The 142,435-nt window shown below is 46.5% G+C and overlaps 4 protein-coding genes across 7 annotated transcripts in view; all 4 read right to left on the minus strand.

Annotated features, from left to right (window-relative positions):
• Positions 1-25,349: 25,349 nt before the first annotated feature.
• Positions 25,350-64,195, minus strand: Rps6ka1 (ribosomal protein S6 kinase A1). Of its 3 annotated transcripts, XM_047553346.1 has the most exons (22): positions 64,037-64,195; positions 56,017-56,061; positions 48,396-48,512; positions 48,098-48,179; positions 46,170-46,250; positions 45,932-46,011; positions 44,575-44,681; positions 43,697-43,734; positions 43,236-43,378; positions 42,563-42,633; positions 42,162-42,250; positions 41,097-41,161; positions 40,781-40,883; positions 39,281-39,411; positions 37,985-38,110; positions 37,699-37,788; positions 37,194-37,352; positions 28,147-28,308; positions 27,888-27,964; positions 27,575-27,692; positions 26,641-26,778; positions 25,350-26,284 (listed from the first exon to the last, which is right to left on the minus strand). In XM_047553346.1, exons 1-22 carry the CDS (start codon positions 64,097-64,099, stop codon positions 26,162-26,164), a joined length of 2,208 nt encoding a protein of 735 aa, XP_047409302.1. In that variant the 5' UTR covers positions 64,100-64,195; the 3' UTR covers positions 25,350-26,161. The 3 variants fall into 3 exon arrangements, with proteins under 3 accessions (XP_047409302.1, XP_047409309.1, XP_047409293.1); XM_047553353.1 differs by lacking the exons at positions 56,017-56,061; positions 64,037-64,195 and adding an exon at positions 51,054-51,203; XM_047553337.1 differs by lacking the exons at positions 56,017-56,061; positions 64,037-64,195 and adding an exon at positions 49,276-50,243.
• A 30,410-nt stretch (positions 64,196-94,605) lies between these two features.
• On the minus strand, positions 94,606-98,290 carry Hmgn2 (high mobility group nucleosomal binding domain 2). Its single transcript, XM_047519729.1, has 6 exons — positions 98,079-98,290; positions 97,187-97,231; positions 96,971-97,000; positions 96,610-96,660; positions 95,915-96,010; positions 94,606-95,526 (listed from the first exon to the last, which is right to left on the minus strand). The coding sequence occupies exons 1-6, from the start codon at positions 98,091-98,093 to the stop codon at positions 95,491-95,493; spliced, it is 273 nt and encodes a 90-aa protein (XP_047375685.1). The 5' UTR covers positions 98,094-98,290; the 3' UTR covers positions 94,606-95,490.
• A 1,430-nt stretch (positions 98,291-99,720) lies between these two features.
• Positions 99,721-133,226, minus strand: Dhdds (dehydrodolichyl diphosphate synthase subunit). 2 transcript variants are annotated; one of them, XM_047523392.1, is made up of 9 exons: positions 133,113-133,226; positions 132,577-132,685; positions 130,542-130,658; positions 126,068-126,210; positions 123,137-123,253; positions 121,747-121,848; positions 112,270-112,384; positions 109,946-110,053; positions 99,721-101,712 (listed from the first exon to the last, which is right to left on the minus strand). In XM_047523392.1, exons 2-9 carry the CDS (start codon positions 132,637-132,639, stop codon positions 101,476-101,478), a joined length of 1,002 nt encoding a protein of 333 aa, XP_047379348.1. In that variant the 5' UTR covers positions 132,640-132,685; positions 133,113-133,226; the 3' UTR covers positions 99,721-101,475. The 2 variants fall into 2 exon arrangements, with proteins under 2 accessions (XP_047379348.1, XP_047379339.1); XM_047523383.1 differs by having other exon boundaries at positions 99,721-101,715.
• Positions 133,227-137,732: 4,506 nt separating this feature from the next.
• Lin28a (lin-28 homolog A) overlaps positions 137,733-142,435 on the minus strand; it is a 12,597-nt gene continuing 7,894 nt past the window's right edge. Inside the window, exons 3-4 of the mRNA XM_047529554.1 lie at positions 138,798-138,982; positions 137,733-137,949 (exon numbers count right to left, since the gene is read on the minus strand). Of these exons, the coding sequence (XP_047385510.1) occupies positions 137,733-137,949; positions 138,798-138,982 (402 nt within the window). The remainder of the gene's footprint in view (positions 137,950-138,797; positions 138,983-142,435) is intronic.

The following is a 142,435-nucleotide window of genomic DNA, read 5'->3' on the forward strand; positions in this document are numbered from 1 at the left end:
CATTTATGATAATTATTGAGTGCTTGTTAAAAAACAAAAACAACAACAACAACAACAACAACAACAACAAAACAGATTAGCAGGTTGTACCCTTCCTGAGATTCTATTCTTGTTAGTTTTTAAATGGGGCCCAGTGGGATATGGTGACATACTCCTATAATCCCAGTGACTAGGGAGGCTGAGGCAGGAGAATCACAGGTTAGAGGCCAGCCTCAGCAATTTAGGTCCCAAGCAATTTAGCAAGACCCTGTCTCAAAATTAAAAATAAAAAGGGTTAGGAATCTAGCTTAGTGGTAAAGCACTCCTAGGTTCAATCTCCAGCAGTAACACACACACAAAAAAAAAAAAAGAAAAAAAAAAGGAGGAGGAGGAGGAGGAAGAAGAGCCCAGGTATCTCCAAGAACAGCCAGCCCTCTGGGAACTGGGAAATCACTACTCATGGACATGGCAAAGGAGACACTCGATTTAAGTTTAAACATTTGATTTTAAACTATGTAAGCACACAAACTTGCTTATATCACAAGGGCTGGGTGTGTAGATCAGTGGTAGGACAGGTGCTTAGCATGCACAAGGCCCAGAATTCTCCCACCCCTCCCAGCAAAAGAAGCAGCAGCTTATTTATTTATATCAAGGATGGGCACTCCACAATCAAATCTATACCTCAGAGCCAAAATTGGAAGGTGGATAATCTTGTTTACCCTCTGTGGCACCAGTTTGGTATATTTGGAAACAGACTCTCCTCTCAACCTTATGATCTCTTGCAAATTACAATCGCAGAGATCAGGTTGATAGAATTGTAGCTGGTTAAAGCAGAATGGTTTCCCATTCTCCTCCATCAGCTGCAGTCTGTAGAATTTGTGGAGTGATATTTAGGGAGGGGACTTTGGCACATAAGAAAGCTGGTAAGGGCTGGGTGGGGTGGCGCATGCCCTTATCCCAGTGGCTCAGGAGGCTGAGGCAGGAGGATCGCAAGTTCAAAGCCAGCCTCAGCAAAAGCAAGGTGCTAAGCAACTCAGTGAGACCCTGTCTCTAAATAAAATACAAAATAGGGCTGGGGATGTGACTCAGGGGTTGAGTGCCCCTGAATTCAAACCCCAGTTTCCACCACGCCCCCCCACCAAAAAAAAAAAAAAAAAGAAGGAAAGAAAGAAAGAAAAGAAAAGCTGGTAAGATCCTGCCCCAGGTATAAAGTTAGTAAAGTGAGTTCTCCTGCCCACTTCTCACCCTATATCCTAAATCCAGCTCAAGTGTTAAATGATGAAGGATTAGGCTGTGATCCCTTCCTGGGGTACTTGTGTTTCAGAAGGAATCCTCTGGAAGTGAGAGGAGAGGATTACCTTAATGATCCCCACCTTACTTGATGGGCAGACTGCCCAGAACCCAAGATCTGGGACAGCATTTCTTAGATGACTCTCTGGACACTGCTCTTCATCTTTCTATAATCTTCAACCCCAATAAACAGTGACCAAAAAGCTATCTCTCTTTTCAGAGCTGAAAAAGTGCTACCCTTTCAGTTTAAATGAGATATGAGGGTCTGCTATGAGTGTTTGTTAGAAGCAGCACCGGGGTCAGAGTCCCATCGCTGTTTTGTTGAAATGCAATATTCTGGATTTTCAATATTCTTATACTATTAAAATCAAAGAGAAAATACATGGGTGTTATTTAATTCATTCAACAAATAGTAATTGAATGCCTACTATGTCTAAAGTACTGTCCTGTATGCTGGAGATATATAAATGAATATAGGAAATTAATGGAGGTTACAGGAAGATTAAAGGGGCAGTAAAGGGGCAAGATATATCTTGGTTTCAGTCCCCAGAACTGCAAAAAAAAAAAAAATAATTAAAATAAACAATACACACAAAACAATTCCATAATATGTTAAATGATAAGAGTGTGGAGGAAAAATAAGCAGAGGATAGAAAGGAAGAGTTTGAAGGGACAGTTTCAATTTTAAACTGAATGGACAGAAAAGACTTCTGGGAACATGATTCTGGAATAAGTTTCTCAAGGAGGTGAGGAAACAAGCATGCCATGCACATACCTGAGGAAAAGGAATTCCTGATTAACTCTCAGATTGTAAACTAAGGTCTAGTGTTTGTAAATTCGAACCTAATTCTAGAATTGTTGCAAAATGCACAATAATTTCCCTTTGACAGTTACTCAGTCCTCAAATTTATAAATCTTCTAAGCCTTAGTTGAAAATTTCAAATCAAAACTAAATCTTGGAGGGGTACTGGCACACGCCAGCCTCTGGGAGGCTCGTGAGTCCAAAGCCAGCCTCAGCAATGGCGGAGGTGCTAAGCAACTCAGTGAGACCCTGTCTCCAAATGAAATACAAAATACGGCTGGGGATGTGGCTCAGTGGTGGAGTGCCCCTGAGTTCAGTCCTGGGTACAGATAAATAAATAAATAAATAAGCCCTGGTAGGGCATGGCAGCACACAACTATAATCCCAGCTAAGGCAAGATGATCCCCAAAAACAGCTTAGGTAATTTAGAGAGACCCTGTCTCAAAATAAAAAATAAAAAGTACTGGGGATGTAGCTTGGTGATAGAGCACACCTCGGTTCAATCCCCAGTACCAAAATAAATAAATAAACCTTGGGCAGCAGGGTAGCACAGTGGTAAAGTGCATGTGTGAGACCCTGGATTCAACCCTAAGCACTGAAAAAAAAAAAAGTAAATTTTATTTATTTTTTTCTGAAATCTAAATAGTACTGCCATACTCACGTAGAGGTATGGAAGTCTACCCTAAAATAAACCATCAAAATTTACTGCAATTTTCAATGAAAGATTCTCATTTATGCTAATTAATTGCTTTAAAAACAATCACATAAATAATTAGACATTGGATTTTAAATGAGCTATTTATTTTTAAGAAATTAAAAAGTTTCTCTGATTTGGTTCTCAGTACAACATTGTGAAATGTGCAAGATTGCTATTTATGCTCAGTTTACACATGAGGATGCGAAATCTACCAGAGATTAAGTGTCTTGCCTTAGGTCACACAGCTAAAAAGTAGTTGAGCCAAATGTTAAAACTCAGGTCTTTTGATTCCAAATGCCCTGTTTCTTCTTTCTATCATAGTTGCCTTTTCAGTTCCCAAATTAGGAAAACAGCTACACCACAGTATTTACTTACCGAAAGCAACCTCTAGATGCCCTGTGAAACCACATCTACCATATGAAAAAGAGAAATATCAACAGTGTATTGGGAAGGCTGGTTGTGAAGTTCAACTTAAAACCTAAAGTACAGACAGCTGGCACCAGTTTCCAGGCATAGGTCTTAAAGGCTGGAAGTCTAAATCACAGCAGAAATATTATCCCTTTCTGCACTGGGCTCTGGTACAAGGAATGCTTTCCACCTTGGGCAGAGTAGATGCTGAGAAGCAGTACAATGTTCCATTAAGTGCTAAAATTTATCAATACCCTAATTCAGGCAAAAGGAGATATAAAGAAGTGGTTATGTTTCTTGAATTTGATTCTTTCTCCCCTATATTCCTCACATTTCTGCAAAAGTCTACAATCTGGATCTCCCACCTCTGTTTATCCCTTTTCCCTGACCTCTTTTCCAAACTTTTATTGTACATACTCCAGATTAACCTTTAATGGCTCCAAAGTATAGTTCATTTCAAGAAAATAAGATTCACTCCTGGGCAGAAGAATTAGTAGCTCCTCTGTCCGCAGGGAGGGGGAAATATTTCTCCCCAGCCCTAAGACCAAGCCTGTATAGAGTAAGTTTTCTTCCAGAGATGGAAAGGGGTAGGACGGGGGAGAAATTTCATAATGGAGAAAACTGAAACACAAACATCACTTGAGCTAAATGAGTAAGGTAAACATCAGCAGTCATCCATCATGATGATAGTGTACACTCTTGAAATGATGAGATAAAAATGTCACTTTGCCTCTGTGGTCTTCCTCCTGCTACCCATAACCCCAGTCTTATCAGGAGGAAAACATTAGTCAAATTCAAGTAGAAGAACATCCTACAAAACAAAACCAGTACTCCTCAGAAGTATCAAGGTCATCAAAACCAAGGAAAGTCTGAGAAAATGCCACAACCAGGAAGATCCTGAGAAGATATGATAACTAAATGTGTTGATAGTATTCTGGATGAGATCTGAAAAGAGATTCTCTGAAATAACTTTTGGGGTTTCTTTCAGTGTTTTTAGGGATACGGCCCAGAGCTGCCTCACTCAGGCTAAGCAAGCACTGCACTCAGAGCCAGTCCTGAGATCCTAAATCAGAAAAAAGGACATTGAGTAAATACTAAATAAGTCAAAGAAACAATGAATTTTAACTAATAACAATATATCAGCTGGGCGTGGCTACTCATGCCTGTAATTCAGTGACTGGAGAGGCTGAGGCAGGAGGATTGCACATTCCAGGTCAACCTCAGCAATTTAGCAATGCCCTAAGCAATTTAGCAAGATCCTGTCTCTCAAAACAAAAAATAAAAAGGGCCGGAACAGTGGCACATGCCTGTGATCCCATCGGTTCCGGAGGCTGAGAAAGGAGGATCACGAGTTCAAATCTAGCCTCATCTAAAGCGAGGCACTAAGCAACTCAGTGAGACCCCATCTCTAAATAAAATACAAAATAGGGCTGGGATTTGACTCAGTGGTTGAGTGCCCCTGAGTTCAATCCCTGGTACCAAAAAAAAAAAAAAAAAAAAAAGAAAGAAAGAAAGAAAAAAAAAAAAAAAAAAAAAAAGAAAATATGTAAAAAATAAAAAGGCTGTTGTGGCTCAGTGGTTAAGTCCCCTTGGGTTCAGTCCCTGGTACTAATAAATAGATAAATAAATAAATAAATAAATAAATACATAAGAAAAAGGGCTGAGCATGTAGCTTAGAGTACTGAGTTTGGTCCCTAGTATAAATAACAATAATAATATATCAATATATCAATATTGGTTCATTAATTGTGTCAATGTAAGATGCTAACAATAGGAACTGGGTGTGGGGTATATGGGAACTCTCTGTACTACTAGCCTAAAAAATAAAGTCTGTTTTTTTAAAAAAAGAAAGTTGGGCACAGTGGTGCATGCCTATAAATTCCAGCAACTTTTTTTTTGGTACTGGGGATTGAACCCAGGGGTGCATCACATCCCAGTCTTTTTTTATATTTTATTTTGAGACAGGGTCTCACTGGGTTCTTACAGCCTCACTAGATTGCTGAGGCTAGCTTTGAATCTGAGATCCTGCTGTTTTAGTGAGACACTGGGATTACAAGTGTGGGCCCCCATGCCACAGTTAATTCCAGCAATGTGGGAGGCTGAGGAAAGAAGATTGCAAGTCTGAGACCAGCCTCAGCAACCCATCAAAGCCCTCAGCAGCAACTCAGTGAGATGCTGTCTCAAAATGAAAAGTTGGGCTGGGGATGTAGCTCAGTGATAAAAATCCCGGGGTTCAATCCCCAGTACAAAAAAAAAGAAGAAGAAGAAAGAAAGGAAAAAAAGATTCAGTCTAACATTTAAGACATTCCTTATCTAATACAACTATTAAAACTGACATAAGAGGAAATAGAAAATCGGAATTGTCCTACATCTTATAAAAATTGAATTTGTTATTTAAAAACTCTTTCTAAAGAAAGCTCTAGGCCCATGTAGTTTTACTGGTAAATTCTTTTTTTAACTTTTTTAAAATTTTTAAAATATTTGTTAGTTGTCAATGGATCTTTTATTTATTTATTTATATACAGTGCTGAGGATTGAACCCAGGGCCTCACACATGCCAGGCAAGTGCTCTACCACTGAGCCACAACTCCAGCCCTCACTGGTAAATTCTATCAAACATTTAAGAAATCAATTAAAATCAATCTTATGCAAATCCTTTAAGAAAATATAGGAAGAGGGGACATTTCCAATTCATTAGACTTTATCTGGCCTGCCTGGTCTTTGCCACCCTTACTGCAACCACCAAAAACTATGTCTAAAAAATAATATTTACCAGCTATCTGGCCATCCCTTAGCTCAGTCAGGTTGACCATTCTACTGTGCATCTGTAAAGGCAGGAGATTTAAGCTCTTGGACTTTACTTTCCACATCTAGGACAGGGTTGTTGCTGGGAATAAATGAAATACATCTTGTTAAGTTATTAGAATGGTGGCTGGAAAAGACTTAATAATTTGACCAGTATCACACCCCAGCAGTTTCCCCCTCCCTCCCACCTCCCACCCTTTGGTCCCTTTCCTCTGCTGATCTCCCTTTGATTTCCAGGAGATCTGCCCCCACCTTTCTGTCCCTTTTTCCTGCCTAGCTTCCGCCTAAGAGAGAACACATACGACCTTGACCTTCTGAATTTGACTTATTTTGCTAAATATGAGGGTCTCTAGTTCCATCTATTTTCCTGCAAATGATATCAGTTCATTTTTTCTTTATGGCTGAGTAAGATTCCATTGTGTGTATAAACCACATTTCTTTATCTGTCCATCCATTGATGGACACCTAGGCTGGTTTCGTAGTATGGCTCTTGTGAATTTTGCTGCTCTAAACAATGGGTATGCATGCATCACTGTAGTATGATGACTTTAATTCTTTAGGATAAATACTGAGGAGTGGTATAACTAAGTCATATGTTGGTTCCCTGACTAGTTTTTTGGGAAAACTCCATACTGATTTCCATAGTGGTTGTACTAATTTACAGTCCCACCAACAGTGTAAAAGTGTTCCTTTTTCTCCACATCCTCTCTCCCCATTCCTTTTGCCTGTAGAGGTCCTTTGGATGGATAAGAATAGTGATTCTTTTTTTTTTTTTCTTTACTGGGAATTGAACCTAGGGCTTTGCACACACTAGGCAAAGTGCTCTACCTCTGAGCTACATCCCCAGCTCAAGGACCAGCTGAGGCTTGGGCTTTCACCGCCCATCTTCAAAGACAAGTGCAACCTTGAGAAGTAAGCACAAAAAAATAGAGCAAATCAATGTTAGTGCTATACACAGGCATTAAGCCCGGTATCGTGTACACAAAAGAGTCGAGGGCTTTTCAGATTCAACACAGATAAGTGTTTCCACTTGGCAATGAAATATAATACAGAACTGTACAAGGTACAGAAAAAGTGAAATTAGTACACACGTGTAATCCTAGCAATTGCTGGTCTTGAACTTGCAATCCTCCTGCCTCAACAACTTAAGTGAGACCCTGTCTCAAATTAAAAACTGAAAAGCTCCGGGAATGTGTCTCAGTGGTAGTGTCCCTGGGTTCAATCCCCAGTACTGAGAGAAAAGAAGAAGAATAAGAAGAAGAGAGAAGGGAGAAGGGAGAAGGGAGAAGGGAGAAAGAAGAAAGAAGAAGAGGAAGAAAGAAAGGCCACTCTGAGGAAGTAATATTTCTTGCAGGATTAAGACCCCAGCCTCTAGGGTGAGGACCATTCCAGGCAGAGAGGAGAGTTTGTGGTACCTCTGAAACTGGACCGTTATCAAGTTCTATTAACTGCCAGAGAGAAGGTCAATGTGGCTGGTAGGTTGGGGAGGTAGGTAAGGCCAACTTCAAACAGGGACTTCTTAGACTTTGAACAAGTTTGTACTTTATTCTAAGTACAGTGGGAAGCCATGATAGGATGATGAATTAAGGATGAGAAAATTGAGAAGACCCTAAAGCTATAATAGTTCAAAAGGCATTATTTACTCACAGCTTCAACCACATTTATTGAGTATCTCTATACTTATTCTCCTAAGCATTTTTACATCCCATTCAATTCTTTTTTGTTCCCCCCACAGTATTAGGGATTGAACCCAGGGTTTCACCCATGCTATGCAAGCATTCTACCATTGAGCTATATTCCCAGTCTTTTATATCTTCTTTTAGACAGGATCTGTCTGTGTTCCCTGTGCTGACCTCAAACTTGTGATCCTCCTGCCTCAGCCTGCCTAGTAGTTAGAATTATAGGCATATACACTGCACCCAGCTAGAATAATCATTTTAAAACGTAAGTCATAGTCTGAGGGTGTAACTCAGTAATAGTGCACTTGCCTAGCATACATGAGGCCCCTGGTTAATCCCCAGCACCACAAAGGTAGCTAGCTAGATAGATAGATAGATAGACAAATAAATTTAAACATCTCAGAATAAAAAACAACTACAAATCAAAGTTTGATGCAGAGTAATGAGTGAAGGAATAATGAAGAATAAAATCAGTATCAGAGACTCAAATTAGGGAAAAAAATGTTATACAATAAAAGAAGTCATATCATAAAATCCTCTAGTGGTCTCTCAGAGTAAACACCAAAGACCCTTTATGGTGATTTATAGGCCCTTACAGCCCACCCCTCGGCTTCCACGCCCACTCCCCTGACTGTCTTGCACATCTGGACTGTGGCTCATTCTGTGCGATTCCACTGGTCTTCCACAAGGAGACTCCTGCCTCAGAAGCGCTCCATTGGCTGTCCCCTCTCCTGGAACACTCCTCCCCATTCTGTTTGTATGACTAGCTCCTTCTCTTTAATGTCTCGGCTGAAAATCCCCTTACCAGCAAGTCCTTTCTGATTGCCTTTTATGAACTAAAAACTCTGCCCAAACCATAATCTTCATCTCCTTTAACACTGCTTCATGAGTCTCCATAATCCTTACTACCACTGAATACATCGTTTCCTTATTTGTTTATTTTTCTGCTTCCCATTAGACTGTAAGTCACATGAGAACAGGAACTTTCTTTTCTGTTCTTAAAGCACTGTTTTTCCTATACCACTGCCTGGCACTAGCAGTTGCTCAGTGAGTAGCCGGTGACTAAAGAAGGTACTTATTCAGTGACAATGAACAGAAAGAATGTCATTCTACTGAGGATGGAAAAATCACTTTGCAAACTAGGAAGTTGTGTGTAATAAGTAATACGTTTATTTCTTCCAGTAGGTTCTTTGGTTTCTAAACCTTAAGATCCACTTCTGAAAAGCCTTCACTAAATCAGGTGAACACAAATGATCTTGGTCTGTGCATTGCTGATTCTTGGGCCACCAGCTACATAACCTGGTACTGTCAGGAACTTAGTCTTGCTATCTTTTCCTTCTTAGGTTCACTGGCAAAGCCAGTGAGGATTCTATGCTCTTTTCAAAGTCACCCTTACATGCCTTTGGTTTTTTTGGAGTTTTTATTCTGGGAAATGGGAGTGATGGTTGATATCCTGTCTGTGACTGAGATTTTATACGGGGAAAATGATTCAACTCAAACAAGCAGGAGTAATTCTTATTAGACATGAATGAGTCAAACTGACAGACAGGAGAGAAGAAGGGAAGGACAGGGAGCAGGACACTGCATAGTAGAGAAAGAGAAGAGGTAAAATATAAATTCTGATGGTGGAGAAGCTCTCGAGTCTAGATTTGGTGCCACCAGCAAGGTAAACTTCGCCACAGCTGGGTTTACAAAGAGCAGAGAGAATCCTGTGGTTTCTTTCCAGGGATGAGGCAACAGGTTCCAAATGGATGGCCATTTTGGCTGTCCCTGATGGCCAAGTCCACCTCTTCAGGTACTGTTATTTTGAGACTCATTCTTGGTAAAGTCCTCATTCTAGATTTTTTTCTAGATAAACTTATGAGATAATATCTGACTAAAAGAAATCACTTTTTACACTCTATTTCTAAAAGGTATTCTTAACACCTGAGTCAGGAAGATGAAGGAAAGGATGTTTCCGGATCTTCGTATACCAGGTAGAGGGGGCATTCCTGCTGAGGAGGCAGGTCCCTTGACAACTCCAGAATTTCCTCCAAGAATGTCGGGGACATTTTTCCTCTCAGCCCCCTCTAGATCAGAGCTTTGTCTCCTCAGTTTAGACAATTGTTCTCTGTATCCATGGGAATTGCTCCCATAATTAGCAGTATCTCCTGCCTGGAACAGTGACAAGTGAATGTTCAAACCTGGCAACCAGTCCTGGGAAGGCAAGCTGATTAAATCTTTCCTGTTGAGAGGCACCTTGTTGGTTTGAACATGACACCTTCTTCCCCTACCTCAGGATTGACAGAGGCAAGCAGTTTCACCCAAGTCTCCATACCTAAAGATTCTAATGTTTTAAAGACACATTTAATGGCCCATACCTGCGTAACCTCAGCTCTCCCAGAGACTGAGAGAGGAGGATCACAAGTTCGAGGCCAGCCTGGGCAACTTAGTGAGACCACGTCTCAAAGTAAAAAATAAAACAGGGCTGGGTTTGTTGTTCAGGGGTAGAGCACGTGTCTAGCATGTGGAGGTCCTGGTTCAATCCTCAGCAAGACAAAAAAGAAAAAGACACACTTAATCTTTAAAGGAACTCACTGGTTTCTTAAGTCAAGTAATTTAGGAGAAAGCAAGGGCCCTTTTTCTCTTTCCTGGCCCCATCTCCACCGAGCACCGTATTGTATTTGGTGCAATGAAAGTTCCTGTTGCACAGGTGCCATCAGATTCCAGAGGCCTTGAAGAATAAAAGGGGTTCAGACACCACTGGGTCCACATAAACATCAACGACAGATGGAAGAGCCAAGTCAGGCGAACTGTTTCTTCGGAAGTTTTAGTAAGACAGGCTGGAACCGTGGAGCCCACAGCAAATACTCCTGGTGATATTCCGTTCCAGGAAAGCTTTCTGCAGGCGGGGGTGTATTCTTATCTGGATGTAGCTAGGATTATGTAGTACCATTCAAATATGTTCGGGGGAGACAATATCCATTTTCCTACTGACATCAAGGCAGCCTTTTAAGTTTATCCAGACTTATTTTGGTTTGTGCAATAAAAAAGAGAGGTTGGAGAACTATGTCTAACAAAAATAAAGTCATTGTGTGTTCCAAGTTTCCCACTGAAGCTGCTTTTAAAGCAGTTTGCTACGCCATAGCCCTGGTCACCTCAGCAATCCTTGCATCCAGGCAGGTTGGCTGCGGACAAAGCAAACTTTCTTCGTACACAACAGCCGTAAACCTGCACGCTCAGGACAAAAGTCTTCCTTAGCGATGTTTTCAAGCGATGGCTCTGGTTAAGGGCTGTTCACCTACCTCCAACCTCTTTCTCCTGGGAGACAAAGGAACCTTTGGGCCGCAGTGACACGGGAGAGTTAGAATCAGATTTGTTATCGACATTGCAGCCTTCAATTTCAGCAAGAGGCTCAATCTGTCTATTCGGACTACAGGAAGGCAGCCTTTATAACCCCTGGAGCACTTGGCCAATTATGCACCTGCAAATATACCATACAAGACATTTCAGGCTCCTAAGCACTTTGAAAACTGATACTTAAACCGTCTCAAGGGATCCTATCACCCACCTCAGATAATAGCTGCTTTGGAATCTGTTATTGGCACCAGAAAAAGAAAAGAGTCCTCTGAAGTCATTCTAAAGCCATTTTTATTGTGCATTTTCAAACAAAGAACCTCACCAAAAGAACTTCTGTTACAAAATCAGGGGAGAAAGTCAAACTCATCTCATTTAAGAGTCAATTACCCCTGCAATTTTGGGAGGGGATGGGAAAGGGCGTTGCGGGGTAAGGACTGTGGGAGGGGGTGGGACTGACTTTTAAAATCCCCTGGGTGAGAAGGGTGTTCCCACTGACTCTAAACGCTAACAATGACAAAGAAGGGCCTCTGTGACTTTCTGGCTATAAACTTTTTATGATTATTAACTGGAGAAATCCAGAATATGTGGAGCTTTAACAATTGGCTTTCAACCTCCATTTGCTTCCTGAGGAACTTGGATTGGCATAAGGTGCAGTAACCTGAGGCTCAGGACCTATGTTGGGCTACTCTGCTATCCCTTGCTAAAAAGCTACCTTCTTACATATCTTACTTGCAATAAAAAGGCAGAGGCCCTACGTGCTGTTTATCTTAGGGAAGAAATACATGTGGGAAAAGAAGCAATTTTCTTCTCATTGCAATTAAATTAAGTCATGACCACCTGTTGTGGGATTAGCCTGCCATCTGCCGTTCAAAAGGGAAACAGCAGAGAAAAGGGGCCAGAGGAGGCAGGCTGCTGGAGGGTCAACCTTCCCAGATGCCCATTAGTTGGAGGATTATTTTGGTATAGTTAAAATCTTTTTTTTTTCCCACTTTATTTTGTGGGCTGACGATTGAGTTCAGGGGCTCGAATATTCTAGGAAAGTGCTCTACCGCTGAGCTGTACCCCTAATTTAACATCTTCCCTTTTTTAAGGATCTTGCTTTCTATTTTTATTAAAGTGGAGTACAGCAAAGTATTAAGAGCCACAGTGCTAATTGAAGGGCCCAGCAAATGTGTGTATATTTTTTAAAAATTGGTAACATTGTCTCAAGAGCTCTAGAATTATTTTCCCCTTTGACCTACTTATTCTACTCCCAGAAATTAAGAAAAAGCCATGTGTGCAAACATGTTCATAACAATGTTTTTCATTCGTTTTTTGGAACCAGGGATAGAATCCAGGATGATTTACCACTGAGCTACATCTCCAGCCTGTTTCATTTTGAGACAGGGTCTTATTGAGTGGCTTAGGGCCTTACTCAGTTGCTGAGGCTGGCCTCAAACTTGCCATCCTTCTGCCTCAGTCTCCCAAATTACTGGGATTACAGGTGTGTACCACTATACCCAGCTACAATGATCATTTTATATTGAAAAAAATAACTAAAAAAGGAAGCAATCCAAATGTTCACTGATTTGCAAATGGTTCAAAGTATTCAGTTGGTGGAATGTTGTGAAACTATCAAAAATAATTTTATCGAAAATTTTGTGATTAATGATAAAGCATTTATAGTATAATGCAAAATGAAAAAGGAGTAAGACTATAAATGTTTTTTGGGGAAAAAAGTTACATTGAAATTTACCAGTAGTTCTTTGTAAAGCCACGAGAAACTAAACACTTTTTCCTATTTTTTTAATGTTTTCTGAAGTGTCTTTTTTTTTTCTTTTTTGGTGCTGAGGATCTTCTTTTTGATGCCCTGGGACTTGCACATGCTATGCACAAGATCCCTGACCCCTTCAAATTGTCTTTCATGAGCATAGATTAACCTGTATAGGGAGGATTTATTTTCCCTAAAAGGTGCCTCGGTCTCTTCAGCTCTCTGCAGCTCAGTACTTCCACCTGGCAGTAGTTTCTCTGATCTCTCAGTGGTTCCAAGATCAACTCAGTTAATCCATGTGAAAATACTTTGAAGAGTATGAAAACAAACAAACAAGCAAAGCACTCCCTGCACTCAATAATTCAAATCATAACGCATAATGGCTGCTTCCTTTACGATCATTTGTTTTTTCTTTCTTCAGTGCTAGGGATGGAACCCAGGGCCTCTACCTCTGAACTACATCCCCAGCCTTTTTTATATTCTATTTTGAGACAGGATTTCACTAAATTGCTGAGGCTGGCCTCCACCTTGTGATCCTCCTGCCTGAGCCTCCTAAATTGCTGAGATTACAGGTATGCTGCACTGTGTGTGGCTATGTTTCTCTCCCTCTCTCTCTTCCCCCACCCCTCTATTCTCCCAGTGTTGAGGCTTGAACAATGGCCTTTCCCATGTTCAGTGCACTCTACCACTGAGGTATACCCCCAGCCCTCCCTGGAACTCTTGATTATCTATCGCCCAAATTGTCTCTGATTTCATCTGTCTGTTCTTGCTTCCTCCAAGGCATTGCCAGTCAGAAATCATTCTCCAATGCAAGCTTGGCCAGAACTTCCCCAGCTCAGAATCCTTCAATGGCTCCACTGCCTTTTAAGATTAAGTTCAAGAGCCTACTCCTACCATCCAATGCTACTGTGCTGAGTTTTAATCCCTTGATGCATCAGACGATTTCAGACTCCTTTGTTTTGTGTTTTGTTTTGTTTGCTGTACTAGAGATTGAGCCCTGGGCTGCTCTACCACTGAGCAACACCCCCAGCCATTTTTATTTTTTATTTTGAGACAGGATCTCACTAAATTGCCCAGGCTGGCCTCCAACCTGCGCTTCTCCTGCCTCAGCCTCCTTGAGTAATTGGGATTACGGGTGTGCTTCACTGCGCGGCGTCTTTATTTCACACGCCCCCACCCCCTCTATTTCACTTGTGCTGTTCCCTCTGCCGGGAATGCCTTTCCTGGCAATGTCTGCCTGCCAAATCCCTGCCCATCTTTTGGGACTCAGCTTTGATGTCACCTCCTCTTGTCACTTTCCTTGACTCCTTGCCTCTTGGTAGAACTGGCCTCATCCTCCTTTGTGCCATTTTTCCTAGAGAAAAACTGCAACACTGTAGCAGATCTTCTCAGATCTCTTACCAGTCAGTCCCTCCTGCCTCCTCCTGGGCTGTGGCTTGCTTTTCTTCTGTCAGCCGGCTCCGGATCCTCTTCTGAGGCGGAGGGTCCTCGAGTTACTGGAATAGCTTTGATCCTTCCTTTTCCTAGTCTCTGTCAATTGACTGATTAGATGCAGGAGTTTGAAAGCTCAGCATATTTGCCTCTGGATAGAATTTACCTTCCTGAGTTCCCTTAGGGATTAAGTTCCTTTAGGGATTAAACTACCTTCTCTGGGTCTTTGCCTGAAATTGTATCTTCCCTTGTTTTTCCCCTTCCCAGTCCTGCTTGCCCCAGCTCTCTTACTGGCTTCTCTTCGGAGAATGTGCTTGCTAATAAATAAATCTCTTTCCTAGGAACCCTCGTCCCAGGTTTGCTTCAGAGATCCCGCAGGCAGCCAGCTAAGCCTGTCAACTTCTTATTGTATGCCAGAAGCGAGGTGCTTTTACAAAAGCTTGCTTTTTTACATCTCACAAACTCTATGAATAAAATGCATAATTTACCTTTTGTCTACCTGGGTATTTTAATTTATTTATTTATGGTATCAGAGATTGAACTTAAGAGTTGCTTAACTACTGACTGAGCCACATCCCCAGCCCCGTTGATTGATTGATTGAGACTGGGATTGAACTCAGGGGCACGACCACTGAGCCACATCCCCAGCCCTATTTTGTATTTTATTTAGAGACAGGGTCTCACTGCGTTGCTTAGCACCTCACTTTTGCTGAGGCTGGCTTTGAACTCGTAATCCTCCTGCCTCAGCCTCCCTAGCCCCTGGGATAACAGGCATGTGCCACCATGCCTGGCCCTTTTTATTTTTTATTTTGAAACAGGGTCTCACTAAATTACTTAGAGCCTTACTAAGTTGCAGAGGTTTTAAACTTGCAATTCTCCTGCCTCAGTCCCCCAAGAGCTGCTGGGATCACAGGCCTGTGCCATCATACTCAGCCACCTGAATGAATTTAGAGTCAGGAATCTGGGTGATTTCTCCTGGGTCATCAGGCATGGTGGCTTATGCCTGTCATCACAGTGACTGGGCAGACTGAGGCAGGAGGACCACAAGTTCAAAGCCAGTCTCAGCAAATTAATGAGACCTTGTCTCAAAAAAATAAAAGCATAAAAAGGACTGGGAATGTAGCTCAGTGAGAACACCCCTGGGTTCAGTCCCTGGTACCAAAAAAACAGCAACAAAAACACCCCAAAAACTAATCCCAGGTCACACAGCTATTGTAAGGGTTATCAGCTTAAACGTAGTCTTTTTAACTCTAAAATATATCTTTTTCACACATTCTCAATACCTCTTGAATGCCAAATTCAATGTCTTTCTCTTTGTGAACACTGCATGAGCAGCAGACCAAGGTAAAATCGTTTGGGGGAACTCTGATTTTTGGTGTTTATCTGCCTATCTGGTGATTCACTTACCAGTTTCTACAACTTTTAGACTGAGTGGTGAAAGCAGGTAAGAGATAAAATCTATATTCATTAACCCCTCTCTTTTTCTCCTACTAACAGATTCCCTTAGAGTAATCATAACTTACTCTAACAACTGTGTGATCTTTGGCAAGTTTCCTCACCTCTAGACCTCACTTTTCTTACCTTTAAAGTGGGGAAATAATAAATAAATAAAAATAATACAGTGGGGAAATGATACCTATCACATAGGCTAGATTAGTGAAAATCACTTAGAACTATGCCCAACTCAAACTGTGCACTAATACATGCTATAATTATTGTTGTTGTTATTTTTCGTTATTGCTACTTATAAACTGGTTATGCTCCAAAAGGCTAAGTCCTTTGTTCACATGTTCACCACAGTCTGCAACCACAGAGACTCAGAATAATCAGACACTGGCACCGAGCTGTGGGGTATAAGCCCTGGATGTGACATGCTGAGAAGGGGCTGGTTGCTTCCGTATCAATATTGTTATTAGATCAGAAGTGTTATCCAATCATCCTCACACGCCACAAGAGTCAATTCCCTTCTCTCTTGTAGAAATGCCACTACCATTTTTGCAAGGATACTGAGAAACCATACTTAGCCCACGGGCTCCCAAGCTGGAATCCCAAACCCCTACACATCAGAGAAGGTGCTAATAAATATTTTCAAAGTTTCAAAAAATATAACTATGTAATCCCAGTGACTTGGGGGGCTGAGGCAGGAGGATGGAGAGTTCAAAGCCAGTCTCAGCAACAGCAAGGCACAAAGCAACTCAGAGAGTCCCCATCTCTAAATAAAATAAAAAATAGGGCTGAGGATGTGGCTCAGTGGTTGAGTGTCCCTGAGTTCAATCCCCGGTACCCAAAAAGAAACACACACACACACACACACACACACACACACAGCTAACCCGGCCAGGCGAGGTGTGCTTCACACCTATAATCCCAGTTACTCAGGAGGCTGAGGCAGGAGGATGTGAAGATGTGTGTTCGAGGTCAGCATGAGCAAATTAACAAAACCCTTTTCAAAATAAAAAATAAAAAGGGCTGAACCCAGTAGCTCAGTGACTGCCTAGCATGTGTGAGGCCCTGGGTTCAATCCCCAGTACCACAAAAGAGGGAAAAGTATCTCTAAAATCATTCAGTAACCTATGAAAAGGGGAAAAAAAGAATCCCGCACATTAAAAAAAATTTTTTTTTTAGTTGTAGATAGACATAGACGTAATACCTTTATTTTATTTATTGATTTTTGTGTGGTGCTGAAGATTGAATCCAGGGCCTCACACGTGCCAGGCAAGCGCTCTACCACTGAGCCACAACCCAGCCCTCACACATTTTAACTTGTTTAATCCTCATAACAATCCTTTAGGCAGGGAGCACATTATCATTCCCATTTTGTAGATGGTCAAGTTGATTCACAGGGACATGAAATAATTTGCCAAGTAAGTGAATAGCAGAGAGAGGTTTGAATCCAGGTCGCCTGACTCCAGGGCCTGAAAACGTAACTATCCACCTGACATAACTAACTGTAAGTAACTACCCCAGGGGACTTCTATGTGTCAGACCCTGTGCTAAGCTCACACTGTTATCCTCACCACTGAGCTGCATTTTGCAGATGACAAAGTTTAAACTTCCAGGGGCCAGAGGAAGCTTTGGGTGGTGATAGATATTCATTATATTATTGTAAAGACGGTTTCACAGGCATATGCAAATGTGAGAGCTCATCAAATTGCACCTTGGGTTCCATCCTCAGCACTACAAAACAAAAACAAACAAACCAACCAAAAAAAACCCCACTTTTTTATACCAGAGGAGAATCACAAGTTTGAGACCAGCCTCGGCAACTTAGTGAGGTCCTAAAAACTTAGCAAGACCCAGTCTCAAAAATAAATAAATAAAGAGGAGCCAGGTGTGGTGGTGCATGCCTGTAAACCCAGCAACTTGGAAGACTAAGGAGGAGGATCCCAAGTTCAAAGTCAACCTCAACATTTAGTAAGGCTCTTAGCAACTTAGTGATACCCTGTCTCAAAATAAAAAGGGCTGGGGATGTTGCTTGGTGGTTAAGCCTTCTGGGTTCAATTCCTGGTACCAAAAATAATAAATAAATAAATAAATAGGGGCTGGGGATGTGGCTCAGAGGTTAAATATTCCTGGGTTCAATCCCCAGTTCCAAAAAAAATTTTTTAAAGAATCTAGGAATCTCATCATAATGAAATTACAAAAAAATCAAGGGAGAGAAAATCCAAAAGGATATAAGAGAAGAGGACTTAAGCTACTTAATTTCAAGATTTACTTATAAACACTATAAAGCCATGATAATCTAAAGTGTGGCCTTAGAAAGACATAGATCAATAAAATAGAATAGAGAATTCAGGAAAGATCTGTCCATATGTAGTGGATTGATTTTTCAACAAAGTTGCTACGAAACAATAGTCTTTTCAAAAAACAATGCAGGAGGTCTGGGGTTGTAGCTCAGTGGTAAAGCACTTGCTTTGCACACAGGAGTTACTGTGTTCCTCAGCAGCACATAAAAACAAATAAAGGTATTGTGTCCATCTACAGCTAAAAATATTAAAACAAACAAAAACAAAAATAAACAAAAACCATTGCAGACCTGGCATGATGATGCACACCTGTAATCCCAGCAACTCTGGAAACTGAGGCAGGAGAGTCACAAATTTGAGATTAGCTTCAGTAACTTAGTAAGACCCTCAGCAACTTAACAAGACCCCATCTCAAAATAAAAATATAAAAGGGACTAGGCATGTAGCTCAGTGGCAAAGTGTCCTTGGGTTTTGGTCTCCACTACCAAAAATAAGAAAGAATGAGCGGGTTGGGGATATAGCTCAGTTGGTAGAGTGCTTGCCTCGTAAGCACAAGGCCCCGAGTTCAAATCCCCAGCAACGCAAAAAAAAAAAAAAAAAAAAAAAAAAAAAAAAAAGAATGAATTCATCAACCCAGTAATTAGACAACCCAATTAAAAAAAAAATGGTAAAAGAATGAGGTACCATGGCAAAGGCCTGTACTCTCAGCGATGGGGGAGGCTGAGGCAGGAGGATAGCAAGTTTGAGGTCAGTCTGTCTCAGAGTAAAAATAATAAAAAGGGTTGGGGTTGTGTAGTTCAGTGGGTTCAATCCCTGATACCATCTGAAAAAGAAGAAAGTAATAGGCGAAAATTTGTAGACTCTTTTCCAAAGATCAATAAGCACATGAAAGGATGCTCAACATTATTCATCATTGGAAATGCAAATTAAAACCACAGTGAGATATCTGCACACTTCCACCAGGGTAGCTATGACTTATATAGGCCAATAACACCAAATGTTAGTGAGGATGTGCAGCAGCTGGCACTTTCGTATGTCTCTGATTGACAAGTGTCCTTTTTCTAAGTACTGATTCAACACCCAGACTCCTTCCTCTTTAAGGCTCTGCCTACACCTACATGACTTTTTTTTTTTTTTTTTTTTTTGGTACCAGAGACTGAACCCAGGGTGCTTAACCACTTAGCCACATCCCCAGCCCTTTTTATTTTTTGTTTTGAGTCAGAGTCTCACTAGGTTGCTTAGGTCCTTGCTAAATGGCTGAAACTGGCCTTGAACTTGCAATCCTTCTGCCTCAGCCTCCCAAGCCACTGGGATTACAGGCAAGTACCACTGTGCCCAGCCACTCACATGACTCTTAAAGGAACCAAATTTGTCAAAGGAGGAAGAAGAAAGCATTAGAAATTCTGCTTGGAAGGATTTTGTGGAAAAATTATATCTGCTCACACCCTATTGGCTAGACAACATGGCCACACAAAGGAACATGGAAGTCTAGGTGGGTGCCCAGGAAGAAGAGAAAACTGATTCAGAGGGTACACAGGAATAAGTGCTCACAGCACTTAATGAATGAAAGAATTACCATTGTCTGAACATCTTCTTTGTGCCCCAAATGGTGGTAGGTGCTTTACTTAATTAACTCAACCCTCTACACCACCCCTTCAAAGCAGGCGTGGTATGTTATATGGAACTGATACAGAAAAAAATTAAGGTTCAGAAAAGTTGGTTAGTCTGCTCAAAGTCACATAGCTAGAGGGTGAGAAAGCCAAGGTTTGCAATCTGGGTCTAAATAATTCTAGAGCCCCATCAAGTTATGAGGTTAGTATTCCTCTTTACCTGTGTTCCTTATTTATATTTATATTTAATCTTGCCTCTAAAACCACTTTAGAACAAAAAATTATTATTCTATGCATCCTCCTAGTACTTATTACTTTGCAAATAATTAATGATGAGTAATTTGTTTGATTAAATAATACAGGTGTGAAGTGCTTTAAAGGTAATCAGATTCCTTTCATGTGTGGTGGTACACACCTGTAATCCCAGGCTGAGGCAGGAGAATCACAAGTTCAAGGCCAGTTTCAGCAATTTAGTGAGGCCCTTAAGCAACTTAGCTAGACCCCGTCTCAAAATAAAAAAATAGAAAGGGCTGGGGATGTGGCTCTGTGGTTGAGCCTCCCTGGGTTCCAGCCCCAGCACCATGAAGCATACAGCATCACAGGCTGGGCCTGTGGGCATAACACCAGCGATTTGTGAGTTTGAGGCAGGAGAATGGCAAATTTGAGACCAGCCTGGATACCTCAGCAAGACCCTGTTGCAAAATTAGCAAAATTAATTATAAAAAAGGGATGTGGAGGGTTGGGCTCAGTGGTAGAGTGGTAGAGCACTTGCCTAGCACTATGTGAGGCCCTGGTTCGATCCTCAATGCCACGTGAAGAATAAATAAAATAAAGGTACTGTGTCCATCTACAACTAAAAACATTTTTTTAAAAAGGTGGGGGAATGTGGATGTAGCTCAGTGATAAAGCATGCTTGGATTCAATCCTCAGTGCCAAAAGAAGAAGAAAAAGTCACCTAAAAAGTCTTGTGAGATAATGTAATTATCCTCATTTTATTTGTTAAAAAACTTAAAGCTAAAAAACAAACAAAACTGAAGCTCAGAGCTTTTCAGTGCTTGCCTAAGATCACATTATAAAAATAAGATGTAAACACAGATTTTTGTCACGTCAGGTCCAGTGCTGGTACCAGCTCTGCCACGTTCTAACAGGGTGACTTTATGTAGATAATTTAACCTCTTAAGGAAAATGAGTATAATCAAAACCTTTATACCACTGATACTTGCAAAGCATTTATTCTGGAGATTGGCACCCGATAAACTGTTGATGTAAGGCTTTAAATTCTTTGACATTCATTTGATTTATATTGTCTGATATTCCATTTCCCATGTGAATGGACATAATCGTTTCTAGTTAGTCGGCTTGCTCTTTGGCACTACTGACTGAACGGGGGTGCTCTACCACTGTGCTCCATCCCTAGTCCTTTTTATTTTTTTAATTTGAGACGGGGGTCTTGCTAAGTTGCCTGGGCTGGCCTCGAACTTGTGATCCTCCTACCTCGGTCTCCCAAGTAACTGGGATAATAGGCATGCGCCACCACGTCTGGCTGGTTAATTCTGTTTGAACCCCTCCACGGCCTTCTAAAGATGGTTTGCAGATGAGGGATCATGAGGCTTCGAGAGGTCAGATGACTTGCTCAGAACTCAGGGCCAGTGATGGCTGGCATGGGCGTCTGACCTTGTTCATGCCTTCTCACCCTCCCCCTACTCTCTCCTGAGGTGAGACTCTCCCTGGAGCCCATGCCAGGGGCCTAGAACTGTGAAGCTCCATGGTGACCACAGGAGTGACTTGGCCCAAGTCCAGCCCTTGTGAGATTCTACAAACGGACAAGTGACTCAGTCACCCAGTTCCAGTCCTCAGGCCGAGGTCAGACATGTGTCATCCACCTCCATTTCTCAACTCAGCCCACAGCCCTGGAGGGAAGAGAAACAGAAGAAATTACTTATAAAAAGAAGTCTCAGACTGAATCACAAATATGAGTTATAACTCAGAGAGAGGCTCTGGAGCAGGAGGGGGAGAGAGAAGGTCGTTATGAGAAGCTACCTCTTCTCACTGGGTGCGGGTGCCCAGACAAGCCAACTCTCTCCAGGCTTTGGATGTGATTCCCTCTCCTTAAAGCAGGGGAGAAGACAGACCGTGCGAGCGAGGAGCTGGAGTCTGTGCTGAGGGAGGAGGGGTGAGCCAGGTGGGAAGCACCTACAGATCCCAAGCGCTGAGCTTCTCGGGCTCACATTGTTTTACCTGCACCAAAAAGTAGGCAATACTACTAAGACCCACTTTAAAGATGCAGAAATTGATGCAGAGGGGTCAAATGGCTTGCCCAGATCCACAGGCAAGTGCCCAAAGCTAGATTGTAGATCAGATGCTCAGATTTCAAGAAAAAAGGTAAACAACAGGGACAACCACCCCCAGATCTGCTCTTAGCCACGCCCTGGGGGCTTGTCACCCATGCTCTCCATCAATGCCTGCGGTAGCCCTGTTGGACAGTTCAGGAAATGTCAGAGCAGCGAGGGAATCACTGGTCCCGCTGACTCCAAGCCTACTGCCCCCGTGTCCACCTGCTGCCACCTTTGCAGACGAGCTGGGCAGGAGCAGAGGCAGGAGGAAACAGGTGGGGGCCTCTGCAGATGTCCCTGGGGGTGATGGGCCACAGGCCCTTCCACTCACCTCTTGGGGTTGCTCTCCTTGGCACAGCCTCGGTGCCACCCCTTTGCCTGCCACTTGCAGCTACCTTCTCTGGGGTGGGGTGCACACTGAGATTTCCCTCCTGCTAATGAGTCATATCTCCCTTGAGTGCCCAGGAGTTACTGGGAACCTCCTCCCACCAAGGAACGGAAGCTGCTCAGACCTCATTCTTAGTGAGGAACTTTCCAACCATGTGGGGGACTGCCTGGTGATGTGGTGGATTCTCTGTCGCTGGCAGGATTCAAACAGAAACTGGATAACCATTTATGGAGGGTTTCTGTAGTGGGTGGAGATTGGGTCTGGGCCTTTAAGGCCCTTCTGAATGTGAGATTTTATGAGTCACTGTGACATGAAATTTATCCTGTGCATCAGGGTTGAATAGTGGGAACTGTGAGTTTGGAGCCAGATAGACCTGGGCTCAGTCACTTCCTTGGGGACTGTGGCATGACTCCTCCCTCAGCTTCAGTTTCCTTGTAGTAAAATGGAAATTAAAATACCTACCTCATGAGATTGCTTTGAATATTTAGGGGTGACGTCTATACCTGCCCAGTGTAAACAGGAATTCAACGGATTGTGCCCATGGCAGCCATCAAACAAGAGGCCAAGTCATGGCTGGTAGGTTATTCGATGGCCTTAAATTACAGGTTGAACGAGAGAATTAAATCCATGTGTTAACCACACTGCTAAACGTTTGGTTACGTAACCTACGTAGGAAACCAGCCTTTTCTCTGAGGGTATCTGTCTCCAAAATCATCACAAAAAACATGATAAGTAAGAGAGTCAAATGCAAGCAATGCTCAGGGACACTGCTGTCTGTGCAGACAATTGAGAATCTGAGTTGCTGGCCCACAGGGAACGTGTCAGTCGCTCTAAACATTCCCTGGTGGGAAGAGGAATCCCCTCTAAGCCCTTGACATGTTGTCGTTAGTCCCCTGCGTGTGCAGCCCAATTGATGGGGAACTCTACCTTCTGAGACCGTAGGAAACTCCCCAAATCTCCCAGCTTGTTTTCCACTGTTTGCAAACCTCGGATTCTCCCAAGTAGCTGGGGTGACAGGTATGTGTCACTGTGCCTGGCTATCTCTCCCACTGAGCTACATCCCCAGCCTTTTAAAATATTTTAATTTTGCCAGGTGCGGTGGTGCACAGTGGCTCAGGGAGGCTGAGGTAGGAGGATGGTGAGTTCGAAGCCAGCCTCAGCAAAAGTAAGACACTAAGCAACTCAGTGAGACTCTGTCTGTAAATAAAATACAAAATAGAGCTGGGGATGTGGCTCAGTGGTTGAGTGCCCCCGAAGTTCAAGCCCCAGTACCTCCCCCTGCCAAAAAACTATATATAAGCATTTTTTTTTTTTTTAATTTTGAGGCAGTGTCTTCTTATGTTGCTCAGGTTGACCTCAAACCTGAGATCCTCTTGCCTCAGGCTCCACAGTCTCTAGGATTATAGGTGTGTGCCATTCCGCTCATCTGGAAAAGAACATTTTTTTGTACTGGGGAATGAACCCAGGGGGACTTAACCAGTGAGCCACATCCCAGCCCTTTTAATTTTTTATTTTGAGATAGGGTCTCACTAAGTTGCTTAGGGCCTTGCTAAGTTGCTGAGGCTGGCTTCAAACTTGAGATCCACCTGCCTCAGCCTCTGGAGCCACTGGGATTTACAGGCATGGTCTTTAATTGAGACCAGACTCCAACAGCGTTGGAACTTTATTACCAGGTTGAGGGGTAGGTTGGTAAACAGACAACTCTGTGGAACACCTAAGTAGGTCTTGGGCATTCTCACAAGCAGAGAGGTGAGGCTGCATGCCCTGGGCCGTGAGTTTTAGGGTGGGGTGTTGTGGGCAGGAGCTGGGGGGTTGTTATTTAGGCATTAAAGGAAACAGTGATTGTGGAATTTGGGCACATCTGGTGCTATGGTTTGAATGCCCCCCCCATTCATATATTAATGATATTTGAAGGTGGGAACTTTGGGAGGTAATTAAGATGAGATGAGGTCATGAGGGCAGGAAACCCATGATGGCATTAGTGGCTTTAAATGAAGAGGAAGAAAGGCCCAAGCTAATCGCTCGCTCAGTCTCGCCATGTGATGCCCTCTGCCATGTTGTGATACAGCAGGAAGTCCTCACCAGATGCTTGGGCCAGGCTCGTGAACGTTCCAAGTCTCTAGGACCATGAGCTAAATAAGTAATTCCTTTTTTTTTTTTTTTCAGTGCTAGGGTTGGAAGCCAGGGCCTCATGCATACTAAGCTACACTGAACTACACTCCCAGTCCCTAAACTCAGATCTAAGAGCTTGCATTTCTCACTTAAATCTAACACATCCAACGTGGCCTACAAAGCTAGCATAATGGGTCCCTGCTTCTGTCCCAACCTCATCTTGTGTAAACTCTTGGCTCTGAGGTCACAGCCTCCTCTTGAGACCCTGAACATACCCCGCCTGTTACCCCTTGGGACCTTTGTCCTAACTCTGCCTCCTGCTCTTCATTCAGATCTCAGCTTCTGAGTCACCTTGCCAGAGTGGCCTTCCCTGACTCAATGTCACCCAGTTTAACTCCTGCATGTCTTCTCAGCAGCTGACCTTGGTGTGTGAACTGCTCCTGTCCCCTACTTGGAGCTAAGACTTGTTCTCTAATAGTTCATCAGTGTCTGCAGCAGGGCCAGAACAGGTGCTCAGAAAATAATTACTGCATAATAAAATATCATTGCCCTCTCTGAGCCTGTTTCCCCATCTCTAAAATACAGACGATAGCATAATAGTATCTACTTCATGGGGTTGGGAAGATCAAATGGGATATGGGGGCTGGGGTTGTAGCTCAGTGGTAGAGCACTTGCCTGGCATGTGTGAGGCACTGGGTTCCATCCTCAGCACGACATAAAAATAAAATAAAATAAAGGTATTGAAAAAAAAGATTAAATGGAATATGCATGTAAGGCCCAAGCATGATACCTGACACCTGTCACTGGTGGTAAATATTGTTACACATAAGATCATCCAGCCTCAGCCTCCTGAGTTGCTGGGATTGTAGTTGCATACCACCATGCCAGGCCCTGGCCCATTTCTTGCCCCTGCCAAAGCCCTTGACACCCCCTAGCAGAGAGAGGGCAAATTTGGAGATGAAAAGTAGAGAAGAGTGTGCTTCGACTTGATTGTAAGTTTATTAGAAAGGCCATGGACAGATGAACCCTGAGTTACCAGCCGAGGAAGAAATGAAAAAGCCCCCGCGCCTTGTGGCCTGCAGCCCTGGCCTCCTGTGAACTCTGTCCGGTGGCAGACCCAATAGAAATCTGCCAAAAAGTGCTCTCCGCATCCCTTCCCTGGGGCTGCCCAACCTGACTGCAGGGGCCCACTGGTGGGCTTGTGCGGATGCTGGTGCTGGAGCCTGGAGCCAGCAGGGTGGGGGTCCTCCACTCTAGCAGAAAGTGGTTCTGTACCCCTGGCAGAACAGACTGGGAAAGGAGCTGGCTGGGGAGCGAGGGAGTCTGCTTGACAGCCAGTGGTTCTGGGAGGTGATGCTAGGCTGCCGTGGAGGACTTGCCAATGGCTCCAGATGGCCAATCGTGGGGGTCCCCAGGGTAGGACCCCAAAGCTGCTCCAAGAGTCTCAGCCACAGAGAGCCCCAGCATGACTCAGTGTCCCTTCTGGGGTTGTGCTGGCTATTTCTGCTCCCAGAAAGGCAAATGGATCTTGTAAAACTCCATGTGGTCGATGCCATTTTTTTTCCCTTAAAAAAGGTAAGAGTTTGTACAGTGAAGTGATTTCACCCAGCAGAGCCCATCCTGGGGAAGGAGAAGGCACTTCTCACACCCTCGCTGGGGGTGATCTGGGCTGGCTGCTTCCCGAACCCCTTGAGGCTCCAACTTGCTCTGGCCCTGTGACTCAGGCCTGCTCCCTCTGGGAAGGATGCTGCCTCCATCAAGCACCGCCCTGCGGCCTGGACACCCGGGATCCTCACAAAGTGGTGGATGGCAGCTTCCGCACCCGCCGCTGGGCCAAGATAGATGACTCGATCGGCTTTAGCTGGGGGGTGGGCTTGGAGCTGTTGAGCGCAGAGTATGTGGCGGCCATGGCACCCTGGGAGAGGAGGTAAGTCAGATCACCAGTGAGGAGGTGAGCGGGGGAGGGACATGAGCCAGATCAGGCAGCCAGTCCCTCCCAGAGTTCCACAGCCCACCCAGCCTGCTATTTCCAGCCCTGCTGGTCCTTCATGGTCAATGGTCCTGCCTCCTCCATCAGACTGGAAGCTTCAGAGATTGGAGGCTGTGTCACTCAGAAGACTACAGCCCCTGAAAGCAGGACTGTCTATGTCCTCTGTCCCACCTTCCCCCAGACGTGGGATGTCCTGGTTCCACTACCCCAAGTCCCTGACCATGACACCTTGGCCTGAGTACCCGCCACCCTGTGGTTGGCAGCAGCCCGGGCTGGCAAACCTTCACAAGCTGCAGGTCCTGGTGGGACAGCTGGCTCTGGGGAAGCTTGTCTTTCTGGGTGATCCATGGGTGCTGCAGGACCTGCTTGGCTGTGAGACGCTGGTGGGGGTCCACGTGTAGCATCTTGGACACCAGGTCCTAGTGGCATAGTGGCAAGGGGGAGGTGTGAGGGGCAGCATGGGAGATGACAGCTGTGTCTCGCGGATGGGGAACAGGAAGACCGCCACCACCCACCTCCCACCTGAACCCTCGCCTAGCCCTGTAGTCCGTTCTGCACACAGCCTAGGCTTCCCCAGGCGCAGCCAGGGCATTCCCTTCTGGGGGCCTCTGCCGCCCCAAGCACTTCCAGGAACACGCTCCCCTTCCAGGTGTGGGAAGCAGCAAGAGCCTAAGGGCTGAGGTCAGGCAGACTCGGGTTCAAACCTGACTCTTCCACTCATCCGCTGGGGGCCCTGGCAAGCTACAACTCCCTGAGCCTCGGTGTCCCCTCTGAGAAACAGGGCTAACAGCCGCTGCCACCCAGGCTGGTGGGAGCGGGGCTGTTTATGAAGGGCTCAACTCTGTGTTCGGCACAGAGGTTCCCAATGACTAGGAACTGTCACCAAAAAGCTCAAAGGCTACCTCTTTGGAAGGCCCTCTCTGTGGCAGGGGCGGTTGCTTTGCTCTGTGCCTCCGCTGCCTGCACCCTGCCTGGGGAGGCCCACAGGCCTGTCTCCTCGACACCAGGCTTCCAGAAGAGAGGCACTGGGGTGATGCAGTCCTGTCCCCACATGGGAAAGGCAATGAACGACCAATCACCAAGTCACCCAAGCAAAAGGGGTGGTCTGCCGAGGGGTCTTCCACTTGGGAGAAAGAGGCTACAGGACACCTGTTCGTGACCTGCTGAATAGCCCTGAGGTGGGACCCTGTCCCTCCTCTAAGAACTCACACTCACCTTGGCGGTCTCAGAAACGGTGTTCCAGTTTCCCCCACTGAGGGTGAACTTCCCACTGCCAATCCGGGTCAGGATCTCCTCTGGGGTGTCACTGGGTCCGTTGGCAAATGGAGTGTATCTGGAGAAAAGGCCACAGGGCTGGGTACAGCCTCTGCCCTAGAGAGGGGAGCTGCCCCTCCTGCTCAGACCGCGGCTCCAAGGTGGAGCCCCCGCAGGCAGGGCCTGTCCGAGGCAGAGCTGATCTCCCCATGAGACAAGCCCAGCCCAGCGTGGTCACTAGGACCGGAGTGGGAGGCCGGGCCGGGGCACTCACCCCGCCAGCATGGTGTACAACAGAATGCCCAGGCTCCAGACGTCACAGCCTTCATCGTAGCCCTGGCGCTTCAGCACCTGGCGGGAAGGCAGGGGAGGGGGTCAGTCTGAAGGGCAGGAGGAAGTGGCCACACACTCCCTGAAGGTAGGACAAGAGTCCCAGCCATGGGCTGGATCTGAGCCAAGGTCATAGACCCTGCAGGCCAGGACAGCACGGGGCCTCTAGGAGCGGCACAAAGCCTCCTGTTGTCCCCACTCACCTCGGGCGCCACGAAGTTGGCTGTGTAGCAAGGCGTCATGAGGAGCCCGTTCTCAGCCCGCAGCTGCTTGGCGAAGCCAAAGTCACAGATGCGCAGGCACTCGGGGTTCCCAGACTCGTCCACGTACAGGATGTTGCTGGGCTTGAGGTCCCTGTGCACAACCTAGGGGCAGAGGGCTGGGGTCAGCCTCAATACGGGGAGGCTGCTGGTGGAGCAGCCCAGGCTGCCAGGGAAAGACCTAGGGTCCAGGAAGAAGGAACAGGGTTACCACGCAGGGCCCTGTTGCTGGTGCAGCTGCCTCCAGAGTCTCTGCGCAGATGTCTATGGTGGCTGGAATTAGCCTACCTACCACCCAACTCCTATGTCTCCCCTCAAAGCTACTCATCGCAGAATCTCTCCTAGTCACAGCTTCGTCCTTCCCGTTAGGTGGGTCCTTTTTCCTTTTTCCCTCGTGTTCCTTAACCAACCCACAGGTAAACTCACCAACCCGGGTAAACTCTGCTGACTCCACCACTAGAACGCAGCCAGAGCCCCACCATTTCTCAGCTCCTCTACTGGCGGGGCTCTGAGCCCCACCTTTGTTCCTGCCCTTGGATTATAGCAGCCACCTCCTCACTGGTCTCCCTGCTTCGGCCTCTCCCTCCTACACCCTGTCTCACCACAGATGAGTGCCACAGTGATCCTGTGAAACATACGTCAGATCACATCATCCAGCTCGAGACCCTCCAAGCCCTCCCCTTTAAAGAGTAAAAGTCCTAGCTGGGCATGGTGGCATGCTATAGTCCCAGCTACTTGGGAGGCTGAGGCAGGAGGATCCCTTGAGCCCAGGAGTTCAAGGCCAGCCTGGACAACATAGACCTTGTGTTATTTATTTTTTTTTAATTTGATTTTTTTTAGTTGTCAATGGACCTTTATTTTATTATTTGCGATGCTGAGAATCAAACCCAATGCCTCGCACATGCCAGGCAAGCTCTCTACCACTGAGTCACAACCCCAACCCCTAGACCTTGTTTTGAAAGGAAAAAAAGTGGAGAGAACGAAAATTCAATAAGGGGCACCAAAACACAGTTAGGAGATGAACTCTGATTTATCTATAACAATCTATGATACATTTCAAAATAACTAGAAGAACATGAAATTCACAATACATGAAAATAATTAGCCAGGCACGGTGGTGCACACCTGTAATCCCAGAGACTTGGGAGGCTCAGGTAGGAGGATTACAAATTCAAGGTCAGCCTGGGCAACTTAATGAGACTCTATCTCATAAAATAAAAAAGACTAGGGGTGCAGCTCAGTGGTAGAGCACCCCTAGGGTCAACCCCCAATAACACACACACACACATACAAATATTACGTCTCAATTAAAAAAGCAAAAAACAAAAACAAAGGAAAACTCCCTACGATGGCCCACATAGCCCCACCTGATCTCTCCCCTGTCCCTTGCCCACATCTCTTTCACTCTCTGCACTCTGGTGTCCAGTGTTCTCCTCCTTGCTGAATCTACTTTGGTCATGTCGGTCTCTTTGCTCTTTTTCAACAGGCCAAGCACACATCTGCCTCAGGACCTTTGTACTTGCAGTTCCTTCTTTCTAGAAAACTCTTCCCTTATCCATCTGCCTGGCTGATTCTCTTTTTTCTTTCAGGTCTCAGTACAAATGTCACTTTATCAGTAAGGTCTCCCCTGACCATTCCCACAGAGAATAGCCCCCTGCCACCCTGTACTCCTGAGTCCTCCTACTCTGCTCTACTTTTGTCACATAGTAGCATTTACCACCAGGTGACATAACATTTCATTTGTTTTCTGAGTCTGTGCACTGGAATGTAAGCTTCATGAGCACTTAGCTCACCACCGATCCCAGCACTCAGACTAGTTCCTGGTACACGGAAGGAATTCAATGCATCTCTGTTGAATGAATGATTGAACAGCACTTACTGCTGAGGCCATAAGCAAATGACTTTCCCCTGGATCCCATTTGCTCATCTGTAACCAGAGGGGGCTGAACACCCCACTCTTATGCTTCTCTCCCTCTGCATGGTGCTATTCATAGCCAATCCTCTACCACCTAATTACAATTCTCAGCTCTCTAGCCCAGGCCCAGAACTTTCCTGAGTCCAGGCTCATATATCCAGTTTCCTCAGATGGCAACTGCTGGATGTTCCAGAGTCTCAAACTCGACATATTCCAAACTGAACACATCATTTTTTCTCTCCTTCCTACCCCGCCTCTCATGAGCTAATGGGACTCCCTGGGACTTGTCAAAAACCTTCGAAAAGTCAGGCATGGTGGCATACACCTGTAACCCCAGTGACTCAGGAGGCTGAGGCAGGAGGACTGCAAGTTCAAAGTCAGTCTCACAACTTAGTGAGGTCCCAAGCAAGTTAGCAAGACTGTCTCAAAATAAAAAATAAAACATGGGCTGGGGATGTTGCTCAGTGGTTAAGCACCCCTGGGTTCAATTCCTGGTACTAAAACCAAAATGAAACAGAACAAAAAAACAACCCTTCAATGGCTCCCAAGTAAAGCCCATGTCGCTAGCCTGCCCTGGGAGGCTCACCTGGCCTGGCCTGGTCCCCAGCAGCACCAGTGCAGGGCCTAGCAGAGAGCAAGTGCTGGTGAGCTCTGTGCAGTGAATGGAGGTGTCACCTCTGCAACATGCAGTCACCTTGCAGGTGACGTTAGTTGATTCTTGCAGACTGGTTGGCTTTATTGTTCTGATGGAATCCCAAGCCCTCCAGCAGGTGCTCATGGAAAGGGCAGACTGGAGAGCAGATGTGGCCTAGCATGGCCCACCTCTACAGGGAAGAGTGCCAGCAGAGGAAAAGGGCCACACAGACAGGCTGGCCCCGGTGACACCCTGTGAATTACATCCAAGCACTGGAGAAGTCCCTTGGACTCTCTCCTTCCAACAGTCATGTGACTCCAGCGCACAAGTTCCGAGCCCCAGAAAATGTAGACTGTCTTCCCCACAGTACCCAGCCATGCTTCTGAGAGGCCAGGGATGCTGGGGACACCTGTACAGGTGATATTCCTGGCTTAAGAGTGCTCCCCCACTACAGTCTCATTGGGGTTACCCGCCACACCTTGGTAAGTGGGCAGACAAGCATGATTGGCCCATTTTACAGAGGAGGAAACTGAGGCTCTGAGGAGAATGGCCTTGCTTGTGTAAATAAGAGGCAGAGGCAGACTTGAACCCAGTTCTGACTATAATCCCCCAGTTTTATTCAGTGCAGCACAAATAACACTTTTGGAAACAGGAATATGGACATTTGTGATCTTATCCTGCCCTGACAACACAGGGAAACGACAAACTCCATCAGGTCTCATCTTGGCCAGTAAGAGAAGAACTGGGAGGCAGGGTGCAGACTGGAAAAGCCCCACAGGTGTTTCTGCGACCTGACCTCAGGTGTGGAGTGGGGAGATGACACAGTCTCACATCTCACGCACAGGAAGCCACAACAGGCTGGGCGCGTGTGAGGCAGGCCAGGCTGAGTGGGAACCGCGCCGACCAGTGTAAAGGGCCACTGCTCCTTGGTGCCAGTAGACCGTCCCAGCGGAGCAACTCAGGCCCAGTTTTTCAAAAGCAGTCAAATCACCACACCTTACCAAACCAACCCAAAACAAAAATCAGCCCATATTTTGCACGCCAAATAAAATATATGCATAGGTCACAAGCAGCTGTAGGTCAACAGGCTGTGACCTCTGGCAGTCACAGGAGAGAGTCGGGCAGGCCAGAGTGCGAATCTTGGATTTGCCCATGGCTATGTGGTCCTCCTCTCTAGCCCTCACTTTTCTCATCTGTAAAATGGGAATGATAACAGTAATCAAATCCCGGGTTGGGGCTGGAGATGTGGCTCAGTAGTAGAGCAGCTGCCTAGCATGCATGAGGCCCTGGGTTTGATCCTTAGTATGGAAAACAAAATGAAACAGAATTAGAAGACAGATGCCATCCAGAGCATCCCATCTGATCACATTCATGAATTAAGAGCATAGACTCCAGGGCAGGATTAGCCGGACAGCTTCAGGCAAGTTCCTTAAACTCCAGTCCTCTCACTTGTAAAGTGGAGATGGTGATGACACATTCTTTGCTGTTTTTTTTTTTTTTTTTTTTTTTTGTAACACTGAAGTGAGTTAATATGCAAAGTGCTCAGAACCTTGTCTGGCCTTCAGACAGTGGTGAGTGGGGTGAGCTGCCAGGAGCCGCAGCCACAGCACTGTTTTGTTTTTTTGTGGTCCTGGAAATTGAGCCAGGGGCATTCCACCTCTGAGCTACTCCCCAGTCCTCTCAGTAAGGTGCCAAGGCTGGCCTCAAACTTGCAATCCTCCTGCCTCAGCCTCCTGAGTCACAAAGATTACAGGTGTGTGCTGCTGTGCCCGGCAGCTACGGCGTCTATAGCACCTTCGGCATCCTCAGCAGATGTGCACTTGGGCACCTAGGGCAAGTTGTTGTGTGAATCATCTGGTTAAAGACGGAGCCAAAGCCTAGTGTTGTCTCTCTTGAATCCACATCTCAAAGGCTGTTCCTAGCAAGATGGGGACCTTATAGAAACAGACAAGATGGAGTCTGGGGACTTTCCCCCAACTCTCTTTCTTTCTCTCTCCCTCTCCTTTTCTCTCTTTCCCTCTCCCTCATCCCTTACCCTCTCCCTCTCCCTCTCCCTCTCCCTCTCCCTCTCTCACACTGGGGACTGAACTCCAGAGTGCTTAATTACTAAGCCACATCCCCAGCAATTTTTTTTTTTTTTTTTTTTTTGAGACAGGGTCTCACTAAGTTGCTTTAGAGCCTCACTAAATTGCTGAGGCTGGCTTTGAACTTGCCATCCTCCTGCCTCAGCCTCATGAGCCTCTAGGATTACAGGCATGTGCCACCATGCCCAGCAGTCTGGAATTTAAGAGGCTTTACATATTAAATAAAGAATGGCTACAAAATAACATGAAAGGGGCAGACAACCCAATTTAAAAGCATGGGCAAAGGTTGGAACAGCCATTTCAGAAAAGAGGGCATTCAAATGGCAATACGCATGTGAAGAAGTGTCAACTTCACAAGTCATCATGAGATACCACCCACACCTACCAGAATGGCTGACTTAAAACATGAATAGCACTGCCGGGTGCAGTAACATGCCTGCAATCCCAGCTGCTCAGGAGGCTGAGGCAGGAGGGTTGCAAGTTCAAGTTAGCCTGGGCAACTTAGCAAGACCCTGTTTCAAAAACAAAAAAAGGACTGGGGATGTAGCTCAGTGGTAGGGCAGCCCTGAGTTCACTTTCCAGTATGCCTCGCCACACACACAGAGGGATCCCAGGGGATCTGGCGCCCAGTCACATTTTCCCATCCTTCGGTTTCTGTTAGATTCCCATATCATAGTCCACAGCTCCCCCAGATGCCAAATCAACCCAGAGAATGCCCATCTAAATACCTCAATAAGAACAGCTTCCCATTTCCTCATCAGTTGTTCCTGGTATTTGGAAAGGGCCAGAAACTCTGGAGATTTGTAAACTCCTGGCTTTGGGGAAGAGACAATTTCCTTCAAGTGGTTGCTCATATTTGGAACCTGCCTTGTGGGAGGGACTCGCTTTGGCTTAGAAAGCTTTTCCTTGCTCTGAGCTTTAGATGACCCACTGGTAACTTGCTGGCTTGGCTTTGTCTTCTAAACCCCCTTGGAGGTAACCCTAACTAGTACTCACTTGAGAACAAAACAGGAGAAGGAAACACATTTACTCTTTGATCTCACATTTGATTATTAGTCTGAATTGGCTGTTTCAAAAGCCAAAGTCACTTCAAACATGGGCATTAAAAGCACATGCGGTAACCAAACTGAAGCTTGGATTATGAGGTAAAGTTCCTTTTTATTAAAGAGTTCCCGCTAATAAATTAGACGTAATCAGCGCCATTTTTGTACACCCTAGTGAAATAAGTGATTCAAAGACCCTGAGAGGATGAAACCATGAGGTGAGGCTCTCTACGAGGAGATGGGAGCGTTGCCACCTGGCATGAATAACGGGGCAACACGAGATCATGTGCTCACAGATGTGATGCAGGGCAGGCACCTGCACCTCTCATGGAGTGGCCGGAGGACCAGGGTCTCCTGTCGATTTCTTGTTTTATTTTTGGCCCCGTCCTGTTTTACTGTTTTGCAGCAGGAGGCAACTGCAGGTCTGTGGTCGTGCGAAAGAAGCTGGTGCACAAGTGCAAACGGGACCCATGATTCTTTTGTTCTGAACAAACACTTGACCACGATGCAGGGCCTGCAGCATCTGGGCTCCAGGCCTGAATGGAGGGACTGCCTGTCTCCCCTGTGCAATGACGCCCCAATCCCCCCAGTCACCACTGCAGGGAGACAGGTGCTACTGGTCGAACGTGGTCACACTAAGTCCCTTTTCTAGACACTTGCCCGTCCTCTACAGACGTGAGGATAAGACAACTGGAGATCCTTGAAGGTCAGTGATCCACAATAGCTAAGCATTCTACGTGATTCTCTTGGATCCCAGATGCTGGCTTTCTGAACCTTTTCCCATCCCACCAAAATTTGAAGCTACATCTAAATTAGACTTCAGAGCAAGATGGGTGTCGTGGTGAATGACTGAAATTTCAGCTACTCAGGAGACTGAGGCACGAGTTCAAGGCCAATCCGGGGAACTTAGCAAGACTCTGTTTCAAAATAAAATTTAAAAGATAGGCTGGGGTTGTGACTCAGGGGTAGAGCACTTGACCAGCATGTGTGATGCAGTCCTGGGTTCAATCCCCAGCAATGAAGAAAAGAAGATGATTCTAGAGCAACCTGCAGTTTACAGGAAATATGAGCAATAGAGAAATAATATAAATGATGCCACCAGGAAGCAAGCAGACAAATTCAGAACGTGGGACAATCTCTTCAAAGTAAGTGGCTTACAAAAGGGAGCTCTTACTACTCAGCTGACGTGGGTGTACACATATAACAAAACTCATCACCTATCGCATGCAGATTTTACTTCAGTTTAAAAAACGATTTGGATATAACAACTAAATGAAATAAATGTGTGGACCACAAAAAAATAAATAAATAAAATAAAGGTATAAAAAAATGACAGATATAAGACTTTCGTTCTGGGGGCTGGAGGTGTAGTGCCCGTGGGCTCAATCTTCAGTATCGAGCAAAAACAAAACTTTGTCAAAATGTCTGTAACTTCCTTTCAAATGCCTTCTCAGAAATACATTTATTTAGGAAGGCTGAGGCAGGGGGATTGCTGGTTCAAAGTCAGCCTCAGCAACTTGGTGAGGCCCTAAGCAACTCAGTGAGACCCTGTCTCTAAATAAAATATAAAAAGGGCTGGGGATGTGGCTCAGTGGTAGAAATTTGTCTAGTGGTTAAGCACCGCTGGGTTCAATCCCCAGTACCAGAAAAACAAACAAACAAAAAACAAGAAATACATATTTATATCCGAAAGAGACAGGCAGAAAAAGAGGAAACAAATGCAACAGACTGTTACTGTTCGGATATACTGAATTAGAGGAAAATGAATTTCACTGTATCGTTCTTTTAACTTTTCTATACATTTTGATCTTTCTCCTTATAAAAAGTTGAGAAAAATATTTCAGCAGAAAAAAGAAATGAAGGAGGGCGGGGCCGGGGAGGTGGCTCAGTGGTAGAAATTTGTCTAGAACGTACAAGGCCCTGCACTGAAAAGAGAAAGGGAGGGAGGGAGAGAAGGAAAGAAAAAGAAAGGAGGGAGAGAGGAAATGTAGCGGAGGGAGCAGAAAATGTAAATATCTTGACCATGTTTTCTTTTTCTTTTTCTTTTTTCTTTTTTTTTTTTTTTTTTTGAGATGGGGTCTTGCTATGTGGACCCAGCAGGCCTTGAACCTCCTGTGCTGGTTTTGACAGTTCCTGAGTTTGGGAGTTGAGCTTTGGGGCTGCTAAATTATTCTTCACAGTTCCGCATGCGTGTTGGGGTCCTGCCTCCCTGCTTACACGCTGTGTTTACCACCAGCCTGACTTGAAGACTACTTTGCTTCATCCCACAACCACCCCACAATGAGGCAGCTACCACAAGTCTGTAGAAGATGGAAGGTTTAGAGAGGCCAGATGGCTTTCCCAGCTATATGCACAGGTAAGATGAGAAGCCACGACCCCAACAGTCAATTGGATAAGAGGCTACATTCTTTTTATTTCCCCCTTGGTGCTGGGGATTAAACCCAGGGGCACTTTACCTCTGGGCTACATCCCTAGCACTTTATATTTTTTATTTTGAGACAGGGTCTCACTAAGTTGCTGAGGCTGGCCTCTAACTTGCAATCCTCCTGTCTCAGCCTCCTGAGTCACTTGGATTCCAGGTATGCAACACCTCCCCCGCTCAGAGCCTACATTCCTAATCCTCATAGACTGATTAGAAGCACCCCCCAAACATCACCTTATCCAAAGAGTAACTGGGTTAACTCACAGTCATACGGAACTTCTCCACCTTCTGCTCTGTACACCTTGGTCTGGAGACGTCTAGTGTTTACTTGTTTTGTGCAGCAATAAAGGCCATGTTCTGCTCTGTGGCCCTACACCCCTTCCGCAGCGACTGCTGTTTCCAGCAGCATTTCCTCCTGCATCCATTTCCTCTGGCTTAACAACTGGTCCACAGCCAAATTCACCCCTCTGAAGGCTTGCAGCTACAGGGACTGCACAGCCTCCCAACTCAAACCAACTCTTCCAATTTCTCAGTCTGACAATCCGGCTCCATTCTTCCCTGGCTGTGGGGTCTTGGGCAAATGACCTCACAGCTCTCTTCCTGCCTAGAAAGTCGGGCCAATAACCGCACCTAACTCAGGGTTGTGAATTGAGATAATACAAACCTTAGCATGGCGCCTGGCACAAAATAGGTACCAAGCAAACTGTTCCTTTCCACAGGTTGGCTTCTTTCTCTCTCCCTTCTTAACATTCATCCACTCGCCTCCACACCTGTCCCTAGCATCACCTCCGTCTGGCTGGGTGGAGACTGCCACGCCTGGGCCAGACCATGGCTCTTCCACTCTGCTGATGGCATGACCTCTGGCACTCCCCGCCCCCCCATCCAGACTCACCCCCTGCGAGTGCAGATACTCCACAGTCTTGCTGATGGTGTGCAGGACGAAGCTGGCCTCCCGCTCGGAGAAGAACTTCTGCCTCAGGATCTTGTCCAGCAGCTCCCCGCCCCGCATCAGTTCCGTCACCAGGTACACATGCTTGCCATCATCGTACACCTGCCCAAGACCGTGCCACCAGGCCTGGGCGCTCAGTCACCAGCTCCCAGCAGGAAGCATGACAAGCCCCAGGCATGTGTTCTGCCCTGGCTGGACCCCCACCCATCTGGACGCATGTCCTCCTGGTCAAGGTGGTGCTGGCACTTGTCCCTGATGAGCAGGGACGCTCTCGAGAGAATGCCCGAGTCAAGCAGCAGACCCTTGGGGTGTGGCTAGACCAGAGGGACTCAGGGTGCCTCTGCCCCTCCACGTGCCCTGGGAGGAGGGTCGAAACCAAGGCGTGACCTCCCCAAGACAAACCCCAGCCTGGAACACGCCAGCGCCACCCGTCGAGGATCCTACTCACATCTTTCAGGGTGATGATGTTGGGGTGCTGCCCATACCGCAGAAGAATCTCAATCTCTTCTGAGGGGTCCCGCTTGCTCTTGTCAATGACCTGAAGAAAGTGGGAGCAAATGTCATCATCAGGGGGACAGACTCCAGGGTATCTCCCTGCCACGGAGCCCTGGGGGTCTCAGCCACCACCTTTCAACCATCCGGAGCTCCAGGCTCCAACCTTCCCCACTGAAGTACCCACATTGGCCTCACCCCCAGCCCAGCAGCCTCGGCCAGGATGTGGTCAGGAGGCCCACCTTGACAGCGTACTCCATGTTGGTGGCCTTGTGGACACAGCGCTTACACACAGAGTAGGAGCCCACACCAATCGTCTCCTTCACCACGTAGCCATCGTTAAAAACCAGGTTCTTCCCATGGAGTTGCTGCAAGACCAAAAGATGGGGCTAAACCCTGGTTCCAGAGTGCCTGCCAGGGTCACCCCAGCACCAGGGCCTTCACTCAGGGGAGATGGTGTAGGGGAAAAGCCAGAAGGCCTGGGATGGTGTGGCTGTGTGACCTCAGAAGGACCTGCTCCCCCGGCCTCAGTTTCCTGCTCTGTACAATGGGCACACTCACTGGCTCCTTGCTGGTCTGTGGTACAGTCTACAGAGCGTGGTGGAAGGGGTGGGCAAGAGAGTCAGAACACACACTGAGAGGTATGCGGTACTGAGAAGCCTGGGAAAGCCCAAAGGGACTCAGAAGACCTGGGCTGGGCTCCGGCTCTGCCACTTTCTGCGGTTTTGGGTGAGTAGCCTCCTGTTCCTGGTGTCGGGGCCCACAGCGTGGCGTCTCTCAGGTTCTGAGACATTAACAACAGCAAAAGCTTGCACAGTGTTTGGCGTGTGCTGTCTGCCAGGCACTATTCCAAGCGCTACCATCAGGTAGCCATGTGTCACCTGTGGCTCTCATGGCCAGTCTGGTTTAACATTTGTCTTGGACAACAATGTCCCAATTTGGATAATAAATTACAATCACCTTGACTTTACACGTATTAGCTCAGGTAATCCTCACACGAGTCTATCATCACCTCCATTCACAGATGAGGAAACTGAAGTACTGGGAAGACAAATGTCTCATCCAAAGTCCCTTTACCTTGTAACTCTGAACCCAGGCAATGAGCTCTGGAGTTGGCATTTCCTTTTTTTCAGTACTGGGGACTGGACTGGGCACTCTACCCCTGAGCTACGTCCCCTGTCCTTTCCATTTTGAGAGGGTCTTGCTAAATTGTCCATGTTGACCTCAAACTTGTGATCCTCCTGCCTCTGCCTCCCCAGTAGCTGGAATTACAGGTGTGTGCCACTGCGCCCGACCCAGAGTCTACATTCTTGCCTCTCAACTCTAAACTGCCCATGAAGCAGCATAGTGTACAAATAAGGGATAAGTGTGAGGACATGCAAGTCCCCTGCCACCCAATCTATTAAGGCCTCAACAACCACTCCCCCACTCCGCCCCGGGCATCCCTTGGCATCTGACGAGACCCTGGTTCTGCTGTTCTGCCCCGTGTGTTCTGGGTGGAAAAGGACAACTGAGCAGCAGTCCCCAGCCTTCCTCACCTGTACCACCGAGTGCAGGGGGGCCTGTGTGGCCCGAGGTTTGCTGTCGTCCTCCATGAGGCCAGTGGCCACGAAGCTGAAGCCACGGAACAGCTGATGGGCACCAGCACTTGGGGGGATGCCTGGGGAATCTGTAGGGGTGGAAGGAGGAGACGAGCCTAAGGGGGTACCCCTGACCCCAAGGCAGCCCAGCAAAGGGGGACCATGGAGTTCCTGGCCCATCTCGTAGCTGGCCACGGTAGGAGCTGCACAGGGCCCATCTGTTCACACGTGCTTAGAGCGGCCAGTCCTGCAGCATGTGGAACGGAAGACTCCATGATCCAGCCTCAGCCCACGCCAAGCCCAGGCCAAGGATCCTGAGTGCCCCTCCCCGGCCGCCCCACCTCCAGTCTCCACTTCAGGTCCATCTTCTGGAGGGCTCCAAACACAAGCCTGCCTGCACCCTTCATCTGTCCCTGTGGCCCCCAACTCCTTGGTGCGGTCTTCGCCTCCTCTCTCTCCACTCCACAGCACTGTCATGCTGGCTTTCCCAGATCCCCAAAAGGGTCTCTGGGCCACTGCACATGCTAGTCCCTCTGACCAGAGAATCTACTCCTGGTCCGTCCTCCAAGGCTCAGCTCCCTCTAAGAAGCCCGGCTGACGCTGCTCCTGCGGCCCCTTGCCCTGTGAACCTCTCTTCTAAAAATGGCCTGAGCTCCGTGAAGGCAGGGCCGGGTTAGTCTCATTCGCTGTCATTCCCCCATGGCTGGCACACGTAGGGACCTGGTATGATTTATCAGCTAAGTGAATAAAGAGGAGGTTGATTACCCAGAGAAGTGATGAGCTCCCTGTCACCAGCAGTGTGCAAGCTACAGCAGGAAAGCACCCCCCAGCTAGAACGTGCCCCTCCAGGAGGCATCTTGGAACTCACATCCTCCCCTCTGCCAGTGCTGATATCTGGCCAAGAATTCACTGAACTCCCTCCCAAAGTCTTCTCACTGGCTTCTTGCAGCAACTCTTGGGATTGAGTAGGCCCGGGGCTGTGCCCATGTTCCAGATGAGTACCCTGAGGTCCGGCAGTCAGAGCAGCCGAAGCTGGTTCCCAGGCTTGCCCCTGGCCTGTGGGCGCCATCACCTCTGCTCTGCCAGACTGTCTCCACCACGGTTTGGCTGGGTCAGATTCCTCATCCCCACGTTGAGTGCAGGACCCATGCGTTCAGTCCTCCCAGTGGGCTGGAGGTGCCTGGGGCAGGGTCCTGCCTTTTCTGTTGTGACCTGAGCCACCCACATACCTCACTCTCTCACCCAAACACAAAGAGGCCCACAGAGCCCCAGAGTGGGAGGGACAGGCAGCGTGAGACAGGGACAGAGTCAGAGTCCCACAGAGGCAGCCACTCATTGCCAGTCTGCCCCCACACGCAGGCCTCCCAGAGTCCGTGACCATCCTGTGCCCCGGGGGCCCCCATCCCCTGCTTCCCTCCTACACCAGCCCCTGGCAGACAAACCAGACAAGGGACGCACCTTTGGGTGTGCGGGATGTGAACTCAGTGTCAAAGTAGAAGGTGTCGTCAGGTTGAGCCACGGCTGGCTTGAAGGGTGGCTTGATCTCCCGACGGTATAGCTTCTGCAAGGTGGGTGGGGGCTCTGGTCACCACGGTGCCCCACACGGCCCGGCAGACAGCGGCATAACTGCTTGCCCTCAGAGGCCAGCCCTCGCCCCAGGGCACGCCTTTGCCCTTTCCTCCTTACCCGAGGCCCTGGGCATCGTTCACAGCGCCCACCACCCCACTTCCTGTGGCCAGCACAGTGGAGCCCTGGCCCGGACGGACACACTCACATTCCAGTCGATGGTGGAGTAGAAGACATGCCGCTTGATTTCCTCTGCCCCGTCCGGGCCGGAGCCTGAAAAAGCCCACGCGAAGGTTGGCCTGGATGGTGCAGTCCCCAGACACCCGCTGCCTGCCAAGCAGCTGCACAGTGCTCTGGGACCAGCTGCTGCAGGAGAGGAGGGGAGCTCCTGCCAGAGCCACCCAGCCACCACCCTAAGGCCTGCGGCCCATTCGGCCTCTCCCACTTTCTGGAGCCTCCGATGATCAAGCTCCAGGGTACACGCTGAAGAGGAAGGTCCAGAGAGATCAGGCAACTTTTCCAAGACCACAGTCAGGACAGAAGCCGGACTATGCTGAGACCTGCTGAGGGCCCCCGACCCCTCCTGATGCAGGCTTCTCTCTGCTCTTCTTAACCTCTTGCCATTTTCAACCATGAGACAGGCTATCATTTCATTCAACCCCAGGGACCTGGACTGGACCTCACAAAGCTGGTCATGGTCCAGGTGATCCCAAGAACGAGGAAACCTACACACATGAAACACTCCACACAGCAGGCACACTTCCGGAACCTCGTTTCGTACATAGGGCCCTTGCAAGCTGGCCTCGGATCACCATCTCCACTGAGACAAGGGATCAGGGGTTCAGAGAGGTGAAGTCACCTGTCCAGGTCACATAACTCATAAATGGCACTCATTCACTCAACAAATATTTATGGAGGTGCCGCTGGGTGCCAGCAGTGGGGGCTGACACAGCTGGGACTGGGACCGAGCGTCTCACCCCTGAACTCACGTGCCTTCTCTCGGGCCAGCAGCACTGGCAGAGAATCTGTATAGGGGCCTCTGTCCTTGTCCTCAGAGGGAGTGGGGATGACTCAGTTCCTGCCTCTCCCTGCACACAGGTCACCCCCCACCAACACCACACATGGAGCCAGAAGGCAGGGTGGCCAGGGGCATTGTCTGCCCACACAAAGGACAACGGCCCCTTTCAGCCCCAGATGTGTCCCTGTGGCCTAGGCTGCAGCTGTACCCTGCTCCCCACCACCACGTCCCCTCCCCTGAGCTGGGGTTGCTTACCGAGCCGGTTGGCAGGATTCCGCTTGAAAAGGGCCCGCAGGAGGCTCTGGGCTTCTGCGCTCAGAAACTGGGGCATGCCCAGCTTCGCCCTGAAACAGCCCCAGGTCTCATCAGGGCTCAGCCTCGCCCCAGAAGCCCCAGTCCCCTCCCCCTCTCTGTCCAGGCCTCATTCCCAGCTTCGTCTAGACAAGCCAGCCACTAACTCACCTTCCAAAGACTTCAAGGATCCCTCCCACAGGCCCTGGTGCATGAAAAGGGGGCTGTGGAAAGCGCAACGTTTCACCCAGAGGAGTGTCCTCTTAACGAGGACATCAGAGGCAGGGGCAGGGTAGTCCTCTGGCCCCCCAAATGGGGTGGATCTTGGGGAGCCCTTGCAGGACCAGGGCAGGGCTGGTGCTTACTTCAAAATCAGGGTCATGGTTTCCTTCCGGTCCTTTCCCTGGAAGGGCAGGGAGCCCGTCAGCATCTCGAACTGCAGAAGACAAGGGTCCATTGAGGCTCCATCCCTGTCTCCTACCAGGCCATCCTACTCCAGGACCAGGATGCTCTTTTTGCTGCACTGGGGACCAAACCCAGGGCTTTGCACATGCTAGATGAGCACTCTACCACCGAGCTACATCTCCACCCCTTTTTATTTATTAATTTAAAATTTTGAGCCAGGGTCTCACTCAGCTTCTCAAGCTGGCCTTTAACTTGCAAGTCCTGCCTGAGCCTCAGGAGCAGCCGTGATGACAGGTGTGTGCCACCACACCTGGCTCAGTCCCAGGATTCTTGCTGGTTGGTCCGACCTATGAGCCCAGCTGGAGCAAAGACTGCCTCTTCCCTTACCCTCCACCGACCCAGACCATGGGAACCACAATGCTAGGGGCCTGAGGCCGAGAGCCCAGAGCCAGGTTAGGGGTGCCTCACATGGGGTCCAGCCTGGCCTCCATCCAAGAAAGGAAGCATGTAGGATGAGTCCAGCTCGGCTGTGAGAGGACACGGGGAGAAGCTTGGAGGGGACCACCCCGTCGCTGCACAGGCGGGGAAACAACCCACCTGGGCTGGAGCTTTCACCCCTGCCCAGGCACTCACCATCAGCACTCCGTAAGACCACCAATCTGCACTGTGGGTGTGGCCCTGGCGGTTGACGACCTCAGGGGCCATGTACTCCACCGTCCCGCAGAAGGAGTAGGCCTTCTTCTCGTGGTCAATGGCCTCCTTGCTCAAGCCGAAGTCTGCAGCAAGGAGGGCGTGGACACATCTTTAGGACTTCTGCCTTCCTCCTGCCACTGCACACTCACTCCCCTGCCAGAAGCACGAGGGCATCGCCCGTGACACTCAGGAGGAAGCGGAGGCCCGGGAGCTTAGGGGGCCTCTTTAATCCCAGTGAGGAGCCGGGATTTCATCTTGAGGTGCTCCAAGTTTGGGTCTGGGGTTCGGCCCCTTCCTTCCCCCCTCTCAGGAAGAACGAGCACCTAGTCCTCAGCTGGGACCTATCAGGAATTCTTCCTACCCACCTCCAAAGGCCTGAGAGGGCAAGTGCTGCCACTCACCAGTGAGTTTGATGTGGCCCTCCTCATCCAGAAGAATGCTGAAACAGAGACGAGGGAGTCAGGGTCTACCAGAGGCTAGCACTGTGTGGGTCTCTGGCTTGCCCAGAGGAGGTGCCTCGCCCAGATCTGTCTGATGAATGGGTGTTGGATCAGGGCTGTGGCAGTGCCAGGCAGGTGTGCTGCTGGCGTCTTCTGTCAATCCCTGCAAGAACTGTGTGTGGCAGGTTCTATAGGGTCCCATTTTAATGGAGAAACTAAGGCTCCGGAAAGTCAAGTGACTCCCCATGGTCACAGAGCTGGCAGGGGATGGCGACAGGATTTGAATTTAGGTGAGCCTAACTCTTTTTGAGATGGACGCACTATGTTACCCAGGCTGGCCTCAAACTCCTGGGCTCCAGTGACCGTCATGCTGCTTGAGTGGGTGGGACTGTAGTTGTGTGCCACCATGCCCAGCTGAGGTGTGCCTAACGCTAATGCCAGATCCCATTCTACCTCATCACTTGTCCCTGGATCCCAAGCTATTGTTGGAAGGTACTGTATTTAGGTATCAAGGAAAATTCTAGAAATGGCCAAAATAAGGAATGTTCTTTAATGGTGGCAGCTCAGATTATATTGGATTAACGAAAGAGTGGGGGGTTGGAGGGGTACACCTGCCTGGAGGTGCCACGGTCCTTGGTCACAGCAGCACTGGTGATTAGGCAGCCCCCTAAAGTGAGCCTGCTGCTGTCCCCACCCCACTCTTCGGAGAGTCCCAGAGAGGGGGAAGTTCCTGGGGAGAACCGTACCCACGCCCGTCAGCGTGACCCTGTTCTAGAAGAGGCCCAGGGACTGTTTCTGCAATCCCTAGGGAGGTCAGGAAGGGTGGGGATGTCACTCACTTCTCAGGCTTCAGGTCTCTGTAAATGATGCCCAGGCTGTGCAGGTGGTCCAGGCCCAGAGCCAGCTCGGCCAGGTAAAACTTCACGTCCTCCTCTGTGAACATAACCTGCAACGGGCAGGCAGGGGCTGCAGCTGGGACCGCCTCTTCCTCAGGAGCTGGCACGCTGAGTGGTCAGCAGCTTCCTGGTCCCAAGGGTCCACCCTGGGGACATACCCCAGTGCCACAAAACTTTCTCTCTCTAAAGGGGTTTGAAGTATAAAATGACTAATATAAAGTCACTCATGGTGGCATTGTTTGGAATCAGCAAAAGGTTGGAAATAGTCCTGGGTCCAGGAGACTGGAATAAATTGCCTGTCCCCTGCATAATGAAGCTTGTGCAGCCAACACCAGGAGCAGGAGTTTCTCCATGACCCGATAGAGAATAACTGCCAAGTAGACTGCCTTCAAAAAGGAGAGGTACAGAACAGTGTACGCAGAATGGTGCTTTGTATGTAAGAAGGTAGGAGGTGAGGGTTCAGAATGTCTACTTGGTTTGTTTGTAAAAGGAACATGGGAAGGTTAAACAAGAAACCAATAAAAATGTTCATCCATGGAAGGGTGGAAGGGACTGGGTTAGGAGGAGGACTTCTCAGTGAATATTTTTCTTTTGAATCATGTATTACCTACTCAAATATTAAAATGATATTTTAAAAATTAAAAGTTTCACTAGTCATGGTGGCACACACCTGTAATCCCAGCCTCTTGGGAGGTTAAAGCAGGAGGATCACAAGTTGGAGGCCAGCCTTAGCAACTTAGAGAGACCCTATCTCAAAAAGGTAAAGCACCCCTGGGTTCAATCTCCAGTACAAAAAAAATAAATAAATGAAATTTTAAAAATAAATAAAATAATTAAAAATTTGGTTCTCTTTAAAGTCTGCATTGTACTAATGGTCCCATTTTTTTATTTGACTCAGATTCTTTCATATCGGTTCCAAATCCCTTTGGATAACATATGGAACAAGAATGCTGAAGTCTCCAGCCTTCTGGGTGGATCTGAGCTTCCCATGCTAGTGGCCTTGGCCAGCGCGGCCCTGAAAGAATGGAACTAGAGAGGTGTCTTTACTCCCCCAAAACAGGGTGGCGTCAGGTCCAGGGCCTATTCATCCTCAGCCCATCTTGGGAGAAACTCTCAGTGGCTTTGCCAGGTACAACCTCTGTCCCAGGACGGGTGACATCGCCTGCCAGGGGCTGCTGGGTAGGCCTATGCAGTTCCAGGCCCAGGGCCGTGTTGGATGTGTTTCTCACGCGCCCCGAGGTGAGAGGCCTGGTCAAGCCCTCGGACCTATCCTGGGGCTGTCAGTGGGACATCAGCTCACCTCTTTTGAGAGTCGTGTGAAGAGGTCCCCACCACGCAGGAAGTCCAGAATGAGATAGAGCTTGCCCTCGGTCTGGAAGGCTGGAAGAGGGGAAAGTCCACGGTGATCAGCTGGGCCTTGGGACCTGTCCCTTGGGCCCTGGCTCTCTTGGTTTACCAGGTGGGAGGTGGGACATGCAGCAGACCACAGGCAAGGGCCAATGCTGGGGTGGGAGATCAGGTATGGTCTGCGGTCTCACCATAGTGCAGTTTCACCACAAATGGGTGGTTTACATCAGCCAGGATGTCTCTCTCCATCTTGGTCCGAACACGGTCACGCACTGGCCAGAGGAGAAAGGAGTCACCGAGATACCTAGTCACTCTCTCAGTCCCAACCAAGGGCTGTTTTCCACTTGTTCCTCCAGGGCTGAGCTCCCAAAGTTCTCAGCGAGGGCTCTGGAGACACTCGATCTTGATTTCCTTCTTCCTTCCCAGGCTGCTGGGCTCCTCGGCTGGCTTTCTGCCCACACTCCTCATGGCAATGCCCAGGGCTAGGTCTCGGCACACCACCAGTTCTCTGGGCCCATCTCCCACCATGCCCCAATGAGGGCCACTGAACAACTTGTGGCCCTGGGGGTTCTATTTTCTGAGGTCTCCAGACTTTGTACCTCCCCCAACACACCTTTACCTGTTCATCTGCTATAAAAATTTCCAAATCCTAGTCCAGGGTGTTGAGAATGGTAACCCAGGGTGCTAGCTAGAGAGGCAGATTTTCTGGATCTAAAGTTCTGATTCCGATCTTGAGCAGGCGTTCTCCACATACTTTTCTTTTTCTTTCTGTTTTTGATACTAGAATTGAACCCAGGAGTGTTCTACCACTGAGTCACACCCCCAGTCCTTTTAATTTATTTTTTACATTTTGAGATAGGGTCTCCCTAAGTTGCTGAGTGTATTGCTAAATTGCTGAGGCTGGCCTTGAACCTGAAATCCTCCAGCCTCAGCCTCCTGAGTCGCTGGGATTAAGACATGGGCCACTGTACCCAGCCACAAGCTTGTCTTTTCCTTTTCTTTCAGTACCAGAGATTGAACCAACACTGAGTCATATCCCCAGCCCTTATAAAAATATTTTATTTAGCAACAGGGCCTTGCTAAGTTGCTGAGGCTGACTTTGAACTTGTGATCCTCCTGCCTCAGCCTCCCAGGCTTTTGGGATTACAGGCATGAGCCACCGCACCAGCCTCTATTCTGCTTTAATTCTTGTACTTCCCTCACTTTGACACAGCAGGGACCATACCTCTGAGGTGAACTATTATAGCCATTGTTTCCCAAACACACCTCATACTTCCAAACCACCTCAGGTAAATGGTTCCTCCTTCCCGGAGTGCCCATCCTACTACCATGGTCTGGAAGATTCCTAAGTCATCCCTCAGGCCTTTCTCACATGGCTACTCCTTAGGTGCCCCCAACCCTCAGCCTGCTCCCCCTGAGGCCACGCCCCACCCTTTCAGGCTCCAGCCTGGACCACCCCCCACACAGGTCACAGTGCCGCACTGCCAGGTGTGAGGAGCCTCCGCCAGAGCTGCCATCGCCCATGGGCAGCCCTTCCTGAGTCACATGGCCAACAACAACCTTACGCTGACACTCCTCTCCTCCCGCCTCACCCCAGCCAGGGCTTGGCTTGGATTCCACCTGGCAGTTGCCATACTGGCTGCCACGCCAGTCAGTCAACGTCTCCCCCTCGTGACCTTCCAGCCATCCTCATACCCTCTGAAATCCCGGAATTCTAGACTTTGGCTTTCCCTTCTATACCTTTCTGCCATCTACCTTCATGGCTTCCTTGATTCGCCCTGGCTTACGGGCCCAGCTGCCCCGCTGGGCTCCCCACCTCTTCTCTCAGGTCCTTTTCCACCCTGAGTTGGGAGCCAGAGGTCTCCCTTGGACTCTTCCAGCATCATGAAGCACCTCTGCTGACCAAGCACCTCTGGCTGAGCAACTTGATATTTGAGGGTCCCCCATCCTGCCACGAGCACCCTGCACTCACCCAAATAATCAGCCACTTTCACTCGGTGTGGGAGGAGGGTCTGGGGGTGGGGTGCCTGCGAGTCACCCTGTCTCCACCTTCGTGCTAGGAGCTCCTGCAGATGGAGCTGCCTCCCTCATCCCACCCAGGCCCATGAGACCCGCTCACCTTTCAATGTTGCCTTCTTTAGGACCTTCATGGCGTACAGGTGCCCGCTGTCAGGCCGGGTGACCTTGCGCACTAGGAAGACCTAAGAAGGCAGAGGAGGAAAAGCCAGGGAGAAGCTGCCATGGGGCTGAAGCCACCAGCTCTAATGTCCCTGGGACCCAAGCTGACCTTTTGTTCTTCCTGGGTACCCAGGTGACTTCTCGCCCTTGCCCTCGGAGCCTCTGGACCCCAAGTGACCCCTGACCCCCACTTCTGATATGACCAAAGCTGCCCTCCCAGACATGAGCTCATGACTCACTTTGCCAAAAGATCCCTGGCCCAGAACCTTCAGGAGCTCAAAATGGGATGGGTCGGCCTTCTCGGAGCCTGCCTTAACATGGTGCGTGATGGAGATCTCCTTGAGGATGCCCTCATCCTGATGGAGGGAGAGAGTGGGTAGATAGCAGGAGCACAGGTACATTCCCAGTCAAGTCATTTCCACCAGAATTCATCATATCCAACAGACCACCCGGTCAGAGAGCCTCCAAGATCATCAATACAAACAGGGATCAAAGGTTGGGCAGCTCAAACCACCAGGATGCTAGCTCTGGCCTGGCTAGGCCCCAAAAGATGCCTAGGCCCACTCAGGCTGGCTAGGCCAGGCCAAGTCAACCCCTGGCTCTGGCTGAGGCACAGGGACCTGCCCCAGGTCCGCCCTGTGGGGCTCCCCTCCCCCCTGCTGTTTTGGTTTTGCCACAGTAGGAAGTGGGGTTTGTTCTCATAATGGGGAGGCAGAGCTGCGCCTTTGTTCCGGAGATGAGGGGATTCCTCTGGTTGAATGGACAGGACTAAGACACACAGAGACCCCAGAGTCACCCGGATATCCTCTTCCACCCAGTAGATGCCAGTGTGGGGCAGGTGGGAGTTAGAGTCAGAGAATTCATGCCTCGCTTGCCCGAACATCCCCAAATTCTAGGGATCCCTCATCAGGTCCTAGCCGTTTTATATGCTGGTCTTGCCCGGAAGCTCCAAAATGCTTCAATACTCCCCCAGGAAGCAAGTTGAGGCAGGGGCTAGTCACCCAGCAGGGACAGGCCTGGGCCAGAGGAGCCCAAAGCCCACTTAGGCCAAACCAGCTGCCCTGGCACCTGTTCCAAGGGCCACAACCAGGCCAGGACTAGATATCCGGACACACTTACCGAGTCCTGCTGGGGGCCAGAGCCAGGGCCATGGGCAGGCAGAGTGGTCTGGCTGATCCTGGGCCGCTGCTTCCTGGGCAGCCAGGGGAGCAGGGCCCAGAGCCGCAAACGGGGCGGCTTGGGATCCTGCTCCATCCGCCCAGCAGGGCCACAGCACCATGGCAGGGGCAAGCAGCCTCCGGGGCTGCTGCAGAGGTGGTCGGCCCCAAGGCGGATGTGCAGGATGGGGGTGCAGGGGCTGGGCCTGGCCCAGGGCAGCCAATCAGTCAGGGCCTGTGGTTTCCCAGCCCTGGGCCTCCACCCTCACCATGTTCCCTCTCTTCCCCTCTCCCCAGTGCCTGAGGGCTGCCCTCTGGCCCTCCCCAATATTCCCTGAGAGCCCACAAAGGGAAAGCCCCATGCCAACCCAGCTGCTGAAGCAAAAGGTACCCAACAGTCACAGTCAGACATCTAACATGTACAGGCAGATAAAGAGGCACCCAACAGGTGGAGACAGATAAAGACGGGCATCCAACAAGCAGGGGCAGGAAGGCACACAGGCTCGGCAGGCAGGGATGTGTGAGGACACACACCCAACAGGCAGAGACAGCAGGGAACACACATCCAACACGCAGAGATGGATGGAGGCATGTACCTATCAGGCAGAGGCAAGAGGAACTCATATCTAACCGACAGAGGTGGAGAGACTTGTATACAACATTCAGAGGCAGTTGGGGACAGAGACCCAATAGACAGACAGAAGGGAACACAAACCCAACAGGCATCCAACATGTGGCATGTGCCCAACTGGTGAAGAGGCACTGATCACATGGAGGACAGAGACAGAAACCCAACGCCACAGACGGCGGGCAGCAGAGAAGCATCCTCACGAGGCCCATGCAGACTGACAGATACCCAGGGCAAACGCAGGCAGGCAGCGAGGCGGGACCCCCAAAGGATTAAGGGCAGAGCTGTGGGTTCCTGCTGGTGTGCCTGGGGGTGGGAGAGGGAGGAGGGACACAGCCTGCAGGGCCCAGCACTCAGCAGAGCAGCCCGGCTTCAGACCATCTCTGAGGTCTTCCACTTCCCGAGGTGTGTTTCCCTCCCAGGGACTGAGAGGGACCCAGGACTAAGGCCAGTAGCTGAGAAGGCCGTCTCCTGAGTGGACTCTGATCGCTTTGACGGATCCAAAGATCCCAAATACCCCTTTTCAGGAACAGGAAACTGAGGCCCAGAGGAGAGTAACACCCAGGCTCAAAGCAAAGCAGTGGCAGAGCCAGCAGGAACTAAAATCCCCCCTCTGGCTCCTGCCTGGCCTGGAGTCAGCAGCCTCAAGTGCCAGGAACAGGTGGGCAGTAAGTCAGCCAGAGCCTGCCCACTCTCACCTTCAGACCTAGGGCTAGTGTGGGACTCCCCACTCCAGGTCTTGACCCTCAGAGACTCAAGCCTATCCTCAGGGAGCTGTATCTGATGGACAAAGCAGTTGGTGTAACAACCCCCCCCCCCCAAAAAAAAAAAAAAAGAATCTGCACACTAATCAGGCTCCTGAACATAACCTTCTGACGGGATAGGTGGAAAGCCCAGCTCAGAGAGGGGCTGGGGTGGGCCAAGGCCACACAGCAATCCCTGCCCACCCACCCTGAGATCTGCACCTCCACCTTGCCAGCCTGTCTCTGACAGAGAACACTCCCTGGGGACGGAAAACCCGGAAACCCCAAGGGACAGAGCCACCCCAAACTTATTCCTTGCTAAAAGACATGGTGACAGATACTACTGGAGGAAGGCCACCCTCTGCTCACCTTCCTGGGACAGGAGGCCGAGTCCCTCTCAACCCTGGGGAAATCTGCTGGGGTCTGCATGGTGGGGCTCAAGCAGTGGCCAGAGGGCCCCGTTAGTCCTCTTACTTCTGCTTTTTTAGTCTTCTTGGCCCAGAAGGCAGGGTCGCTGGCCCCCCTCCTTCTCACTTCCCCCTTGGTAAGGAGGAAGGACAGCAGATGGGTCAGGATCCTCTACTGAGGGGATACTGCAGACCCCAAGCCTATAACCCAGGGACAGCCCAAGGGTATGTCCCTCCCTTTTGCCTGTGACAGGGTCACAGGCAAAAGTCACGAGGCAACGAGGTAGGGACACACAGTGGGCTCCCACTACCCGCAAATGTCCACCTGGAGAACCCCAGGAGCTTGTGGGACAGCAGACAGCAGGGCTGGAGCCCAGCTGCCCGACTCACAGTGAAGGCACACTTGCCCCAGCTGTGGCCACCCAGAGTGGCAGCCCACAGAACAGAGACCACCATGCCTGGCCCTGCCCCAGCTCATGCCCTGAAGAAGCCTGCCGGTCCCAGGTCCCGGGATGGGCAAGAAGGCAGAAGGCTCTAGCCAGGACCTCACAGAGGGCTACGAGGAGGAGTGGGCCGCCGCGGGCAGAGGTGGAGCAGGCCCAGCCCCTTTCCGCATGACTTCACCTCATCCTCACACCAGTACACCCACAGGAACCGACAGACACACTCGGGTCGATGATCGGAAACCCCTTCCACAGCCACCCCCTGTGCAGAACACCCCCCCCCCCCCCCCCCCCCCGCGCGCTCGGACTTCCCCTCCCGAGGGCCCTGGGCCTCTGGTAACAGTGTGCGGTGATGGCCTACAGGGGTTGTGAAAGACCTTCCTTAGACAGAGGCCACGTTGCTCCCTCAGGCAGGAAACCCCAAGTCCCCTGGCCCAGTGCCAGTGCCAATTCATGGCCCCCAACTCTCTAGTCCCTCAGAAGCGGGGAAAGAACTTCTGTGGCTATGGAGTGCCAGAAGGGGCAAGAGGAAGGAAACAGTCTCAGAACTGTCGCTGCTGAAGGGTGTGTGGGGCCTGAGCCTCTGGCGGGGAGAGGGGACAGCCACCAGCCCACATCCCTGGGTCTCTGCCTTGTCCTCACCATACACACTTCCTCTTTATTTACTTCCTCCCACAGGGCAGCTGGGAGAGAAGCCCAGCACTACAGCCTGATCCCCAGTCCACAGGGTCCTCATCCTGGACCGCCCTGACCAGCTAACAGCCAAGCCCACCTGGTAATCCCTGACCCTAACAGACACCAACAGTTCTTCCCCAGCTGGCTACAATCTGCAGGGCTCCCAGGTGCTCCCCTCTGTAGCAGGACAGATGTCTCCAGATCTCTCACAGCATGTCTCTGGGCAGGTGAGGTATCCAACTTGGGGCCAGTGATAATGAGCACTGAACCTCCTATCGCTGAGCGTTCGGCTACCCTGGTCATTCTTTCTTTCAGTTTTTGCTGATGTGGATTCCACGAGGCCTGTGCTTGGCACTGGAGCAAGGAGCCCACGTCTCAGTTCCAAGGGAGAGATGAGAAAACGAAGGGAGAGAAAGTGACTTGCCTGAGGTCACATGGCTAGCAAGGGGGAGAAGGAAGAGTGAAGCCAAAGGCTGATTGCGTCCCAAGTCTGCACTCTCAACCCTTCACCACAGCCCTCTGCCAGGCCAGTCAGCCTGCCCCTCTGTGGAGGTCCCCATAGCTCCTGGCATAGCCTGCTCCGCTCAGGCAGGAACCAGACACTAGGAGGCGCAGGTGTTAAGGCAGACCCAGGCCTTGAGTGCTGGCACCTCTGAAGAGAAATAGAGGATAACACAACACAACTGTCCTGCTGCAGAGCAGCAGTCAAGGTGCTGTGGATGCCCAGAGGCGGGGACTATGGCCAAGGGAGGGTACGGGTAGGTCTTCTAGAGACGGACAGTCCAGTGAGGTACAGAGAAGGACCAGGTGTTGGCCAGGCAGAAGGCGGGGTGTGTTGGGGGGTGGGAGACAGTCCTGGTAGAGAAAACTGGCTCCTCACTAGCTGGGTGCTCCTGGGCAAATCTTTCTTTCCCTGTGGGAACTTCGGTTTCCTCCTCTGTAAAATGAAGGTTCATATTACACATTCCATGCTCAGAAGGTTATTTCTAGAAGGTTGTTTGTAGAAGCAAAATAGGCCATGGAGACAAAGGGACATTTTAAACAGAAGTTCTCCCTGGTTTAGTTAGTCTGACTGCCACAGGATCTCTGCTGGGCAAGCTGAGGGGACAGAATCCAGGCAGGGCCCCAGGTGATGGGCAGGGGGGCTGGCCTGCTATGGATGGTCCAAGGGAAGTTACTCCCAACACCTGAGGCTGCCCAAGGCTCCCCAAAGTCCACAGTCACATCCTGCCTAAGCTCCGGCCAGGAGAGCATGAGGGATCCGGAGGGATCAGGGTTTCATAAACAGGAAGAGAGGAGGGGAGGGGGGAGACACTCGGTTCTCAAAATAGCCATGCAGACACTTCAAAGGGGTCCAGCTCCGGAGATGGCCAGAGGAGGGGGCCCGAGGTGCCCAGTTCATTCCCAGGAATGGAGGTGGGGAGAAACCCCGTGTGCCTGAAGATACTAGGTGTACCCAGGTGCTGAAGAGATCCAGGGAGCACACATCCTGCACCCTCTCACACTCTCACTGCTAAAAACCAAATTCTCCTTTCTTCCTGAAATAAATAAAATAAGCAAGTCTTAGACACCAATATTGTACTATGAACCTTGCCTGATACCTTCATTCATACACCTCACATTTCCTCTTCTAGGTGGCCCTGAGAGGTGAGCACTACACTGCTTTTACTGGAAAAGAATCTGAGCCTTGCAGGAGCAAGTTCTTGTCCCAAGTTACAAGGCAAACGAGACACAGGGGCAGGAACTTGAACTCAGACCTCTGACTCCCAAGGACCCTCCCCTCCTTCTTCTCCATTTGGAAGGTCCACTAGTTTCTCCTGCTGCTCAAAGCCCGGCCAAATGCTAGCTCTGCAGGGAGTGGCCAGGTGCCCAAGTGTCCACCTAATTCTTCTTCCTGTGCCACACACAGCAGTGACCATCTGTCGATCCATTCTCAGCCCTAAGTTCAGAGGCCTCCAACCGGGGCTGTGATATGCTCATCACATCTTGCCACCAAGAGAGAAGGGAGCACCTGGAAGGTGGTATGTCTCTGCCGGGCATGGAATGGAGCTTCTGAGTGTCCACAGGCGTGTTCCTGCCGCATCCTAGCACCCACCACACTCCCCCCAAGCCTGGTTGCTCCCTGGGGGATGTTGCCTTCACTTTGGGGTCTCCCAGTGTCACAACAAGGTGCACTAAATTTCTAATGAAGGATAAGTTGGCGCACTGTCAGTTCCTTCCACTGCAGTGATGAGGGTGTGATCACAGGTGGAGCGCCCCCTGGTGTACGAAGCCTAGAAGTGGGTAGTGGGGATACTGGTGGCCAGGAGAGATGGCAGGCGCCCAGCGCTCCTCCTCTTTAGCAGAAGTCCTGCCTGGGCAAGCTCCTCCCCCCTCCCAGTCAGCCCCTCTGACCTTTTTTTGGTACAGGGATTTAACCCAGGGTGCTCTACCACTGAGCTACATCCCCAACCATTTTCACTTTGAGTCAGGGTCTCACTCAGTTGCCCAGGTTGGCCTTGAACTTGTGATCTTCCTGCCTCAGCCTCCTAGCCCCTCACCACCACACCTTGGTCCTCCGATTCTCAGGGTAAGAAGCTGCACTCACCACCAGCTCTCCAAAGGCTGCAAACCGCTCTGCAGCCCCAAGGTCTGAACATCTGGTTCTCCACCAGGACCTACAGTCCCTTCATTTTATGACTAGGTAATCAGGGGCACCTTCTGTGTGGGAGGGGCATCTCCAGACACAGGTTAGGATAAACCAAGGGGTCCAGACCACACTGCTCACGGGCCTCTGATGGCTGTTGTCACAGTCACCAACGGTGGAGGGGGTGGGAACCTACTTCTCTCATCCTGCCCTACCCCACCAGCTCAAACACCTTATCTTAGGAAGCTGAGTCAAGGTAAACACCAGGGCCAACCCCAACTCCATCTCAAAGGTCAAGCAGACCCAGGCCTGGAAGGTGGGGCCGGTGGCAGGAAGTGGAGCTGAGCCACGCACAAAGGCCTTCACACCGCCAGGGCTGGTATCACCACCCCATTTGCCCTTCGCATCACTCCTGTGAGAAAGGCATTATTTTCCCCAACTTACAGACTCCCACACTTCGACTCTGAAGAAGAGTTTTTGGGCAAATGGGTGGGGATTGACTGAGACTAGAACCCAGGTTTGCCCCTACTCTGCCCCCACCCGGGGGCTTCCAAAATCACTTCACAGCCATTTCCCTAACCTTAGAACCTGTGAGTTGCGTCTGGTCCTTCCCACTAAGGAGATGAAATAGCTAAGGCCCAGAGGGGACAAGGGACCTAGCCAAGGTCACACAACTATAACCAGCCTCTGGCAGAACTAGGAACAGGTCTAAGAAGCTGCAGGAAGAAGCCCAGAGGAAGCAGAGCAGGGGTGAGGAAACACCTCAGCCTGGGAGGTGGGAGCCAGAGAAGCCACTCCCTCGGGCTTCCAGGGCTTCCAGGCCCAATCCCGCCAAGGAGGTCAGCATGGTGCCTGGGCCTCCCATCACTGCGTAGGATCTCTCCACAGAAGGCCCAACGCCACGAGTAAATAAACCCAGAAGGGTCCTGGCCCGGGTGACAGGTAGCCAGAGTCCCAGCCAGGATCCTGCTCCTAACCCTTTCTGGGCTGCAGCCCCCTCACCTATGACACAGGAAGGTTGGAACAAGTGAGTTCTATGCCCAGGGCTGCCATAAGGATTAGGAGGCATCAAAGAAGGAAAGCTGACCTCCAGGTGGGGCAAGGGCGGGCCTCTCTCCCCCAAGGCCCTACAAACAGAACTCCCACAGTCCCGAGCCCAGACCACCCGCCCTGCTTCTCACCTTGGACAGCTGAAGTCCAGCTTCTTCCCCTGAGGCCTGTCCATTCTGGAAAAAAAAGGGGGGGCGGGTAGATGGGGAGGCATTGTCAGAACTCACCTGAGTGGAGAAAGACACTCCAGTACCTCATCCTTGAGGCTCCCAACAGTCAGGAGGCCATGGAGAGGAGTCAGGAGTTCTGGGAGGGTCCCCTCCCCTCTACCTGCTTTTGCAGTGAGGGCACAGGAACCAAGCCCTCTGGCAACAGTCCCACACAACCCTGGCAGAACATTCCCAGGGCCAGCACGCCCTCCCCTACTGGCTGCCTAACAAACACCTCATCTTCCAAGACTCAGTTCCCGGGGAGAAGGAAGAGGCCTGTGTGCCACTGGCTCTGCCAAAACAGACTGCAACCAACGGTGAGAGGTCTCAGTTTCTCGATCTGTAGCATGGGGTTGGTTATCCTGATCTCCTAGTTGCCGCCAGGGTGGAAGGAGACAGTCTGGGCAAGTGTCCAGCCCAGAGGTGGCACCTGGGACCCCTCCTTCCCACTCTGGCAAAGCGATGGCTGCCTCCCCCACACCCCTGCATTCCTTCCCTGAACTGCTTGTCACACTGAAGGGGCTATTTACATGCGGGCCTGCCCTTCCTAATAGACAGGGAGTCCTGAGAGGGCAGAGACGAGGGCTTGGTGCTAACAGCTGCTCTTCTGAGCTCCTGCCGCATGCCGGGCTGGCTCAGCGCCTCACACCTGTGGCACCATTTAATACTCATGGCAGCCCCGGGAGGTAGGCCCTGGCCCCACTAGCAGAAGAGGAAATCGAGGCTCAAGGGGGTTAATGATGGCACCTAAGGTCACACAACTGAAAAGCAGGGATTCAAAACCTCATCCAAAATCCAGGAGGTGCTCAAACACGTCTGCTGCAGAGGACCCTCACCCTGCCGGGGTGACTGTGGGTGGGAAAGGCAGGCCCTGGAGTCCACGCGGGGCAGTCTTGGCTTTTCTAGACTTCACCTCGCACGGGACTGACTGGTGTGATGAGAGCTGGGTAACCTACCTACCTGAGCCGGAAGAAACTGTCCTTGCGCCTCTTGGCACGAAGAGTGCTGTGAGGCAACAGAAGGATCCCAGTGGCTAGGAAGACCCTGGCCTAGGGCAGGCCAGGACTTTGGAGCTAAGAGCTGGGTCCACAGGGCAGCCATGGCCTTGCTTGGCAGTCACAGTCACAGCTGTGCCTTGCCCATTACATAACCTCCCTGTCCTGGAGCAGCGCCCCTTGCTGCTCCCAGGACATCCTTCCTGCCCCTGAGCCCCTTTAATGCCCCTAAATCCTTCCCAGGGGCCAAGTGTTCTGCAGGTGGCTGCACACTGTCACCTCTCAGCAGCCTGCGGAGAAGGGACAGGTTGGTCAGAACCCAGGGGGTGGAGCGGGGCAGGTTTGCATCTGTGGACGGGGCTCTAATTCACCAGCTTCTAGGTTGCTTTTTGTTTTCCCCTCGCCTTCCCTCTATGAGCCACCCTGCTCCTCCCCAGGTCTGCCTTTCTAGACTCCACATCGGGATCATCCCACACAGGACCGCTAGGGCCTACCCACCAGCCCCCAGCCTGGCCTGCTCCACCCTGAACATCCATCATCCCCCAAATCAAGTGTGACCTTTACACTTAACACAGTCACCCAATATTTATTGAGAATCTTCCATGGCCCAGGCTGTGAATATTTCTGTGACTGAGAATAAAGTCTTTGTTGTCTGTAGAATAAAAATTCATGCTCCTTGGCATGAAATGCCATCATCTCCAACTGTCCAACACAATGACTAAGAATGTGGGTTCTGGGGCTGGGGCTGTCTCAGTGGCAGAGCGCTCTGCCTACCATGCAAGGCATTGGGTTCAATCCTTAGCTCCACATAAAAATAAATAAATAAAATAAAGGTATTGTGTCCATTATATATATATGCATGTATTTTTTTTTAAAGAATGTGGGTTCTGCCACATATACCTGTAATCCCAGGGGCTTGAGAGGCTGAGGCAGGAGGATCGTGAGATCAAAGCCAGCCTCAGCAACTTAGTGAGGCCCTAAGCAACTCAGTGAGACCCTGTCTCTAAATAAAATATAAAAAAGGGCTGGGGATGTGACTCAGTGGTTAAGTGCCCCTGAGTTCAATCCCTGGTACAAAAAAAAAAAAAGAATGTGGGGTTTATCCACAGAATGGGAGAAAATCTTTGCTAGGTATTCTTCTAACAGAAGAGTAATATCTAGAATATGCAAAGAACTCAAAAAAAGAACACCAAAAAATCAAATAAACCAATTAATAAATGGGCAAATGAATTAAACAGACACATCTCAAAAGAAATACAAATGGTCAACAAATATATAAAAAAATGTTCAACATCATTAGCAATTAAGGAAATGCAAATCAAAACCAAAATGAAGGACTGAGGTTGTGGCTCAGTGGTAGAGAACTGGCATGTGTGAGGCACTGGGTTCGATTCTCAGCACCACATAAAAATAAATAAATAAAGATCCATCCACAACTTAAAAAAAAACTAAAATAAAATTTCAACTCATACCAGTCAGAATGGCGATCATCAAGAATACAAATAATAAGGCTGGGGTTGTGGCTCAGTGGTAGAGGGTTTGCCTAGCACATGTGAGGCACTAGGTTCAAAACTCAGCACTGCATAAAAAAGTAAATAAATAAAATAAAGGTATTGTGTCCATCTACAGGTAAAAATATTTTTTTAAAAAAAGAATACAAATAATAAATGCTGGAGAGGATGTGGAGAAAAAGGAACACTTTTACACTGTTGGTGGGCTTGTAAATTAGTGCAACCACTCTGGAAATCAATATGGAGGTTCCTCAAAAGACTAGGTATGGAACCACCATAGGACCCAGCTATATCACTCCTCTTATTTATCCTAAGGAATTAAGATCAGGGCTGGGGTTGTGGCTCAGTGGTAGAGTGCTTGCCTAGCATGTGTGAGGCACTGGGTTCAATTCTCAGTACCACATACAAATAAATAAATAAAGGTTCATCAACAACTAATAAAAAATTTTAAAAAAGAATTAAAGTCATCACACTACAGTAATACATGCATACCCATATTTATAGCAGCACAATTCACAATAGCCAAACTATGGAACCAGCCTAGGTGTCCATCAATGGATGAATAGATAAAGAAAATGTGGTATATATACACATTGGAGTTTTGTTCAGTCATAAAGAAAAGTAAAATCATGTCATTTGCAGGAAAGTGGATGGAACTAGAGACCAGCAAGTTTAGGAAAATTAAGTCAAACTCAGAAAGTCAAGGATCTTATGTTTTCTCTCATGCGGAAGTTGGAGAGAAAAAAGGAAAAGACGGGTGGGGGCAGATCCCATGGAAATCAAAGGGAGATCAGTAGGGGAAAGGGACCAAGGGGTGAGCGGTGGGGAGGGAGGGAGAAAGTGCTGGGGAGTGATATTGGTCAAATTATGTTGTTATATTGTGTGCATCATTGTGTACAACCATAATGCACCAATAAAAATGTGGAAAAATTAAAATTTCCATACATACAAAAAAACCAATGTGGGTTCTAGCTGGGCATGGTGGTGCACACCTGTAATCCCAGGCACTTGAAAAGCTGAGGCAGAAGTATTAAAAATTTGAGGCCAACATGAGCAATTTAGAGAGCCCTGTCTCAAAATAAAAAATGAAAAGAGCTGGGGATAGCTCAGTGGCAAAGCATCCATGGGTTCAATTTGCAGTAACAATAACAAAAAAAGGTGTGTTGGGGGAGGGGTTGTTTTAGAACCACCTTGACCTTGTGGATTCAAATTCTGGTTCTACCATCTGCATGACCCTGAGAAGGTCACTTCATTTCTCAGGGCTTGTTTCCTCATCTGTGAAATAGAGATAAAAGTAACATACTTCATCAGGTGATGCTAGACGTAAATGAAATAATACCTATAAATATGTATAACTAGCATGTAATTGGTCTACAAACAAAAGCTATTGTTATTATTGGGCCCTAATTTTTAGCAAAATTGTGTTTCACACCTCCAAGCATTTGTATAGTGGTTCACTCTACCAAGAAAACCCCTCCTGCCTTCCCACTTTGGCAAGCTCCTACCAGAACTGAATTTTTTTTTTGATGGTACAGGGAATTGAACCCAGGAGTGCTGTACCATTGAGCTACATCTCCAGCCCTTTTTATTTTTTATTTTGAGACAGGGTCTCAGTAAGATACTGAGGCTGGCCTCCAACTTATGATCCTCCTGCCTCAGCCTCCTGAGTCACTAGGAATACAGGTGTGTGCCACCACACCCAGGTTCAGGACTAAATTCTAGTGCTACCTCCTCCGACCACACAGCCTCAAGTTCTTCCCTCACTCCTCTATGCACTGAGCACACTGCAGGTTAACTCATGAGGTGGCTATGGTGTGTCTATCATCAGCTCCTTGGCACCTAGCCAGGCTACAGTATGAAAGGTCAACTCAGCAATGAGAGCAAGGAGGCCAGACCAGGTTCCTTTACTCCCATTTTTCAGCTTAGACTCTGAGTTATGGGACTTACCTGAGGTCCCCTAGCTACTAGGCCACAGCCATGGGACCATAATCCAAAGTCATGTGGCTGCAAGGCGAGATTCCTGACGAGGGAGGGAAAAAGACTGAAGGTATAACAGAGCATAGGGTTCTTCAGCAGTGGCCTGGATGATTCAGGGGACCTCCCTGTTTGGTTTGGTCTCTGGCCTGGGTGCCATTTTCATGGGACTCCATGCCGCTAAGAGCTGACACACAAGATCTCTAGAGGGGAGCGTCAGCCCTGGAGAAGGGACTGAGTGGTGCAGGGAGGACTGCAGGAGCCTGGTCCTGGGAAGGCAGGGGCCGCCCGTCCTCCTGGCCTGATCGCCACATGGGATGTGGGAAGAACACAGCTGTGCAGCCACCAGGGCATGGACACTCATTTGGAGTTGCCTGCCGCTTACTCTGACCTTGGGTCTGTTGCACCGCTTTTCAGATCCTCCGTTTCCTCCTCTGTACCACGAAGGCAGGTCTATCGTGCTAACGGCTGCATTCTGTTGTTTGCAATGGTGACAGTACTTGTCGTCTAAGTACTCTGAATGAATACGTGAGTGGGGACAATGACGCTGACCCGTAGGACGCTGAGTGAAGGATGCTGGGAAGCCTAGGGGGGAAGGCCCTTGGGTCTCTTAGAGGCTGGAGATCACTCTCCTCCCTTTTCCTCAGAGAGCACTGCTCATGAGGACGGCTGCCCAGGACGCAGAGACCCCTGCACCCGCTCCCCAGAGCTCAGAGATGGGTTCCAACAGACATTCCTCCTTCCCACCCAACAGCTCTGTCTAGGGAGGAGGGACCCAGGGCAGTGTGAAGAGAAGCTGGGCAGCGGATGGAGAAAGCAAGCCAGCAGCACGTGCGCCATGGTCAGGAGGCAGCCCAGGCGCTGGGTTCTGAGCCCGGCGCTGGCAGCCTACGAACGCCAGAGGCTGGGGGTCAGGTGCCAGGGCACTGCCAGCCCTCAGCAAAGGCTGGACGAGGGCCCTGCAGGAGAAGGCGAGCCTGCCAACACCCGGAGGCTCTCTTGGAATACCATCCACCTGGGCTAGTTTGAGCCCTGCCCATCCCCATCCTTGAGTCTCCCAACTTGGCGAAAGACAGCAGGAAATCTGGGTTCCAATTCTGGCTCTGACATTAATTCATATGCCAGTTCTGCTCTCCGAGTTCTGTTGTCCCATCTGAAAATGGGGGTAAATTCCCCAACTTAAGAAGTCATTGTGAGAATTAAAATAAGGTGACACAGATAAAAGAGAGTAGGTGGCAGATAGTAAAGCTCTGGAGGTGGCAGAACCAGGCCTGGGGACAAGGCTTCTGTTTTCAGAAGGGACAGGGAAGGCCCAGGCCGATGCCTCAACTATACTCACTGAGCGTTCTCCACCTGGGTCGCACCCTGGGCCAGGCCCTGCCTTCCAGCAGCCCGTTTTCAGCAGTACTACAGGAAAGGTGGGGCAGTCCAGGTCCCAGGCCTCTGCCAAATGCTCCCACCAGCCCCTCACCTGCCTTCTTCCTGGCCACAGCTGCCAGCAATGGCGCCCATACCCGCAGGTCAGGCCACTGTATCGTTTACATGTCACCTGGGCTAAGAGAACAGCGAGGCCCTGTTCTCCAGTGAGAACAGAGGAACCCGCACCCTGGCTGCCCCATGGCTCCTGTTACTCAAACAATAACACCCAGTCGCCTGGCACCCCCATGAACGGGGGGAGGGAGACAGGCAGCAGTATGCAGAGCTCTGTACCCTCTCAGGCCCCAAGAACAGAGCTAGAACCCCACTCTTGCCACTGGAGAAACAAAGGCCCAGACAGGCTGAAGACTGACTGAGGGTCACACAGCATTTCCAGGGTGAAGCTCCTGAAGAAAGCAACCCCCTCCATCCTTGGAAATTCACTAATCTTTTCTCAAAGAATTCAGGTGCAGTACTCAAAACTTAGATGAGTTTCTACTTTATACTTGGTCCCCTGGTGAAGCTGGTTCTTTCCTCAGGATTTTCCACAGGGAAGCAGGAAGTGATTTTCTGGACCAAGAATCCTGGGTTCTACCTTCCTTGCTAGTAGAACCCAAGGGAAGCTGCACGGTGAAGTTCCTCCCTAGCCCTTGCCAGCTCAGCTTTACCTTCTCTCAGGGCCTAGGTGGCAGGGGCGTGCCTGGGCAAAGGAACCTGCCTTTGAGCATCCCCCTAGGCCCTCATACCATGGTCCTACTGTGCGTGTGGTTGGAGGATGAGGGGCCACAGAGGGCAGTGTTCCTCACCTTGGAGGGTGAGTCAGCGAGAGAACCTCTGAGCAGCCTTGTAGGGCCTGTAAAAACCCCATGGCAGGGATCCCAGAGCAATTTACTCCAAATTGCGCCTTCAGGTTGGTTACCTAATCCTGCCGCGCCCACCCTCCAATAGCCAGTGTTGGCCATCCCTTTAAAGGGGCAGCACACTCTGGATGCTCGGGACCCTGGGCCCTCACCCTGATCTTCATCTGTGGTTCTGAGAGCCACACTGTGGCTGCCCTAGGTGGGAGGACAGAAGAGAGGACAGATGCAGGTGCCAGGGAATCAAACTGGGCTCCTAGGTCAGCTGAGGTCTCCAATCCTTTCTGCTTACTCCCAATGGCTCCCCTAAACCCAGAGTATCACCTGCCTCCTTCCTAGCATGGGGCTAAGGGAAAGTTTTCAACTTGCTGGTTCAAGGCTTGACCTTGACCCTGGGATCACACAGCACAGGAAAAACTGGCCTTCTGAATGCTTAGGACCTGGCCCCAAGCGCCCTTACCCCTCCCTCAGAGGACAGGAACTGCTTCTAGTAGAGACAGTGCCAGAAGCCTCACTCCCCAAGGGCCCAGTCCTTGCACAGGGAGGGAGGCAGACACAAGGTCTTACCGCTCCAGGGAGTAATCTTCACAAGGTCTAAGGGCCTTCCTCTCTCTTCTCCACATTCTGGGGCGGGGGACAGGTGTCCTCTGGCTGAGGCCTCAGGGCAAAAGGAAACAGGAATCCCAGCCCCAGAGGGTTACTGTCATCCCACATTCCACAACTACCAGCGCTCTGGAGGGACAACCCTCCTAGGATCCGCAGCTTGAGAAACAAGGGGAGCTCTTGGGAGAGGGCCCAGGGATAAGTGGGGGGTCCTATGATCCTTGTCTCTATTAGGATCAAAGCCATCTGACCCAAGCCCTGCCCATCTGTACTAAAGGAAGAGCGCTGACAGCTCCCAAAAGATGCCGGGTCCTACGGGTGTGGGATGAAGGGGGACAGATCTCAGCGCCCCAAGGGATCCTCTCCCCTGGCTATGGAAGGGAGCTACTCAGCGTTTGGCGGAACTGTCCTCTGCACGCACACCCGGGGCACACGGGGGTGGAGCCCGACAGTGGGCAAGAGATCGGAGGGCACTCGCGCCCTCGCGGGCGTCCGCCGGGCTGCAGCGACGCCGCGGGCCGCCCCGCCCCTGTGCGGATCCGGGCTCGCCGGCCGCCGGCGCCCGTCCCCCGCCCCGCTCACTCACCTCCGGGTCCAGCGGCACCAGCTCCATGAGCGGCCAGGGCTCCTTGAGCTGGGCGAGCGGCATCGCGCCGCCGCCGGGCCGCCCGCGCTCCTCCGGCGACCCCGGCTGCGCCTCCTCCGGGCCCCGGGGTTCCTGGCTCAGCGCCCCGACCCCCGCGTGCCCCCGAGCCCCTCGCTCCGGCTGGGCCGTCCGCCGCTGCCGCGGCACTCGCACTTCGGCTCCCTCCGTCACCCGGCGCCGCCGCGCCCATTGGCTACCTGCGTGGGGGCGGGGCTGCCGAAGCCCCGCCCCAGGCCCCGCGGCGCGGCATTCCCGGCCCGGACCCCCGCCCTCGCCCCTCCGGAGCCGGGCCCCGCCTCCACCTCGAGCCCCTGGCCCGCGCTCGGCCCCGCCCACAAGAGGCCCTGCTGGTTCTTCCCTCCCTTGCCGAGTCCCCTGCGCGGACCACTGCGGTGCCACCGCTCTCCTGCACTCGACTCGTTGGGAATCTCAACCCAGATGTTCCTTCTTCCAGCGGGGAGGAAGTCCCTGCCCCACCCACCTACATTCACTGGGTGTCCTGGGTCTGATCCAGGCGGAGACTTGAAAGGAGCCTTGGCCCTGCCCGCCTTATTCCCTCACCCCACCAAGCCCTAGGGATCCCCATCCCCTTTACAAGTTTCTGCCCAACACGGAAGCCCGCACTGGGATCTCCAGGTGAGCTTCGTGTGAGCTCCGTGCCTCAGTTCCAGGTAGGCTCTCCCTCTTGTGTCTCCAGGGTCAAGACTCAAAGTCCCCTGAGGGTGATTTCTTAATGTGCATTGTTTGCAAAGTATTGTGCCCTGTCACTTGAGGGCGCTCCTTTCGACCCAGGTCTGACATCTTCAGCTGCAGGCCTTGCTCAGGACTGGTCTGGGCCTCCTCCAGTGGAAGGAGAGTGGAGTCTAGGCTTCCAGGATCAGCGGGTGCTGCTGGGAGTTGGAGTAAATGACCAGGAATCCTCCTGGAGAGAGTCCACCTCCACCCAAAAAGGTCTGGGGTACAGGTGTGTTGGGACTTATTCACACGTGAGGGAGCAGAGGGATGGGTTTGCTGGCTTCACAGGCAGAAAACTGGTCAGTTCTCTGTTTGCAAAGCTGCTCTAAGGCAGGTGGATGAGGAGGAAATGTTGATCAAAAGCCTCCTGTGGGGCTGGGGAGATAGCTCAGTTAGTAGAGTGCCTGCCTAGCAGGTACAAGGCCCTGGGTTCAATCCCCAGCACCCCCCCCCAAAAAAAAAAAAAAAAAAAAAGCCTCCTGTGGGCCTGGGGTGTAGCTCAGTGGCAGAGAGCTTGCCTAGCATGCCCCAGGCTCTGGGTTCCATCTCCAGCACCAACAAAAACAAGAAGTCCAGGTACCACCAACAGGTGATGTCCTTTTGTTTGTTCTGGTTCTAGGCATGGGAAACCAGGGCTTTGGGCATGCTAAGAACTAGTTCTACCACTGAGCTGTACACTCCACATGTGGTTTCCTTGAATCCTTACCACCATCTAAATTTTTGGGTAGTTGTTGTTGTTTTGAACTCAGGGGCTCTTAATCCCTGAAGTATACACCCAACCCTTTAATTTTTATTTCAACGTACGGTCTCACCAAGTTGGGGAGGCTGGCCTCAAACTTAAACTTGCAGTCCTCCTGCTTCAGACTGAGTCACTAGAATTACAGGCATAGGCCACCTATCCTGGTCTATGGTTTATAAATCATGAAACTAAGTCAGAGGCTCAGAAGAATGAAGTGACTTACCCACGGTTACACAGCAGGTCAAGAGCACACTACATCTTAAAAAAATCAAAGTGGTGCTGGGCTGTAGCTCAGCGGTTGAGTGCTTGCCTAGCATGCATGAGGCCCTGGGTTCAATCGCCAGCACCACTAAAAATATAAATAAATGAAAATAAAAATAAATTTTAAAAAAAATCAAAGCAGGTGATGATTTTTCCCAAATCCATACACTCTTATTCCTTGTCCCCAGGGTAGGACCCCCACTGTTGAACTGACTTGATCTGAGTTTTGAGTGGAAAGGATGTTGGGACCCAGTAAATCTGGATTTGAACCCCAGCTCCATCCCCTCAAGATTGGGAAACTCATTTTGCATCTGCCAACTCAGTTTCCTCCTCTGTAAAATGGGAATTAATGATCTCAATCTCTCAGGTGTATAGCAAGAACTAAATTCCTTTTAATTCAATAAATTATTTACAGCTATAAATGACACACCAGGCTCTCTTCCTGAACGTATATTGTAAACCAGGCCTTCTTCTAGATACTGAGGATATGGCGAGGAAAAAACAAGGTCTTTTAGCCGGTTGCAATGTTGCGTGCCTATAATCCCAGCAAGTTGAGGGCCTAAGGCAGGGGAATCACAAGTTTGAGGCCAGCCTTGGTAATTTACCGAGACCCTTTCTCAAAATAACAAATAAAAAATGCTGGGGATGTGGCTCAGTGGTTAGGCACCCCTGGGTTCAGTCCCTGGTACCAAATAAATCAATACAAGGTCCTTGCCCACATGGAGTTTGCCTTCATTCTGGTGCGATTAAATGACTACAGCCAACACTAACAGCACTTCCTGTGTGCCAGGCACTGTTCTAAGCTCTTTTCCTGTATAATATAATCCTCGTAACGACATTGGAAGCCGGTATACAGATGAGGACACTGAGGACAGAGAGTGAGCCTTTAATTCTCGGGGTCCTGCCACCGTCACACAGCTAGAAAAGGGCAGAACTTAAAGACTACCAGAGTCTGGCTCCATCTGCCAATGAGGAAAAATGAGGTCTAAACTGAAGACAGCCTGGACCTGAGGTGACAGCTGTGGACACAGTTCAGTTGCCTGGCCACTCAGGCCTCAAGTTGTGATACTTGGACATACTCTGGCTACATAATTATCTGTGTTTTTGTTTTTTTTTTTTGGCTGGGGATTGAACCCAGGGCCTTGTGCTTGCAAGGCAAGCGCTCTACCAACTGAGCTGTCTCCCCAGCCCTCCGTTGGTTTTCTGAATGCCCAGATTTAACTGGCTCTGCTGGTTTGGGGGTTCCTTTGTTTTTCACATCACCAGGGATTGAACCCAGAGGCTTAACACGTGCTAGACAAGTGCTCTGCCACTGAGCTACCCCGCCAGCCCTTTTCATTTTGAGACAGAGTCTTGCTGAGTTGCTCAGGCTGGCTTCAAACTTGTGATCGTGCCTCAGCCTCCCAAGGAGCTGGGACACAGGCGTGCACCCTCACACCCAGCTGGTCCTGTATTTTGTTTACTCTAGTAATCCTACTCAGGGTTTCAAAGAGATTGGACATGCGTGCCAAATGTCCATCTTGCAGCCAGCCCTGTTTAAGTGATCCTTAGAGAGGAAGAGATACTGAGACCCAGAGAATGAGGGCAGCGGCTGAGCGAGGGAGGCGAGCTGATGGGCAGCAGTAGAGGAGGAGGGGAAAGCCTGAGTGGACCTGCCTACGCTCTAACCCCTTCCTGGGGCCCCGACCCTCTTCCTCCCCCTCTCACAAAAATCTCCCTGTCAAACACTTCATCTCACTTACGGACTAAGTAATTGGTTGTGCTTTCAACTTTATGAATACATTTCACCTCCTGTGTCCCCTCTCCCCGAGGGTGTGGGAGAGAAAGTGGGTCATTCTGGTACTAGAGGAACCCAGAGGATACCTGGGTTATACCCGAGGTACTTGGGCAGGTCAGCAGAAAGCTGCAGAGAGAAAGCAGTAGCCCTCAAAGCTGCCACTGCTGCAGCTCAGCTCAGCTCACGTGACCCAACTCTCTAGGCTTCAGCCACAGGTCCTTTGCACATGCTGCTGCCCCTCCAGTCTTTTCCTGTAGGATGTCTTCCCTCACCTCCCTGTTACACAGTCCCAAAGCAACAAACACTTCTCCACAATGCTTCTGGTAGTTGTAGTTTTACATGCTTTTAAGTGATTCTTTGATTCACATCTGGCTCTGACCCAGCTCTGAGAGGGCAGCAGTTCATGGCTCCTCATCCTCTCTCTAGCACATAGGTACTCAAAGAGAATAAGATAGGAATGGGGTGGGGGGGTGGGGCTCAGTGGACAAATGCATACTTAGCATGGACAAGGCCCTGGTTTCCAGCCCCAGCAACACACACACACACAGAGCTAAGTGCTATGTCCAACATCACCCAGCTGTGAAATGGTAAGGCTGCAGCTCAGACCAGGCACTCTAACCCCATGTTCTGGGGTGCTCCGCTCTGAGTGCTGGATATTAATGATAGTACTGGGGGTTAGAACAGGCTGTTCTGGGCGGTTACGTGAGTGTTTGTTAAATGAGTGACTCATGCTATGAAAGCCCTTGCTGGACAGTGAGTTTATTATCTGTACCTGTTGAAGAGGTGAGGAGCAGGAGCAGGGGCTGAGGGCCAAGTTCCCGTCCCTCTGCGGCAACCTGGGATGTGTGTGCAGCAGAGTTCAAGAGCACAGGGTCTGAATGGGCTCCGCCCAGGCATGTTATTCTTTCTTGGCCTCTCAGTAGAAGAGGGTCTTGGTTCACCATGCCTGCTAGCAGCAGGTGGGACAGGGTCAGGTGAGCAATCACAGGTAGTTAGCTTTAAAAAGTGATTACAATATGGCCAAGCACTGTAGCGCACACCTGTAATCCCAGCCACTCCAGAGGCTAAGGCAGGAGGCTCGTGAGTTCAAAGCCAGCCTCAGCAACTTAGCAAGGCTCTAAGCAACTTAGCAAGACCCTGTTTCAAAATAAAAAATAAAAGGACTGAGGGTGTGACTCAGTGGTTAAGCGCCCCTGGATCAATCCCTGGTGCAAAAAAAAAGATTACGACATGCCAAAACTGGGCTTAGTATTTAAATGACAATCACCGTGAGAGAACTGTGTGGCCTGCCTGAAGCTGAGTGGTCTCACAGGCAAGGGATCATCAAATCACCCCAACAAAGCCATGAGAGAGAAATCCTGCTACCATTTTTCAGATGAGAAAACTGAGGCTCAGAGAGGAAGGGATTGCCCATGGTCAGATCAGACAGCTGTAAGTATTGCAGCAAGAACCCCGTTCTCAGGTGCAAGTCAGTGTTCTACTGCTTTACTGCACTAACCCCAGAAGGGGGTCAGGGGCACTCAGTGTGCACAGTGGGGCACAGTGACCCAGTGGGGGCTGGGATCTCTTGACCCTTGCCTGGGTCTGAGGGATGGGGTGGTGTCCCTCCCCAATTTGAAACCCTCCTGCAGCTTCCCCATCACACCACTAACAAAACCCTAAGCCTTCGCCAAGCCTGCATAGCCCCCCAGGACTGGCCCCTGCCCCCTCCACATCTCCCCTCCCGGCCTCAACCTTGTTCCCTGCTCTCCTGCCACCAGGCCCCTTTGCTGCACGTGCGAGGTCAACTCCACCCCAGGCTTTGCTCCTGCTGTGTCCCCTACCTGGAACATTCTTTCTGCAGCTCTGAGTTCACCTCCTCACTTCTTTCATACCTCTGCTCCAATGTCACCTCTTCAGAAAGGACTATCTCTACAATAGCTCTCCACCAACAGCATCTCCCAGGTGGTTTTTCCCACCCAGGACATGCGTGTCATCCAGCAACCATCTCACGTATTCACCTGTTGGCTTCCCCCACTAGAACAAAGCTCCACAAAGCAGGACCTGTCTACCCTGTTTACTGCTGTCTGCCTAGAGACACCTGACACATGGTGGGAGGTCACAAGCTCCTTGTGAATGGAACTGCACAAATCCGAGCTCTGATCCCAGTTCTACCACCGCTTAGCTTTGCACCTTTTATTTCAGTAAATTTCTCTGAGTCTCAGTTTCTGCATCTGTTAACTAGGGGTGGTTGAGTATTACATGAGATCAGGCAATAAAACACCTGTGCTGTGCCTATCACACCATATATGCTCAATATGAATGGAAAGGTAGTAGACTTCCTTTCCTCTGCTGCAAAGGAGGGAGAGGCAGGAACCTGGGGTCGGGTTCACTGGGTGGACTCTCGGTGTGGGACGAAGAGAAGAGGCTATGGCTTGGAATGAGGCCAAAGGAAGGATGGGAGAGGAAGAGGAGGAACAGAAGCCTGCAGGCGGAATGTGCCGGAGCTGTGGTGGGTGGAGGAGAGTAAGGTGGTAGAATTGGCCAGTGGGCTTCTGCAGGGGGACGTGTCATCGACAATGACCTGGAGACAGGCGAGGCAGAATCTTGCTACTGCCGGTTAGAGAGGACAGGAGGTGACAGAGAGGTAACACAACAGCAGCAAGAGATGGAATTAGAATTGGAGTTGGAAGGGGCAGAAAATAGAGCAGGTGGTCATCAACAAGTACTGGGCACCAGCCACATGCCGAGCACAGTCCTAGGCGCCAAGGAGGTAGCCAGGGAGCAGACAGAGAGGGTCTCTGCTCTCCAGGGGCGTGGCGGGCAGAACACTGTCCGCAGGCCAGAGCTGGCCTACTGCTTTTGTATACCTGCAAACTAAGAATGCTTCTTCAATTTCCAAATAATTTCAAAAATCAAGAGAAGAATATTTCATGACATGTGAAAATTGTATGGAATTCAATTTCAGTATCCATAAATAAAGTTTTATTGGAACACAGCCACGCTCCGTTTACGTATCGTCTATGCTGCTTTCTCACTACAACAGCAGAGTTGAGTAGTTGCAACAGAGACCATATGGCCTGCAAAGCCTAAAATATTTACTAGTTGGCTCTGTAGAAAAGGAAGTTTGTCGGCCCCTGCTCTAGGAGCTTATGTTCTCAGTGGGGGAGATGACAGTCCAACAAGCAGGTAAACTCATTTCCGGTGCTCAGAGCCCACCGAGCTGGGCATTGCCTCACATCCTGCCCCTCCCCAACCTTCCCCTGGCATGGAACTGTTCCGTCCCTCCAGGCTTCCTTACAGCGGCAGAGCAGTCCAGGTTATTGTGATGAGCCCCTACCTTTGGGCTTTCTTTTTTTTCCTTTTTTTTTGCTTAACCACTGGGCCACATCCCCAGCCCTTTTGAGAGCGGGTCCCACTAAGTTGCTTAGGGCCTCACTAAGTTGCTCAGACTGGCTTTGAACTTGTAATCCTCCTGCCTCAGCCTCCTGAGCTGCTGGGATGACAGGTGTGTGATACCGTGTCCCCAGGATCTAGGCTTTTCTAAGGAGGAAAAATTTACACTCAGTGACTTGCAAAGTTCAGTTCCCACAAAATCTCCTTCCTTCCTCCAGATCCTGTGTCCACTTCTGCATGATTTGGGGTGACATCATCCCCTTTGTCATCAAGGCCTGCCAGGTGGAGGCACCTGGGCTGTGCTCCCTTACACAGGCTTCACAGGTCTGCCTCCGGGAGCCCCCATGGGGGTACAGCGTGGGGAGGGTTTTTGAGTCTCATATCCAGGTGAGGAAACAGACTTAGAGAATTGACCTGACTTACCCAGGTCCCACAGCTGAAATAGCTTATGCAGTCAGAAATGAAAAGTAGTAGAATGTTAGTTTTGGAAGGGGCCTTGGGATTGTCTTAGCCAGAGCTCAGAAACTGGTGGCCTGAGGCAGAGGTGAATCAGGTAAGGGTGGTGGCGGAGTCTGTCATGTGCAAGAAATAAGGTGTGCATTGTCTGTGGAGAATTTTAAAACGTCAATGAAACTGGGTAGGTCTGCTTTTTATTATCACCATGCCCCGGCCGTCCTAAACAATGTTGGTGATTTGGTGATAAAATTGTCTTTCCCAAAAGAGGGTTTTTTTTTGTTTTTTTGTACCAGGGATTGAATCCAGGGAGGGATATTTTAACCACTAAAACACATCCCCAGAACTTTTTATTTTTTATTTTGAGACAGGGTCTAACCAAGTTGCTTAGGGCCTTGCTAAGTTGCTCAGGCTGGCTTTGAACTTGAAATCCTCCTGTCTCAGCCTCCCCAGTTGCTGAGATTACAGGTGTGCACCCCCATGTCTGGCCAAACCCTTGTTTTGATAATCGTTAGTTGGTGGGGATCATTCCAGCTCAGTTCAGGAGCAGTTCATGTCCCTGTAGACCCGCTATTGAACAGAAGTTCTGAAATCAGCAGTAACACAGAGAAGCGGCCGGCCATCGTGGTGCCCACCAATAATCCTGTCAACTCAGGAGGCTGAGGCAGGGGGATTACAAATTCAAGGCCAGTCTCAGTAGCTTAGCAAAACCCTATCTCAAAATAAAAGAGGACTGGGGATATAGCTCAGTGGTAGAGTGTCCCTATTTTTATAGAGTTGGGGATCCAGCTCCGCAGTGGAGTGTATGTTTAATGTGTGGTCCGAGTTTGATCTCAGCCCCCTATATCACCCCCCAATTTTTTTTTTAACTATCTGTTTACTTGCTGTTATTATTATTTATTCATGATTATTAGTGAAGATGATTATCTAATGGGAGTTCAAATATGATCCACCTGTGTCACATATACTAGGTATGCAATTGGTCTGAAGACAAAATAGGACCCACGGACACCCACATCACCTTCTCCATGACAGTTATCATTACTGTTTTACTGAGTGTCCACTTGGTGCCAGGCACTGTTCTAAGGTTTGACATGTAGCATCATCTCATTTTAGACTTTACAGCGAGACAAGATTCAACGGCTGGGGTTAGGGTGAGGTGAGTGAGGCCAAGTTACACAAGTATCAGGTCAGATTCTGCCTTTATTTAAAATGCTGGCATCTTTGTTCAGGCATGGAGCACATACCTGTAATCCCAGTGACTTAGGAGGCTGAGGCCCAGGATCGAAAATTTGAGACCAGCCTCAGCAAATTAGCAAGGCCCTAAGTTAGAACTTGTCTCAAAATAAAAATATAAAAAGGGCTGGAGATGTGGCTCAGTGGTAAAGCACAGCTAGGTTTAATTCCTAATACCAATTTTTTTTTTAAAAGAAGGAAAAAAAATGTCGATATGTTCATCATACATTTTTGGTCATTACTTTTGGTTTTTCAAAAAATATTACTTTAGGGCCGAGGAGATAGCTCAGCTGGTAGAGTGCTTGCCTTGCAAGTATCAAGGCCCTGAGTTCGATCCCCAGTACCGCAAAAAAAAAAAAAAAAAAAAAAAAAAAAATTACTTTAATGAGCTGGGCTTGGTGGTGAATACCTGTAATCCCAGCAATTCTGGAGGTTGAAGCAGGAGGACTGCAAGTTTGAGACCAGCCTCAGTAATTTAGCAAGACCCTGTCTCAAAATTAAAGATAACTGGGGTTGTGGCTCAGTGGTAGATTGCTTGCCTAGCATGTGTGAGATACTGGGTTTGATTCTCAGCACCACATATAAATAAAATGAGGGTCCATCGACAATTAAGAAATATTTTTTAAAAATTTATTTTAAAAAATGGGGGGGTGCTGGGGAGATAACTCAGTTGGTCAAGTGCTTGCCTTGCAGGCACAGGGCCCTGGGTTTGATCCCCAGCACTGCAAAAAAAAAGAAAAAGAAAATTAAAAAAGGGCCATCTGGAGGCTGGGGTGTAGATAGAGTGCTTGCCTAGCATTCAGAAGGACCATGGTTTGATCTCCAGAACCCCCTAAAAAGAAAAAATACGGGCACCTGGGCCCCCATTTCTACTTGGGAGCAATCGTCAGGAGCAGAGCGGCGTCTCTCTTAGGTGGCCGCCCCAGTCCGCACCATATCCTACTGCGTTAACTCCTCACCCATTTCACCTACTCATTTGCCTGCTCCTGTGGACATCTGAATTTGGAGCTTTAATCTGTCCACTTCACAAATGGAGGAACCCAAGCCCCAGAGAGGAAGAGGCTTGACAAATCAGCAGCAGCTTTGTGACAAAGCTGGGCTCCAAGCCAGGGCTTGCACAGCCCCTCTGTGACAGGAGACAATTGAGTGACCTTGAATGTGATGGGAGCTCAGAAAGGGAGTTTCCCAGCCCAGATCTAAGCTAACTCCTATTTCCTGAGCACCTCCTGAAGGCTGGTGCTTGGTGGCATATCCATGCCCCCAACCGCCACGTGGGCCTGCCAACAATCCTGGCAAGTCAGCACTGACCACCTGTGCTACAGGGACTGTGGTGCAGGGAGGTTGTGTGACTTCCCCAGGATCTCGCAGCAGGTCTGTCTAACTTCAGTTCGCTAGCTCCTGACAGACCAGAGAAATCTACCTCCTCTTCCCTTCCCGGGGCAGCCCCTCTCACTCCTGCCAGGATTTTCTTGGGCTGAGGCTGGAGTCATCCCTGGCTAAATTTCCTCTTTTCCTCTGAGACAGGGCAACCTGAGAGCCAAGCAGAGATTGCAAAAAATAGCTACCATATGCCAGGCATGTACGAGATGCTTTTCACAACACGTCTATCCTCTTCTTTGTATTTATTTTAATTCTCTATAATTTCACAATTAATACATTTTTACTTCCTGTATAAGAAATTACTTGGGGGCTGGGGTTATGGCTCAGTGGTTGAGCGCTTGCCTATCTTGTGTGAGGCACTGGGTTTGATTCTCAGCACCACATATAAATAAATAAAATGAATAATCCCAGCAGCTCAGGTGGCTGAGGCAGGAGGATCTCGAGTTCGAAGCCAGTCTCAGCAAAAGTGAGGTGCTAAGCAACTCAGTGAGGCCCTGTCTCTAAATAAAGTACAAAATAGGGCTGGGGATGTGGCTCAGTGGTCGAGTGCCCCTGAGTTCAGTCCCTGGGACCAAAAACACAAACAAAAAAATAAAATAAAGGTCCATTGACAACTAAAAAAAATTAAAAAAAAAAGAAGAAGAAGAAAAGAAATTACTTGATGTAGGCCTGGATACAATTCTATAGGTCTAGAGAAATTGGGAATCAGTGATCCCATTTTGCAATTAAGGAAACAGGTTCAGAAGGATTGCCCAGGTCACACAGTAAAAAGTGAGAGGACAGTTTTCTTTAACTCCAAGGCCTGTGCTCCATCCCACTGCTCTGCCTTTTTATTTTTTATATACTTTTCTTTCCAGGAAGATATAAATTATAAGGTCCTCTCCCCCACACACTGAGGATTGAACCCAAGGTCTCAGACATGCTAGGCAAGCACTCTACCACTGAGCTACATCCCCAGCCCTCCACAAAGAAATAAATTACAGGGGCAAATTATAAAAACATATAGGAAGGGTTGGGGATTTGTGTCCATGACAGAGTGCTTCCCTAGCATGCATGAAGCCCTGTGATTGATCTCTAGCACTGCAAAGGAAACACACACACACACACACACACACACAAGGAATCAAGCATTTTATTCTGTCTTCCTTGTATAAACTGTATTTCAGGAGAAAAAAATAATGAGGAAAAGTTCTTTATGGAAGAATTCCAGTTAATGAATGCAAAGAGAATGATAAACTTAGACAAATCATCATTTCACAATATCTGATAAAATAATGGTTCATTATTGGATGCTAAAACCAGCAGGTAGAAGGGTAATGAGGAATATTATAATGAAGAGAGCATTAAGGCTGGGTGTGGAGGAGCGTGCCTGTAATCCCAGCTACTTGAGAGGGTGAGGCAGGATTCCAAGTTGGAGGGCAGCCTCAGCAACTTAGCGAGACCTTGTCTCACAAAGGACAGTGGGGCGCTGGGGTTGTAGCTCAGTGGCAGAGTGCTTTGCCTGGCACGTGTGAGGCACTGGGCTCAATCCTTAGCACCACATAAAAATAAACAAATAAAATGAAGTCATTCTGTCCATCTACAACTACAAAAGAATTAACAACAATAACAAAAAAAGGGCAGGGTCTGAGGGTTGTCTCAGTGGTAGAGCGCTTTGCCTGGCACATGTGAGGCGCTGGGTTCCATCCTCAGCACCACATACAGATAAACGAATAAAATAAATGTATTATGCCCATCTACAACTGAAAAAAAAGGGGGTGCTCGGGCTATAACTCAGTAGTAGAGGGCCTCTGGGTTTCATCCCCAGTAAAACAAAAATTTAAAAAAAAAAGGATTGGAGATTTTGGTCAGTGGTAAAGGGCCCCTGACTTCAATCCCCAGTACTGCCAAAAGAGAGAAAGCATTAAAGCATTAAACCCACTGATCAACCAGTAAAAGTGATTTAGCTAGACATTATGTGCCTGCAAATATTATGTAATAATAAGTACACACCACCAATAAGGTCTTCTTGCCAAAAATATTAAACCTGAATCTAATCAAGTCTCTAGATCTAACTTTCAGTTTACTGGAAACATAAAGGACAGAAGAACAAGTTCAACTATACCACCAGGAAGCAACCAGCCAAATCTTCTAGGTTGTGGAAACTTTAACAGAAAAAAATGATCTGGATAGGGCAGGGGATGTAGCTCAGTGGTAGAGTACGTGCCCATCACATACAAGGCACTGGGTTCAATTACCAGCTCTGGAAAAAAAATTAAAAAGATAAAAGCATGAAAAAAGACAAAGACATTAAAAGTTACTAGATACATTAACCAAATGGAATGTGTGGACCTTATTTGAATTCTAATGAAGGAACTAGCTATTAAAGATATTTGAATATGAACTAGGTTTTAAGCAATATTAGGAAATTTTTATTATTTTGTTAAGGTGTGAAAATAGCATTGGGGTTATGTTTGAAAAGCCCTGTTAGGATAAACACTAAAATGATTCAGGTGAAATGATGTCTGGGATTTGCTTTGTAATACCTTCAGAGAGGAAAAAGTAAGTAGATGAAACAAGATTGGCAAAACGTTGATGATTACTGAAGGTGTTAGGTAAACAACTGTTACATTCTACTTTATGTATGCTTGAAATTTTCTATAATAAAAAGATGTTTAAGGCTAAAAGTAAATAATTAAGAAAAATGGGAGAGAGAAAATACAGATCAAGAAACAGAAAAATTCTGAGCTTGTTAGCAGCCAAAGCAAAGAGGGAAATAGGAATCATCCCAGCAAAGAGATTATAAAACCAAGACAGAGGGATGCAGCTCAGTGGTAGGACACTTGACTACCACATATGAGGTCCTGGATTCAATCCCCAGTACTGCCAAAAAAAAAAAAAAAGATAAAAGAAAAGAAAGATTTATAAAACCAACAAACCAGCAGTTTCTTTTTTATTTATTATTTTTATAGACTGCATTTTGATTCATTGTACACAAATGGGGTACAACTTTTTATTTCTATGGTTGTATACAATGTAGATTTACACCATTCATGTAACCATACATATACATAGGGTAATACTGTCTGTCTCAGTCTACTATCTTTCTCCTTCCCCCACCCCTCTCCTGCCCCATTTTCCTTTACACCATCCAAAGTTCCTCCATTCTTCCCTTGCTCCCCCCCACCCCCTGCCACCCCTTCCATTATGTATCATCATCCACTTATCAGAGAAAACATTCAGCCTTCGGTTTTTTGGGCTTGGCTTATTTCACTTAGCATGATATTCTTCAACTCCATCCATTTACCAGCAAGTTCCATAATTTTATTCTTTATGGCTGAATAATATTCCATTGTGTATATATACCACAGTTTCTTTATCCATTCATCAATCAAAGGGCATCTAAGTTGGTTCCACAATCTAGCTATTGTGGATTGAGTAGCTATGAACATTGATGTGGCTGCATCACTGTAGTGTGCTGATTTTAAGTCCTTTAAGTATAAACCGAGGAGTGGGACAGCTGGGTCAAATGGTGGATCCATTCCAAGTTTTCTGAGGAATCTCCATACTGCTTTCCAGAGTGGCTGCACCAATTTGCAACTCCACCAGCAATGTAGGAGTGTGCCTTTTCCCTCACATCCACACCAACACTTATTATTCTAGCACAGTTTCTTATGATCAAAAACTCTCTACGCAAAAACTCTCACTTGGGCTGGGGACGTGGCTCAGTGATAGAGCACTTGCCTTGCATGTGTGGAGCACTGGGTTCGATCCTCAGCACCACATAAATAAAATAAAGACACTGTGTTGTCTATAACTAAAAAAACCCCTCTCACTTAACGTGGCTTACCATTGTTCCAGTAGGGAGGTTGGTCATCTCTTCTGATTTGACTATGAAGAGAGACTGGAAAAAACCCAGTATTTGGCGGGGAGATGGAGGAAGTAAGGAACAGCAGGGGAAAGCGGGTCGTTCTAAGAGGGGGGCGAGTACAGAATGACCAGGGGCCAAGAGACTGTTCTATTTTCATAAAAGGAAAAAAACATGCAAAATTTATACTAACCTTAATAAAACTCATCCTTTCCTCCCTCCTTGAAACCCATCTAACTCAGAAAAGCTCTGATAGGAGGCAAAACTCTGGCCTAAGGACCTACACTACCCAGGCACTGCTAAAGAATAAAGGGGAAAAATAAAGGCTTTATTAAAGGTTGCTGCAGGGGCTTACAAAGGGACACCTCACAGATGTCCTTTCAAAATCCTCGGGTCTCCCAAGCTTTCCGAGTGGCTCAGCCCCTTTGCTTTCTAGTCTCCAAATTCCTGCCCAGCCTGCCAGTTCACTTCTCAGAGCAGCTTCCCTGAGCGGGACCGCAGGCCGCTCCTCCAGCTGCTGTCAGGATTCCACTTGGGTCTGTCCCTTTCCCTCTGCCCTCCTAAGACTCCTTAGAACTAAATCTGGAGGAGAAAAAACCATGAATATTTATATGTAAATATTTTTGTCCTGTTGTATAGGAAAAAAGGTTGGAAGGAAACCTACTGGAATGTTAACAGTAAGAGGCCAGGAGAGCTTGGAACCAGATAAAGTTGGGCCCAGTTCCTGGCTGTGCCATTCTTTCTAGCTGTGTGACCTTGGGCAAGACTCATTGGAGAGCTGTTTCTTCAAACCTCAGACTTCCATTCCTTGAATTGCTTAGTGTGATATCTGGCTCACAGTAAGCACTTCATGGTGTGTAGCTGACAAGATAAAGGAGTTACCTCCCACTAGTAGGGATATGGTGAACTTTGACTTTATCAATTATCTTTTTAGTTCTCTCAATATTTAAGAAAAAAAATTTTTACAACGAACACATATTTGTAATTTAAAACAAAAGAGCATAAAGATTATTATACACATAGGTATAAATTAAATGTTTCTCAGTGGGGGATTAATATTCTGGAATATTAACTTTTTTTTGGTATGGGAATTGAACCCAGGGGCCCTTAACCACTGAACCACATCCCCAGACCATTTTCTTTTTTATTTTGAGACAGGATCTTACTAAATTGCTGAGGCTGGCTTTAAACATGTGATCTTCATGCCTCGGACTTCAAGTCACTGAGATTATAGGCTATTAACTCTTAAACTAAAGAGGTAGCGAGGCACACACCTGTAATCCCAGTCACTCACAAGGATCGTAAGTTCCAGGCTAGCCTCAGCAATTTAGTGAGTTCCTGTCTCAAACAAACAAACAAACAAACAAACAAAATACAAGTCTGGGGATACAGGTGTGTATACAAAAAATACAAGTTCAGTGGTTAAAAAAAAAAATACAAGTTCAGTGGTAAAGCTCCACTGGGTTCAAAAAAAGTAAGGTGTGTTTATTATAATGATTCTAATGACACAAATACAGTATGCACTAAATGAAAATAACAATTTGTAAAACAATACATGCATATCTAAATATATAAATAAAAACACACAGCTCAATATTGGCTGTGTCAGCCATGAAAATGAAGATGAGGGGGTTTTTGTTTTGTTTTGATTTGTTTATTGGTACTGTTACATCCCCTTTTTATTCTTACTTTGTGATAGGATCTCGCTAAATTGCTTAGGACCTCTCTAAATTGCTAAGGCTGGCCTGGAATTTGTAATCCTCCTGCTTCAGCCTTGTCCCTGGGATTATAGGTGTGTACCACCACACCCAGTTCATTTTTTAATCTATATTTTATGAGTCTAATTTTTAAAAATAAGAAAATAAGACACTTAAACTACCTTTGCATTAATTTTTTTTCTTTTTCTTTCTTTCTTTTTTTTGGGGGGGGGGGGAAAGCAGGTAGGAACAATTTCCTGCTGTATCCAAGCCTGAGGGCAGAACAGATCATGGCAGAAAGAACAGGATTCTAAGGCAAGGTGCAGCGGCACATGCCTATAATCCCAGCTACTTGAGAGGCTGAGGTAGAAGGATATCAAGTTGGAGTCCAGCTTGGGCAATTTAGGAAGAAACTGTATTAAAATATAAAGGGCTGGGATGTAGCTCTAGCTCAGTGGTACAGTTCCCTCTGGGTTCAATCCCAGTACAGCCAAAAAAGGGAGGGAGGCGGGGACTGTAGATCAGAGGTAGCATGTCCCTGGGTTGGATTCCCAATACTGCAAAAATCAAATAAAAAAAAAAAAAACGAAGTTTTAAGAAAAGGATTCCACCAAGGACCCTGCACCTCGGTAACATCTCCGCAGTTTGCAGTCTCCTGACTACTGGATTGGGAAGAAGGGGTTAAGAGCCGCACACCACCTTCAGCCCTAAAACTGCCTCCCATGCCCACCTGAGTCCTCTTTGCCAAAGACTACAAGAGGAGGGAGCCAGTTGAAGTTGTTCTTTAACCCTCCCGGTAGGAGATCACAAAGAGAACCAAGATGCTGGGGCCTGGAGATCTGTCTACATGCAGCCGCTGGCCTCAGGGCTGGTGGCCCCAGTGGTTTCCCTCGAGGCCCACATCTTGTTGAACTGAAGATGGAAGAGCCAAGGGACCTTTCTGCTCGGCCGGGTTCTCAGAGCGGGGCCCACTCGGCACGGTGTGGAGGGAGGGAGCCGCTAAACCCTCAAACACTTGGGGGACAAGCCTGGGCATCTCCTGGAATGCAGAGGAAACGAGTGCGATGACACACTGGGGGCCCCAACAGCCCGTCTCTGTAAAACCAAGGCCTCAGATCCAGCCCCCAGATTGAGACCCAGGATTTCCTGGCTGGTTCCGAGAACCCAGTCCGGAAAGCGGGCGGGGTTCCTACCTCCTCCTCCCCTTCCCACATGGGCGCGTCTCGCACTTGGGCCCCATATCCCGGCGCAACCCCGTGGCCGGGCCAACCCCGCGCCCCCTCACACCGCACACGGACGCCCGCCCCGCCCGCCACGTGCGGCGACTCCCGCGCCCCGCTTCCGCACGGCTCCAGCTCCCGTCACCCCGCGCGGCTCACCACCCTCCTGGCCAGCAGGAATCCCAGCCGCCGGCCCCGCCCACCGAGGCCCCGCCCCGCTTTGCCCCGCCCCGGCACGTGCGCGCGCGTGCTCCGTGCTGCCTTTGGGGTCGTCCAGGCAACCCCTGGGCCGCACATCCCTGGCTCCAAGGGGTGAGGTACGGTAGCTGAGTCTAGGGGAGCTCCGAGCCCAGGCGGGCCGAGGGAGCGGAAGCAGAGGCGTCTGTCCTCACCCGAGGTGGAGAGGACCCAAGGTCGGGAGAGCCAGGGCCGCAGAACGCGAGCCCACCCCACCTCCTTCCTCCCAGGCCGGCGGTGGTAGGAGCCAAACGCGATGCCGGCCTAAGCTCAGAAAGCTGCTGTTCTGGGTCGAAACCGAGTCCCAGCAGGCCCCACACGGGTTGGAAGGCTGGCCTGATGCCCGCAGGGTGCTCAGCGCAGGACGGGCGGGCGAGGTGGCCCCAGGAGAGGCCGTAGTGGGTGGAGGGCGAGTCAAGAGAGGAGAGAATAGTGCGACCTCAGGCCGACATCACAGGGCCCCGCGAGAGGTTCGAGGTGGGCCCTAGAGAACGTCCAGTATTGGGCCCTGCGGCTGCGGTGACCTGTCCTGGAAGGGGCGGGGAAACAGGACCCAGGAGGCCCAACCTGTGGGCGCTGCCTCCTCCGCACCTCCCAGGTAGGGCGCAGAACGTGGCTCTGCGCCGCCACCTGGTGGCCCGATGGCGCGGCGCATGCTTGACATCCGGAGACTTCTCCCGGTTGGACGTTACGGTTGCACGCGCCCGCTCTCGGGGATCCGCTTGGGGGACCCCGCCTTCCTCCGAAGGCGGTCCCAAGGATGGGTTTGAGGTTGCCATGGCGACGTCTGGGCAAGCAAGGTGCCTGCTTTTGGTCGCTGTGAATCCTGCTCAGAACCACGAGAGGACTGGGTTGTGGACACTCAGCATCCGTTTTCATCCTCCCTGAATAACCTTCGTGGATGGTGATGATCTGTCCCCAAAGCAGCAAGGCCTCCAATAACCAATGAGCTTTTCTAAACGCCTGCTGTGTCTAAGGCATCATTGTCGAAAGGAGACAAAAATGTAAAATAAAAAGCGCTATGATATGAAAATAATGGTAAAATTTATGACTAATAATGGGTTGATTGGTCTGGGCGCGGTTTGTCACACCTGTGATCCTAGCCACTTGGGAGGCTGACGCAGGAAGATCATAAATTCAAGACCAACCTGGGCAATTCAGCAAGATCCTGTCTCAAAAAGGGATAAGGACTCGATCCCCAGCACCAAAAAAAAAAAAAAAAGGATAAGGACTTAGCTCAGTGCTAAAGCCCTGGGTTCAATTTCTGGTACGGGGCAGGGGCAGGGAATTGTATGCTAGGCACAATGCATTTGTATACATGATGATATTGCAGTCTCATAAACCTTTTAAGAGTGGACACTGTTATTCCCATTTAACATAAGGAAATCGAATTTCAGAGGTTAAATAACTTGTCCAAAGCCACACATCAGCTAGCTCAGGGGTGAGTTTCTAAGCCTTTGCTTTTAGCTACTGTACCAATGTCCTGAGGAGATATTCAACTGGGACTCCCCACTCCACAGGTGCTGGGGATAAAACCCCATGGCCTTGCACATACTAAGCAAGCACTCTATTACTGAGCTACAACCCCAACTCAACTGGGACTTTATTCTAGCAGGGAAGTTTACACACACACACACACACACACACACACACACACAGGAAGATGTGAGGAGCTAGGGATGTAGGTCATTGGTAGAGCACTTGTCTGGCATGTGAGAAATCCTGAGTTATCCCCAGAACCAAAAAAAAAATTAGAAAATTTTAGGGTCCTTGGTGAATTTGGCTTGAACAGGAGGTTCCTGAATTTAAGTCAACCAAGTATTAACCTCATGAAGCAGTAATAGCCACAAAATCATGGGTTTAATATACTTCATCTTTTCAAATACCAACAAATAGGTATGTTACTATTAAAAACTCTCTGATCATATATCACTAAAATCATCCTAAGACTCCCAGGTTGTCATGCTCTGGTTTTGGAAAACACTACCATAAGGAGTTTCTGGAGGTCCCTAGAACAACAAAAGTGGCAAGTTGAGGTCACTGATTTTCTGTCCCAAGTGAGGGTGCTTACTGGTACAGCTGATCCTTGCCTACTTTAGTGGCTCCCCATTTTCTCCCAGATAAAGAGCAACTACCTTTACATGTCCCATAAGGCCCCTTGGGATCAGTCTACCATGGTCTCCTCAAGTTGGTGAACAGAGTGTGAAGGAGAATCAGGAAACTTCCTGGAGCAAGTGACATTTGATCTGAAATCTGGCTGATTTATGGGAGGCAACTAGTTCATGGCAGGGAAGAGCGTTCTAGGTGGAAGGAACAGCGTGAAGTTTCTGAGGCAGTAGGGAACTTTCTATTGTTCGCACCTGAAAGAAGCATGAGGAAGAGCCTGGGAAGAGGGGAGTTGGCTCAGGCTCAGGCCGGACCCCACGGCGCCCCAAGGCATCACAGGACCGTGATGCTAATGCTGTGCCATGTGGGGAGCTACCGAGGCTTGAGTAGGAGAGCTGTTACTCAGATACTTGAATGACATACTTCATGAGCTTTTGCTCCATGTAGAGTGGGGAATTTGAGAGTGACAAGTCTAAAAGACCCTGCCATTGGGAAGCTTGTGATGTTTTTAAGCAAAGTTGTGCAAGCACGTGCCTTAAAGAGACTATAAGTTGTTTCTGTTTTTGCTTTTTTGTACCAGGGATTGAACCCAGGAGCACTTAACCCCTGAACCACATCCCCAGCTCTTAATTTTGAGGTAGAGTCCTGCAGAGTTGCTTAGGACCTCACTTGTTGAGGCTGGCCTTGAACTTTTTTTGGGGGGGGGGTACTGGGGATCGAACTCAGGGCCTTGTGCTTTTGAGGCAAGCACGCTACCAGCTGAGCTACATCCCCAGCCCTGGTCTTGAACTTTCGATCCTCCTACCTCAGCTTCCCAAATTGCTGACTTTATAGGTGAGTGCCGGTGTGCCCGGCAAGACTACAGGTATCGTAGAGCTTCCTATGAAGGCAGAAGGCAGGTCCCCATTTCTGCTTCCTGGAGGCACTCACTGTCAGCTCTTTAAGCTGATGTATTTTGTATTTATCTCCATACCGCTAAACAACTGTGCTTGGTTTGCCACTTTTGGTGCTTCAGTTTTAGACAAAATCTGATTTTCTGCTACGAAGACAGCTTAACTCTTCCCCATCCCGCCCCACTCGCGTGATCCTCATCTCCGCGGACGGCCAGAATAATTTTGGTGAGATCGTTATTTGTTGTTTACATTGTTATAGGGAAGCTTTCCCTTTCCTGTAGAACTTTCGGTTTTCCCTAGAGTTCAGAAGTGTCCTTGTCACTTGCTTAATTTTCATGTATTCCACTCTCTGCCAGTTGTCTAAATTTCTCCTCAAGGTGTTCAGGCAAATCAGGTCCCTCAGGTGGGTCTGTCTGGAAGCGGAGATGTTTTTAAGAATCGACACCCGTGAAAGAAAGGGGGCGGAAGTGGAGCTGCGGTGCAGGTCTGGCCCCCAGAGTCCCTGCCACCGGCTTCCCACGCAAATCTGAAGTGGCCCCGCCTTTCCAACTTGCTGGCTCAGATGGGCTACCTTGTAGAAGGACGTGATCTCGGACGAGGTGGCTTTCGGTGTCTGAGGCCAACCCAAAGGCACTGACACCTGGAGGCTGGCTGCGGCCCAGCAAGCCCTTCCTTGCTGGGGGTCTGGGAGGCACATCTCCATGACTCCTGGGTCAGCGTCTATCAGGTCACCTGGGGCCCTTTTCTTGGCCCCCTGTGTTCTGCTGCAGTCTGGAGAACTCGCCCTTTACACCCAGTGAACAGCTGTCAAACTGGGCAAGGAAATATCTAGATTTTGTAGAGTCTAAAGTTTATACAATCTGGGAGGTCTTTAAAAAATACAAGATCCATGTTAAAGTAAACATAAACAGATGAATATTTTTGTGTTACTGAGGATTGAACCCAGAGGCATTCTACCATAGAGTTACCCCCCCCCGCCCTTTTTTTGAGGCAGTGTTGCTACATTGCCCACACTGACTTTGAATTTATGATCCTCCTGCCTTAGCCTCCCAATCAGTTGGGATTACAGGTGTGCACCACTGTGCTGGACTCCTCATAATTTTTGTTCTTTAGATTTGTGGAGCTGAAAAGCATCTGGAGTTCAGGATCAGATGTGCAACGTCTGACACACTCAATGTGAAGAGGTGCCCACCAGGCTGGGAGTGCCCATCAACCACCTACATAAACCAACCTCTCAGCAAGATGGACTTTGGACAAAAGTTGTCCATCTTTTTGACCAAACTTTCAAATAAAGTCTCCATCCTTGCCTCCACACCTTGTGTCTTCTGATTGTCCCGTTGAGGGGAGCAACTTGACTTGGGTCCTGTTACAATCTTTTGGGACTCAAATCTTGAGGGACTTTGATCTTCTTATAATTCGTGGAGATGGAGGTTTGTGCCAATCTCAGCTTCCGTTACATCTCAAGAAGCAAAGGGGCCACAAAGATGCCTCTGTGTTTGTGAATATACAGAAAAAAAGCCTGGGATGGGCTTCACCAAATTGGCAGTAGCCGCCTCTGGGAGGAGAGTGGGTTAGGAAAGAGGAAAGGGCTTTTCACTTTTGCTCTGGATGTCTGTGTCCCATAAATTGTTTCATTTTTTGTAATTGTAGATGGAAAGAATGCCTTTACTTTTTTATGTGGTGCTGAGGATCGAACCCAGTGCCTCACACATGCTAAGCAAGTGCTCTGCCACTGAGCCACAGCCCCAGCCCCCATAAATGGTTTTTAAAAAACATTTTATGGGCTGGGGTGTGACTTGGGGGTAGAGTATTTGCTGAACATGCTTGAGGTTCTGGGCTTGATCACCAGTACCAGAAACAAAATATTTTTACAGTGATCAGGTAGTACTTTCATGTTTAGAAGGAAAAGAAAATGTCCCACCCCCGGGCTGAGCTGTGGCTCAGTGGCAGAGCACTTGCCTAGCATGTGTGAGGCACCGGGTTAGATTCTCAGCACCACATATAAATAAATAACACAAAGGTCCATCCACAACTAAAATACATATACAAAGAAAATGCCCCACCCCAGTCCCACAAGGACTACAGGGCTATTGCTGCAAAATCAGACTGCAGGATAGGAAGTGGGAGCAAGTAACAAGTTGTCAACTCTCCGTCCAGCTCTTTGCTCTCCTCCGTCCACTGAGCTCTGGAGAAGTGCCCAGCCTCGGGCTGGCCCTCTGTAGAGTAAGTCTGACAGGACAGGGCCATTTCGTCCCAGCCCCAGAGTAGCCGACAAGGCTGCTTCAGGGTTTGGGGCTGAGAGGTCTTTGCCCCTGTGCCTGGAGTGTCCTGCGGAGGCACAGGACAGCTGAAGGCCGAGGGATGTCCGGGCTGTGCGGGGCTGTGCTGGGGCCGCTGGGGAAGCGCCAGGGCTGTGGGAGTCGTATGAAAGCCTGTGGCATTTAAGGCACTGCTTGTGGCACATGGTCGGGAGTTCAGTCAAACACCCGAGCACGTTGCTTCAGCTTTCTGGGTCTCAGCATTCTTCTCTTGTCAACGTGCGACGGTGAAATGAGATCGTGTATGTTGTCCATGAGAAGCATTTCTCACAAGAACAAGTATTCCAAGAAGTAGTCTGTGCTCGGGGAAATCCTCCAGCCTTAGAGGAGGAAGCAAGAGATGTTTCCCGGGGTCCCCTGGGCCAGTGTTCTGTCTGGTAGGATCAGAAGAGCCAGTCATTGGGACCCCTCTCCCAAGGTGGGGTCCCTCCCAAAAGTTCAGTGGTAGGAAATGGGACATGATGGGTGGTGGGATGGCAGCTGGCTCCTTAAATAGTTGGGGCACACAGAATACAGCCTGGAGGCCATGGATTAATGAGGAAGGCAAGTGTGGATTCTGGCCTCCACTCTTCCATGAGTGTAGCCAAAAATGTGTGCTGGGAACAAGAGTGGGGTAGTTTCTGTGCAGCTTCCAGCTCAGACTGCCCAAGTTCAAGACAGGCTGAGTCTATCTGAGACTTTGGGCATTACTTAACTCTCCTGGTGCCTCAACTGTCTCACCTGCAAAATGGTGAAATGATGGTACTAGATAATTGTTCGAAGTAAATGGGAGAAAACGTTTAGACAAGAACCAGATTTATAATGAGGGTTCAGGATGGATACATCATGAAAGAGTGGCAGAAAATCCTTGGGGTCTTTCTGGTTTTAAGTCATCAGGCTGGGGCAGGCACAGTGGCCCCCACCTGTAAAACACCAGCAACTCAGGAGGCTAAGGCAGGAGGACCTCAAGTTTGAGGCCAGCCTCAGCAACTTAGTGACACCGTCTCAAAAATAAAAAAAAGGCTGGGAGCTGGGCACAGTGGTGCATACCTGCAATTCCAGTGGCTCAGAAGGTTGAGGCAGGAGGACTGCAAGTTCAAAGCCAGTCTTAGTAGTTTAGTAAAACCCTGTCTCAAAATAAGCTGGTTAAGCATCCCTGGGTTCAATCCCAGGCAGGAGGATGGCAAATTCAAGGCCAGCCTCAGGAACTTAGCAAGACCTTTGCTTAGTATGTGAGATGCCCTCAGTTCTATCCAGTGCTGGGGTAGGAGTGGGGTGGTCACTATCTTTCAGGCATGTAGCTTAAGACCTCTTTAAGAGGAAGGTTAGCCTCTCAGTTCCATCCTACCTCCAGTATCTCACCCCTGAAGAACGACAAGGTTTTTGAATAACTCAGAAAAACATTTTCTAGCCTGCATTTTGGTGGGAGATAAAAGAAGTATTTTTCTTTCAGCCAGTAATGCTTCAATTTCCAGTCCAGGTTCAGAGTTTACATTGATTTGTACAAATGATATCTGCGTCCATCTGAAGAACAGGGTCACAGTTTATGGAGCGGGCTCTGGAGTTAGACGGGCCTGGACTTCTGGCTGGGCCATGACAACATGTGCGACCTCAGAAGGCCTCCCACCTCTCCAAGACCATATTCTTCACCTGTGAAGCCACTGGTTTAATTTCCACTTCCTCAGGTTGGTTTGAGGATTACTGAAAAAATCCAATGCTTTGGTTAAGACTACTTTCAGCTACAAGTAATAGAATATCTGATAAAAACAATAAATGTTAAGTATCTGGAGACTGAGCTGGGTAGCACGTGCCTGTAATCCTGCAATTTGGGAGGCTGAAGCAGGAGGATCACAAGTTTGAGGTCAGCTTGCATAACAAGCTTCCTTAACAAGACCCTGTCTCAAAAAACAAAAAGGGCTGGGAATGTAGCCCAGGCTAGAGCACCCCTAGGTTCAATCTCCAGTACTGTATTAAAACAAACAAAAATACTCCCCAAACTTAGAATACGTGTAAATTTAACATCACAATTTGATGGAATTGAGGCCTAACATGACCATCATTGTATGCTGTATAAAAAAGGGACTGCAGAGGGAAAGGACCTGAACCTGGTCATGTCTTGGTTTAGGAAAGTGTCAGAAGGTGGTTTTGCTCTTCCTGGACTTGGCATCATGGGTGCTTTTGCTAGGTTATCCCTGGAGTGGGCACTGTGTGCACCCAGAAGTTCACTAATGGGACAAGGGAAAAAGAGCTTCCCATTTACCCATCAGTGGAGTCTTACAGAAAGAGATCTCTCTGGAGTTAATCGTTATTATGTGTCAAAGGGTTGGAGAACATTAAGGAAGCATTTTCGATTGATGAAAAAAACAAGTTATGGTTCTCTACCCTGCTAGGAGGTGGTTATGTAGCATATTATGTAGCATGCAGTATTACCTAACACATAACACCACAAAAGACTGCAGAGTGAAGCAGTCGTACACCTGTAGCCTCAGCTACTCAGAAGGCTGAAGCAGGAGGATCATTTGAGACCAGCTGGGGCAATATATTGAGAAACCCAACCCCAACCCACCACCAAAAAAAAAAAAAAAAAAAAAAAAAAGCCAGACATGGTGGTACATGCCTGTAATCCCAGCAGCTCAGGAGGCTGAGGCAGGAGGATGACAAAAGCAAGGTGCTAAGCACCTCAGCGAGATGGTCTCTAAATAAAATACAAAATAGGCCTGGGGCTGTGACTCAATGGTTGAGTGCCCCTGAATTCAACTCCTGGTACCTCTCCAAAAAGAGACTGGGATCTGTTATGTCCAGAATTTTCACCCATTCATCTACCTACCAGTAGATGAGCTATACCCCCTTTTTTTTTTTTTTTAAAGTCAGGGCTTGAAAACACAACGTCTTTTTTTTTTTTTTTTTTTTTTTTTTTTTTTTTTTTAAACAAGGTCTTGCTAAGTTGCTGAGGCTAGCTTTGAACTTGCAGCCCTCCCGAGTTCTGGGATTATAGACCTGCCCCATGATGCCCAGCTACCCTACCCTTTTTATGCCTGTGGCTCAGGTTGGTCTCGAACTTGCAATTCCCCCTTAAGTCTTCCAAGTAGCTGGGGCTACAGGTTATGTGTCACAAATGGCTTTTCCAGAGTGTACTTTAAATGAATAAGGGGGAGAAATATTTAGTATACCATCTTTATGAGGGAATATAAAATACCTGCTTGCGTTTTTAAAAATGGAAGATTAGGTCTTAAGTAATTAAACACAAAGGGATGGAGGTGAAGAACACAGGACAGACATGACTTCTTTGAGTATCTTTTTTTTGGTGGCATGGGGGAGGATGGCTGGCAATGGAAGCCAGGGCACCAAAGCAGCCTATCAACAATGACCAACATGGAGCCAATGGGCATTCTAGGGCTTTTTGTTTTTGCAGCAGTGCTGGGGATTGATACCGGTGTGCTGTATCACACATTCCCAACCCTTTAATTCTGAGACAGGTCTAAGTTGCCCAGACTGGTCTCAAACTTTCAATCTTCCTGCCTTAGCCTTCAAGATGGCTAGGACTACAGGTGTGTGTGCCACCACATTCAGTTAGTTTTTGGTCTTGCAATGTCCTTCACCACCAAGAGGAAGCAAGGTTGTTAGTTTAATAATAGCAATGAATCACTGAAACACAAAATGTTTAATTTTCATTTTTTATTTTTACTTTTTGGCAGTGCTATCAAACCCAGGGCCCTGAACATGGTAGGCAAGTGTTCCACCTTGGGCCATGGAATATATAATAATCATGGCACTAAATATACTTAATGTCCACCTACTAAGTCACGTTTGGAGTGTGAATAAACCAACTCATTTTGAAAGTGAGCAAAACTGGCTGGCATAAGATTTGGGCATTTATCCTTTTTCCAGCACGACCTGTAATCATGACTGGGTAATCAATGAACAGAGAAGTGAAAAGTTTTTTTATAGAGTTATTCCAGAATTGAAATATCACCATTTTACAACCCTTAGTGACTAAATGGATTCAGGCATTGAGCTTCAATGCTGTAACACAGAGACCAGTTATGGATGAAAGCACAAACTATTAAGTTTGTTACAAAATCTGAATCCAACCATATCTGTAAATTCATTCCTAATGAAATGATATACAAAGAACACAGAAACCTGTTAAGAGATGACACCATGGGGACATAATCAGAAAAATTCACATTGTGGGAAACAGATGTAGAGGGAACCCATATGCCGAGATTGAAGAGATTTGCAAACTAATCACAATGTCTGGATACTAATTCAAAAAAACAATTAAATTTCAGAACTTAGGTATTTAATATTAAGGAATCAATGTTAATTATTTTTGGTATAATGGTATTGTGATATTAGAAGTCCACATCCTTCAGATATATACTGAAATATTTACAAATCTATGCTAGGTTATGCTAGCGGGGACAGTAGTAGTAGTATAAGTTAAACAAGACTGGCTCTAGTTGCTAACTGCTGGAGTCACATGATGCGTGCACAGGGGGTCATTACATTCTACTTTAGCAAATATTTCAAATTTCCCATGACAAGAATATCCCTAAATTTTTAGTCAAGTCACCATGACTTGTACACCCAGTAGAAATGTGCTATGATTGAAGTAGAACAATTTGGGGTCACTTTCAGATTTTCTCCCCCGTGGTACTGGGGACTGAACTTCGGGATGCTCTACCACTGTGCTACATCTACAGTCCTTTTTGGAGACAGAGTCTCAGCAAGTTGCTGAGGTCAGCCTTCAACTTGGGAGCTTCAGGCCTCAGCTTCACTGGGATTACATGCTTGCACAACCACGACTGGCTTTTTCCTACTTTCAAGAGTTCTTAAGCAATGGAATGGGAGGTGATTGGCTTTACGTCCCAGCCTTAGTGGTCACGCTTTTACCAGAACTAAGGAAAGCAGAGAGGTAATGTGAAGAGCAAAGTGAGTTGCATTTTGGTCATACTGAAGTTGGGGTGCCTGGGATTTGTCTGGGTGAGACTGCATAGGAAGTTGGTGAAATAAGAGAGATGGGGTAAAAGATGAAAATGTGCATCACTGAATGATCTCACAGGGAAAAACTCAAGAGGGGATTCCAAAGGGATTGAAGGAAGGATGTCTTGCAAGCTGGAAGGCCCAAAGCAGCCTATAAGTTTAAAATCAGAAGGTCCTACTTCACCCTGGGTTGCAGCTCAGAGGTAGAGCTCTTGCCTAGCATGCACATGGTCCTAGGTTTGATCCCTAGCAGTGGAAAAACAACCTCGAAAACCTCAAAATGCTGTTTAGTGACACGTGCCTGTAATCCCAGCTACTAGGAAGGATGAGGGAGGAGGATCAAAAGTTTGAGGCCAGCTTTGACAACTTAGTGAGACACTATCTCTTAAAAAGAAAAAAAAAAAAAAAAAAAAAGGAGGCTGGGAGTATAGCTCAGTGGCAGCACCCCTGGTTCAATCCCCAGTAGGGTCCCCCAATAAATACTTTTGTTCAAGTAAAATGAAAACAACCCACAGAATGGAGATATTTACAAACCATGTAAAGATCTAATTTCCAGAATATGTAAATTGTTACACTTCCACAATAAAAACACAAACCAATTTAAAGATGGGAAAAAGAGCTCAATACATTTTTTAGAAAGATACACAAATGGCCAACAAATATGAAACAATGCTCAACATCCTAGTCACTAGGGAAATGCAAATCACAATCACAAAAGAAATACCACTTCACACCCACTAGGATGCCTACCAGAAAAAAAAAGGGACAGTGGTGCAGAGGACGTGAAGAAACTGAAACCCTCAAAAACTGCTGGTGGAAATGTAAGTGGTGCAACTACTGACAATCTGGCAGTTTCTCAAAGCTGAATATCACATGAGCCAGCAATCTCATCCCTGGGTAGGTGCACAAAGGAACTGAAGACATTCACACAAAACTTGTACATGATATTCACAACAGTCAAAAGGTAAAACCCAAGGTCCATCAACTGACGAATAAACAAAATGTGGCTTATCCACCCAACAGACAACCAATGAATTTCATGCCACAAGGTGGACAGATGGACCTTGAAAACATTATACCAAGTGAAACTGTTTAAAAAAAAAAAGATGATTCCATTTAGAACAAATGTCCAGGATAGGCAAATCAACAGACAGAGAGATTAGTGACTGGCTAGGGTTGGGGAGGAGGGTATAGGGAATTAATTATAAGTCTTTTTCAGGGGATGGTGAAAATGTCCTACAGACAGCAGACTGTTGTCCAACATCGTGAATACACTAAAATCCACTGAATTGTACTTTAGAATGGTGAAGTTTATGGTATGTGTATTCTGTCAGAGGGAGGTTATGCACAATAGTGCTAAATGCTGCCACGAAGTCACATGAGGTCACACTTAAGACACAGAATTTGGGTAAGTTTGTCACCTCACAGTTCTTTCTTCCATGATCATCTACCTTGCCCCTATTTAATGCGTATGATCCTGATTGGTCTCAACAAACAGATTCTGTGATTCCTTTCCTTGTTAATACTAGTAGGCAGGCTGAATAACCGATGAAAACAGGCTGTGAAGTTTTCTGGCAAAGATCTTTTTTTTCCTTCCCAGTGCTGGGAACTGAACCCAGAGGCACTGTACCATTGAGCTACATCTCCAGTCCTATTTATCATCAGACAAGGTCTGGTGTTTCCCAGCTGGCCTTGAACTTTGAGATCCTCCTGCCTCAGTCTCCTGACTTGCCAAGATTATGGGTGTGTGCCAACATGGCCAGCTTTCATTATTCTCAAAATAAACCAACAGTGCTCCTCTTTGCTTCTGGACACTGGTATCTCATGCTATAAGCACTCAACTTGGGAAGCCAGGTAGCTAGACGACATGCCAAAGACAGCAGTGCAGAAGGCCACCCTACTTCAGAGCTTCTTGCTTTAGGAGATACATTCTCCTCCTCTTTAAGCACTTAGGGTCCTAATGCAGGTAACTGGTGAGTCTGAGACTTTTTACAGTCTGAAGTTGGTCAATCAGTGCATACTTTCCAGGAAGGAAAATGAACCATTCAAGCTCATCATATAAGTTTTTGGCAACACGAAAGAAGACCAATGAACAGAAGTAAAAACACCACTACCAAGAAATGTCCTTGGCCAGTTACTTTATAACTGAGCTACAAAATAGGTTTAATACCCACATCTCAGAGGACTGGCCACAGTCCACATGGTAGAACTTCTAGCACAGTCCACAGCTCAGCATTTCATTATTCTGAATGAATATTGATAAAGAATCCCAATAATGGCTTTTTAAAGTTCTGGAACTTTTGTTCTAAAATCAACCTGCTGTACTTAACTACTCTAAGACATCTGTGACTGTTTCCATTCTGGAAGATAACAACCTTTTGAGTAAGAATTAGGCATGTGCAGCCTAATATTTCAGCAACAGTAAAACTGAAAGCAGCCCAAGTGACAGGGTAAAATAGTAGTATTTTACCCAGTGCCCCCAAGCCTAAGTGTCAATGACTTTTGACAGGTAAAGATGGGTGTTTAAAACCCGACTCCACTGCTTATTAGATATACAAATAACCGTAAATTTTCTAGTCTTTTTCCTCATCCACAGAATAGATATTAACACACCACAGTTGTCTCAATTAAGACACAAACCTTCATCAAGAAGCTTAACTGGTAACTCTACCTTTCTGACCAGAGTCGGTTTTGTTCAGTCTCCAATTTTACTCTCCTGAGATATATAACCAGATGGTCTGAAAACAAACTCAAATCACAATCATTAATTTATTAAAAGTTCTATCCTCAAACAATTCTTGCCACTTCGCTAAAGGAAGTTCTCTGGGGATTCTCCAAAATCCCTTATTAACATCTTTCTTGCAGACCACCTTAGGAGCAAAGTGTCACCAGCCTTATACAACACGGATACATCTGACAAGCCTACAGCATTTTCCATTAATTTGAAAATTTTAGGTCATCACGTAGATGAAGTAGAGAATCCTGGCTATCGGCTACCAGGCCAAAACTTAAAACCACCAAAAGATCATGTAAAAACACTTCAGGGACTGCTTGTACATGATCTTGTGTCAGAAACCACTTCTCTACCTACAGCCTCTCAAATCTACTCCTGGGATCCTTCAACTCCACCTACACTGTGTTTTGGAGACAGAGCCATGAAAGATACAGGACAATAAATGGAACCTCTACAACTCACACCAGAATGCATCCAGTCTCAAAGAGACTTGGAGAAGCCAGGTTCCCCATGGTGGGAAAAGATCAGAGGCAGCATTCCAAGCCAAACTGTATCCAGCTTTATTAAAGATACTTTTCATAAACAATCATGGTATTTCAGGCAGGACATGGGCAGACAATCGTTAACAGTATACAACAACTTTCAAACTCCCTTCTTCGATGGACTACCAAAATCAGAAAGCCACTATAAAACCCAATGAAATCTTCATTTGATGCTCTGAATAGGGAAAGTTTAGAGTGAGGGTTGACATTTCACATTTAGCATGTTGTTTAACAACTTTTCACAAGCCGACCCTGACTTTCAGGAAATGAAATGAAAATGGCAAAAATTATTAATCTGAAGATCCACAATCTAGAAAAGGAACTGCTGCTCTTCTGAGGGACAATATCTCAATGATGTCACTGGGAAGTCCAGATTGCCGACACACTGGTAAAACCAATTGTTGGGAGACAGGTCCCAACAGGTCTGAGTGTAGGGGAGTTAAGTCTATGCCGATGGCAGAGAGGGAGAGGAGGACATAAGATGAATTTGAGTTTTTCCATACCACAAGGCGTTTGTGCCAAGGTGGCTATGTGTGCCAACATCAGGGAATCCCTCCTCTTGGGAGCCAAGAGGAAGTCTCTCAAAACTAGCAGGGGAAGGTGTTTTCCCCCACAGCAATCCAGCTTTGGAGACATTCTACTAGTGACGTATGCGCCTTCCCCTGAAAACAATAATGAAGTGTTCTGTGTGCTAACAACATAGCTTTAAAAAAAAAAAAAAGGAAAAAAAAAAGAAAAAAAGAAAAAAAAAAGGAAAAAAAAAAGGAAAAAAAGAAAAAAAGTAAAACAAAATTCTGCATTTTTATAAAACTTGATAAAAAATAGTATTTCAAACTGTACAGTCACCAGAAGTACACAGTTATCAAAAATGCACACACTTCACTTGGCATCTCCAGCACCTTCAGCTTTCTGTGCCTACAAGAAAAACAGACAGTTTTAAAATCCACGTGTTGCATTTATCTATGTTCCCATGCACCTACAGCATCACTCTGGACAAAGGTCAGGTCTTGGGTGCTTTGATACCGAGACTCAGCACTTCTTTAGACAGTGGCTTACTACATAACTTTGCTAAGTCACCTCCCCTTTGAACCTAATTGTACAATTGGGGAAGAAGACACAAGACTGCAACACAGTGCCCTTGAACTGATGTCAGAGATTTTTTTTAAGAACCCAGAATTTAATAGGAAGATCATGACATACTCGGATCGATATAAACATTTTTTTAAAAAGGGGCAACAAAAAGTTTTGGGATCAGTAACTGATTCAATGACAGACCTAATAAAAAGTGAAAAGACAAGTGTACCTGGTCTGTTTTGGCATCTCCATTTTCTGCAGGGTTATTCCCATCCTTGCCAGCGTCGGCTTTTCCCTTTTTCCCTTTGGGTACCTTCTCTCCCTTCTAAAAAGGGGGAAAAACAGAACTGTTTATCCCCATGAATACTTATCAAAGCATAGTCTGTGAAGTTCTGCACAAGGTAGGGCTGTTTATACATACCCAACCACCCATTATCAAAAATCACACTGAATTAGAGAACTCTTTGGAGGTACTATGGATTGAACACAAGCCAGGCAAATATCTACTAATACACTACATCTCCACAGTCCCCCACCTTTAAATTTCATTTTGAGATAGGGTCTAAGTTGCTGAGGCTAGTTTCAAACTTGTAATCCTCCTGCCTCATCCTCCCAAGTAGCTGGGATTATGAGTGTGTACCACCATGCTGTGCTGTGAAGTTCAGCATATAACAATTCATGTCCAAGTGTAAATATTAGAAAGAAACAGACCAAACACTTGGGTGTTAACGTTCAAGTGCGGAATTTTTTGTCAAACTGATGACAGAAACCAATTCCACAAATATCAGGGACAAGGCAAGCAAACAAAAGTTTATGACTTCCACTGACAGGGTAACCATTATGCTGAATTAGGTTAAGGTAGAGAAGTACAGTTCTCTTTCTGTGAAAATTATCAATTCCAGTGTTAGCATCATTACCACTTACCTTTGCAGGGGCCTTTTTAGGCTTGGGCTCTGGCTTTGGAGGAGCAGGTTTCTTATTTTGGCAAGCAAGGGGAAAGAAGAGAATATTAGTACAGCAAACCAAAGAAAACCCACAACCAAATCAGTACCAATCAGTTTCTCTTACTAGTTTTTGTGGCTGATTTCTTTCAGAATATCAAGACAAATACATCCCACTTTGGTCACCAGAACTTCACCACCAGTGAACTCCGCAGTCTAATAGTCCAAACTAGAGTAGAACACTCACTAGCCTCTAACCATAATTCACCAGATGCAAAAGGAAGTTTTTCAATGCCTTTTAGTCTCAGGAATAAATATGAAAAAATTGGAGCATATATACTTACAGCAGACAACCTTGCTGATCTTCTCTGTGGCTATGGAAATAAAAGTGAAGAAAGTTAGGAAAATGAGTAAAAGTTTTGTGCCAATCTGTTCTATCCTACACCAAGTGAAGACAAATTCAAGACAAGAATTGTAGTTGAATATCACCATAGGAGTCCTGTGGCCTTTTTTTGTCCAAGATTTCCTACCAATTCCCCAAGAGAATAAATAATACATACTTCATCCTTCACCTTGGCTTTATCTCCTTTAGCATCCCCTTCAGCCTATAAAACAAAGACAAAAGAACACGTTTCTGAGGTGTTTCTCGGAACTTAACAGAGTTCTGGGGGGAAAAAACAAAAATGAAAAGTCACAAACTTTCTGAGACACGTCTGCCTAGCTTCCATGCAAGAAGCCGAAGTACTGAGCAGGCTGTAAGCTTGCTCGCTCAAGCCCGAGGCGTGCTCGGAGCAACCGGCCCAAACCCCAGCGGGGCCGGCGCCACAGCTCCAGGCTGGAGCAACAGCTGCAGATGGTGCAAACAAACCCCTCCGGAGGCGGAGCCGAGCGCCGTTGCTATGGCAGCCGTCGAAGGCGGGAGAGAGGCGCGCGCAACCCGGGGAACTCGTGGGCGGCGGCGCGCCCGCGCGCGCGGAGCGCGTGGGCGGGAAGAGGCGGAGCCACACCGTCCCGGCCCCGCCCCCGGGAAAGTGGCCCCGCCCCCTCGCGGCGGCGGTTTTTTGGCGGCAGCGCGTTCCCCCGCCCGCCAACCCTGAACGCCGCCTTCCCGCCCTTTCGAGTTTGAATCGCCCGCCCGCTGGGAGAAGGGAGGGGGCCTGGCGGTGGGGGAAGGGGCGCCGGGCGGGCGCGACGCGCCCGAGGAGAGTGGGATAAACAGCCGCCAACATGGCTCCTCCCGCCGTGGACGCCGCTCCTCCAATATGGCCTCTGGCGCCTGCGGGCAGCGGCGCCGCGCAGGGTTAGCCCGAGGCCGCCCACCCTGCCTCGAGCTCCGCGTTGCCGGCTGCGCCCGCTCTGGCCTGAGCCAATTCCCGCGCCCCGAGGCGAGGCGGTGGCGGGCGGCAGCGGTGGCAGTGGCGGCTCGGCGCCTGCGGCCCTCGCGCCACGTACCTTTCTCTTGGGCATGGTGGCGACGGCGGTGGGACGCAGGCGCTGGACGCGGGGATGCAGCGGCGCGCGGCTTTGGTCGGTCCGGGGGTCGTTCTCGCCTCTTCTTCTTCACACTGCTCAGGCTCCGGGGGGTTTATAAAGTTTTTATAGCGCTGGGAGCCCCGGACCGGTTAGAACCGGATTTCACCTCCCGCCGCCGCTCATTGGCCCAGCTGGGGTCACGTGGGCGGGGTTTAAACTCACCTCCTCTGGAGGGAGTGAGGAGGGGGGTGTGGGGGGAGGGCGCGCGAGACGGCGGCGCGCCGAGGGGGTGGGGGCGCAGTGGGGGAGGCGCGCGTCTAAGGCAATAAATGAGGAGGGGCCCTCGAGTCGGCGGGCTATGCGTTCGCTCCCGCCAAGAGCTGGCTTTTGCAAACTACCAAGTTCCTTCCACCTTATGCAACCGAGCTACCCACTTCTCTAAGCCGTGCGACATTCAGGGCGCATCTCAGCCGCTTTCCTTCCTGCTCCCTCTGGGGGCCCCAGAAGAGGGGTTTGCGAGGCCTGGCCGCGCCGCCCTACTCCACTGGAGGCGGGAGGAGGCTCGCCGCTTGAGGCACAGGCTGCTGCTCCGGGGGCCAAGGCTGACGCTCAAGTGGGAAGAGAGAAGGCCAGCTTGGCGCAGCTGGACGAGCATCCTTCCGAGCTGCCACTTCGGGGAAGCCCTTCGAGCGCCTCACCTGAAAGGCGGTCCACTCGAGGTGGGGTGAGGGTTCGAGGGGGAGACTTCTCACGTAGAGATGCCTTTCGGGTGCTGCGGGGCAGGTAGGAGCTGTCCTTTCAGCACCCGTTGCTCAGCCGCCTCCCCAAATGCTAACGAAGCCCCCCCCCCCCGCCCCCAGCCTGTGGGTTGACTCCCGTAGGTCCCTGCATGAACAGACATCAGAACCCTGGCACTGAGTGACAGCGAATGGCCACCAAGAAGGCCTGAGAGCACTCCCCTCCCCCTAAGCACTGCCCGTCTTAGATACATCTAGCCCAGCTGCCCCCACCGGACGCGGCCACCAAGCCTGGGCGCTGCAGACACCGCAGCTGGCGAAATCCCTCCTTCCACACTGTCAAGCTGGTTTCCTTTCACTTGCGAGAGAGGAAGGGGGTGGCAGAAAGCGTCTGGGGATTAAGAAACAAGTAGAGGAACAGGTGCTGTGATGGCAAAAGGGTTCTTCCAGTGTCCCTCAGCTCAAAGCCAGGGGTCCTGGAGCTAGCCAAGCGCACCGGAGGGTGGGTAGGCAATTGCAGCAGCAAAACAAGGTTTTCTTCCGTTGCAGTTACACGTCTTAACATCTAAGAATTTTAAAAATTCTATTTGAGACCCAGGAGAACACAAGAACAGGATAAATATCCTCAAAAAAGGGATCTGGCTCACAGGTGGGAGGACACATAAATAGGACCCACCTGATTTCGTGAGGCAAGGGTTGGTTTGTACAAATACCAGGAGAAAGGAAACAACCAGGAGTTCAAGTCAAGTATTCTGCAGCCCTTGTTCCTGGGCAGTCGTGGGCCTTCTGCCTCTTTCCTTACCATCCCCACAGTGCCTCCTGGGGCAGCTCCTCCCTAACTCCACCCAGTGTACCTTTCCCAGAATACAGGACCTCAGGCCAAGGAGAGATACCAGTTTCATTAATCACCTCTACCCCAGTCTTGAAGGAGTCAGAGAAAGGAGACAGGACTCAACATTCACGCTCACAGGGCAGATTCCGTTTGCTGCCTCCAGCCCCTCATTCCCGCCTTAATTGTAGGGCTCCCCATTATGGCCGCATAATTCATGCCTCCCTAATTAAGGCTGTCAACAGCCCCATTGTAAAGCTGGAAAATGTACAGCACCTGCTCTCTGGGAACCCCGTGCCAGGGATTTGTAGTGGGGAGTGCCAGGTGTATAGGGGGCCTTGCCAAAGTGTGTTGATTGGCTTCTCAATGGCAGTGTCTGGCATTTATGCTCAATTCTGGGAGCAGGAATGGCCAAGGGGTCTCTACTGCCAGGTATCTAGGTGCAGAAAGGGAGGAGGGAACTAGAATATAGAAAATTTAGGGGTCTAAAGAGTACACTCCACACAGCTTGCAGGATCCCACCTCTCTCCTGGAAGGAAGTGCCGGGAAACAGCTTGCAGAGAGTAAAATGAGAAGACTAGAGTAGCATTCGGTTGGCATTACTGGTTGGTCCTTGCTGCTCTGGGGCCCCTAAAACACGGAGTTGCTCAGGCAGACAGCTCTTCAAAGGCACTAATCCGCTCCGCAGCTCTGCAGAGATGCCTGGCAGGGGGAGGTAAGGAAAAGGACATAGCCTTGACTCTGTGCTCTTCCTGCTGGGCAACCTTGGCCCTCTCTGCCTGTGAGGGCCTGGAACACGTTTTGCCATGCTGAGAATAAATCATCTTGGGGCCTACTTAGGGAGCCAGGTCAAAGAGCTGTGAGAAGCCTTAAAGAGTGGAAGTAGGAATCAAGAGTTTGAGATGGCGAGGTCTGGAGGCAGTCAGTTGGGAAGATATGTATATTCTGTATGTCCTGATGTGTCACAGGGAAGGAAGCTGGTGTGGGATTAGACTCACCAGGGCCTATAGGCCTGTTACCCTGTAGCCATGGAGGGGGCCAGTCTCACTGGGGAGTGGAACCTGGCCCCGTGCCCCGCAAGAGGAGGGGAAAAGCTTGTGTGGGCTGAGTCGACAATAGGTAATTGGATTGTAATCACCCGCCTGGCTTCCGAGCGCCATTGGGGGCGCTGAGCCTTTCAGTGAGCAATCAGTACTGCATGGTGGGAGGGGGTAGAGATTCAATAGCAAATCCCAGGTGGAGAGCCAAGGGGAGGAGCAGCAGATGGGCAAATTTCTCTGTCTCTCCCGCCCCTTTCTTCCATGCCCAAATAACACTGGCTGCCTATTAGCTGTTTACCAGCAGATACAAGGTAGAGCCAAATCTTTTGTGAAAGTCAGGTGGAGGGCTACGATGGATGGGTAAAGGGCCAGGACTTGGAGAGACCTCTTTGCTGCCATTCTGTGTGCTGAAGGATGTGCTGGTAGAAAAACAGCATCCAGAATACAAGTGGTGGTGGCAAAGGTGAATGGAGCAAGCAGTCAATGAACTGGGGTTCCCTGCTCTCCAAACCTACTGGTGTACTGGGTTTAGTGTTCTTGTGGGAGTCTCACCTTTAGTCCTCCCAAGTGGTCACTGTCCCAGGCAGTCCAAGGGTATCTATAGCCAGCAGAATTGGCCTTGGGGGCTCCCCTACCAATCAAGGGGAATGTAATTCATCACTTGGAGGGGGGTGCCTTTCACCCCTCAAAAAAAGGGTGAGGAGGAGAGAAAGGGGAGCGGGGCCCAGAAGGCTAGAGGGCAGGGCAAAGTGGCAGGCTGCCAGCCTCATTCAGGCTGATGCAGTGCCCAGACGTGCCAACCAGTTAGCCCGCTTGAGTTCCAAGGCCTGCAGGAAGCCTTGGACTCGCTCTTCTCGTCTGGCTGAGAGTTTGTGCAAGCGTGTCCGTCGGAGCTGGGCGTCCCCACTGGCCTGGAGCCCCTCTCGCAGCAGCTGCTCTGTCACTGCAGCCTGGTCCCTCTCCAGCTGGTGCCTCTTCAGTTCCTCTGCATACATGTCTCGGGCCTTCTGCTAGAGAAAAGTGGGGTTTGGGGTAAGGAGATCATGTTTAGGTGTGGGCAGAACTGGGATGGAGGAAGTAGGGTGGGGCACAGGGTAGGTCAAGTGGAGCAGCACTATTGAATCTGGACCAGCTTTGGAAAGTTTTGGGAATAGGTGTGCAGGAGGTGTTGCCCACATGGTACAGGTGGGGCAATGGCAGTTATGGGTCCATCTTGGTTTGTTTTGTGTGGCAGAATCTGTATTTCTCAATTCTTCTCAGGCTTGCACTTGAAAGGGAACCAGAAAAATGTGGATCTGACTTCTGATTTCCCCACCAACTAGCTTCGTGGCTTTGGGTAAATCCTTTCCTAACCTCATTTCTTCATCTGTAAAGTGGGGGTTGTGCCTACCTTGAAGAGTGGTTTTAAGGATTAGAGATAATATATGCAAAATCCTCTTTAGCATATTAGCAGACTCTCAGATAGAAACAGCAATTTTACATGTTGTCTATTGTTTGCTGCAAGGAAGGGTTCTATTCCTGTCTGGGGTACTATTCATTAGGTCACTTCCTGTGGTCTCCCAGATTACTCTTGGGGTGCCATCCATCCAATTCCCTGAGCAAGTTTTCAGCTCCATATTGACCTTCTGTGTGAAGACAGGCCTGCCTCTTCCAGCAAATGGCCTTTCTGTGAACATTGAGAAGCAGGTTCCATTCTCTTCGGTTACTTATTGCATCTTCCTAGAACAGGTGTTAGTGTCCAGAGTTCACATTTTCTGTTAGAAAAGAAGTCCTTGAAGACTCCAGAGTGGCCCCAGATCTCCTGGAGCCAGTTCTGACACCAGGTGCAATCATAGTCCCTGGCAGTACGTCTTAGACCTTGAGTGTATGTCTTTAGACAAATCACACACTCCTAGAGGGCAAAGACTGTACTTTTTCCTTTGGCACTTGGGGTACCTTCTATATGTAAAACAATCACCTGCCCACATGATCCTAGGAGGGAAGGGAGGATGCTCCTGGCACAGGAGGAGAAAATCCCTTTGGAGCAGAACCAGGGCCTGGCTGTGCCACACTGATGCTCTCTGTTGTTGCTGCCAGTATGGCTGGTCAATGGCGCCTTCGCACCAGAGCTCCTCCTACCAAGCCTTTTTCATGAGTGAGCAACTAGGTGTTCCTACAGGACACGTCTAGATATCTCAAACACCGATGACCCTTGCCATGTTCTACCCTGTATTTTGGTACCTTGTGTTCATGTCTTTGATCTAATCAAGGGCACTCTTTGAGCTCCTTCACTGTCCTTTTTTTCCAAATGGTACTGGGGATTGAACCCAGGAGTGCTTTACCACGGAGTTATATCCCCAGTCCTTTTTATTTTTTGAGACAGCGTCTTGCTAAGTTGCTAAGGCCAGCCTCAAACTTGTGATCCTCCTGCCTCAATCTGAGTAGCTGGGATTGCGGGTGTGAGCCACTGCATCAGGCTTTAAAGAATATCCAAGGGGCTGGGAATATAGCTTGGTTGGCAGAGTGCTTGCCGCATAAGCACAAGGCCCTGGGTTCAATCCCCAGCACCACAAAAAAAAAAAAAAAAAAAAAAAAAGAATATCCTACACATCACTTTTATCTGTTTTCTCACAATGGAGTTGTGAGGGAGGTTCAGAGTAGAGAAAAAGTTTGCTAAGATCTCTCAGCAATAAAGGTCTTCTGTATGAACAAAGATGACAAAGGAGGCAGAGCACAGTAGCCCATGCCTACAATCCCAGCAGTTTGGGAGGCAGAAGGATCACAAGTTCAAGGTCAACCTGGAAAAATTAGTGAGACCCTGTCTTAAAATAAGAAAAAGGACCAGGTATTGTTTTTTAAATATAATTTTATTTTGGGGTATTGGGGATTGAACCGAGGGGTGCTTAAAGCTTAGCCACACCTCCAACCCTTTTTGTTTTTTGAGAAACTTTGGGCCTCACTATGTTGCTAAGGCTGACCTTGAACTCTCAGTTCTCCTGCCTCAGCCTCCTATATGGCTGGGATTATAGGCATGTGCCACTACGACCAACCAGCAGGATTGGGGAATGTAGCTCCAAAAAAAAAAAAAAAAAAAAAAAGACAAAGGAGAATCCTCTAATCTCCTTCCTGTAGGCTTTTGAGTTGTCTCAGGGCATTGAAGGGTACTTCTCTTCTGCTGTTCTGATGAATCACATGAGGAGCTATAAAGACTACAGTTAAGATAAGTTCTCCATCTTGTCCAAGGGCTTTTTCCTGGTCTGGGGTCTACATACAAAACTTTGTTGTAGGTATGAGGATGCACAAGACAAAACCACGAATACAAATACCATAACACAAGGCAAAATGTGGAAGAGGTCATCAGGGAGGCATGAGGTGGGGTCAAGCAAGCTCAGAGAAAGCAATTAGGGTTCATGAAGGTCAAGGAGTAATGAAACATCATGGACAGGCAGAATTTTATTTTTTCTTTCCTAGTACTGGGGATTGAACCCAGGAGTGCCCTACCACTGAGCTACATCCCCAGCACTTCCTAATTTTTAATTTTGGTACTTCTTGCTGGCCTCACACTTGTGATCCTCCTGGCTCAGCAGGAGTTGAAGTCACAGGCATGTGCCACTGCACCCAGCAACAGGCAGAATCTGAGCTGGTCTTTAACCAGTGGGGAGGATTTGGACAGAAGTAGAGTGTATGGAGGGAGGAGAATATTCTGTTAGTGGGAATAACAGGCAAAGTGTCACGAAATGGAAAAGTTTGTTCAGGCCAGAGTGAATCAGCTTAGAGCAAAGATATTTGAGAAGTTCCTGTCCAAAGGATTCTTTCCTCTCTCTAAAGCTAGCTATCTGCAAAATGGGGTAACAGTACCCATCCTGCTGCATTGTTTGAGGAGCAATGAGATAATCCAGCCTAGTGCCTGGATTAACTACCAGCAATTTTATCATGACTGCTACTACATAAGCAAAGTTCTGGCAGGACAGAAAGGATGCGGGGTACCCAGCCCCAGAAGAAGGAAATGCAGAATTGGTTAAAGGCACTTAGTGAGGCTCAGAATTCCCCCAAATAGTGGCTTCTGATGGCATGCTGGCCATGGAGGCTGTAGCCAAGGTAGAGCCTGGCCCCTATTTGCCAGGAATCACATCCTCACTGTGAGGATCACAGAGCTGGGACCACTGCTAACACCATCTGTTACAGCTCATTTCACAGACAAGGACACTAAGGCGAGCTGGGAAGGGATCTGGCCTAGATCTCACAGTTAGTTCCTTTGGTTTCTCCAAGGTAGCATTTTGGGAGGATGATGGAAATGTATCCTGCCTCTATGGATAGGCTGTAATTTCTAGGGTCAAGTGGAGAAGTTCATAATCTGCTTCTAGATACCTGTCTATCCCCATGTGGTCTGGGTCTACTCTCCCAATCCTAGAGGTGCCTTAGAGATTCTTTTCAGGTACTCACCCTCAGAAAACCCAGGCTAACATGTCCTCAAGGTCAGTGTCTCTCTTCCTGACCATATATCTACTGTCTATATAATGATAAATCAAGGGAAGTAAGGGTGTTAGTTCTTTTTTGGGGGGGTGAGAACTAAGTGAACCCAGCAGCACTTGACCACTGAGCTATGTCCCCAGCTCTCTTTGTTTTTAATTTTGGGACAGGGTCTTGCTAAGTTGCTGAAGCTGACCTTGAACTTGCAATCCTACTGCCTCAGTTTCCTGAGTAGCTGGGATTATAGGTATGCACCCCACACCTGAGTGAGTATATTTAATTCCTTCAAAGACTTTTTGTATAGACCTTACACAATCTTGGCACAAGGCTCCAAGAAGCTCACTTTGAGAAATGTGGCCTAATCTATTAATCTAATTTCCTCGTGGACACCAGGCCTCTCTGCTCTGGTTTTCTTCTTGGAAAATCAAGGAACAAGATCCTTCACCACCTTGCTGGTGCCTGGAGAGAGGCTGTAGTTCCTGGGCTTCAAAACATTAGGGACTGTGGTGAGGGTGTAGCTCAGTGGCAAAGTGCTTGCCTGGCACATGCAAGGCCTAGGTTCAATCCCCAGCACTGCCAAAAAAGAAAAAAAGAAGTCAATGAAAAGCCCTCTTTAAAGATACAACCAGCATGCTCAGAGCAGCAGCCTGGGGGCCACACCTGTGATGACTACGTGTATATGGCTTTTCTGGAAACAGGAAAAGTCTGATTAGGGGCCCCAAAACACTTGAAGTTGATCATATTAGACACTACACTTAGCACTTTTCATTTATTAGTTTACTGAATCCTTATCACAAATCTGAGGTGCAGGTATCATAATTGTTATAATTCTCTCGTCTTACAGATGAGGAAAATGACACACTGAGTTGGGCAGATGGCTAAATAGGCAGTGCTGTGATTCAAAATGCCCATGACAACAGCTCAAGCTCTTAACTTCTCCTGAGAATACAGTGACTACATTAAGAGCACTGTGAGCACAATGGTTGATCAGCCTGAGGTAAACTGTGACCAGTGCACTGAAGGAAATTCTGGGGGAATACATATCTTCTATATCTACACTATCAGGCTTGGAGTGTAGGTGGACAAACACCTTTTGCTCATCTCTATTCACCCACCTTGAGCCCTCATGGAACCATCATTCATGCAAACTGAGGACCAGGTGCTCTGAACTAACAACAGACCTCTTAAACAATGCTTAAATCTGCTTTCCAGTCTATATAATCCAGAGTAGATTCCACTAAAGATGTATCATCAGAGAACTGTGTGCCAGGTACCTGAATTAATTTCTTTTTTTGGGGGGCAGGGGTAGTGTCACCTTGATATACTTAGTTTCATTTGTTTCTGCTCTTTTTTTCCCTCTTCTTTTTTTTTCTTTTGGCTAGGGGGCAGTAGTAGGAGTGAACTCAGGGGCATTCGGCCACTGAACTATATCCTCAGCCTTTAAAATTTTATTTGTTCTGATTAGTTATACATGATAGTAAAATGCATTTTGACACACCAAAAAATAAGTGGAGTATAACTTCTCATTCTTCTGGCTGTGTACGATGCGGAGTTACAGCAGTCGTGCAATCATATATGCACACGGGTAATAATATCCGGTTCATCCTACTGTCATTCCTACTCCCATACTCCCTCCCCTCCCTTCATGTTATGGTTTAGATGTGAGGTGTCCCCAAAAGCTCATGTGTGACACAATGCAAGAAGGTTCAGAGGAGAAATGATTGGGTTGTGCGAGTCTTAATCCAATCGGTGAATTAATCCCCTGATAGGGATTAACTGAGTGGTAACTGAAGTGGTAGAGTGTGGCTGGAGGAGGTGGGAATTGGGGTTGTGGCTTTGGGGTACATATTTGTATCTGGCAAATGGAGACCTCTCTTTCTCTTTCCAGATCACCATTTGAGCTGCATCCCTCTGCCACACTCTTCCACCATGATATTCTGCCTCACCTCAAGACCTGAGAAATGGACTCTGCTGTCTATAGACTGAGACCTCTGAAACTGTGAGCCCTTGAGTAAACTTTTCCTCCTCTACAACTGTTCTGGTCAGGTCTTTTAGTCACAGCAGCAAAAAAGCAGATTAAAACTTCCCTCTGTCTAATTCAAAGTACCTCTATTCTTCCCTAGCCTCCCATTCTTTTAAAATTTTGAAACAGGTCTGGCTAAGATGCTCAGACTGGCCTCAGAATTATACCAATTACCTCAGCCTCTCCTGAGATCAGGTATGTACAACCACACCCAGTGCTGGGTTTTTTTTTTTTTTTTTTTTTTTTTTTTTGTACCAGGGATTGAACTCAGGGACACTCAACTACTGAGCCACATTCCCAGCCCTATTTTGTATTTTATTTAGAGACAGGGTCTCACTGAGTTGCTTAGTGCCTCACTTTTGCTGAGGCTGGCTTTAAGTTAATGATCCTCCTGCCTCAGCCTCCTGAGCTGCTGGGATTACAGGCATGTGCTACCATGTCCAGCCCCATTGCTATTTTTGATTTAATTTCATTTTTATCCCCTGCCTTCAGTCCTCCCCTGCCCAACTGCCACTACCCTACCTAGATGCACATCTCTCTCACCTGACTGTGGCAGAAATTTTGTCTCTCACCTCTGAGTCCTGCGCCTGAAACTCCTAAGTGATTTTTACTAAATATCAATCAGATCCTGTCATTCCCATGATTAAGGCCTTCAGTGTTGTTTCCATGGCTTACCAAGCTCTGCATCATCAGAAGTCTGACCACCTCCAGTCACATGCCTCCCACTTAGGCACAGTGGCCTCTTAGATTGTTCTGCCAAGACTCCAACTTTACAACCTCAAGTACCCTGCATTCATTCCTCTATTACCTTAGCACATCACTCTGTGTATTCTTCATTGGCTTATTATAATCAGAAATTATCTATTTGTTTACTTGTTTATTGTCTGTCTCCAAAACTAGGAATATAAGCTCCATGAAGGCAGAGACCCTGTCTGGCCAGCTAACTGGTGACCCTTCTGTGACTATCTGTGTGCCTGACTTGTTCTAGGAACTCAATAAAGATTTAAAGAGTAGATGAAAACCTGAGGTAACTCCTCTGACAACCATGTGTAAAGTATCTGAGAAACCTGAAATTACTATAAAAGGCTCCTGGGCAGCCAAACTGGAGGTTCATCCACAAGAATATCCATAACAAAAGCTCACACACCAAGCTCCTCTGGGTTTCAGTCTGCTCCTACTTTATACACACAACTCTAACATGCTTGATGAAATGGTTTCTTTGCCTATAGCTGATTTAAAATGGTAAACAGGGTGGGAAGAGAAGAGGGATGCTATCAAAATTAGCCATTGATAGCAGTAGGAAATTAAGGAGGAGAATACAGAAAAATACACAAAAAATCCTGAAGCCAGGTATTTTGGGACCATCTAATTTAGAGAACACAGTCCCACTTTTCCAGAGTGTCACTGTGCCATGAAGTGTTTATGGATGGCGGTTACCATTATCATCAACATTAGCAAGTGCCGGTATCAAAGTTTTCCATCAAAAAGGTTAAAAGTTCTTTGAGGGAGCTTTGGTCATAGGGGAAAATCTGATATTCATTCCTCACTGACTGGATAATTGAGACTTCTGTTTTCCTTTTTACTTGTTCTAAACTACTTCTTTCCTCATATTTTGAGCTTCAATGATCAAACTCATGATCAAATTTTTGTGATTTATTGACTTATACCAGGAGTTCATGGACAAATTTTGGGGATTATGTAAATCCCTTGAAAATATTCTATGTATTTGAGTTATAAGTACAATTCTATGGAAAACTGATCTGAACTTTTTTTTAAGATGGATGATCTATAGCTTTCATTAGATTCCTCCAAAGGGCCCTAAGACTAAGGAGACTGAGAAGCCCTGACTTAACACTATTATTTTTTCCTGGGTCTTATCTCTAAAGACTTACGAAGCAGCAGCAGCAGCTCTGATTTTAAAGTTAAGGTTCCTAGTTTTGTGGCAGTTACTTAGTATGGGACAGTTATAGTCTCTCTACCCATCTGTTTTCACATTTGAAAAATGAAAAATGAGGTCACCAAACCTGTTGGGTTGTTGGACGGCTTAAATAAGAAATGTGTACATGAAATCACCACAGTAGATCCCCAATATGTGAGCCACCACCACCCACTGCCATTATTATTAAGTGTTAATCAGATGCAGGTGACTACCTCCTAATGAAAACCCTTTCAAGATTTCGTGATCAAAACTGAAAGTAGAACTACAAGTCTTGGCACAGAACAGTTCTACGCAATGGAAAGACAGTGCTATTTTATTCTTAACCCTTTCTGGAAAAGGTCTAGATTTTGTATACAAATGTTAAAATTTTTCTGTTTTTTTTTGTTTGGTATGTGTGTGTGTTTTGGCGGTGGTGGTTGTTAAGATAGGATCTTGCTGTGTTGTCCTAGCTGACCTCAAACTCGCACTCCTTCTGCCTCACCCTCTCAGGACTACAGGTATGTATCACTGCACCTAGCTACTATCTTTTTTAAGGCTAATTGTGGTCAATCTCTCTGAGAGACATTATCTTGAGTTTTTAAGAGGTTAGACTTGTACTTTGAACCCACTCTGATCTCTTATTGCATATATGCCTTTGACTAAACCATTTCTCTTCTATTTGCTCATTTGTATAAGGGAAGCTAATAAGACCTACCTCACTGGGTTCTTGGGAGCATTAAATGAGATATATCAACATGCTTATCTGGAGATGCTGGTATATAGCAAGGTGGTCTATCAGTGCTCACCTTTTTTTCAATCCCTTCCAGACAGGCCAGGCTCAAACTCTTACCTGAAGCATGCTATGATTCATCTGGAACTGCAGGATAGCCTCACAGAGATTCCAAAATGTGTATTCTGGCCAAAGAACAGGTTGGAACACTAGGCAGGAGTGGGAGGTCTGGGAAAGATAGGGAAAGGAGAGAATATGGTTCAGTAACATGCTGCTGGGTCAAAATGTTGGTGAGTCTCCCAATGGAGGAACAGGCTGAGCAGGAAGAAGTCCAGAAATGAGATAACACAGGCATCCTGAGCTGCAGCAACTTCCGTGATGGGCCCTGATTCCCTCGCGGACAGGGGGAGGGGTCATCTGAGGCAGTGAGATCACGGGCTTGTGGCAAGCAGAACTAAAACAAGTCTAGATCAACGTCTCTACCAGAATTTTTCTAAGAGCCAATTTTAGGACTATGAAATAGCATGTGGATTATGTTATTGGCTTTTGGCGCTTAGAGGTCATCTGAGAGACAGTGATAAAAGTCAGCAATGAGCAAATGGTAGCTGCCATTGTTTTTTTAAGTAGCAGCAGCATGGTACCATGTTTAATTGAAAGTATGGGTTCTGCAGTCAGATCTGAATTCTGGCTCTATCATTTACCATCTGTTTGAACTGGTGAGCTTTTTAATCTCTTGGGTCTCAGTTTCCTCAAGTATAAAGTTGGATAATAAGAGTATTTGTTAGGGTACTATATAAATTAAATGTACATAAAGTAGAACACAAAGCAAGACAAACTTTAATAATTACTGAACCTCTTTAGAAACTTTTTTCCTCAGAGTGCTGGGATGAAACTCAGGGCCTCACATATGCTAGGCAAACACTCTACCACTGAGCTACATCTCCAGATCTTTTTTTTTTTTTTTTTTTTTTTTTTTTTTTTTGCGGTGCTGGGGATTGAACCCAGGGCCTTGTGCTTGCAAGGCGAGCATTCTACCAACTGAGCTATCTCCCCAGCCCATCTCCAGATCTTTATGTTTTTGGGTTTTTTTTTTTTTTTTTTTTTTTTTGGTGAGTCAAGATTCCAGTAAGTTGCTGAGGCTGGATTTGAACTTGCTACCTCTTGCTTCAGCTCCCAAGTTGCTGGGATTATAGGCGTGAGCCACTGGAACTTTTCAGAGCCACTGCTTGCTACTTTTAGTGGTAAAGAATTCAGTGCCTCATGGCAGGTAACATTAGTTATTAGTTAGTTTGCTATACTAAACCAATGTATTGTTTTCCCCACAATTTATACCATGGTCCCAGGTATTTCTTTGGAATAAATTTGTTTCTTCAAAGTAATATTTTTCCAAATATTTGAAGGCTAGATTAGAGCTATTATTCCACAGGTTTTAATGACTTGTTCAGAGTTTGACCAGTTCTAAGTTTCAAGACAGCAGGGATCATTTCTGACTTGCTCACTGCCATCTATCCAGCACAAAGGAGGAACTCAACTTTTTTTAGGGAATAAACTGTCACCTCTTCCAGACACTATCCTCTTGTTTCTACTAAGACATGAGATTCCTTACTCTCTACATTGGCTTCTTCTGTTAAATCCTTTACTTTACCAATGTGGTTCAGTGCCCAAAGAAAACTCCAAGTGTGATCTTAACAGGAGAGTGGGCCACAGAACTATTAGGTGCACATGATAATTCCTTCAATGTAGCCAATATCTGAAAACATCTTCAGCAGTTCATTGTTAGTTCATAAAGACTGTGGTTCATTCAAATTTCTGGACTTTAACCTTTTGAACTGCTTCCAAGCTGAGTCTTCCTCCAACCTCTCCTTAAATGAAGATTTTCCCTAGACATGCTACCCAGAGATCAAGAAACAGCAAGAACAAACTTAACTGGATATGAGCTTTTTAGGGACCACTTCTGCTGAGATAACTGAGCTAAGAAGCAACAGAAATCCCCTCAGAATGTGGATGTAGTTTAAATCCCTCATGGGCCAAGCCTGCCTACATGTGGCCCTTTATTCTGAAAAGGAAAGGCTGGTAACTGCAAGATCTAGCCCAGAGGTTCTAGGATAGACAGCAGGTCACCAGCATTTCAAGGCCCCATTCCTTGAATAGGGACACAAGTGAGTATTCACTCAGGTTGGGTGGTCTTGAGTTTCCTCTAGGCTGAATGCCTTCTACTTTGGAAAGCAAGAAGCACACAGGTTTGCAAAGCCAGGGGCAGATGAGGAAGGGAAAATAAATGTTACCAGGCATTGCCTGTAGATATTTCTCCAGATTTTAGCCCGTCTCATGTTCCCTGGTCCCAGCATGGCTGAGAGTGGGTACAAACCACTCTCATTCAGTCTATAGGTACGGTGGTAATTCTTAGCCTGACACAAACATACTGGTGATTAGAAATCATATACCTGCCAGAGCAAGAAGTCGCTTAGCCGTACTTCTCCAGAAGTCCGTATCAAGATGTCCGGGTGAGGAGAATGGTTGGTATAGAGGCACTTATCGAGCAGAGACTCAGAGATATCACTAGGGTGAGCAGAAGACAGAAGTACACATTCTTTTTGTAGTACTATTCTGGTGAATTTTCATGCAGAAAAGTTCCAGTTTACAGACCACTATCATACACATGCCAGGGGCTGGGGTTGTGGCTCAGTAGTAGAGCACTTGTCTAGCATGTGTGGAGGCACTGGGTTCCATCCTCAGCACCACATAAAAATAAACAAATAAAATACAGGTATTGTGTCCATCTACAACTAAAAATATTAAAGAAAAAAATACACATGCCAGAGATAGGGATGTAGCTTGGTAGTAGAATTTGCCTATCAGGTGTGAGGCCCTGAGTTTGACACCCAGCACTACAAAAACAAACAACAACAACAACAAAAAACAAACCTTCACCAATATTTCCTGCTACAGAGAAGGCCTCAACAAATGTTTGCTAAATTCACAAATTATTTTATTGGTGCATGGGATCAAACCCAGGGCCTCACACGTGCTAGACAAGTGCTCTACCATTGAGGTACATCCCCAGCTCCATGAATAATTTTAAATCTTCACAATTACATAAGGTATTTATTTTATTGTTTTTGTGTACTAGGGGTTGAATCTAGGGGCACTTTTGTCATTAAGCTACATTCCTAGGCCCCTTTTGTGTTTTATTTTGTAACAGGGTCTAAGTTGCCTGAGCTGGCCTCAATTTGCAATCCTCCTGCTTCAGCTTCCCAAGTATCTGGGATTATAGGTGTGCACCACCATGCCTGGTATGTACAGTATTTCTATCCTCATTTTATAGATAAGGAAACAGTCTTAGAAAAGATGAATAATTTGCCCAAAGTCATTAGCTGCAGGACTAATGGATACACTCTCTACAATTTGTGTTGTCCCTCAAGTAAAATGTTTTTAATAAAAAGCATATACCCTATGATCCAGCAATTTGATGAAATACTACACATTTTTTTTTTTTTAATAAAAATCTAAATGCACCAATTTGGAAAGATGTCCTAGGTCTAAGGTTACCTGGAAAAAGTTTCAGAAGACATACACTGTGGAAAATAAACACATCTCTATACTCAAACACTCACAATACATGCATCAACGTGTGCATGAAGAAGAAAGTCTAAAAAGTCACATGTCATACTATTAACAGTGGGTTGTATAAGAAGTAAGGATGGGAAAACCATCTCTCTTTACTTTATGTACTTTTGTTATTTGAATTCAGTAAAAGGAACGTTTTCAGTTGGACGTATTGGCACATACCTGTAATTCCAGTGACTTGGAAGACAGAGACAGGAGGATCTGAAGTTTGAAACCAGCCTTGGCAATTTAGCAACACCCTATCTCAAAACTAAAAATTAAAGAGAGAGGGGCTGGGGTTGTGGCTCAGTGGTAGAGTGCTTGCCTAGCATGCGTGAGGCCCTGGGTTAGCTTCTCAGCACCACATAAAGATAAAATAAAGGTATTGTGCCCAAATAAATAAATTATATTAAATTAAATTAAATATGTGGGAGGATGTGCCTATGTTCGAGGTAAATGCTATGCCCTTTAAAAAAAATTAAAAAGGGGCTAGGGATGTAGTTCAATGGTAGGGCATCCCTGGGTTCAACCCTCAGTACCACATAAACGAAAGAAAAAGCATTTTTCAAACCTTATTTAAGTCATATGGGTTCTAAAACATTGCAAAAAAAATCCATATTATTCGGGATTTTGTGTGTATGTGTGCTAGGGCCTTGCATATGCTAAGCATACACTTTACCACTGTGCTACACCCCCAGCCCTGAGAATTTTTTTTTTGTACTCGAGATTGAACTAATATGTGCTTTTACCTCTGAGTACACCCCCAGTCCTTCCTTATTTTTTATTGAGACACATCTCACTCAGTTGCTGAGACTGGCCTCAAACTTGCAATCCTTCTGCATCAGCCTCCCAAATCTCTAGGATTGCCACCACACCTGGCATTAACCCTTAGGATTTTAAACAAACAGCAAAATGATCAGTTCTCTTGTTCTATCCCCAGTACCACATAAAAAAAACAAAAAGGGTATTTTTAGAAATTCAGGTAGTGGGCAGCATTCTCATGGAAAAGAAGGTAACACTATAGGAGGAAAACATAAAATGGACAAAATCAAAATGAAACATCTACAGACTTTAAGCAACAAAAATCTACCAATGAGGGGCTGGGGTTGTGGCTCAGTAGTGGGGGTGTGGCTTCCCCAACACATATAAATAAATGAATAAAATAAAGGTCTATCAACATCTAAAAAAAACAATAAATGGCACTTGCTGACAACATGAAAACTCAGAAATATAATATATTAAATAACAGTAAAATATCAGCTTTGAACAAATTAGACCAGTTGACATTTAAAAATCTCAGCAGCAGGTAGGCTGGTGTTATGTCTAATCCTAGCAACTTCAGAGGATGAGGCAGGAGGATCACGAGTTCAAGGTCAGTCTGGAAAATTTAGACACCCTGTCTCAAAATAAAATAAAAAAGGCTGGGGTATAGCTCAGTGGTAAGACATTCCTGAATTTAATCCCCAATACCAAAGTTACTTCCCCAACCAAAAAAATGTGGCAGTCTTGGCAAGAATGGAAAGAAATGGGGATCTCCAGACCCAGAACCTGAGGAAGTAATCCAAAATGCAGATAAGAGTGACACCCAAGGGGTTGGGGAGATAGCTCAGTCGGTAGAGTGCTTGCCTTGTAAGCACAAGGCCCTGGGTTCGATCCCCAGCACCCCAAAAAAAAAAAAAAGTGACACTCAAGAATTTCAGGTTGGGCAGAGCAACTCACAAAGCAAATCTAGAACCATGGTTTCCCATCTGAAGTAGAGGAGCAGGACCTTGCTCTCTACCTGTGTCTTGTGCTTGAGAAAGCAGAATGAAATGTCACTTGGCAGTATGTGATTCCACTAGTATCAAAATGTAGATACCATTCTTGTGGGTGTTCACTGCAAGTTTAGCTTGAATTAAGGGATTTAGGGGACCATTCAATTTAATCACTGCTAGTTTTGAAATGTCTTTGTAAGAATAGATGACACAGATGAAGCAATATGGAAGACTAGAAGATGGGATGACACTTATCTGTGTTCCTATGCACACTATATGAATATTGTTTTATATGGATTTTTATTCACTTTTTAAACAAACTACTTAAGAGTGCCCCTTCAGCTGTCCAGCAAGCATCTGTAGCTTGTACAATGGCAGAATTGGCCAAAGCTTAATGTTGTGACGTGTTTTGAAAATAAAGTATTTTGAAATAATAAAGAAGAATTTCAGGTTGGGGATGTAGCTCAGTGGTAGAGTGGAGTGCTTGCCAAGCATGTACGAGGCTATTGGTTGAATCTCCAACAGTGCACCCAAAAAAAAAAAAAAAAAAAAAAAAAAAAAAAAAAAAAAAATCATTGTGGCATTATTTCTAATAATGAGAAATTAGAACCAGCATACGTTCACAACAAATATAAGAAAGTTAAGATACACTTGGTAACTGGTAAAATAATGTTATTAAGAATTATTAAAAAATGGGACATGGGAAGGTATTATATTATAACATTAAGTGAAAAAAGAATTCAGGATATAAACAGTTTGCAGGGTGATTTCAACTGTTATAAATATTTATGTCATAACTGGATCTTATTTATTTATTTATTGTTACTGGGGACTGAACTAAGCGCCTAGTAGATGCTAGGCAAGCACTCTACTATTGAGCTACATACATAACTCTTTTTATTTTGAGACAAGTTCTCATCAATTTGCTCAAGCTAGCCTTGAACTTATGATTTCCTTGCCTTAGTCTCCCCAGAGGCTAAGCCTAGGGGTGTTTGCCACCTGGCCTGGCTTGCTTGCATTTTTATCTTAAAATAAGTATTTCTGTTTGGGGTAAACTAAAAATTCTGGAAATAGACAGTGGAAATGGTTAGGGATGGGATGTAGTTCAGTGGAAGAGTGTTTGCCTAGCCTGGTTTGATGACACATGCCTGTAATCCCAGTGACTTAGGAGGCTGAGGCAGGAGGATTGCAAATTTGAGACCAGCCTCAGCAACTAAGGAAGGCCTGAAGCAATTTAGTGAGACCCTGTCTCAAAATAAAATATAAAAAGGGCTGAGGTTAAGCACCCCTGGGTATAATCCCCAGTACCCCTTCACCCCACAAAAAGCGTTTGCCTTGCACGTGTGAGATCCCATGTTTGATCCCTGCACCGAGAAAACAAAAAGTAAACTTAATATTATTTAACCACTATTACAAAAACAAGAAGAAATAGAACATCTTCTAGAAAGTAATGGCCACATATATTCAACAAGATAATGGCTTCTCCCTAATAACTATGTGCTTCAGGAGATAACCAACTTCAAGACCTGGGTGGACCTACAATGGAGATAAGGCAACAGCCTCTGGAAGACAGATGTGGCAACAATGAGTACCTGCACGATAGCAAATCTCCTGGCATGAGGAAAAAGGAAGAGTTAAGAACATATCAATGTGTCCCTAGTACCTTCTAGAAGGTACAAAGATACAGAGAAATTTGTCACTTAAAAAAAACAAAAACAAAAACAAAAAAAAAAAACATGGTACTTTGTGTGTGTGATGCTGAGGATCCATCCTGGGCCTTACACATGTGAGGTAAGTACTCAACCACTAATCTACCTTCTCAGTTTTTTTTTTTTTTTTTTTTTTGGATACAGGGTCTCACTTAAGTTGCCGAGTCTGGCCTTGAACTTGTGATCCACCTGCCTAGTCTCCCAAGTAGCTGTGATTACAGGCGTGCACTACTATGCTTGGTAATATAGTACATTTCATAGCATTTAGCTTATAAAGAAAACAGGGGACCATTCTTATCAAGAACATGGGCTTTAAGGTAAGATGGACATCAGCTGGAGTCTAGGCTGTTTCACTTACTAACTTATGTGTCACCGGCTAGGTCAACTGATCTTTGAAAACCTCAGGTAAGGAATGGGGATGCAGCTCAGTGATGGAATGCTTGCTTTGCATGCATGAAGCCCTGGGTTCAATCTCTAGCACTGACAAAATAAAATACAAGTAAAAATATAAAGCCTCAGTTAATCTGTCTTATAAAATGGGGAAAAGAAGTCACTACTTTATATGAGAATTAAATGAGAATATTCATAATAAACTCTTAATCCAAAGCCTGTCTCATAATAAGATCCAGTAAATATAAGTTATTTTTATCACTATACTCTTTTTGTGCTCATTTCAACCTTCCCATGAGAAAGTCATCAATACATTACAGTGAATGAGAACATAGGATCTAGAGCCAGGTCTGCCAACTATGTGAATGAATATAAATTACTTTTCCTCTGTGTGTCTCAGTATTCTCATCTTTAAATTGAGGATAAAAATGCCAACCTTGGTGGCACACACCTGTAATCCCAACTACTCAGGAGCCTGATGCAGGAGAATTGCAAGTTTGAGGTCAGCAGGACTACTCAATGAGAAACTGTCTCAAAATAATAAAATGGCTGGGGATGTAGCTCAGTGGTAGAGTGTCCCTGAGTTCAATCCCCAGTTCCACTAAATAAATAAATAAATAGGGCCAGGCACAGTGGTGCATACCTATAATCTCAGCAACTTGGGAAGCAGAGGCAGGAGGATCACTAGTTCAAAGTTGGCCTAAGCAACTTAGCAAGACCCTGTCTTAAAATAAAAATAAAAAAATTAAAAAAAAAGGGCTGGGGATGTAGCTCAGTGATTAAATGTCCTGGGTTCAATCCCCAGGACCAAAAAAATGATAGATAAATAAATAGGGATAACAACAGAATCTATCTTATAGAACCTAAGGATTAAGTGTATGTAGAGCACTTATTAAATGCTTGGCATACAGTAAATGCTCCAGAAATGTTAGCAATTAATTATTGTTATTATTATTATCACATTATTATTTTATTATTATTTTTTAATTTTTGGTACCAGGGATTGAACCCAGGGGCGCTTAACCACTGAGCCATATCCCCAGTCTTTTTTTTTATATTTAGAGACAGGGTCTCGCTAAGTTGCTTGAGGTCCTCACTAAGTTGCTGAGGCTGGTTTTGAACCTGTGATCCTCCTGCCTCAGCCTCACAAGTTGCTAGGATTACAGGCATGTGCCACTGTGCCCGGCTTATTACTATTATTTTATAAGGAATACGGAGGACTATACAAAGTCAAGTGATCTGTTCAGAGTAACTCAGTGGAAGAAAAGTATCCTTCACTCTATCGAATTTCTATAATTCCAGAGTCACAAAACAACTATCTATTTGATTGCCAGAAAAAAAAAAAAAAATACACCTGGAAGAAAGGAAAAGAAAGAGCTGGATGGTAGTGATAAGAGAACAAGAAAATGCAACTATTAGGGATAGCCTAATTGTAATAAACTCATTGGTTTTCTGATAGAAACACAGGTTTGTCTAAATCTGAATAATGTAAATAGAACTGCCTCTTGCTCTGATTGAACTGCATGTTAAGGTGGTGGGTTGAGACATCAGCCTCCTGACCTTGGTGATACTGCCCAGTCCAGACACCCTGTCTGCATGAGAACCCCACAGAGGCAAGTTATAAATGAAGCAGGGCAGAGAAGTTGGATTGGGGAAAACTTGCTGGACAATAAACAGGTGGTAAGTTCAGAGGATGCTGCCGTATGAGTCAGGGTAAAGTATGCTGAATAGGAGTTCTAGTTCTGTGTATGAATGAATATTAAGTCCACTTGCTAAAAAGCTTACTATCTGTTGTTATTTTTAATATATTATTTCATACATACAAAAGATTTGAAACCCATTAATTATAAAACACAATATAATGACAAAGTATGAAATCACTCCCAAGCTAAGAAAATTACCAATGACTTACATTGACTCATATATCCCTCTTCTACCTAACCCTCCCAACTGTCCCTCTCATCCCCACTTATTTAGCCAGTATCTTAATTTTTTTCTCCATGCCTAATTTTCTTTTCTCTCTCTCTCTCTTTTTTATACTGGGGACTGAACCCAGGGGTGCTTTACCACCGAGGTGCATCTCCAGCTCTTATTTTTATTTTGAGACAGGGAATCAAATCACTAAGTTGTTTAAGGCCCAGTTAAATTGCTGAGGCTCGGTTGGCCTTGAACTTTTGATTCTCCTGCCTCAACCTCTTTTTTTTTTTTCTTTGGAATCAGGGATTGAACCCCAGGGGTGCTTAACTATGAAGCCACATCCCTAACCCTTTTTTTTTTAATTTTAATTTTTTAAATTATTTTTAGATATTGATAGGCCTTATTTTATTCATTTATTTATATGTGGTGCTAAAAATCGAACCCAGTGCCTCACACATGCTAAGCAAGTGCTCTACCCACTAAGCCACAACCCTAGCCCCCTTTTTATTTTTTAAGACAAGGTCTCACTGAGTTGCTTAGGGCCTCACTAAGTTGCTGAGGCTGGCCTCAAACTTGAAATCCTCCTGCCTCAGCCTCCTGAATCATTGGGATTACATGTTAAGTGTGTGCCACTGTGCCCAGCTCATAACGTAGTCTTAAAAACCATTTTCTCACTGAGTGTGGTGGTTCACACCTGTAATCCCAGCAACTTTAGAGGCTGAGGCAGAATTGCAACTTAGCAAGACCCTGTCTCAAAAATAAGTAGGTAGAATGCCCTTGGGTTCAAACCCCAGTACTGCAACTGTCTTCTCAAACAAAATAAAGCCAAAAGAAAACAAACAAACAAACGAACAACCCCCCCCCCCCCATCTTTGTAGGCTGAGGCTTTAGCTCTTGGTAGAACACTTGCTTAGCATGTGTGAAGTCCAGGGTTCCCTTCTCAGCACCACAAAAACAAACAAGAAAACTCCTTTATTCTATTTTTTTCCAAGCTTCTTTGGAGAAAAGATTAAGATCTTTCTTTCATTTTGCAGTGCTGGGATTGGAATGCAGGGCCTTGTGCATGCTAGCAAAATGCTCTACATTGAGTTCCATCCCAGGTGTAACTTCTTTTTTTCGTTTTTAGTTGTCAATGGACCTTTACTTTATTTGTTTATATGTGGTGCTGAGAATCAAACCCAGTGCCTCACACATGCCAGGCAAGTGCTCTACTTCTGAGCTACAACCCCAGCCCCCTTCCAGGTCTAACTTCTTGACTTTTAATCTAGTTTCCAGTCAATCAAATTATACTTCTAATTATACTTGAGAAGGGAATCAAAAAAATTCCAGGGTCCTAAGATTTCATATAATAGAGATAAAAGAGAAGCACTTTAGAATTAGACAGCTTTAGATATGGGTCCCAGTTCTGGCACTTACTAGCAGAATGACCATGGGTCAGTTACTTCAATGCTGTCAGTTTTCTCATCTAAAAAATGGACAAAAGGGGTTGGGTGTATAGCTCAGTGGTAGAGTGTTTGCCTAGCTGCACAAAGCCCTAGATTCAATTCCCAGTAATTAAAAAAATTAAAAAAGACAAAAAAAAGACTTGAATCTCTCACATATGAGTTTTTTTTTTTTTAATGTTATTGTATTTTTTATACCTTTATTTTATTTACTTACTTTTACATGGTGGTGAGGATCAAACCCAGTGCCTCATACATGCTAAGCAAATGCTCTACCACTGAGCTACAACCACAGCCCCACATATGAGGTTAATGACTAAATACATAACACATGGTCTGGGTTATTTTGCTACTATTATTTACTAATGCTGTTATTTGTTTACTAATTTATTACTTAAAGTTATTTAATACTAACATTAGAAGGACCACATAGACAGATGGCTTTGAAAGTCCCTCCCTGCTCCAATGATTAGAATTCCACTGTCACTAATGATTAAGATCTTTCTTTCTCTTTCCCTCTCCTCTCCCCAATTGTTTTTTTCAGTGGTGGGCACTGAACCCAGCCCCTAGTACATACTAGGCAAGTGTTCTACCACTTAACTATATCTCTAGCTCCCCCACTTTTTTTTGGAGACAGGATCTCACTTAATTGCTCAAGCTGGCTTTGACCCTCTTGTCTCAGACCCCCAAGTAGCTGGGATTATAGGCCTGCACCACAATGCCTGGCAACAATTTTCTAGTTTGGAAAAATACCTTAATCTTGTGTGAAACTGTAATATGAGAGAACCAAAAGAGTCTCCCCCAATGTAATACATTCCTGAAAAATCACTCTTGGAAAAATACTACCAAAGGGCCAGGAGGTGTCATTTTTCATTGAATGACATGGCCTTGTCACCTGTTTTGCTGTTTCTCTGGGGCTTCTTGGTGTGTGGTGAACTCAGACAAATTCTGAAGCAGGCCATAGTAATTCAATTCTAACCTCTATGTTTGGGAGATCTCCTTAAATATTTCCATGTGTACCCCTGATGTGACTTCTGGTCAAGTACATGGTGCAAGAGGGTCTGTCTTCCTTGTCAGTCACCAGGAGAAACAACCCAAGGTACCTGGGATCCAGGAGGCCTTGCTCTACTCCCCAGGCCATCTCTCTCACAGCATTGGTGATCTCATGGCGGGATGTGTATGCAAAGCAGACATTCAGGAAACACCTGAGGAGGGATGAACAGAACAATTTACCAGAGACAGATGACCTGAAGTCCCTGATTACGGTGTCCTATCTTGAAAGGACACACACACACACACAAAATGTTAACTGCATACTTCTGAAAGGTGGGATTGTGATTTCCAAGATTTCTTGGAATAAAATTGTTATTAGTTTTATAAGGTGAAAATTTTGAAGAGGCCTCTAGTGCCCTCTTAACCTCTCCTCTTCTATTGCCAAACAGATTGCAGAGGATGTGAACCACTGTTACATTTGCACAGTAAAGAAGATCTAAAGAAAAACAAATTCAGTGCCAAGCACCAATCATATTCCAAAATCACACATAATGACATTTGGATTATTACTCTATTCAGCTTCTAATTTGTATAACCTTCCAAGGTCATCCTTCTGCGGGTTAAAGGAGTGGGATGGAAAGATCATTTCTTAGGCTGGAGATGTAGCTTGTTGGCAGAACATTTACCTAGTGGGTGTAAAATCCTCAATTTAATCCTTAGTCAATAACCTTCTTTTTTGTTGGTACTTGGAATTGAATCCAGGGGCACTTAACCACTGATCCACATCCCCAGCCTTTGTTATTTGAGACAGGGTCTCTCTAAGTTGCTTAGACCCTCAATAAATTGCTGAGGCTGGCCTTCTTGAATTTGTGATCCTCTTCTTGCCTCAGTCTCCTGAGTTGCTGGGATTACAGGCATGTGCAACCATGCCTTGTAAAAAAAAAAAAAAAAAAACTTCTAAAAAATAATTTCTTTCCTTTTTTTTCTGGTACTGGGGATTTAACCCAGGGGCACTTTACCACTGAGCTACACACCCAGCCTTTTTTTGTTTTGAGACAGGGTCTTGCTAGGTTGCCAAGGCTGGCCATTTACTCGTGATCCTCCTGCTTCAATCTCCCAAACTGCTGGGATTACAGGCATGTGCCATTGTGCCAATTTTGAGAAATAATTTCTAAAGGATCTGTCTTCAGGGAGACAAGGATGAGGAATGCTGTATTTCCAGCCCAGTGTTTATCAGGATAAAAAAAATGTAGGTTTATTTGGGGATGAGGTGGGGAAATAATGAAAAAGTGTGTCTACGTGTAAATATACACACCAATAACATTATTGCAATAGGATCAATGGTCTGCTCTACAGATGGAAGAAGTCCTTAAGCATCCCAAATTATTCTCTCATTGTCCCTTATACCAAATGCAGACCAAGAAAGGTTCAGGATGTGTCCCTAAAAGCCATAGGAAGTCAGAGGAATATAGGTTTCTGAGGGGATATCTGAGCACTTACTTGTTGTAGTTCTTAGTGGCCTGTACGGCTTGTGCGATCAATTCCTGGAGGTCCAAGGGCAACAAATGCAGATCACCCAGGACCCGGATACATACCCCATGCTTCTGCAGCTTCTCCCTGATTGGGAAGGAGGAGGCAATGTTGAGACAAAGCACCTATTGAGCTCGAGAGAACAGGGAGCTTAGATAAGAACCAACTACCAGTTTCTAAGCTCTCCTGCATCAGGCACTGTTTTATGTGTATTATTTCAGTGTTCTCTTCAACAGCTTTGAAAGGAGTTTACTACAATCCTTGAGGATCAAAAAGAATATGGACTGTCCAAGGTCACACAGTCATCAAGTATTGAATCTGCATTGAACCCCAGCTTTATCTGCCGTTGAGAACCCAAACTTTTTTTTCACCCCAGGATTGAATCCAGGGACAGTCTACTACTAAGTTACATCCCCAGTTCTTTTTATTTTTTATTTTAAGACAGGGTCTTGCTAAGTTGCTGAGGGTGGCCTCAAACTTGTGAACCTCCTGCCTCAACCTCCAGAGTCACTGGGATTATAAGAGTACACTACCATGCCCAGCTAAAGAACTCAAAACTCTGATCACACATTACATCAACTTAAGTGTCCTTGTTGGAAGTTGCATTTTGTGTATTCTATGATGTGTCTGTCCCATTTTGACAAGTAAGCAAACTGCTCAAGGGCTAGAGCTGTATTATTGGTTTTGTTATGTTCTGGTGAAACATGTGAAAGTGACAGCTAACATTAATTATGTTTCTTAGGTATCAGACAGTAGTCTAAATGCTTTACATACACCAACACATTCTATTCTTAAACCAACTTTGAGGTAATACCACCATAATTTCTCAGTGAGGAAACTGAGGCGCAGGGAGATTAGATAATTTGTTCAGACAACAGATGAATGGACAGGCAGGATTTGAATCTGGGGAGTCTAGCTATAGAGTCTATCCTCTTAATCATATTATAGCACTTCCACACTGTAACTTCTAGACTCCACACACGTGAGAACGAATTCATTGTTATTCACCTAGCTTTTCTCACCTGGGAATGCTATGGAGAAACTGAATGCTTCCAATTTCAGAAGTGAGAGCTTAATACTATAGGATGAGTATATCTGGCAGTTGTTAAAGATTCTTGATCCAGAGCTGAAGGTCACATCCATAGCCCACCATATACAACCTTCAATCACATTTCTTCAAGGTTTGTGAAGCAAGATCTTACCATCTATTTTTGAGAATCTAGAGCTATAGCTGATATACAGTAAAACCAAAGCAAAATCTGAATTAAGCACTCCTAGATTCAAGTCCTAGTACCCTCACATCTTAGCTGACCTTACATAAACACTTTCTCTGAGCTCCTTCTCAGTCGCACTTCCACTGTCAAGTGTGTCATATGTCATGTTGATCTTACACAAATTGTAAGATTGTTTCCTATCTCTTAGCACACAGTAGACAACAGCTTATCTCTGGATCCAGAAAGACTCAGAGACACACCTTGGCTCTGCCTGTTTCTGACAGCTGTGTGATTCAGAATACATGCCTTAACTTCTCTGGGTTTTTATGTTCTTCCTCTCTAAAACTGGGCTAACAATATCTTCCTTATGAGGTAATGTGACCATTAAATGAGAAGACATCTGAGGTTAAGGGCCTGGCACATAATAAGCCCTTACAAAAAAAAGTAAGATTAGTATACAGTACTAAAGAATTTGAACACTTGGAATGTTTCTCCCCAAACCTCAATCTTCAGACCCCTGGGCATGAGCTCTGAGCAGAATGGATTCTGCTGTGAACCAAGGAACAATGTTTGCAGCCCAGAATCTCACCATTCTAAACTAGACTCTGAGAAGCCTGGCTATCCTTTCCACCACCCTGATCCACAAAGGGACAGAAATGGCAAAAGCAACTTCCTAGAAGGTTGTTCTAGGTCCATCACTGTTGGAACACTAGGCTCTGTTCTCTCATCTTCCTAGTCCTGGTATAGGTACGAAGTGGGCAGACAACAGCTGTCAGCTGTTAATTAAGACTTTTGGGCAACTGTGACTGAAGAGGGATCCATGCTATATATATATATATATTTTTTTTTTGGTGTGTGTATATGTGTATCAGGGATTGAACCCATGGGTGCTTAACCACTGGGTAACATCCCCAGCCCTGTTTTAATTTTTTATTTTATATTTATATTTTATTTGCTGAGGCTGGTGTTGAACTGGTGATCTTCTTGCCTCACCCTCCCAAGTCACTGGAATTACAGGCATGTGCCACTGAGCCTGGTGGGACCCATGCTTCAAACAAAAGAATCTCCACTAAACCTCCTCCTTGCCCCTTTATGGTCTTGCTCCCTAAGTAAAGTCTAATCTAAGTGACAGGTAATGCTATTGTTGTGACAGCACTGATACTTCCCCCATAGAGGTCTCTTATGCAACTCCCAGCCCTTCCAAGAGACTATGCAAGAGAAGGAGTACAGGCAGGGATCTATATGCAGCAGCAAATGACTTCTTCACATTTCCTTCCATTCCCCCAGTGACAATTTATTGTTTCTGGGGTAAACAATTGATCAAGGTGAGCCAACTAAGACTCTAGTTCATTCTGGTCTATTCTCTTGAAACAGAGAATTCAGGTCTGCAGAGAAGAGGAAGAAAATGTACAAAGAGTTTCTACCAAACAGATTTTAATTCGTGATTTCAGTTTTGCTTGAGGTTGACTGTACTTGTCTTTAAATTCTGTGAATTATCTCAATATCCTTCAATAATGCCCCCTTGAAAAAAGAAAAACTAGTTTGCATTTCTGATACTTGCCACCAGAGATCTAACATTAAAAGGATTTAGAGTCCCTTAAATAAGCCTCACATAACAGAGTTGTGAGTTTTAGGGGAAGGCTGGAGGTGGAGGAAGAACATATTCTCCCCTCAGATAGCATCTTACTGTTCTTCCAACAAGCAAGTGAACTTCTGTCGGGCCAGATCCAGTAGTCCATCAACCTCACTCTTGGAGCGTTTGAAGTTCTCAATGCTGAATGCGTAGACTGTCACTTCAAGGATGCCCAAGTTCAAACACCAGCGCAAAGTCTGAGAGGGGAGAAGGCAAAGAGCTAGGACACAGGAAGAGAAGAAAAGAAAGAAGAGATGCTTCAGCCCTGACTCAGAGATGAGATGGGAGACACTCTTCTCCTCAAACCTGGGTAAAGCTACAAAAATAGTAGTGCTATGTGAGAATAATGAACCCATAAGCAGAGAGCTTCTGTTAAAGAAACTGAAAAATATGGGCTGGAGTTGTAGCTCAGTGGTAGAGTGCTTGCTGAGAACGTGTGAGGAACTGATTCAACCCCCAGCACCACATAAAAATAAATAAATAAACATTATATGTTCATCTACAAAAATATTTAAAAAAGAGAAAAGAAACTGAAAAATGTGATATTAGTCAATGTCACTACACAGATGCTAGTGTGGTTTACTGGAAAGAACTCTTCACTGAGAGTGTGAAGACCTAGGTTCTGGTCCTTGATTCCATCAAGGACTTGTTATGAGACCAGAGGCAAATTATTTAACTTCTCTGGGTTAAAATTTCCTTGTCTGATGAAAGGGATCACAATCTATCCCCTAAAAGGTGGCTAAAAAACAATATAAAACATGAGATATCATTACTCACAGTATGACTTCATTTTTCTGACATATTGAGAGGTTAATAAATTTAAAGACTAAAAGTAATAATTGGACAGTTATAAAACATTTCAGAGTTGGCAAATGGTTTTTATGTACATTATTTCATTTGATTTTTCTTTTCCCTTTTCCCCCTCTCAATTCTGGGAATTGAACCCAGCAGCTCTTACCACTGAGCTACACTCCCAATCCTTTTTTTTTTTTTTGTGGTGCTGAGGATTTGAACTCAGGGTCTTGTGCTTGAGAGGCAAGCACTCTACCAACTGAGCTATATCTGTAGCCTCCAACCTTTTTTTATTTTGAAAAGGGTTTTCAAGTTGCCCAGGTTAGCCTTGAACTTGAACTTACAATTCTCCTGCCTTACCCTTCCCTACCAGGACTATAGGCATGCACTACCATGCAGAGCCCCTTTATTTGATTTTTCAAACAATCACTTAAAAGTGGCATTACTGTCTTCATGCCTACTTTATACATAGTAAAACAGACTCAGAGAGCTGAAAAACAGTGTCAAAATTCTCTACTGTATGATTCCATTATATGAAATTTTAGAACAGGAAAAACGAATCTATAGTTACAGAAACAAGAAGGGAGGACAGATCTGGTCTGGGAAGGGACACAGGAAACTCTGCAAACTCTGCAGAGATGGTTCTGTATCTTGACAGGGTTAGACAGATGAATGCAATTATTAAAAACTAAAATGTGTATTGCACTATATGAAATCATATTTAAATTTAAAAAGAAGCAAAACTCGGGTTGGGAATGTAGTTCAGTGGTAGAGCACTTGCCTAGCATGCATGAGGCCTTGGTTTCTATCTCCAACACTACAGGGGTGGGGGAGTAAGCAAGTAAGAAAAAAACTCATAATTTAAACTCAGTCCTCAGTGGTTGCTCTAACCCAGTACTACTAAAGAAGGAGAACAATCCAGAATTCAGAATAACAATGTTGAGATGGGGAGTTGGAGGTTAAAGATAGAGGATAGAAGATATTCAAACAGAATTGAAGAGCAGTGGCTCATGCTTATAATCCCAGCAGTTTGGGAGCTGAGACAGGGGGATTGCAAGCTCCAGGTCAACTCAGCAACTTGGTGAGGGAGGCCCTGTCTCAAAATAAAAAGTAAAAAGGATCAGAGAATCCAGTCACAGCGGCACACACCTATAATCCCAGCAGCTCAGAAGGCTGAGCCAGGAGGATTGCGAGTTCAAAGCCAGCCTCAGCAAAAGCGAGGCACTAAGCAACTCAGTGAGACCCTGTCTCTAAATAAAATAAAACAGGGCTGGGGATGTGGCTTAGTGGTGGAGTGACTGAGTTCAATCTCCGGTACCAACCACCCCCCAAAAAAAGGTAGGGGTTAGGGATGTGGCTCAGTGGTTAAGTGCTCCTGAGTTCAATTCCCAGCAGTAGAAAAAAAAAAATCAGAAGAAACAAAGCTCCAGGGGGCTGGGGGCCTAGCTCAGTCGGTAGAGTACTTGCTTTGCAAGCACAAGGCCCTGGGTTCGATCCCCAGCACACCCCCCACCCAAAAAAAAAAAGAAAGAAACAAAGCTCCAGAACTAGCTTTCTGATCCTGATCCTTCACAGGTACATATGCAAAACAAATCCACTAACACCTTGGGGAAGATACCAATAAGAAGCTGACGTTTGGCTAGGCTCAGGCTCTGAAGACCTTGCAAGGCAGCCATTTTGGATGGCAGGCACACCTGGGCTGGAATCTACCACTACAACAGGTTCAATTTTTTGAGCCCTTCCTTAGGTTAGGCCCTATGCCATCTTGCTGAATCTTCACATTGATCTCCTAAAACGGAGATTATTGCTAACCCTGTTTTACAGATAAAGAAACGGAGGCAACGGGAAGCTGCATAATTTACTGCAGGTCACAAAGACAGTAAGTGGCAGAGCAAGGGTGCCAATTAGTTCTTTCTTTGTCATTACAAGGCTAAGAAATTTGCCTATATCAATGAGTTCTAAATACTCCAGAGCTCAAGCTTTTAAGCACTAGGCAAAATTGCCTTACTTAGCTGCAAAAGAGAAGCAGTGGTTTGTAAACCTAAAGATTCTACAGAGTGCTGGAGACACTCCAATGCCCCATTTTTTGAGGCAAAAAATATTACTGCCCTAGCATTAGTGTACATTCTTATTCTGTGACACTGAGATCTGGGACCTGTGGGCTATAGATCATATTTCTATTTTTCTTACAAAGCAGGGGGTGTAACTCAGAGGTAGAGCATGTGTTTAGAATGTGTGAGGTCCTAGGTTTAACCCCGCCACCAAGAAAAAGTTTCACAAAGATTGTCATATTCCAATCTTTCTTTTTTTTTTGAGTAGCAGGGATTGAACTCAGGAGGGGCACTCGACCTTTAAGCCACATCCCCAGCCCTATTTTGTATTTTATTTAGAGACAGGATCTCACTGAGTTGCTCAATGCCTTGCTTTTGCTGAGGCTGGCTTTGAACTCATGATCTTCCTGTCTCAATCTTCCTAGCTACTGGGATTACAGGTGTGCACATCGCACCCGGCCATATTCCAATCTTAATGTTAAATTTAATGTTTCCCAATTTGCAATATGCATCAAAAAAAATTCATGACCTTTTTGTAGAGTGTTGTCCTGGTTGGCCTAGCACTTTCCCCAGTTTTATCACTGAAAGGCCTAAGTCCTGACATATCCCTCAGCCTTGGGCAAAGCAGGATGGGTTGTCACCCACCCTTTACTCCAGAAATGACACTTCTGAAAATTTATCCTAAAACAGTATTATTTATAATGGCCAATTACATTGGTGCAGCTAACAAATTTTGTCAGATTCTTTTGATAAAATCTGTGTCATTAAAAGCTACGTTCATTAGAAAGGTTATGCACTGGGTCCACAAGCCTGTAATCCCAGCAACTCAGGAGGCTGAGGCATGAGGATCACTAGTTCAAGGCCAGCCTCAGCAACTCAGAGAGATCCTAAGCAACTTAGTGAGACCCTGTCTCAAAATAAAATATAAAAAGGGTTGGGAATGACTCAATGGTAAAGCACCTCTAGGTTCAATCCCTGGTACCGCCCCCCTCCCTCCCCCCAAAAAAAAACAAAACCTAAAAGTATGTGGGAGAGTGTCAAACTAAAATGTTATTAGAGCTATAGATGCAATATTATAAATGTTAGGTCAAGTAGAACATACTATAAGGACTGATAGAGGCATAGAGTAATAAAAACTATTGATTCATTAGAGCAATATAAGGAAGAAATTTTGTTCTTATTTGTAATATTTTGTGATGATTCAAGGAATGAATACACTTTATTAATGTCAACATGAGACCTATAGTTAACAAGCAAGCAACAGAACAGAGAAACAGCTATTTAAAAAAATATCCTCGGCCAGGTATGTGGCACACACCTATAATCCTAGTTACTCAGGAGGCTGAGGCAAGAAGATTACAAGTTCAAGGGAAGTATGAGAAACATAGCAAGGCCCTAAGCTATTTAGGGAGACACTGTCTAAAAACATAAAAAGGGGGCTGAGATTGTGGCTCAGTGGTAGAGTGCTTGCCTAGCATGCTTGAGGCACTGGGTTCGATCCTCAGAAGCACATACAAAACTAAATAAAATAAAGCTATTATAAAAAATATATATATATAAAAAGGGCTGGAGATAAAGCTCAGTGGATAAGCACCCCTGGTTTCAATCTCCACTGCAAACTCATTTTCTAGCAATAATCCAACCCTCCACAGATTTTCACCCTGGATTCTGCCATCCACACCCACCTCAGCCAGCTTGTTGAATCCCTGTGAGTGGCCCTCCTGCCGTTCCACCTGGCACTTCTTGGCATAGCGACGGTTTCCATCCATTATGAATGCAATGTGTTTGGGCATTGGGCCTGCCTGTGGAATAAGAAGACAAATGATGAACCAATCTTATATTCTCTGGGGATAAGGGGAGACACTACATTGAACACTGACAAGTTTGAGCTATATGATAAAATCCCTGAGAAAGGTTATTGAATATTTTACACTTTTAGTTCTATAAAACTGCATTAAGCATTTCAATTTATTTTACTTATATGTTTACTGAGCGCTTATTACATCTCAAATACCATGCTGGGCTTTTTCTATATCATCTTATACAACTTTATAAAGTAAACAATATTATCTTCATTTTATGCATGAAAAAGCTGAGGCTCAGAGAGGTCATGTGTATCACACAAGTCACACAGCAAGGAAGAAGCAAAACAGGGATTTAAACAGGGGTCTAGAGACTGGGGAGATAGCTCAGTCAGTAGAGTGCCTGCCTCACAAGCACAGGCCCTAGGTTCAATCCCCAGCACCGCAAATAAAATAAATAAAAAAAAATAGGGGTCTGTTTTCAGAATTCATCTTTTAACCAAATGTTCTTTACTACAACCTTGTTTTCATGAGTCTCCCACAGGAAGCCAAAGGAAGAAAACTGATGGAATAGTCAAATGGAGATGACATCCTCCACATGAAAGAGACACCAAGTCTTGTATAGTAGTACAGGCCTGTAGTCCCTCCCTCTTGGGAGGCTGAGGTGGGAAAATGGCTTGTGTCTAGCCTAGGCAATATTGTAAGACCCACTCAACCCAGCCCCATTTCAGGGGGAAAAAAAAAGAGAAAAAAGAAAGGTACCCATTCCCCAGCTGTAGCCAACTACTACCAGAGAACTGAGGCCCAATGTTGTTTTAATCTTTTACTTTTATATTAATATTATTATTAATTATTATTATTATTATTGTTGTGTGTGAGGGTGCTGGGGATTGAACCTGGGTCTTCATACATACTTGGCAAATACTCTACCAGTAAGCTACAGTCCCAGGTCCAGTTTGTTCTTCCCAACATGTGACTGCCACCATTTCCTGAGGAGATAATTTCCATTTTCTGGCCTGCTTGAAATGACTTGGCATTTGTATTTGAGTATATGGGGGGTATAAGAGTTACTGACTCACAAATTTGCTTCTATATCTACTGCTTGACAGTTTGTGGCTAAAAAACAAAACCAAGCTGACTGGTTCCAATCTCAAATCTATCTCAGGCAGAGATACAACAATTACATTGTTGTAATTCCTGGAGAAAAAGTTGAGGGAAGACTTGGGTATGCAAAGGGAGATGTGGGAAACAGCAATCATAGTATCCAAATGCTAAAAGACCACCCCAATAATAATAGAAACTAAGAAAGTTAGAGGCTGTGGTTGTGGTTCGGTGGCAGCATGCTTGCCTAGCAATGTGAAGCACTGGGTTTGGTCTTCAGCACCACATAAAAATCAATAAATAAAATAAAGGTATTGTGTCCAGCTACAACTAAAAAAAATTTTAAAAAGAAAATGTTAGACATTGGGTCAAGTGCTTTATTTGTATGTTTCACTTTATTCTCATAACAGCTGTATAATCACTAAAAGTCAAACAGGACCTTCATTCATACTCGCCTGCTTCCAGAGTCTCTTTTAACCATTTTGCTATATGTAATATTACATCATAGAAAAATTACTTTTCCTGTCTAAACCCAGAGGACAGCATTAGGATCAAAGCTCCAGGGAAACAAATTTAAACTCTCGATAAAGAAAACCTAAGTTTATGCTGACCAATGATATTGGGACAGCTTGGATTGCCTGAAAATGTCAGCTGAAACAATAACAACAGAAATTGAATTTATCTTACAATTCTAAGACTGTTTCCTTGATAAATTCCACTTATCACCATGGATTGTTCAACTTTCATAATAATAGGATTCGATACAAGATTACCCAACTGACCAAAAGATCAAATGATGCTCTGGCCCACAGCTCACCTTTATGATATTGGCACAGAATCGCTCCCAAAGTGATAGCTCTCCTTCCTTGATCCATGACATAGTTTTGTTGAAAGATCACCCCAGAACAAGACACTAGCCAGATAACCTTGGGTAAACAAGAAAGAGAATATGACGTCACCAGCTTTTGCAAATAGCTACAGTTGGCTTCTAGGGAGTCACCTGGACTGTGGAAAGCAGCAAGCAAGAAAATCCAAAGACAATGGTCTAAGCCTCTAATCTTTCATTACTCACAGCTGTATAAGCCAATGGGAACTTTGGGACAAGAAGCCCTTGCTTGGTTCTCCTGGCTTTGTGGACTTTGCTTCCTCATTATCTGAACTAATTTCTTCTGAATATCCATGTCTGCTTCCTGCCACATCATGGTACCTACATCTTGGTCATTCCCCATATCTTTCTTCTCCTTCTCCCAAGCCATTTCCCCTTTTGCGCTCCCAGTCACTAACCTCTTCGCCTGTCACACCCATTTCCTGATAGCTCAATGATCCCGAAATTATCTATTCCCTTAGATGTACCTGTATCAGCTGTCACCTCTCTCCTCCCTTCTTAGGTCCAGAACCTATACCGCTCAGCTGGGCGTACTTCAACTGCTCCAGTGCGCTTACACTTCCTCACGACGTGGCGCTGGAAGAACACGTCATCGTTCGGCGCTGGAACACGCCCCTTCCGTCACCCAGTGGGCGGGGCCCGCCCTGCGCCTGCGTGGGAGGAGGGGCTTGTGAGGTCTGGGGCTGCCCTTCACTTACGCTCCTTTGGCGCGTGGGTGGAAGCCGAGCTCACGTGACGGAGCGCGGCGGGCTCCCGGCCACGCGTTGGGAAAGGCGGGGCTCAGCTCCGCAGCTAGAGCTGAGATCTGTTGATCCCGAGATTCCAAGGCCTCTGCAAAAATGTGTTTCGGAAATGTGCCACAGGGCACGAATTGAGGGAGCCTTACCTTAGAAAACTGAGAGGTTTCTCGACCGCTAGCAGCAGGCTGCTGAGAACTGGGGTAAGGCAGCGCCAGAATTGGTCTTTACTAGCAGCCCTGCTACAGCTTAGTGTTAAAAATTAGGTTTTTACCGTATTGCGTCTTATTTAGTGGATTTATTGTTTGGGAAGACTTTAGTCAATCTTAACAGACGAACTGAATAACCGTCCTTTTTAGGTTGATTTTAGGCACCCAGACATTTGCAGACTCTCAAGACCCACTTATAGCATCGGAAACCAAGGGGGAAGGGCAGAAACGACTTTGCTGTTCAAGAAGAAACTGGCAGTTGTTTTCCCAAAATGACAAAATGCAAAGAACTTAGGTGTCTGACGCAACTGGTATTTGCTTTAATGCATAAGACAACTTCTATCTGAATGTTTGAAGTGGAAGACACAATTTTCAATGAACCTGTTTTTGGAGGTCGGGTAGTGGGGACTGTATCTAGGGACAGTTTACCACTGAGCTACACATTCCATCCCAGCCCCCCCCCCTTTTTTTGGGGTGGGGGGACAGGATCTTGCTAAATTGTTCAGATTCGCTGGGATTAAACCCGATTCAACAAAATTTGTTTTACTTTACAAACAAGGCAAGGACTAGATGTTGCATTGGTCATCCCCAATTGTGACTTCCACTCTTTACAGTTGAAAGTGTTATTTTTAACAGAGCAATATCATTAAAGAAAGCCCTGGAGATAAGAACCCCACCCGAAATAGTCTTTGATCTGTCCTTCCTGCTTTGTGACCTAGGGAGTAAAATTAAGGCTAGCAGGTTACTTCAATTTTGCAGAAAGACTAATTCAATGAGGCCCAGTAGCAGTTTGCTAGTTGATGAGCTTCCACTGTCAGCTTTGACTTTTGATACAGTTAAGGAGCTACAACCCCCATCCCCCAAGGGATGTATGAAACTTCCAACCCTTGCTCTGGTAATGTTACCAGGATTCGAGGATTTAATGTGGTTTATTTCCTCGCACTTTTGTGTTAATACTTGGTTTGTCTTTAATCAAGTTTTTTCCTTTTTAAATCCTTGCCTTAGGGAGAGATGTTTAAAAAGGCAATGTTCATTAGAAGGCGGGCAAACTTTGGCTCAAAGAAAATGTTGGATAAGTCAGTGACTCTCCTTTGGCCTCAATTTCCCCAGTTCCACATCATATTTTCCTTCTTGGGGTACTGTAAAGGGTTAATTAATTAAGATTTGTAAAGGGCTTTGAGGAGTAGGGGACAAAGTATTATTAGGGTCTCATGCCCCAAGCCATGGCCCCATCCTTTCATCCCAGCCAGTGGCAGAGGCAACCCCATTCTTATGCATGCCAAGCCTCTAATCCCCTCTTGAATGTGGCAGCTTCCAGGGAAAGGACAAGAGGCCTAACTAGAAACAAAAATCCACTGTAATGAGGTGCAGAGGACTGAACTTTCAAGATTCATTCTTAACAGAGTGGTAAACTGAAAATTTTAATGGTTCTGTGATTTCTGAGTCGCAATCCCAGAAGGTAGGGCTATGGGGAGGAGAAAAGCACCCTAAATATCTGACAAGGAGAGAACAGTTTGAGTACCAATAATCTTTATTCATTGTATTTTCCCAGGGAGAAGAGAGGGAAGGGAAGAGTCAGCATGTGTTACAAAATGATTAGAAAATGGGAAAGGAAGAAAGTATCTAGGTACAGGAAAATCAAACCATCATATAAAACAACCCAGTGATGGGGTCACCAAAGCCCAAGGGGGCTTAGTCTCCTGGATTTCAGGAATGAGGGGAAGAGATCAGGGAAAGAACAGATAGGTACATACTTTCCCACCCTCCCTCCCTCCCTCCCCACTCCCCATAAATTCAAGATTTCACACAAAGCTTTGGTTTCTAGCAGTAAACATGGAGTTACATTCGTCCGTCTCCTATTAAAACAATCTTGTGGCCACTTTGACATAAGTTTCTTTGCACCTGCATAAAAGTTCCTGAGTGACTTGAACATACATTCATATTCTCTTTCCTGGTCTCCTGACCCCACTTTCTACATGGAAGGCCCCCAATTGCTTCTCTCTACTTTAGAATTACAGATTAAGTAGGTTTGATCCATGCAAACAGTAGTGTGGTGTTTGGCATGAATCACTTCAAGAGCTGGTCTTGACTCAGGAGGTTAGGAACAAGGGGCAGGGAATTCTAGCTTCTTAAGGAATTTTGCATAAATCATTTAAGAGTTGTAGACACACTGGAAGAATTAAATGTGTATGTAGGTTTTCTTTTGAGGAAAAGGTAGGATAAGAGTCAGGTTTTTAGGACAGAAGATCTGATCCAAAATAGCAAACAGGGAAAGGGGAACATAAGAGATGGTTCAAGACCCCCACTTCAGGAAGAAGCCCCCCCCCAACTTATGTTTCAGATCCTTTTGCCTGGTGCAGAATCTTCTGTCAAAGATGCTTTGGCTATTTTTCTCTCAATACAAAATTTGTAAACAATAAAACCCCAAAAGAACATGGAGAAAGACCAACACATTATATTTACACAAACTAGGCCACCTAGCAATCACCAACTCAGAGACAGTAAAGTCCTACAAAGCCCAGACAAATATAATAACTAGAGGGGGCGGCATCTGGGGGAGACAAGAAACCAGGATCAGACACACACCGCCCAATGCGTTCTATTGCATTTGTCCCGTTTCAACACAGTGAGGTAGGTTTGCGGTGATCTCACAGCATGTAAACGAAACCCCCTTTTTTTTCCTCTCTTAGCTACCGTGACACTCATTACTCATCACTATTGCAGCAGGGCAGGACACTGGCTCCGGGTTCCACAAAGAGGTCCTTGCTTATGGATCTCCCTGGAAGCCAAGAATTTTGAAAGGTTTTAGCCCTTGCTTCATAATAGCCTTCCCTGTACAGCACAGGGTGGAACAGGGGTGCTGGTCTTCAAACCCATCCTTACTTTTTTTTTTTAAAAAACAAAAGCACACCTATACCCTGTTGTACATGGGCTAATCTGGTGAAGGATGGATCTGGTATGTAAATCAAGTTCCATGCCCTAGGATTAGACAACCACCACTTAACTTTGGCTTCCTCTCTGGGCCTGTTACCTGGCCCAACCTCTCTCTACTTCTCTGCACCACCATTTTTTGTTTCAACTAATTTCCAGTCTTCTAGTACAAGGAGATCAAGTCATGGGGCAACTCAATTAAAACCTAGTCTCCCATGAAACATTTAAGGTGGAGGGGGTTTCAAGAGGACAGTATGGCAGAAAAGCCAGCTCTAATTGGCAGAAATGAGGTAGTTCAATAGGCTGTGCACTCCAAATGGTTGCTCTCCATGGTGATAAAAACAACAACAAAAACTATTCCTGCTGTGCAGACCTGGAGCTGCTGCCGCCTTATCCCTGAGATTGCTCATGTACCTGAGAACACAGTGCAGGAATGAGGGCCTTAGATTAAAATATACAAAAATACAAAACCAGAATATTTATATTAAGGGGAAAAAAAGTTAAAATGCACAAGATACGTCATTCGCACACAGATAGTGCAGTTGGCATCCTGGAGAAAGTGGGACCCAAGGTGCAGTTACCCAAGGGAGCAAATAAATAAAATCACATTGGCCTAGAAAAGGTGGGAGTGAGTTAGGAGCAGTGGGTCTATAGCTGTTTCCCCAACCACCCCTTTTGCCTATCCTCACAACCCATTGCTTGGGACAGTTCCCAGCACTATATCCCAAGATGGTGTCGTGAGGTAACAAACAAGATGTGAAAACCCTGCTTTGCTCCTGAGATTCTCTCCCGAACGTGCTAGTTTGTGGGTTGGGTCCATTCATCTGATCTCCTACCTAACTGTTTCATGCCCTGGCAAGGGAAATATTACTACATTTCCTTCTTTGAAAGCAAAACAACCTCCCTATCCAGGCCACTTTCAAAAGCCACAGGTTTTGGGGTGAAGACTCAGATAAAGCACACAGGTGTTAAGGTCGCTTTGCCCCAAAGCCCTTACTTGCATTTGGATAGAGCATGGTTGGAGTTCCTTTGCCTCACCCCTTCCCCCCACTGAAAGGGAAGACGGGATGATGCTGGGAACCCCGGCCTGAGAAACTTGGCACTGCCGTCTACCCGCAACCCACCCTTATCCCCACTTTCTCCACTCTGCCGATTGATGCCTGCTCCTTGAACTCCTGATAGCAAAAGAATAGCCCCCACCCGCTGTGGCTCAATTCTGGGCCTCTGGGAGCAGGGCAGGGCTGTGGATCTCTTCTTCTTCCTCCCGGAAATAGGCTGGCTTTCCCTGGGAGCTGGGCGCCTGCTGGGCCTTCAGTGGACATGAGGCTACCATATGGTTGATGCTTTGGCAGAAGTGGCACTTCTTGGGCTGGGGTGGCAGCTTGCATTCCTTGGCATGATGGTCTAGACCACCACAGTTGTAGCACCTGGTACGCAAAGCAATGTGGGAAAGGTGAGATAAAGGTATGAGAAGAGGTTAGAGTCCTCCCCAGAGGGAAAACATCTGAGCTTGGGTCCAGGCCTCTCACTCCACTCACTTTCCTTCCCAGAGACCAATTTCCCCACTTACAGATGAAGAAATAAAGACTAGCTGATCTCTAAGTTCTTTCCAAATCAACTGCATATTATCTTCAGATTCATGTCAATTTGAAAATACTAAGATACCAAGAGCAGGAGTCACTGACCCCAACGGCAAACTGCATCTTGGGGAATAGATGACAGTCTACCATACCCTTAGTATAAAAGAAATTTAAGAAGTCAGATATTGGTGGGGCATGGTGGTGCACACCTATAAATTCAGAGACTCAGGAGGCTGAGGCAGGAGTATCACAAATTTGAGGCCAGCCTCAACAACTTAGCAAGGTCTTAGGTAACTTAGCAAGACCCTATCTCAAGGCGGGAGCACTGGCACATGCCTGTAATCCCAGCGGCTCAGGAGGCTGAGGCAGGAGGATCAAAGCCAGTCTTGGCAAAAAGTGAGGTGCTAAGCAACTCAGTGAAACCCTGTCTCTAAATAAAAATACAAAATTGTGCTGGGATGTGGCTCAGTGGTCGAGTGCCTCAGAGTTCAATCCCCAGTACTCGTCCCCCCAAAAACACCCTATTTCAAAATAAAAAATACATCTAAAAATAAAAAGATACAATCTGCTCAGAGATAAGATATTTCAAACCCAACAGCAAGATTAGGAGGGACCATAGGCTTCCTTTTACCTTTGGTAAACTGATACATTTGACACACTGGGAAAAATACCCCCTTAGGCCTTCCAAGCCATACCTGTCTCCTTTGGATCTGCGCTTCTGCATATTCTTCCCCTTTGGCCTCCTCTCACTCCCAATACAGAACACACCACCAGGCCCAGTGACACGGATGGATTCCAGGCCCTTGGCAGACTTCTTAAAGGTAAACTCCACTGCCTCACCCTCCTTCAGACTCCGGAAGCCCTCCATATGCAGCTTACTCTGGTAAAGGAAACATGGTAGATGTTACCATTCGTTTCCATTATTACACCATAAAACTCAGAAGTGCACAAACCTGTTCGTATAAGATAGGAGAGCAAGGATGACATTCCCCGTTAAGCAGCAAGGACTAAATTCCAAGAGACTGCATGACATTAGCAAAGGTTATGATGATAAGTAGATGCCAAACATTGTTTTACAGCCAATTTAAAGTCCTAAGTTAAAAAAAAAAAAGAAAAAAAGAAAAAAAAAGTGTCTAAATGTTAGCATTTGTAAGAAATCAACAAATACAAAATTGCAGAATAGAAAGGGTAACACTATAAAGCCCTTCAACATTTTGTGTTCACATAATGCCTCAGTTTCTATATTATCACCAGAAGACCAAGTAACTAGAATATTGGGAACAAGATAAAAAATTAAGCATTTTAATATTAAAGCATTATTATTTTTTATTAAAAAATGTTCAACAATTTAAGAAATAATGACCAACAAGACTTATTGCAAATTTATAGCAGATAAAACTGGCAGAGACCAACCTAGCCACATTCTTTAAGTTTAGTATTACTGAATCTATAATGGGACACACTGAAAAGGGACACCTATTTCCAGGTTCAATGCACCAAAGATATATGACTTTAAACAGCTCACTCTGAATCTAACTTTTAGGGAACATCAGACAAACCCAAATAGAGGGACATTCTATACCGCAGACTTATACACTTCAAATATGTCAAAATCATGAAGGACAAAACAGGAAGAACTGTGTGGTTAAATGGAATGCAAAATTCTGGACTGGATCCTGAAATGGGACAAAAATAGGACAATTAACAAAATTTGCATATGGACTATGGAGAAATGTCAATATCAAATCTGATTGCACTGAGATGATATAAGAGATTGTCCCTATTGTTAGGAAATACACATGGAAATATTTAAAGACAAAGATGCTGAATACTACAATTTATGGTTAAAAAATTAACTACTACAGTTCGGCACAGGCTTCACACCTTTAATCCCAGGGAACTCAGGAGGCTGAGGGAAGAGGATTCCAAGTTCAAGGCCAGGCTTGGCAACTAGTGGGACCCTGTCTCAAAATAAATCATTAGGCTCCATCTCTGGTACCAAAACCCCCCGCAAAACCAACCACAACTGTACAAAGATAAAGGCAATGATAAAGCAAATGGAGCAAAATGTAAATGATAAATCTGGGTAAATGTTATATAGGAACTTTTTGTATTATTCTTATAATATCCTTTCTCTTTTTTTAACCATGGAGATATGTGTAGATACATTTGAAAGGCAGAATAACCATGGACTTAGAATAAACGTACAGAATCAAAGACTATTTTACATGCATACAAACATCAACAAGTCCTCCATCTCTCTGGTACCTTTCTTTGTTTTTTACATGACAGAGTGCATTTTGACACATTATACATACATGGAATATAACTTATTCTAATTAGGATCCTCATTCTTGAGGTTGTACATGATGTAGAGTTTCACTGGTTGTATATTTTTATATGAACATAGGAGTTCCCATCCCCCCATATTCTTGTAATCTTTTTCTAAGTTTGAAATTATATCAAAAGTGTTACTCAAAGTTGAAGGATAAACACAGCATGAGGCAGATGAGGGAATTAAAGTGAAAGTCACAGCAAGATCCAGGACTATATGGAGGAATCAGTGGATGAGGAAAACAAGTCAGATTTTGCTGAAACAAACTAATTATTCACTTGGAAATAAAGCCAGTTTCCTAGACTTTATCATCATACATATCAAAATGTGTTTCAAGGGAATTAAACACCTAAATGTTAAGGAAAACTACATATTTAAAAAAGAATTATATAAGTATTAATAGGTTTAATTTTCAGGAAAACAGCATAAAATTCAGTATGTCATTGGTGTTAAAAACTGTAAATAACTTACTACCTTATTTGCAGGGAATGGCTGAATATAATATGGTATAGACACAATAGTGAATACCATTCAGACATTAAAAAAAATGTAAAAGACCATGTTGGTACTTCAGATAATACCTAGCACATTTTTGGATGAATTAAAGAACAGAAGTAATTTTTTTTTTTTTTTTAGGTGGTTGTTTCTGTTTTCTTTGAGATGGGGTCTCACTGTGTTGCTCAGTCTGGCCTTGAACTTCTGATCCTCTTGCCCCAACCCTCTGAGTAGCTGGGACTATAAACATGTGCCAAGACACATGGCAATAAGGAGACAGATTTTTAAATTATTTAACTTAAGATGACCACATAACACAATTAAAGGAAAAAAAGCCATGTTTAGAACAATTTGTATGGAATAATCCCATGAAAATACACATTTGTACCAAAACTTTAAAAAATGTGATACTTACAAAGCAGTAAATAAATAGCCTGGCAGCCTTAAAAAAAATAAAAGGGAAGGGGAGTTATCCATACAACTAGCTGAATGGCAATACAAGCATCGGAAGAACCCAGAGTTCCTGACTTAAAACTCACAGCTACCATGCCACTTGGTACATCAACAACATTTTAGTAGAGGTGATAGTATCTCCCATGCCCTCTCTAGAAAAGTCTTCATTACAACTTCACCTTACTAGGGTAAAACAACCAGTGTGTCAAATATGTCAAGAAGGGCCAGGTGTGGTGGTGCACAATGACAACCATGTCTATGGCCCTTTTTATTTTTAATTTTGAGATGGAATCTCTCCAGTTGCTGAAGCTGACCTTGAACTTGTGTTCCCCTGCCTCAGCTTCCCAGTAGCTGGGATTACAGATCTGTGCACCCCAACATGTGGCTAACTTTTATTTTAATTAAGATGATATTGTAAAAGACAAAACTTCCATAGAGAGTTCAAAGCCAGCCTCAATAACTTAGCAAGGCCCTAGGCAACTTTGTAAGATCCTATCCCAAAATTTAAAAAATTTTAAAAGGGCTGGGGATGTGGCTCAGTGGTTAAGCACCTGTGGGTCCAATCCTAGGTACAAAAAAATCTTCTATCAAGGGTACTGGTTAAGAATACAGGCTTAGGAGTAATACATATCCTGCCTTATAAAATGCTTTCTTTCTAGTTACTGGCTGTGTGACCTCTATCAGTCATTCACATCTGAGCCTCAGATCTAGAAAATGAAAAAACAAAAAAAAACAAAACCAAAACAAGAACAAAAAAATGGAAAAAAAAAAAAAAAAAAAAAAAACCCAGTGCCTTTTAACTTAATAGGTTTAATGAAAATTACATGGACATGGAAATATCAAGTATGCAGAAAATACTTTGTTATTATTTGCAACTGTCCTATCATAGGAATATTCCAAAGCTATAGGCTTCTTCCACTTTTTTCTCCTAGACAGGAATAAGGGTGCTGGGGATTGAACCCAGAGCCTCTGCACATGCTAGGCATGTGATCTACCCCTGAATCACACCCAAACACCCCCTTCACTTGTTTTTATCCTCCCAGAACATCC

The sequence above is a fragment of the Sciurus carolinensis genome, chromosome 1, assembly GCF_902686445.1.
Source record: "Sciurus carolinensis chromosome 1, mSciCar1.2, whole genome shotgun sequence".
Lineage (NCBI taxonomy): Eukaryota > Metazoa > Chordata > Mammalia > Rodentia > Sciuridae > Sciurus > Sciurus carolinensis.

What these genes read in the sequence shown, in the direction of transcription:
- Rps6ka1 (XM_047553337.1), bottom strand. Translation starts at nt 49,410, where the DNA reads ATGGAGCAGGATCCCAAGCCGCCCCGTTTGCGGCTCTGGGCCCTGCTC. An exon ending in ACATGGAGTACGCTGTCAAG is followed by an intron (nt 37,789 to 37,984) that starts GTGGGCCTCCTG and finishes CACTTTCTTCAG; the next exon opens with GTCATTGACAAGAGCAAGCG. An exon ending in ACATCATCACCCTGAAAGAT is followed by an intron (nt 37,353 to 37,698) that starts GTGAGTAGGATC and finishes GGTCTTGGGCAG; the next exon opens with GTGTACGATGATGGCAAGCA.
- Hmgn2 (XM_047519729.1), bottom strand. An exon ending in GATCAGCAAGGTTGTCTGCT is followed by an intron (nt 96,661 to 96,970) that starts GTAAGTATATAT and finishes TGCCAAAATAAG; the next exon opens with AAACCTGCTCCTCCAAAGCC. An exon ending in CTAAAAAGGCCCCTGCAAAG is followed by an intron (nt 96,011 to 96,609) that starts GTAAGTGGTAAT and finishes CCCCCTTTTTAG; the next exon opens with AAGGGAGAGAAGGTACCCAA.
- Dhdds (XM_047523383.1), bottom strand. Translation starts at nt 132,639, where the DNA reads ATGTCATGGATCAAGGAAGGAGAGCTATCACTTTGGGAGCGATTCTGT. An exon ending in ACTTGCTTGTTGGAAGAACA is followed by an intron (nt 123,254 to 126,067) that starts GTAAGATGCTAT and finishes CTTCCCAATCAG; the next exon opens with GGAGAAGCTGCAGAAGCATG. An exon ending in GCGACTTCTTGCTCTGGCAG is followed by an intron (nt 110,054 to 112,269) that starts GTATATGATTTC and finishes TATCTTTCCCAG; the next exon opens with ACCTCCCACTCCTGCCTAGT.